General features: G+C 40.0%; 1 pseudogene; it reads right to left on the bottom strand.

Moving 5' to 3' along the window:
* Window positions 1-41,710: 41,710 nt before the first annotated feature.
* LOC141424245 (cytochrome P450 3A41-like) lies at window positions 41,711-112,243 on the bottom strand (annotated as a pseudogene).
* Between the last annotated feature and the right edge of the window lie 24,764 nt (window positions 112,244-137,007).

Genomic DNA, 137,007 nt, shown 5'->3' with positions numbered 1-137,007 from the left:
CTACCAGATCCCTGTTGGGAGAAATACTGTGACTGGTTCTTTGGAAATTACACTTGCTCATTATCTTAATTCAGACTCATGTTCTATGTTCTCAGCTTGAAAAAATAGAGGAGTAGGTGTCAAAATATCAAACTTCCAACAACAGAAAAGAAATAGAGCACATTTAAGCTGTGCATATGCATTTCCTTGTTTATTATTGTCCACAATTCTGCAGAAACTGACACTCGCCCTTCACCAGCTCTTCCCATACCTCTGGATGTAAATCCTCAGGTTCACCCAACTATTACAGTTTGGGTATGAAGAGGCCACCAAAAATCTCCTTGTTGAGGCTTGACCCTTAGCAGGTAGTGTTGTTGAGATGTGGTTGAATCACGAAGGCAGTAATTACAGCAGTGGATTAACTTATCAGTGAGCTCACAGCTGAATGGGGTATTAGGAAGTAGGGTCTTGTTGGAGGAAGCAGTTGGCTTCATGCCTTTGAAAGGTATATCTTGTTCCCAGACTCTCTCTTTCTTTCTCCCTCCCTCTCTCCCTTCCTTCCTATCCCCTCTCCCTCTCTCTGTCTCTCTCTGTTTCTCTGTCTCTCTCTCCTCCCTGACCATCTTGAGATGAGCAGCTTTGATCCACTCCATGCCATAATGTTTCAATCTTGCCTCAGGCCCACAGTGGAGCCAACTAGGAATTAAAATATCTGAACCCATGAGACAAAAGTTGTCATCTTGCTCTCTTAAGTTGTTTATCTCTGGTAATTTGTCCCAACAATGAAAATCAGTGTGTGCCACTTTTGGGTGAAGGCTTTCTTCAACAGGCAGGCTGCTCCTGTAAATACAAAACATGGATACACCTATTTATTTGTACTTAATTCAGGTGTAGGTATTGTGATGGATGTACGCTGGGAGCCACACAGTTCTGTTTTTCAAGGGAAACCTCCCAGTGGAGTGAGAGATTAAAAAATGTGTTTGGTTGTTGCTTGTGCACACTTTTAGAATCTCTGGGATGTAAGAACACTACCTGGTGGAATTAAAGAAGGAAATGGCAGTAGGCCTGAATATCACAAAAGACAGACATAGAAAACTGGGGACAAAACAGAAGAAAAGTAGTACTTAAAATCCAGGGAATTTGACTGCATTTCTGCCATATTTCATTTACTTCACTGGGCATTGCCAAATGCTACCACACTAAGTTTATAGATGTAGAAACTGAGGATCAATGACTGCAAGGAGTTTTCCAATAGATGACTTTTTTGTTGCAACAAAATATTGTCTATGAAGTTAATCCAAAGGAAGAGTGAGAACTGTTCTGGTACAACGTTATTCAACACACACAGTAGGAAATAGTCGGGTAGAAGACAGAAGCAGTCAATTTAGTTGAGATTCTGGTTGCTACATCTGATCACTCACCCAGCATTTCCTCCAGGTGTCTTCTAAAACTAAGAGCTATCACATGTCATCTCAGCAGGAAGAACAAGATGCAAGTAATGCCAACATGAAGGCATTGTGTAGGATCTCTGTCTATATTCTCAAGCACAGAGATGGATAGAGTGAATTAAAATAGGGGAAGACTATGTTGTTTTCTATAACTATTGGGTCATCAAAATCAAAGCCTTTTTGTATTGTTTAGATATAAAACTGTTGTGAAACTAAAATTACCTCATCTTCCACCAAAGCACATGTTTGGATAAGATAATGTAGTAACTAAGGCTAATATGAACTTCTACCTGTCCTATCCACCTCCAAGCCTTGTCTAATCAGTTGGGATTTTATTTCTTTATTTATATATTCATATATGCATACATTATTTGGGTCATTTCTTCTCCAAGGCCCCCCGCCTTTCCCCCTCCCATCCATACCCCTCGCTGTTCTGCCCTTTTCTCCAATTTTGTTGAAGAGAACACATAAGAAAGACAAAGCGTTTTTGCTAGTTCAGATAAGGATAGCTATACAGAGAGATTCCTAGCATTGCTTCCATGTGCAAGTGTATTACAACCCAAATTGATTCATCTCCACCTTACCTCTTCACTACTTCCCAGTCACCTTCCCATATTGACCTCTGCCACTTTAAGATTACTGTCTTAGCTTCTCCGCAGTGGGGACATCAAACACTTTCAAGTTTTGGGTTTCCTACCTATCCCCATTCCTCCTGTATGTGCTCTCCCCTCAGCGTGTAACCCAAGTCCAACTACATTACTGCCTTTGTCCTAGATCGAAAGTCCACATATGAGGGAGAATACGATTCTTGGTCTTCTGAGGCTGGCTACCTCGCTCAGAATGATGTTCTCCAGTTCCATCCATTTACTTGCAAATAATAAGATTTCATTCTTCTTCATGGCTGAGTATTCCATTGTGTATAAATACCACATTTTCTTAATCCACTTGGCCGTAGTGGGGCATCTTGGCAGTTTCCATAACTTGGCTATGTGAATAGCACTGCAATAAACATGGGTGTGCAGGTGCCTCTGGAGTAACCTGTTGCATTCCTTTGGGTATATCCCTGGGAATGGGATTGCTGGATCATATGGCAGATCTATGTTTAGATTTTTAAGATGCCTCCATATTGTTTTTCAGGGTGGTTGCACCAGCTTGCATTCCCACCAGCAGTGTATGAGGCTTCCTTTTTCCCCACATCCTCGCCAACACCTGTTGTTGGTGGTGTTTTTGATGATGGCTATTCTAACAGGGGTGAGGTGGAATCTTAGTGTGGCTTTGATTTGCATTTCCTTTATGGCTAGAGATAGTGAGCCTTTTTTCATGTGTTTTTTGGCCATTTGAATTTCTTCTTTTGAGAAAGTTCTGTTTAGTTCAGTTGCCCATTTCCTAATTGGTTCATTGATTTTGGGAGAGTTTAGTTTCTTAAGTTCCCTGTATATTCTGGTTTTCAGTCCTTTGTCTGATGTATAGCTGGCAAATATTTTCTCCCACTCTGTGGGTGTTCTCTTCAGTTTAGAGACCATTTCTTTTGTTGTGCAGAAGCTTTTTAATTTTATGTAGTCCCATTTGTCCATTCTTTGTTACACATTCTGCTGTGCTGCTGTGGTTCTATTGAGGAAGTCTAGGGTAGATTTTTCTATCTCTGTGATGAATATCATTGGGATTTTGATGGGGATTGCATTAGTATGTAGATTGCTTTTGGTAGTATAGCCATTTTTACTATGTTGATTCTACCAATCCATGAGCACGGGAGACCTCTTTACCTTCTGTAGTCTTCTTTGATCTCTTTCTTCAGGGGTTTGTAGTTCTTCTTGAAGCAGTCATCCACATCCTTTGTAAAGTTTACCTCTAGATATTTAATTTTTTTGAGGCTATTGTAAATGGAATTGTTTCCATATATTCTTTCTCAGTTTGTTCATTATTGGTATATAAAGAAGCTAATGATTTTTGTAAATTGATTTTGTCTCCTGCCACCTTCCTGTGGTTGTTAATGGTGTTTAGGAGTTTTTGTGTAGAGTTTTTTGGGTCTTTAAGGTGTAGGATCATATAGTCTGCAAATAGGGTTATTTTGACAGTTTCTTTACCTATTTTTATTCCTTTTATTTCTTCTTCTTGAAAGAATTTATTGACTGAAATACCTCACTCAATGCTCTTTTTGCTTTTAAGGTTTCTGTTGAGAATTCTGCTATGATTTTGATGGGTTTACCTTTGTATGTTGTTTGTTTTTTCTCTCTTACAGCCTTCAGTATTCTTTCTCTATTCTCCGTGCTTGTTGTTTTAATGATAATATGTTGTGGGGTAGTTCTATTTTGGTCAAGTCTGTTTGGTGTCCTGGAGGCTTCCTGTACCTGAATGGGCATAGTTTTCTCTAGGTTTGGGAAACTTTCTGTTGCTATTTTGCTGAAAATATTACACATTCCTTTTGCTTGGACCTCTTCTCCTTCTTCAATACCCATGATTCTCAGGTATGGTCTCTTGATGGAGGCAGTAAATTCTTGCATATTCCTTTCACAGCTTTTGAGTTGTTTGAATATAGTTCCTCAGTTTTTCCTTTAATTTCCATTTTATCTTCAGGTTCTGAGATTCTGTCTTCTACTTGTTATGGTCTGATGGAATAGCCTTCTACTGTGTTTTGTATTTCTGTTTCATTCTTTTTTTCTGAAGTTTTCCATATCATTGGTCACTTCCTCTTTAATTTTGTCAATTTTTGCCCTTAATTCATTTATCTCTTTATTTATGGTGTGCTGTTTCACTTTGGTGTTTATTTAGGGCTCCTATAAGTTCACTTATCTGGTTTGTGTCTTCTCATTGCCTTTACTTTTGTTGTCTTGGAATTTCTTGAGTGCCTCCTGTACATCTTAGTTGACCATGTCTAGTAACATTTCCATGAAATTCTCAGTGATTTCTTGCTGAATTTCTTCTTTTAGGGTGTTCTTGTAGGCTTAGTTGTGTTCTTTGGGATAATCTATCTTGGTTTTGTTTAGGTCTGGAACTGGGTATCTATTTTCATTTCCCTCTGAATCCTGTACTAATTTATTTTGGGGGGGAGAATGCTTTCCATCCCTTTTCATCTTCCCATCATTCCACTTGGTGCTGCTTCTGTCCCTGTAATTTAGTATTTTTTTACAATAGTAAAAGTAATGAAACCAAGAAAAAAAGAGAATAAAGAAAATGAAAGAAAAGAATAAAAAATAAAAAAAAAGAGAACCAAAGAAATCAACAGGGAGTGAAGGGGGACTAACCATCAGTGAACAAGACAAGCACTTAGAGAGAAAGAGAAAAAACTATTCCACGTTCAGGAACAATGGAATTTCAGTCTTAGTAGTTCTGGTGTTACTCCTCAGCATCCAGTCCTGGTGTTGGTATTTAAGCAGTAGCTCTGTCGTAGTCTCGCCAGGTGGTTGAATCAGGAGATGAGCTTTGTGAACCGCTATCTGCCCTATTTCAGGCAGCTGCTCATCTGCCACCTACTGTCAGTGGTCTACTTTTGCAGGCTTTGTTTACTGAAAGTTCAAGCAGAAAGCTGCTCCTCCCTCTTTCCCTGATGCAGAGGATTGTCAGCCAGCTACTTTTGCAGACTCTGTTTACTGAATGTTCACATGGAGAGCTGCCCCTGCCCCCTTCTCCAGTGCACTCAAAGCACCCCGTCCTCTGCTGTGTGTCCTTTTTAGTTCCTTGTTTATTTTTCAGGTTTTTTTTTGCGGGGAGGAGGGTCAGTCTGTCCAGGGTGCTATGCTGTTTTATCCCAAGGGTGGCTGTGGGAATACCATGTGCTGCTTATTTGCTCACCTCTTGGTGTGCGTCTCCTAGGAAGGTTTGGAGCCAGCGACTGGTGGTGCAGGAGGCCTCCTGGTTTCTCAGTGTAACATGGCCTGGAGAAGCTTTGTGTGGGCTGGAGGTTTGGGTGTCAGAGTTTTGCTTCTTCTTGGTGTTTTTTTTCTGCCAAGTGTGGCTCCAGCATCTCAGCAAGTTTTGATTTATGGAGCTCATGCTGTCTGCTTCCTCCCTCTAGTTGCCATCTAGTTTTTCCTTTAATTTCCATTTTATCTTCACATTCTGAGACTCTCTCTTCCACTTGTTCTAGGCTGTTGGGGTTGCCTTCCATTGTGTTTTGTATTTCTGTTTCATCCTTTTTACTGAAGTTTTCCATACCATGGGTCACTTCCTCTTTAATTTTGTCAATTTTCACCTTTAATTCATTTATTTCTCTATTTATAGTGTTCTCTGTTTCACTTTGGTGTTAATTTAGGGCTCCTATGACTTCCTTTATTTGTTTCTGTGCCTTTTCGTATTCTTTATTTTTGGTGACTTGAAATTTCTCGAGTGCCTCTTGTATGTTTTAGCTAACTATGTTTAGTAACATCTTCATGAAATTCTCAGTGATTACTTGCAGGATTTCTTCTTTGAGGAAGTTCTTGTGCACATCATTGGGTTCCTTGGCATCATTTATCTTTATTTTGTTGGAGTCCAGAACTTGGTGTCCATGTTATTCATTTCCCTCTGAATTCTTTATTAAATTATTTTTTGGGGGAGAATGGTTTCCATCCCTTTTTTGTCTTCCCATCGCTTCACTTGGTGTTGTGCAACTATGTTCTTGATAGGCTAGTTGGTGGTTTCAGTCACCTGTTTCCTTTTCCTTGGTTTAATTTTGTCTTGTGGCTGTATTGGGTTTGTAGCTAAGTGTGTGTGTGCTATTTCTGTCCCTGGTCTGGGACAGAAATTTAGTATTAGCTAATTCACAATAGTAAAACTAACAAAAAAAGGAGAAATTAATGGGGAGAGATGAACAAACAAACCCCAACAAACCAGAAACAAAAAACAGACAAACAAACAAACAAACAAACAAGACTTTCAGGTTCAGGAACAATAAAATTTCAGTCTTAGTTTAAGTTCTGGTGTTACTCTGCCAGCATCCAGTCCTGGTGTTGGTATTTAAGCAGAAGCTCTGTCAGGAGGTTGGGTAGTTTTTTTTTCTTCTGTCTTGCAGAGGCAGCTGCTTGGTCAGCTCCTCCCTCAGTGGGGTGTGGCAGTTGAAGTTTCTATGTTGTCCTCAGGTTCCGGAGATCAGCTCTGTAGCCCACCAGTTGTCCTGCCTTGGAGTTGGCTTTTCACTGTGGTTGATTACTGGGGGCTTGTTTCTTTGACTCGCTCCCTTTCTCTGGCACAAGGTCAGTGATCCATCAGCCAACTCCCTGCTGCCAGAGTGTTGTGATAGTTTGCTGTTTGTTTTTCAATTTTGCAGAGCCATTTGACTTTGGATGTTGCACACTGGCTCAGGAGACGAGCTTTGTGGACTGCTATCTGCCCTATTTCAGGCAGCAGTATATCAACTGCTTGCTGTTGGCCCTTCTGCCGTTCCTGCCACTTGTTTACTGAAGTTTATGCTGAGCTTAGCTCCTCTCCTCTCCCCACTTCTCTGGTGCACTTTCAGAGTTCTTTCCTCCCCTGCTGTGTGTTAGTTTTCAGTTTGTTGTTTATACAGGTTTTTTTTTGTGGGGGGTGGGGTCAGTCTGCCCAGGGGGCTATGCTTGTTTATCCCAAGGGTGGCTGGGGGAATATGGTATGACACTTGGTGCTCACCTGTTTGGTCTGATGAATGTCTCACAAGCAGGTTTGTACCCAGTGTCTGGTGGCAGCAGGAGCCCTCCTGCTTTCTCAGTGTAATGTGGCATGGAGAAGCTTTCTATGTACTAGGGGTTCATGGTGCTGATATTTTGATTCTCTTTGGCACTTTGTTACTGCCAAGTGTGGCTCCACCCTCTCAGCAAGATTTTTGATTCATGGAGCTCATGCTGTCTACTTCTGCACCCTAGTCACCATCTGGATCTTTTTACTCAGCTGGGATTTATACCAATAGGGATAGTTGGTCATTCCTTGAAACTAAAACAGAACTAACACCATTTCGTGACCAATGGAAAAGATCTTGCTCTATAAGGAACCATAAAAGGACTCTTGTTTTGTGAACTTAATTCCTTGTAAGGTATTTACATATGAAGAGCTGTAGTGTATGTTTGCAGGAGACACTAAGTGCCAGAAGAATATTCAAGTCACCTCTGTTCTGTCATCTGTTCAGGCATCTATTGAAGGCTCCATGTGACTTTAAATGTTCCAAATCCTTAGTACACAGATGAATAATAGTCAGATAATATTCTGGTTGCAGATAGAGACATAAGAGGTGATAATTATTTTACATTCAGGTAAAATTAATCAAACAGGTATTAGAATTATACAGTCCATATTAATATCCATTGGCTTATCTTCTTTTACAGTCTCCCTAACAATAGGTTAAAGTTCAATCTCAGATCACATCCAGGGATGCATTAGGCTCAGACATCACTCTCATTGGACTGTTGATCCACACACTCATTGATGTAAGGATCACAAGCAGTCTGATATTTCTGTCCATTTATGTTGTTACCCCAAGTGGCTTCTTTTATGGGAACCCTGTCCTGACTGCTACTGACTGAATGAATTGCTCTAAGTGTGTGTAGGAAGCATTAATCTGGAATGATCTGCATACTAGATTCAAATTTCACAATTTATGCAAAGAAAATGAAAGCAAGACTGTTTGTCTAATTCAGCTAAGTGTCCATTCTTCTCATTTGCATAAAATTTGATCTTGAAAATTTTGGGGATAGATGGTGAAAGCTGGGGGAAGGAAGAGTCCAATTATTCTGTTAATCATAGTTGGATTAGTGTGGAGAGTGTCAGGTCCAGGACATTCTCTCTTAGCATTGGATGAGGTGGGGTCCTCACCTCAATGTCATTGTATGTGAGTTTGACTGCATGCTGTCTCTGTTCAAGACCTACATCTAGCACTAAACACAAGAGAATCTGAGTATTTGTGCTTATGAAGCTCAACCTTTAATATGGTAGAAGAACACTAACCAAATAACCACATAAATAAATAAGGAGCTATAGAAATGTTCTGAAATAAAAGAACACTGTATATTCCAAGATGGAAAATTAGAGACAGCCACCACATTCCTGCACCTCCAAAACTCTGAACTAAAATTTTATATATCTGGATACAATTAAAGAAGAGGACACTAGTAAAAGAATAGATAATTAGATCTCAGGGAAACATAATAATTATTGCAATTTAGAGTTATAAAAGAAACAAAGGGAAAGCTATCCTGTGCTCTGAGCCCTCTGTCCAACTAGCTGCAGGAATAGGCAATCACTGAAGACCTGTGTCCTGGACCACTCCATCCATAGGCCTCTTTTCCTTCCTCATGGCATATCTGGGCCAGAAAATACAGTACAAATAGATCATTGGGCTGGTGTTCTAGCTGGGAGATAACAACTTCACTGATGAAGCTGGAGCTATTTGGTACCCCTGAGTCCCTCACCCAGGGCAAGCCACAGGCTCAGGGCAAGCTGAGGGAGTGGAAAAACTTAGAAGGCTCAACCCATTAGCATCGCACAGACTCCACTCCTCACATCTGCTGAAATGCATGCCTGGTTCCACCTCACCCCCCCAGAACTGCTGCACTATGTGGGGGCTGCTCCACCCCTGGAGCTTTCCCACTCCCTGGAGTTGCTGTTATTTGAAGGATCCAGCCCTTCCCTCCCTCCAGCTGTTGCTCCTAGTTCAGAGTCCTAGGTGACCATCAACCACTTTACGAGGCTGCAAGCAGAGGGGACAATCTTGGGCCCAGAAGGGATCCAGTAGCAAACACATTGAGAAACCCACAAACAGAACAGTAAGGGTCAACTATTGAAATAAAACACCTGCTGGATGGACAGAGCACAGATGGTATACATTCTTCTCAGCATGGAAGAAGTCTTGAGTTTTCTTTTTATTATTTTAAAAGTTATTTCATTTAATATTGTTATTTTTTATCCTTTCCATTTTCTGACTGTACTATCTTTCTACATAATAATTAGTTTTGTATACTGTTATTTCTAATACCTTTATTCCAGATGCCAGTCCCTTCCCCATCTTCCTCCTGTCTTATTTATTTATTTATTTGTTTTTTATTATTCATTTATTCACATGTGCATACATTGCTTGGGTCATTTCTCTTCCCTGCCCCTACCTCTATCCTCTCCCTCCCTCCCTCCCTCCTCACTTCCAGGCAGAACCTGTTCTGTGCTTTTCTTTAGTTCCATTGAAGAGTAGAAATAAGCAATAATAAGAAAGACATAGCATTTTTGCTAGTTGAGATAAGGAGAGCTATACAGAGAGATTCCTAGCATTGCTTTCATGTATAAGTGTGTTACAACCCAGGTTGATTCGTCTCTAACTGATCTTTACTCTGGTTCTTGATCCCCTTCTCGTGTTGTCCTCTGTTGCTTTAAGCTTTCTGTATTAATTCCTCTTTATACTTTTCTACCCACCCTTCTTTTTTCATTTAATTTAATTTTATTTATTTTTATCTCTTTGGTGTTTTTCTTTTAAAAATGTCTTATTGTTGTACTAGGGGTACATTGTGGCATTTATAAAAGTTCTTACAATATATTAAATATATCATCATTGAAATCACACCCTCCATCATTCTCTTTTATCCATCTCCCCCCATGGAATAGTTTCAACAGATCTCATTTTTTCCATTTACATACGTGTGTACACAGTATTTGTGCCATATTCAACCTCCTACAGTCTTTTCCTCCCTCCCTCCCATTCCCATTAGTACTATCTCCCCCACTAGACAGCACCTGTTTCACCCTCCTGTTCTCCAATTTTGTAAAAGAAAAAAAATACATATTTGTGTGCTTAAGATAGTTACACAGGGAGTTGCCTTGTGACATTTACATGTATATATGTATTGTAATCTAAATTTGTTAATCTCCTCTGTTTTTCTTCTTTCTACCTTAGTTCCCTTCTTATGGTGTATAGGAAGTACATCAGCCATGTTCACCTTCTTAACTTACTTCTTTTCCCCTCCTTCTCTCATATGTGACCTCCTTTTGGTGAGAACTGTTTTTCATAATATTTTTGTATTTGTGATAGTTCTATATTCCACATATATTATTTAATTTTAAATTCCTATTCCTCCAACAATTTTGAAACTCTTAGTGTATGCAACACTACATAGTTTATCATATAGCCTTATTGGTGGTGCAAACTATGTTTCCAATAATTTGTTTAGTTAAATATCTGAATTGGTTTGGAATTGAAAATTCCAATATTTCTGAGCCATGTTTCTCACTTCCATTGTGAGAAACTGCACATCAACCCTGCCACTACCCAGTCCTGTTTGAACATTGAGAATACTTCAACTGAAAGACTGCAGGTGATTAAAATCTTTAACCAATGACTTGACCCCAGATGCATAAATCCTGATGGAGAAACATAGAAATATGAAAAAACAAGGCAATGTTTCCACAAAAGAGACTAAATTTTTTTTGGTTGGACTAGGGTTTGAACTCAGTGCTCCATGCTTGTGAACCAGGTGCTCTATTGCTTGAGCCATGCCTCCAGTCCAAAGTAGACTAAATAGTAGACTAGTAGACTAGTGAAGTTGATGAAATATCAGACAAGTAATTCAAAAGATGACTTTCAAAACAATTCATGAAATTAAACAGAAAATGAATAAATGCCTGAAATGAATGCCAAGAAAAAGAACATGAACTACTAAATGACAAAGGGGAGATAATTTAGGATATAAAAAAAGAATTTAATAAAGATACAAAAATCTGAAAAAGTAAAATCAAAATTCTTGAGATGAAAAGTTCAATAAATCGAACAAAAGATTTAGTATAAAATATCACTAATAAATTTGGTCAAGTTGAACATAGACTATCAGGGCTCAAAAACAAGGTAGAGATGAATTAGAACATCCAGATAAAGAAACAATAATAAGGCATGACAGACATCTGGCACACTATTAAATGACAAACCAATAAATTATGGGCATAAAAGGGGAAAAGGTGCAATCTAAAGCACAGAAAACATATTCAATAAAGTAGCAGAATATTTCACTGATCTTGAGAAAGAGATGGTCATTCATTTTAGAATTCTTTTAGGAAACCAGACAATATTAGAAAAGAACTTCTACTCATCATATTATAGTTTAAAAAGTTGAGTATACTGAACAAGGAAAGAATATTAACAGTTGCAAGAGAGAAGTACCAAGTCATATAAAGACAAACCCATTAGAATAGCAGCAGATTTATGAGCAGAAATTATAAAAGCCCAGAGGACACTGGAAAAGGTATTACAAACCCTGAACAAAAACAACTTCTAACCTAGATTATTGTATCCAGTAAACTTATCCTTCACAATTAAAAGAGGAATAAAAACCTTCCATGATAAATAAAAGTAAAGGAATTCATGACCACTAAGAAAGCATTGTAAAGACACTTAAAGGAATTCTACATACAGAAGAGGATGGTAAACACAATGATGAAAAGATGGGACAGAAAACATTTCATAAGACAAATAGATAAGAAAATGAAAATTAGGAAATAATCAAACAGTAGAAAACAGAACAACATGACAGTAATTAATACACAGATTTCAATAATAATTGGATGTTAATGGTCTCAACTCTCCAATCAAAAGACTCAGACTGGTGGATTGGATTAAAAAACAAAACACAACAATTTTTGGTCTAACAAAAATGTACAGAAATGTACCAAGACAAAGAGAGGCTTCAAATTAAATATAAAATGAAAAGATTCCAAGCAAACAGAGCCTGAAGGCAAGCAGAACTGTGTATATTTATATATGACATATCAGATGTCAAACCAAACCTAGAAAAGAGGGTCACTTAATACTGACAAAGGGACTGATAACTTAAGAATAAATCATTGTAAACTTATTCAAACCAAACCCAATTTTGATGCCTCTATTTCATAAAGAAATACTACTGAACATAAAAGCACAGGTAGACCACAACACTGTAGTAGTGGGTGACTTCAATAACTTACTGAAGTTATTGAAATAGATACACCATCCAGACAAAAAAATCAACAAGCAAACTTCAGAATTAAACAACACTATAGATCAAATGGATTTGACAGACATCTACAGACTATTTCTCCAACAGGCATAGAATATACATTCTTCTCAGAAGCTCATGGAATTTTCTCCAAAATAGGCCACATTTTAGTATATAAGGCACCTCTTTAAAATATAGGTAAATTGAAATAACTTATGTGAATTATCTGACCATAATGGAATAAACCCAGAAATCAATAGAAAGATAAACTACAAGAAATATATAAACACATAGAAACTGAATAGAACACTTTTGAATGATCATCCAAGAAATGAGGAAAATGAAAACATTCTTAGAAGCAAATGCAAATGAAAACACAACTTAACCAAAACTTTAGGATACAGAAAATGCAGTGGGAAGAAGAATGTCTGCAGCTATAAGTGCTACATTAAGAAATCAACCAATAGCAGTCTGCAAAAAACTGAAACTAGATCCATGTATATCACCCTATACCAAGATTAACTCAAAATGGATCAAGAATCTTAATATCAGACCCCAAACTCTTAAGTTGATACAAGAAAGAGTAGGTAATACTCTGGAGTTAGTAGGTATAGGTAAGAACTTTCTCTCTTTTTTTTTTTTCATTTTTCTTTTATTATTCATATGTGCATACAAGGCTTGGTTCATTTCTCCCCCCTGCCCCCACCCCCTCCCTTACCACCCACTCCACCCCCTCCCGCTCCCCCCCTCAATACCCAGCAGAAACTATTTTGCCCTTATCTCTAATTTTGTTGTAGAGAGAGTATAAGCAATAATAGGAAGGAACAAGGGGTTTTGCTGGTTGAGATAAGGATAGCTATACAGGGCATTGACTCACATTGATTTCCTGTGCGTGGGTGTTACCTTCTAGGTTAATTCTTTTTAATCTAACCTTTTCTCTAGTTCCTGGTCCCCTTTTCCTATTGGCCTCAGTTGCTTTAAGGTATCTGCTTTAGTTTCTCTGCGTTAAGGGCAACAAATGCTAGCTAGTTTTTTAGGTGTCTTACCTATCCTCACCCCTCCCTTGTGTGCTCTCGCTTTTATCATGTGCTCATAGTCCAATCCCCTTGTTGTGTTTGCCCTTGATCTAATGTCCACATATGAGGGAGAACATACGATTTTTGGTCTTTTGAGCCAGGCTAACCTCACTCAGAATGATGTTCTCCAATTCCATCCATTTACCAGCGAATGATAACATTTCGTTCTTCTTCATGGCTACATAAAATTCCATTGTGTATAGATACCACATTTTCTTAATCCATTCGTCAGTGCTGGGGCATCTTGGCTGTTTCCATAACTTGGCTATTGTGAATAGTGCCACAATAAACATGGATGTGCAGGTGCCTCTGGAGTAACAGTCTTTTGGGTATATCCCCAAGAGTGGTATTGCTGGATCAAATGGTAGATCGATGTCCAGCTTTTTAAGTAGCCTCCAAATTTTTTTCCAGAGTGGTTGTACTAGTCTACATTCCCACCAACAGTGTAAGAGGGTTCCTTTTTCCCCGCATCCTCGCCAACACCTGTTGTTGGTGGTGTTGCTGATGATGGCTATTCTAACAGGGGTGAGGTGGAATCTTAGTGTGGTTTTAATTTGCATTTCCTTTATTGCTAGAGATGGTGAGCATTTTTTCATGTGTTTTCTGGCCATTTGAATTTCTTCTTTTGAGAAAGTTCTGTTTAGTTCACCTGCCCATTTCTTTATTGGTTCATTAGTTTTGGGAGAATTTAGTTTTTTAAGTTCCCTGTATATTCTGGTTATCAGTCCTTTGTCTGATGTATAGTTGGCAAATATTTTCTCCCACTCTGTGGGTGTTCTCTTCAGTTTAGAGACCATTTCTTTTGATGAACAGAAGCTTTTTAGTTTTATGAGGTCCCATTTATCTATGCTATCTCTTAGTTGCTGTGCTGCTGGGGTTTCATTGAGAAAGTTCTTACCTATACCTACTAACTCCAGAGTATTTCCTACTCTTTCTTGTATCAACTTAAGAGTTTGGGGTCTGATATTCAGATCCTTGATCCATTTTGAGTTAATCTTGGTATAGGGTGATATACATGGATCTAGTTTCAGTTTTTTGCAGACTGCTAACCAGTTTTCCCAGCAGTTTTTGTTGAAGAGGCTGCTATTTCTCCATCGTATATTTTTAGCTCCTTTGTCAAAGATAAGTTGCTCATAGTTGTGTGGCTTCATATCTGGATCCTCTATTCTGTTCCACTGGTCTTCATGTCTGTTTTTGTGCCAGTACCATGCTGTTTTTATTGTTATTGCTTTGTAATATAGTTTGAAGTCAGGTATTGTGATACCTCCTGCATTGTTCTTTTGACTGAGTATTGCCTTGGCTATTCGTGGCCTCTTGTGTTTCCATATAAATTTCACAGTAGATTTTTCAATCTCTTTAATGAATGTCATTGGAATTTTGATGGGAATTGCATTAAACATGTAGATTACTTTGGGGAGTATCGACATTTTTACTATGTTGATTCTACCAATCCATGAGCATGGGAGATCTCTCCACTTTCTATAGTCTTCCTCAATCTCTTTCTTCAGAAGTGTATAGTTTTCCTTGTAGAGGTCTTTCACATCTTTTGTTAGGTTTACACCTAGGTATTTGATTTTTTTTGAGGCTATTGTAAATGGAATTGTTTTCATACATTCTTTTTCCGTTTGCTCATTGTTAGTGTATAGAAATGCTAATGATTTTTCTATGTTGATTTTATATCCTGCTACTTTGCTATAGCTATTGATGATGTCTAGAAACTTCTGAGTAGAGTTTTTTGGGTCTTTAAGGTATAGGATCATGTCGTCTGCAAATAGGGATATTTTGAGAGTTTCTTTACCTATTTGTATTCCTTTTATTCCTTCTTCTTGCCTAATTGCTCTGGCTAGGAATTCCAGTACTATGTTGAATAGGAGTGGAGATAGTGGGCATCCTTGTCTGGTTCCTGATTTTAGAGGGAACGGGTTTAATTTTTCTCCGTTAAGTATAATGCTGGCTGTAGGTTTGTCATATATAGCTTTTATAATGTTGAGGAACTTTCCTTCTATTCCTAGTTTTCTTAGAGCTTTTATCATGAAATGATGTTGGATCTTATCAAAGGCTTTTTCTGCATCTATTGAGATGATCAAGTGGTTTTTGTCTTTGCTTCTGTTAATGTGGTTTATTACGTTTATTGATTTTCGTATGTTGAACCACCCCTGCATCCCTGGGATGAAGCCTACCTGGTCGTGGTGGATAATCTTTTTGATGTGTTGCTGAATTCGATTTGCCATTATTTTGTTGAGGATTTTTGCATCAATGTTCATTAAGGAGATTGGCCTATAGTTCTCCTTTTTGGAGGTGTCTTTGCCTGGTTTTGGGATAAGTGTAATAGTGGCTTCATAAAATGTGTTTGGCAGTTTTCCTTCCCTTTCTATTTCATGGAACAGTTTAAGGAGGGTTGGTATCAGTTCTTCTTTAAAGGTCTGATAGAATTCAGCAGAGAATCCATCAGGTCCTGGACTTTTCTTTTTGGGGAGACTCTTGATTGCTGCTTCAATTTCATTTTGTGTTATAGGTCTATTCAGGTGATTAATTTCCTCTTGGTTCAGTTTTGGATGATCATATGTATCTAGAAATTTGTCCATTTCTTTTAGATTTTCAAATTTATTTGAATATACGTTCTCAAAGTAGTCTCTGATGATTTCCTGGACTTCCATGGTGTTTGTTGTTATCTCCCCTTTTGCATTCCTGATTCTACTAATTTGGGTTTTTTCTCTCCTCATTTTAGTCAGGTTTGCCAGGGGTCTATCGATCTTGTTTATTTTTTCAAAGAACCAACTTTTTGTTTCATTAATTCTTTGTATGGTTTTTTTGGTTTCTATTTCGTTGATTTCAGCTCTTATTTTTATTATTTCTCTCCTTCTATTTGTTTTGGGATTTGCTTGTTCTTGTTTTTCTAGGAGTTTGAGATGTATCATTAGGTCATTGATTTGGGATCTTTCAGTCTTTTTAATATATGCACTCATGGCTATAATCTTTCCTCTCAAGACTGCCTTAGCTGTGTCCCATAGGTTCCGGTAGGTTGTGTTTTCATTTTCATTGACTTCTAGGAACTTTTTAATTTCCTCTTTTATTGCATCGATGATCCATTCTTCATTAAGTAATGAGTTATTTAGTTTCCAGCTGTTTGCATGTTTTTTGTCTTTACTTTTGTTGTTGAGTTCTACTTTTACTGCATTGTGGTCAGATAGTATGCACGGTATTATTTCTATTTTCTTATATTTGCTGAGGCTTGCTTTGTGCCCTAGGATATGATCTATTTTGGAGAAGGTTCCATGGGCTGCTGAGAAGAATGTATATTGTGTAGAGGTTGGATGAAATGTTCTGTAGACATCTACTAGGTCCACTTGATCTATTGCATATTTTAGATCTTGGATTTCTTTATTGAGTTTTTGTTTGGATGACCTATCTATTGATGATAATGGAGTGTTAAAGTCTCCCACAACCACTGTGTTGGCGTTTATATATGCTTTTAGGTCTTTTAGGGTATGTTTGATGAAATTGGGTGCGTTGACATTGGGTGCGTACAGATTGATGAGTATTATTTCCTTTTGGTCTATTTCCCCTTTTATTAGTATGGAATGTCCTTCTTTGTCTCGTTTGATCAATGTAGGTTTGAAGTCTACTTTGTCAGAGATAAGTATTGCTACTCATGCTTGTTTTCGGGGGCCATTGGCTTGGTAAATCTTCTTCCAGCCTTTCATCCTAAGCCTGTGCTTATTTCTGTCGGTGAGATGAGTCTCCTGTAAGCAACAAATTGTTGGATCTTCTTTTTTAATCCATTTTGTCAAACGGTGTCTTTTGATGGGTGAATTAAGTCCATTAACATTAAGTGTTAGTACTGATAGGTATGTGGTGATTCCTGCCATTTAGTTATCTTAGTTGTTTGAAGGTTTGATTGTGTGTACCTAACTTGATGTTACTCTCTACTGTCTTGCTTTTTCTTTTCCTGTGGTTTGGTGCTGCCTGCCTTTTCATGGTTAAGTTGGGTGTCACTTTCTGTGTGCAGGATCCCTTGCAGAATCTTTTGTAATGGTGGCTTTGTGGTCACATATTGTTTTAGTTTCTGCTTATCATGGAAGACTTTTATTGCTCCATCTATTTTGAATGATAGCTTTGCTGGGTAGAGTATCCTGGGGTTGAAGTTATTTTCATTCAGTGCCCGGAAGATCTCACCCCACGCTCTTCTTGCTTTTAATGTTTCTGTTGAGAAGTCTGCTGTGATTTTGATGGGTTTACCTTTGTATGTTACTTGTTTTTTCTCTCTTGCAGCCTTCAATATTATTTCCTTAGTTTCTGAACTTGTTGTTTTAATGATGATATGTCGTGGAGTAGTTCTATTTTGATCTGGTCTGTTTGGTGTCCTGGAGGCCTCTTGCATGTGTATGGGAATATCTTTCTCTAGATTTGGGAAATTTTCCGTTATTATTTTGTTGAATATATTACGCATTCCCTTTGCTTGCACCTCTTCTCCTTCTTCAATGCCCATGATTCTCAAGTTTGGTCTTTTGATGGAGTCGGTGAGTTCTTGCATTTTCTTTTCACAGGTCTTGAGTTGTTTAATTAATAGTTCTTCGGTTTTTCCTTTAATTACCATTTCATCTTCAAGTTCTGAGATTCTGTCTTCTGTTTGTTCTATTCTGCTGGATTGGCCTTCCGTTTTGTTTTGCAGTTCTGTTTCGTTCTTTTTTCTGAGGTTTTCCATATCCTGGCTGTTTTCTTCTTTATTGTTGTCTATTTTTGTCCTGAGTTCATTTATCCATTTATTCATTGTGTTCTCTCTTTCACTTTGGTGTTTATACAGTGCTTCTATGGTTTCCTTTATTTCTTCTTTTGCTTTTTCAAATTCTCTATTTTTATTGTCTTGGAATTTCTTGAGTGTCTCCTGTACATTTTGGTTGACCCTATCCAGTATCATCTCTATAAAATTCTCATTGAGTACTTGTAGTATGTCTTCTTTTAAATTATTCTTGTAGGCTTCATTGGGTCCTTTGGCATAGTTTATCTTCATTTTGTTGGAGTCTGGCTCTGAGTTTCTGTTCTCTTCATTCCCCTCTGGTTCCTGTGCTAATTTTTTGCTGTGGGGAAACTGGTTTCCTTGTTTTTTCTGTCTTCCTGTCATTGTCCTTGGTGTTGTTACTGTCCCTGTACTGTGTGTAATTAAGTATTTTCTAGCTTGTAATAATAACAATGGTAATATTGAGAATGGAAGAGTGAGCTGAGATGGAAAGCAAGAAGTTAAAGAAAAGGGGAAAACAAATATACAGACAAAGGGAGAAAGCAGAACAAGGTATCAGACAAGAGAGTTTCAAAGGTATAAACAGGGAGTGTTAGTGTACTAATTGACAGTAAGCTGAACAGACAATAGAGAGACAGAGAGAGGATTGAAAATCAAAGATAAAAAAAATAAAAAATAAGTATATGAAAGTAATATCTATTTATAAAAATGAATTAAAATAAAATGGAAAATAGGAAATTAAAAAAAAAAAAAACCAAAAAACTTCCAAGTTTATATGCAATGCAATTTCAGTCTTAATAATTTGGATGTCCGTCTCAATCTCCAGTCCTGGAGTTGGTGCCTCAGATGTTGTTCTGTAGTTGTCTCATCAAAGGGGATGCATAATGTAGAACAAAACTACACTCACACACACACAGAAGAAAAAAAAAAAAAAGCCCCACCAAGTGTCCCCAGTTCAAATGCAATACAGTTTCAGTAAGTTTTTCAGCTTGCAGGTGTAATTCGGTTGTTCTCTCATCAAAGGTAGGGAGAAAAAGAAAAAAAAGCATCTGGAGGCAGTTCTGAGAGTGGTATCTGCAACTGTGGCTCGCCTGCCTGCTGCTCTCAGCCTGTAGCTGGAGGCGTTATTTATGCAGATCTCTGGGGTGAGCTTAGCACTCACCTGGTCCCACAGGCTTTGTTTGCTCAGAGTTCTCCTGTGCGGCAGCCTCTGCTACAGCCTTTCCCCTTTCCAAGCACTGGGAAAGGTGCCACTGCCCCGCGTTGTCAGGCCTGCGTGTTTATTTACAGTTCACGTGGGAAGTGGGTCTTCCCTCCTCTCACAAGCGTCCCCGCTCCTGGTTGCTGGGCGCACCCCGCTCCCGCCAGAGCCTCTCCGGCCCGCCCGGCTCGTTTCTTTACAGTCCCGGGAAGGATTCCCTTCCCCCAATCTTCAGCGCTCAGGGCGCCCCACCCTCTTTCCAGCGTGTCTTAACTGTTCTTATTGCTTAGTACTCAGTTTCTCTTTTTTTCCCGGGTGGAGGTCAGTCTGTCCAGGGGGCTATGCTGCTCTGGCCCAGGCTTGTCTGTGGGGCTACCGCGGTACCGCGAAGCTCACCTGGTCCGCGTCTTTCCAAGCCGTATGGGTGCCGGCCACTGGCGGCCCCGGGGGCCTCCTCGGTTCTCCGTTTAACGTGAAGTGGAGATTCTCTGCGCCGGCTGGAGATGTGGAGGGGTCAAAGTTATGCCTTTTCTCGGTGATTATGCCTGCAAAGTGTGTCTCCAGCGTCTCTCCAAGATTTCACTGTAGGAGGCTAGCTTTCTGCTTCCTACCTCTAGCCGCCATCTTGGAATTCTCTCAAGAACTTTCTCAATGAAACCCCAGCAGCACAGCAACTAAGAGATAGCATAGATAAATGGGACCTCATAAAACTAAAAAGCTTCTGTTCATCAAAAGAAATGGTCTCTAAACTGAAGAGAACACCCACAGAGTGGGAGAAAATATTTGCCAACTATGCATCAGACAAAGGACTGATAACCAGAATATACAGGGAACTTAAAAAACTAAATTCTCCCAAAACTAATGAACCAATAAAGAAATGGGCAGGTGAACTAAACAGAACTTTCTCAAAAGAAGAAATTCAAATGGCCAGAAAACACATGAAAAAATGCTCACCATCTCTAGCAATAAAGGAAATGCAAATTAAAACCACGCTAAGATGCCACCTCACCCCTGTTAGAATAGCCATCATCAGCAACACCACCAACAACAGGTGTTGGCGAGGATGCGGGGAAAAAGGAACCCTCTTACACTGTTGGTGGGAATGTAGACTAGTACAACCACTCTGGAAAAAAATTTGGAGGCTACTTAAAAAGCTGGACATCGATCTACCATTTGATCCAGCAATACCACTCTTGGGGATATACCCAAAAGACTGTTACTCCAGAGGCACCTGCACATCCATGTTTATTGTGGCACTATTCACAATAGCCAAGTTATGGAAACAGCCAAGATGCCCCACCACTGACGAATGGATTAAGAAAATGTGGTATCTATACACAATGGAATTTTATGCAGCCATGAAGAAGAACGAAATGTTATCATTCGCTGGTAAATGGATGGAATTGGAGAACATCATTTTGAGTGATGTTAGCCTGGCCCAAAAGACCAAAAATCATATGTTCTCCCTCATATGTGGACATTAGATCAAGGGCAAACACAACAAGGGGATTGGACTATGAGTACATGATAAAAGCGAGAGCACACAAGGGAGGGGTGAGAATAGGTAAGACACCTAAAAAACTAGCTAGCATTTGTTGCCCTTAACGCAGAGAAACTAAAGCAGATACCTTAAAGCAACTGAGGCCAATAGGAAAATGGGAACAGGAACTAGAGAAAAGGTGAGATCAAAAAGAATTAACCTAGAAGATAACACCCACGCACAGGAAATCAATGTGAGTCAATGCCCTGTATAGCTATCCTTATCTCAACCAGTAAAAACCATTGTTCCTTCCTATTATTGCTTATACTCTCTCTACAACAAAATTAGAAATAAGGGCAAAATAGTTTCTGCTGGGTATTGAGGTGGGGGAGAGGGAGAGGGCGGAGTGGGTGGTAAGGGAGGGGGTGGGGGCAGGGGGGAGAAATGAACCAAGCCTTGTATGCACATATGAATAATAAAAGAAAAATGAAAAAAAAAAAAGAAATCAACCAGGCATGGTGGCTCATGTCTGTTATCCCAGCTACTTGGCAGGCAGAGATTGATAGGGTCACATTCAAGGCTGACCCAGGTGAAAAGTTTGCAAGACCCCCATCACATTCATTAAGCTATGGGTGATATGTGCTGGTGATCCTAGGTACACAGGAGACCATAAAAAGGAGGATTGCCATCTGAGGCTTCCCTTTGGCAAAAATGTGAGAACTTGCCCACTCAAAAAATAGCTGAAGCAGAGAAGGGTTTGGGGAATGACTCAAGTGGTAGAACATTGGCCTTGAAAGTGAGAGGTTCCAAGTTCAAACCCCAGTACCATCACCACCCCCTAAAAACCAGAGATAAATAAAATGATCTAATGATTCACCTAAATTTCTAGAAAAACAAAAACAAGCAAAAGCCAATTTCAGTGGACAGGAATAATAAAGATGAGGACATAAATTAATGAAATCAAAACTAAAAAGTACTACAAAGAATCAATGAATGTGAGAAAAATCTTAGCAAGTTGTTTATAGACATGGGATTAATATCCAGAACATATAACAAGCCTCAGAAACTAAACATAAAAAGAACAAATAACCCAAGTAATAAATGGGCAAATGAACTGAATGGACAGTTCTCAAAAGAAGTACAAATGAACAATGAAAAAAATGTTCAATACCCTTAGGCATAAAGGAAATGCAAATCAAAATGACATTGAGATTCCACTCACCATGGTCAGATTGACAATTTAGAAAATAAACAATTACAAGTGCTGGTAGGGTTTTGTTATTCACTGTTGGTGGGAATGTAAATTAGTTCAGCCAGTACGCAAACCAGTGGGGAGATACTTTTTTAAAAAACTAAAGATTCAGATCCCATAGGATCCTGTTACACCACTCATGAGCATAATCCAAAGGAATGTAAGTCAACATATGGTCAAGATACCTGTACACCCATGTCTATGGAAGCACTCTTCATAAAAACAAAAAATGCCATCAGCTTAGGTGCCCACCAACCAATGACTGGATAAAGAATATGTGAAATGTGGTATATATACACACAATGGAGTGTTATTTAGCCATAAAGTTGAATGAAATTAGGTCATTTGTGGAAATGGAGGTATAATCTTAAGCATAATAAGCCAGATTCAGAAAGACAAATATTGAATGTTTTCTGTCATTTGCAGAAACTATACCTAACATAAAACCTAACACCAACATAAAACAAGAATAAGGACATCCATGTAAAAAAGAGATTGTTTTCTTGGCTGGGGGTAATCAGAAAGAAAACCAAGGGGTAGGGTGATGAGAAGGTGAACATGATCAAACTATACTATATATATTTATAAAATAGAATAATGAAACATTAAACATGTTAAAAGTGGAGGAGAGAGAGAGAGTAATAGAGAGAGGATGAATGTGACCAAAGTACATTATATGTATGTATAGAAAATCACAATAAACCCTATTGCATGATTAAATTAAATAAAATTTAAAATAAAAATTAATAAAAGAGCCCCTCACTACAGTTCCCAGGATTAATTAATGCAGCTGACATTTCTATTTCCATTAACTCCCTCACTTTTTGAAATATACAAAAACAAAATCAACAGGATTTAAGGAGTGAGAAGTGTGAGAATTTGGTCATGTCTGGGCCTGTTTCCTCATCTGTCTCTGAGTGAATTGACCAAAATTGACCTAAGAATGTCTTTCATCTTCCAATCACAAAGCCCATTCAATACTGTCTCTTTCTCCATCTCTTTGTCAGTTTTGAATTTTCAAAGACATCACCTCACCTTATTTTCCATATCTTTTATATTATTTGTGGTCTTTCAATACAGCTAGGAACCAATACCTCCTGAGCACAGAATGGTGTACAAAGATGGAACAGTGTAGACCTGGAATAAGACACCTAGCATAGAGGCTGTGACCTCTAAATTCTAGAGTAGACTTTCAAGTGGAACCACAGATAAAGGGTCATCAAACACACACACACACACACACACACACACACACACACACACACACAGACACACAAACTCAAATATAGAAAAAGAGAGAATTTACCTCAAGTAAAAACTAATAACATTTTTCATTCTCAGGAACTTGCCTTCCTTAATTTATATGACCTGTAATGTATGTGACAACTCTATGTCATGAACTATATTTTCCACATGAACAAGTTAAACTCCAGAAAGATTAACTGACCCACTTAATGTTACACATCTAATCACTAGCAAAAACAAAACTCAAATTTAGATCATCTGACTATTAATCTCTAATATAGATTTGGCTTTACCAAGGCTACACAAGATGAGTAAGGGAATGGACACTAAAGCCCAGATCTCTAAATGGGTAGTGACCAGAATTCTGTCCTCCAGTGTAGGGACAAGGTAGGACCCTAGCTGTCCCATTGATGAGGGCTTGAGTAATGTGGAGGGTTATCCCTAATATACTTCTTGCCCAGATATAAAATGAGAATTAGTATGATATTTCCCTATATGCATACATTGTAAGTTGATCATATCCACCCATGCTTCTACTTTCATCTCTCTCCTTTCCCTCCATACCCTTCTCGGTCTCTACTAGTCACATTTCTATGTTCAGGTTGCTATGATTTGGATCTGTTATGGCCCCAAATGCTCATGTGTTTAAGGCTTGGTCCCCAATGTTGCTGGGATCAAAGGCAGGACCTTTAGGAGATAAACGGATCATGAGGGCTCTCACCTCACCATGGGTTAATTCACTCTTGGTCCTAGCTTAGTTGGCTATTGGGAGGTTGATAGAACCTTTAAAAGGTAATGCCTAATTGTATTATTGGAGTCCTTGGACAATGGGATAAGACATTGAGTGGCCTGACAAACCACATCTGGCCACTTGCTCCAAACCAAATGGCAAAAGTAATGGTGGAGAAGTGAATACTTTATTTAGTATAGTCATATTGAAATGATCTAGAGGGGCAGGGCAAATATTCTCAGTTCTCTTCAAGAAGCTAACAAGAGCTTTGGATTAACATAGGGAAGAAAGAAAAGTAGGGGTTAGAAGTATGCGTAGTTAAGCAGTGTTGGTCAAACTGTGGTGTGTTTGACCATCTTCTCACGATTTTTGGTGGTCTGGAACAGAATTCTATAAAAGCTGAAGGTTGAAAATATCTTTTTTACTCTCATCTTGGTATCTTCGGCTTAAAGGGGGAGGATTACTAGTTTTAGGTTAACACTCCCTAAGTAATTAATGTATATGTGCACAGTTGAACAGAAATCTGACCCGAAGTTAAGATGGCAAAGGAAACAAATAGAAAATGAAGACAGATATGGCAAACATGAATTTACACTGACATAAATGAGCTGGGGCTATGGTTCAAATGGTATAGCATTTGCTTAGCAAGTTAAAGACCCTGAGTTCAATATCCAGTACTCAAAAAAAAAGACAGAGAATTTACAGTGACACATTCCATTCCAGGGTTACGCTACCTTTTTGTTTTTATTACTTTCAGATTCAGTGACTCCTTTTACTAACAGTGACAAACCTGGACTCAATTATCCTTGATCTGATTAGCTACTTCCTCCTCACCTCACTTGTGTTCTCTGTATCCTATTTAAGCAATGGCTGCTTATGCCAGGCCACCCTTTTCTGTGGCCCCCTTTGCTTGGGCTTACATACCCAGGCCAGGCTGCCATATCATATGGATGGTTTCCACATCCTCTGATTGGAACCAACAAGACACCTTGGTCCAACCCAATGTGTGGCCACCATCTTGCTGTGTCCCATCTAATGGGTGAATTATTCAGAAATAAAAGGTAGGGAAGGGAAAGGAAAGAAAATGAAGAACCCCATGAGTTTAGGATACTGGTTGAAACTGGTGAATGGTTTTAGTCTAGGTGTGGATGCGATTGACAAATAAACTCCTTTTAGTTCAATGTTCACTGTGTTAAAACAGTTCAGAGTTGAAGATGGATACAAAGAGGTATAAGAAAATATTTCCTGCCTTTCACAGAGCTCACAAGAGAGGATAAAAACATAACATCAAAACTACCAATATAATAATAAGTGCCTCAGTAGAATGTTACAAAAATGTGTGCCTCAAAACAGGCAAAATTTATCTATGATTATACTTTCCAAGAAACAGGCAAAGTCACAGTGACTAACTCAACCTCTCTTTTTTGTGGTACAGAGGCTTGAACTCTGCACCTAAGACTTGAGCAAGACTTCCAGTCCTTTTGTTTTAATCTTGTTTTTCAGATAGAGTCTCACGTTTTATCTCAGGCCAGCCTAAGACAGTGATCTATGTTTCTTCATCTCCACAGTAGCTGGGATGACAGGAATGCTCTGCCTCACATGGGAATTCTACCTCTCTTAATTCTTAATTAAACTGGAGTTCTGAAATAGACCTTATATAACCAGTGATTAAAATTATAAAAAATAGTTTCCAGTTCTCAGTGATACAGTTCTATAAATTCTCCCTTGAAGTGCTAAAGAAATATGATCATAATTTGGAAAAGGTTGTTTATTACTTTGCTCAATATACTAATTATACAATGTTGCAAATAAAATATTTGACATAAATTTCACTGCAAGAGTCATCACAATAATTCTCATTTTCATTAAAAATTATTGATAAATTTAGAGATAATTTTTCATTCTCTTCAGAGCTGAGGAGGAGTCAGTGTTGCTAACTGTAGGTAGATGGACATAGTCTCATGAGAGCCAGAGTGGCTGAGTCTTTAGATCAGATACTTGTTTAACACTTCCTATGCATCACACAATAAATAATACTCTACACAGACACTGAGCAACTCAATCAATTTATAGAATTCCTAATCACTCATCAAGTGCAGTAGCGTAATCTCATCTTCCTTTCTGAGTTTTCTTCACAAATTAATTAACGTCTCTAGTGTTCTGGGATACAGCCTCCGTGAAAAACATGGCAGAAGTCTTTAGAGAAAGTCTGACTGTATTTATGATCCCATCTTCTAACAACGGGGTTTTTCCAGAAGAAGAGGTCATTACTTATCCAATTTCAAATGGATCTTCAACAGTTGAATGAACACATTGAGAAACGATCAATGAACACCACCTGTCAGAGAAGCAGGCTAGAAAAAAATACAACAATGCTTCATAAACACATAAAAGTACTTTTAACATTACTTATCTTGGAATCCTTATGCTTTTTCTCTAAGCTGTGTCAAGATAGGATGGCAAAAGCATTTATCTATCATTCATTCAAAAAATGTTTCAGGGGTGCCTATCTGTACCCAGCCGGAGACAAAATTATCTTGTCCTGTATACATCATTGAATAAATTTTAAACAAAAGCTTAAAAATTTCTAAGCAAGTTTCTTCTGAATTATGGCAAATGTTTTTGTTGTGTGTACTGGGGAATCAAACCTAGCGACTTATTACTGGCAATAACATCCTCTACTACTCTACCTCAATCCAGGAAAAGTATCTCTGAAAAGTCATGTAATGTTGTGTTTGTTGAAACTTGTAATGGAACCCTAAGCAAGTATGATACATTTCTACAATATGGCTACCCCTTGACTTCTTAAGAGCCAAGTCATTCTCCCCTATCCTGCATGGTCACTCTTTTGATTACATATCTGAAATTGGGAGAGACAGATGATATGACATGAATAATAAGTACAAATTATTGGGGGAAAATTCATCTCCTAGACCACGAATAGACCAATAAAGATTATGATTGTCACATGATTTCAGTTCTAGTGAAAATTTCACTGTGAACAGGAACCCTTACTCAGTCCCGTTCTCAGTTCTGGACAAGTGTCCTCCTTGTTGCTTCAGGGTTTGACTGTGATCTCAGAAGAAGATGCTTTGTGACCACCTCATGGCCAGACCAGCCATGCCAGCATCAGAAACCAGGTAACTTTACAGCCTCCACCCTTTGAGTTTGGGCAGAGATGTGAAAACATATAGGTAATATGTAGCTATCTCTTGGTATGACATTAAAGACACCATTAGGTAGGGGTTTAGTGTTTGGCTAAGGAGTCAGACACCCTGGCTCATCAGCTTCTTCCCCTTGAGCTCAATGACTCTTAGTGTGGATGTGTTGGGCAGAGCTCTGTCAACCACCCATCCTAGCCAAGGCCGCCCTTGTTCAGCTGATAGCCAAGCTAGAGTACATCCAGCATCATCAGCCAGACAGCTGTCAGATAAACATTTATTCTTACATGCCACAGACAGTTTTTGGATGTTTTTACTTGCTATTATTTTGGTAACAGGTAATGAATACAGCTGGATCTAAATTTTTTTTACAAAGACTTTATATTTCTGCAAGTAGCATCTAATACTTGTTTTATCCTTCAGACTCTTCCTAACTAGAGTGTAATGTTAACAGTGTAGGCAAAGCTGCTCATTGCAATTGACGGGGAGACATTTATTTTAAGACTTGGCCTCTTCCTTCTCTCTTAAGAGACTATCCACCCATCTTATTAAACAAAACTCTGTTTCCTACTGGAATTTCTTTTGGAGATCAGGATGAGTATGTCCAAAGTGTGCATAATAAAGAAGGGAGCACGTCTAGGGGTCTCATTGCCAGTGAGATAAAGTTAATTGACTGAGCCACAGCTCCAGATCAGACAGAGATAAAGGAAGAGTTCTTCCTTTTTAGGTAAAGGTAGTCAGGGTGGATCATCTACAGTTTTCATGAACCAAAATACAGATGAAGCTCCCAAGCTCATGGGGGAAAATAGACACACAATTCAGACTCAAAGAGGAACTGGTTTTCACTCTAGTGTTATCTCATGGAGCCAGAAAAAAACCCTAAAATGGTTTGAATCAAGTTTCCTTCAGGTATATAGTACATTTGGCCATCTACTCCTCATTTTGCCATGCTCACCACAAACATAGCTGACCAAAACCAAGAGACAGCATTTCTGATTAACATAAACAGAGCTACACTAAAGAGTACATAATTATAAAAGAGCAATACACTGCTCTGACTAGAAAAGGGACATCTGCTCTCCTTCTTCACATCCTCTGACTGTCTCCTGATAGACACTCTCTTCCCCAAAGGATCCAAAGTTGCCCGGAGGAAGAGGCATTTTTATGCAATATAAGAACTATGAATATTCCTTTTAAAAAATAACAATAGCTCTTTCCAAAATTGGTTGGGGGATCCCAGAGCCAACTGTTCCTAGCTTGCCCAGGTCAGTCTCCCCTTACTCCCGTGGTTTTGGCTTAACTCAAAACATTCCAATTTATGCAATAAATAATACAGTTTCTCTACCCATAACTTTTGTAGAGTAGTCTCTCTGTGGAGACTGGGGAAGAAGTTGTAGGAAGGTTTAACATTAAATATTTTGTTGGTATCCTCAACAAAAGCACAAAGAAGTTTAAGTTGATCAAGTTCTTCACTTTATCTTTCCTGTCCCATGACAGGATGCCCAACACCTACCAGGCACCTCCTCTTCCCACCATTTCCTAACCTCTGCACTCACAAACGTGTTGTATTTACATTTCTTCTTGCTTAGCTATGCTTTTTTTTTTCTTTCAGAATACCCAAATGACAACTAAGAAGCTAAGTTAACCCAGATCCTGCTCACAGGGGAGAAGAAACTTTTTCTCCCCAGCTGCAATGCCATCTCCTGAGAGCTGCTCCATTTTGGATCACCTGTTGTGATTGTATGACCACACACTTGCCTTTTCCTGATCCCTGAAGAACTCAACAGTGGGAATTTCAGCTCCCTGGCAGGCAGCTAGAGGGTCTCTTGACAGAACTCAGAATCCCAGTAGGTGTACCACTACTCACTCTTTCTTGGTGATTGAGTCTCCTGTCTCTGCCCCTCATCTCCATATTGTTCAATGATGACAGCATCTATGCACAAGACATGCCAGTAGCCATAGTTAAATGAGGAGAAAAAAGTCAAAGAAGAATATGAATTTCCAAAGCATATGGAGAATTAAATAGCATCTGTAATAAATTTTGTCATGCCCATTTTAAAGACCACTTTTAGAAAGTTCAAACTCAGGAAACTAACCCTCAGAAAAGGACTGTGATCCTATATCCAGATTCATGCCTTAGGGCTTTCTTAGCAGTACGAAAGTTTGAACTCAGGGCCTCACAGTCACTCTACCACTTGAGCCACACCTGTATCCCATTTTTTGCTTTAGTTGTTCTTCAAGTAGGGTTGTGTGATTTTTTTCCTAGGATTGTCCTCAGACCATAATCCTTCTATCTATGGCCTCCAGCTTAGCTGAGATCATAAGTGTATGACACAACATCTGGTTTATTGATTGAGATGGGGTCTTGCTAAATTTTTGCCTGGGCTGGTGTGGAATTGTGATCTTCCCCATCTCTCACCCATGAGTAATGGGATTATAGATGTGAGTCACAGTGCCCAGTTTACTTCTTTAACTTCTAATTAAAAGAATTCCTATTTTATTACCTCCTTGAGCATTCTACTGGTGAAGACTGAAGACAGCAATGTTTGCTTTCTCTTTAATTCTTCATCCTCAGATATAGCAATAACTTATTTCTAAATCCCACTGGACTGAAAGGTTAGCATCCAAAGCAAAAGAGATTTTGTCTTACATATGTTTAGATGTGTCCACAGTTGTAAAAAATTGATGTATGTGTTTGAGAAAGTCTTGCAATGTAGCCCATGCTGGCCTTGAACTTGTGATTCTCCTGCTTCAGCCTCCCAAATGCTGGGATCACAGGTGTGTATTACAATGACTAACTAAACGTTTTTTGTAAATAGGCATCATCTGTTTAACAACTATCTACTAACCTTTTAGTCAGTGGCTTGTGCTGTGTAAGTCACTAACCACATCCCAAATGCCTCCTATGAAGGTGGAGGAGGCAACCAACAGCCTCACATGGTGCTAGGACTTTATATTACCTTTTAGATGTAGAAGCTCCAAGTGGTTGGGAAAATGATCTTCCATGGAAATTGACACACATAAGACCTAGCACAACATTCAGGGTGGTGCTGAATAGAAAGAGGATGGTGACAGACACAAGATGATCTTGACAAACAGTGTGTTACCTCAAAACTCTCTCTCTTTGAACATAGCCCCAGTATGGTCATCCTGATAAAGGCATGATAGGGTGATTTTTAGAAAACAATGATACTTAATCCTTAAATAATTAACAATTTAATTTTTAATCTGAGGAAATAATTCAATTTCATGGAAAATTTTTCTTTTAGTTGTTTTTTCTCTAGGAACAGGTAACCAAACAAAGATAATTCTAATTCCCATCATGGGACTGATCTTGCAATAAAACCCCCTTGAAACTTACTTCCATCATCCCAAACATATTTTGAATTAGTATGGATACTTCCAGTATTCTTTCATTGTAAAAATTCAGGGAACTGGGGAGAACAAAACTTCCTCAACAAGATAAAGAGATTCTACACAAAACAAGCCTTCAGCTAACAAGACATTCCCTGGTAAAACATTGAATGTCTTCACTCTGATATCAGGAGCTATTCAACCATATATGATCAGGCAGAGACAAAGACAGTGTAAAATTCTGACCTGATGTAAAATAATGATTACTATAGCTTGGGAAGGTGTGCATGTGTGAAGAGAGGCTGCATCTTGTCAGTATTTTATGTATGTATGTATTAAAATGTACTGAACTCTGTTAATATGTACAGCTAATATATGTTAATCATCTTTTTTTAAAAAATAGGCTAATTGTGGAAGGTTCCAGTCTCCATTCTTTAAAAACAAAAAAGAAGAAAATGTTCACTCTCATTTCTTTTATTCAACATCCTATTGGAAACTCCCAGCTAGTGAAATAAAATGAGAAATAAAATAAAAGCATATGGACCAGAAAAATCAAGAAAATAGAAACTTCCCTGTATTTGGTAAAATCATTGTCTATATAGAAAATCTCAGGGTGTGCACAAAATATATCTAGGACTGTAAGTGATTTAAGAAAGCTTATAGGATACAGGGACAACACACAAAAATCAAGGGGATCTCTATCTCAAGAAAGGACTATGAGAAAACACATTAAAACATGATTTCATTCACAATCACACCACAGAAAGTGAACTAATTGAGATACAACTCTAACAAAACGTGTATAGGATCTGGGTACTGAAAACTACACTGGCTAAAGGAATCAAAGGAAACCTGAAGAATTGGAGAGTCCCACAGTGTGCTTGGGTCAGATGACTCAACATACTAAGGATACTGATTTTCTGCAAATTGATGTGCAGTTTGAATAGAATCCTTACCAAAATATAGGAAGTTTTTGGAGACACAAACAAGATTTTTTTGAATATGAATTAAAAAAAAAGAAACAAGAATAGGTGAAATTCTTCAGAAAATGTAAACAAAATGAGAGGAATCACCCTAAATAATATTGAGGCTCTCTGTATAGCTATGGTAATGAAGACTATGGTGCTCAGGAGGGTTAGAGACATAAGAGAGAATGAAAAATAGTCCTATATGCATAGGCAAAACTGATTTTTCACAATGATGGAAAAGTGAGTAAGGGATGGAAGAGAACTTTCCAAAAATGGTATTGGAAGAAGCACACAGCCATCGGGGAAAAAAAAGGAAAAAGACCTTGACCTAAACCTTACACTTTATACAACATAAGCACAAAATAAACCATTGACTGAAATGTAGGAAAGAAAAATAATAAGGTAAGAGGTGAAGAATTTTCAGGCTTTGTCACCAAGAGCACAATTCATAAAAGGAAAAAACATATGTGTTGGCCTATTCCAAATAAGATGAAGTTTGCGGAGATAAAGGTTCTGTTAAGAGGACACATGGTGACTGTAAAAGACAAGCAAGGGAAGCCTGTGATGAATGGACTGCTCTGTATCTTGACAGTTACACCAGGTGTCAAGGTTCACAATCTGATTAGGCTGAGAACCTCGTGGGTGATGTGTGACCTTATACAAAAGTGTGCATGTGGTAAGTTTGCATAGAGACTCACACACGCACAAATGAGGGCACCAAACCTGACAAATACTGAGTAAGATCTGTGGGTTGCATCACTTTCTTATTAATAGAGTGTCAGGGAAACACTACATTGATAATTATGCAAAAATATTACCATTATCAAAAAAACATGAAGGGAAATGGAACCTCCCTATGCATCATTTTGCCAATGTCCTGTGAACCTTGCATTATCTCATAATAAAAATTGAATTTATAAATAAATACTAAAATGTTTTAAAAAGTTGATGGCCACCTGCTGGTTCCTGGTGCTGAGTTTCTGTTGTTATGTATAATTAAAGGTCCCAGAGAGGTGACTGGAGTCTGAGCTGATCAGCTGAGACAGACCAGATGCTCCGATAAATTGACAGCAAAGTTATGGAAGAATCTGGTCTTGTTCTGTATGGAGCCCACATACAGTTTCTTAAAGACTAAACTTTCAAAATTTCCACTCAAAGAGCTAACTTTTTTACTGATGCAAGTAAGTTGGTTTGGGCAACCATAAGAAGGAAGCAGTGAGCTTAAAGAAACTTCCCAGCAAGCAAGAGTGATTTCCAAGAAAAGTAGGGGTTTCAAGCAGGGAATTTCCATCTTCTTAAAAGTCCATGCCTACAGGTCTCATATCTATAAAGTGAAAGTGAAGCCCAGGTCACAGGCATACTGACTGTATGTATATGGGGTTTGCCAGTCATTGACTCAGGAACTAGAACAATCTACCATTATTGTTGTTACCTTGGGTAACATTGTTATCACCTTGTCCTTCTTCAGAAGGCACCAGATAAAATCCATAGCACCTGCTACAAAGCATAAAACATAAATATACCTATTTAATTATATTTGATTCACAGCCAAGGGTACTAATACATGTGTAGATATGATGCTAGATGTGAAGTGGAAGCCACACAGTCCCTTTCCTCAAGATCATTCTCCCAGTGACTGAGAGAGACACATCAATGCACTTGGCTGAACATATGCATGTGGCAGACCCCTGGAATCTGTGGGATGACAGAATCCTAAATAGAGGTAATTAAGGTAATAAATGGCAGCAAGCTTTATGATCAACAAAGGAAGCTGGGAGATATGCCCTAGGAAAAATACATTTGAAAGTTCTTGAAATTCTGATGCATATCTGTCACCATTCACTGGCTCCACTAGACAGTCTCAAGTAGGGTCATGATACCATCCCAAGTTTCCAGGTATAGAAACTGAACCTCAGTGACTTCTATTGGCTTGCCAACATCTATTTTTAATCATACTAAATACCTATGTGAAGGGAGAATTCCTCTTCTGCTCTGTTGAATACACCAGTGTTCAACACCTGCCATTCCCTGACAAGGGTCACTATAGGATGCAGCGAGACTACAGACAGCAGTGATAAATTCCTCGATATTCTGTTTCCTGCTCTCATGGAAGTCCTTCAGCACCTTACCCATCTTTCTTCCAGAATTAATATTCCACCTTATCTCAACAGAAACAAAAGAAGAGACAAGTCATGCTAATATAAAATGTGTGTGTTTATGTAAGAATGCATCTTTATGCTCTCAACCAGAGAGATACACAGAATGCACTCAAACAAGCAAAGACTACATTGTCTGATAATAACAATTGACAACTGAATTAGCTCACTCTGGCCCAAAGCTTTTTAAACTTTGGATATAAAATTTCTGTGAAACTAATATGATCTCACCTTCCACCATACATACATTTGGTGAAGATGGGATGTAACTGGAGTTAATTTGACCTTCCTCCTGTCCTACCCACTTCCAGGCCTGGTTCACCTGGTTTGGACTTACAAGGACAGGTATGTGCTAAGCATTCCTTGAGATTAAACAGCTGGTATTGTGTCCTAACCAAGGCAAAATGTCTTGCTCACAAAAAGTCCATAAAAGGAGGCATGTCCGAGATATGTATTGCTACTCCTGCCTGTTTTCTGGGGCCATTGGTGTGGTAAATCTTCCAGCCTTTCACCCTAAGCCAGTGGTCATTTCTGTCCATGAAGTGGGTCTCCTGTAAGCAACAGATTGTTGGATCTTCCTTTTTAATCCAGTTTCCCAAATGGTGTCTTTTGATTTGGGAATTAAGTCCTTTAACATTCAGTGTTAGTATTGATATGTATGTGGTGATTCCTGTCATTTAGTTGCTTTTGTTGTTTAAGGGTTTGATTGTGTGTAGCTGAATCAATGTTACTCTCTACTTTCTTGATTTTTCTTCTCCTGTGGTTTGGTATTGCCTGTCCTTTAATGGTTTTGTTTGCTTTCATTTTCTGTGTGCAGAATTTCTTGAAGAATCTTTTATAGTGGTGTCTTAGTGGTCATATATTGTTTTAGTTTCTGCTTATCATGGAAGACTTTTATTTCTCCATGTATTTCGAATGATAGTTTTGCTGGGTAGAATATCCTAGTTTTGAAGTTATTTTCATTCATTGCAGGAATACCTCAGTTCATACCCTTCTTGCTTTTAAGGTTTCCATTGAGAAATCTGTTGTTATTTTGATGGGTTTACCTTTCTATGTTATTTGTTTATTCTCTCTTACAGCTATCAATATTCTTTCTCTATTCTATGTGCTTGTTGTTTTAATGATAATATGTCATGGGGTAGTTCTATTTTGGTCAAGTCTGTTTGGTGTCTTGGAGGCTTCCTGTAGCTGAATGGGCATAGTTTTCTCTAGATTTGGGAAATTTTCTGTTATTATTTTGTTGAATATATTACACATTCCTTTTGCTTACTCCTCTTCTCCTTCTTCAATACCCATGATTCTCAGGTTTGGTCTTTTGATGGAGTCAGTGAATTCTTGCATATTCCTTTCACAGGTCTTGAGTTGTTTGACTAATAGCTCTTAAGTTTTTCCTTTAATTTCCATTTTGTCTTCAAGTTCTGAGATTCTGTTTTCTGCTTGTTCTAGTCTGCTGGAGTGGACTTCCATCATTTTTTGTATTTCTGTTTTATTCTTTTTTTCTGAGGTATGTTAACCTGCTTGAAGGTCAATTTTATAATGCTGGAATCCAAATCTCAAAACCAATACTGGCCTTCTGAGGACTAAGAATAATATGTAGCTGAAATAACACACATCATCTGATTTTATCATCACCTTGCATAGATACCATTCTCTCCCTGCTTGTAGATTGGGATTATCAGGTGCTGATTACTAAGGTACAAAGGTGCTGATTTATTTACTTAAAGTTACATAGCTTAAAAGTGTGTGTAGTGGCTGACTGGGTCATGACCCATGCTCCAGTTGCTCTGAACATTTGGTTCCACCAGCTCAGAGTGGAGCCATTTTCTGGAGACTCACCCTTGACTAAACCAGGGCTACTGAACCAAGGAGATTATGACTGTTGGAAGGAGGCAGTCTACACATGACTAAAGGAGTACAAAACGCTGGCTCCCTTACCTTACAGTGACTTCTAATACAATCCTGGCTTCAGAGTTCATCATGAGATGGGTCTGAAGTAAAGTTTCCCAGAAGCTACATCTTCACCCAGCTTTTCCCTCTTGCTCTGTCTAGCTCCTGCTCTCCTGGGAGTACTCTCTCAAGAAATCATATGCACAGAGTTGCCTGCGACCTGCATGGGTATGCTGCGTGAACTTGACTAAGAGAGGCTGGGAATGGGAAATAAGATACAAACAGACATCCAAACATAAAACATAAAACAGAAAGCTGGGATTGGGAGGACTGAACATTCCTTGTGGGATATATGAGCACCTACCTGGGCCAGAGTGTTTATTTCATAGGTCTGTACAAGGAAAAGACTCAAGTAAAAATCAAGCTTCAACAATTCTTAGATACAAGGTAAAAGGAATGAGGTTTGGTGGGCTAATTTTCTTAAAGCTATAGAAGCTAAATTACAACAGATCTGTTCTGGAATGATCAAGGATCGCAGGACACCTTATCTAAGGTATTGATTAATCTGGCATCAGGGAGTCTCCAAATAGTTCTGGTACTTTATCTAGTTTTGTATTGGGGGCTGGTATGTGGAAACAGAAGATTGTATTCTTCAAGGAGATGTGAGAACAAAGGTCAAAACACCAGGTGCTGGGAAAAATGAGAGTAGGAGAGACTGTGCAAGCTCCTACCTGGAGAGGCTGTGCAAGCTCCATTATTTCCCAGTCCCAAGTTCATGCCTTGTCTGCAACACAGAGTACCTGCCTCATGCTCTGCTTTTAGACTCCCTAACCTGTGATGGTGGTTTAGACAAAGCTGATCTGGACATGATATATTAATCTGAGGGGAATACAGGAGGATAAATTAAGCACAAACTCTGCAGATTGAGGTATACAAAAGGAGATGCTTTTCTAATTTCCCAAAGCCTCTAATTTGTCATGACTTGGCCCAAACTGGGTTGGCATTGAAAATTTAGAAGTACCAGCTTCAGAGTCCACTTCCTCAATCACTGTGTGGTGCTGTCTCCTTATAGTGCAGAATGGAGCCAGTAAGATCAAAACAAGAGACAGAGGAAACTTGTGTAAACTACAATATACCTGTGCTCTCTTTTCCCCAAAGAATCACAAACCTCAGAGATGTTTGTACAAAGAATTATTTTCCCTGGACCATCAGAAAGTAAATAGCCAATGCTGTATTTAGTATCACGTTGTATTCCTAGAAGCAGGGACAATTTCCTCCACTGACACCATGCAACCATCAAAATCAGGAAGTTACCATTGATACAAAACTGCCATCTAGTCTTCAGAGTCTGTTCACATTCCCCTAACTGTCTCAATATGTCCTTTGTAGTAGAAGGATCAGCCCAAGTGCTGTGTCTAATGTGTCTAAGACACTACTCAAGCTGTTTTGGATTTCTGGACCTTGACTCTTGAAGGTTACAAAATACTCATATTCTAAGGGTAGAATATACCTAAATCTAGTTTCTCTGACATTTCTTCATGATTTTCTTCAGAGTTGTCTCTTTGGCAGGAATATCACAGGGGTAGCAGTGGGTACTTCTTTCTTTCTTCTACTCATGTCCCATGAGCAATTTCTTTCTTTGTTGAGAACATCCCTTCTGGTCAGGGGATGTTCTCCAGGTCTCTCCACTGTAATGTTATCCTTTGCTCTTCCAAACTACATCGTATTTTGCCAGTAGTAACCTTAAATTGTGTAAATATGTTTTTTATGCTCTCAGTTAATGTACTTATTAAGATACCACCTTGCACTTTTATTTTATTATTTCATTCAATGTGTGGGAGTCTTTAATATCATTACTTTATGAGAAAATGATTTCTCAGTATGTCAGAAGAAGCACCTTAAGTTGGATTCTGTATCCTTTTGATATATCCACTTCATTTTTTAGTATTTCCTTGCTTTATTGCAAAACAAGATATCCTGGGATCATCTTGGTCTGGGAATCAGATATTTCTCTGCCTTTGGTTCCTACAGTGGAGAAGGTATTCAGAAGTCAAGATCTGGGCAATGGGTGTGTTCGTTGTGGTCAGGATGTTACTGTGGTCTAGTCAGCTCAGAACAAAGGTGTAGGGATATGCATTTTCATACACACATGTACACATGTTTACACATACATGTGGGCATGCACACACACAAGTACATTTTCCATCTATTCATCTAGAAAAGAACACTGAAACTTCCCATTCCAGTTTTGACTTCATAGAGATCGTTTATGATTTATGCCTTTTTGAATCAGTGACTCCTTCACCAACACTGACAAACTTTTCTTCAATTACCTTTGACATGTTTATTTATCTGATCAATTCTTCAGCTGATTTCCATCCATTCTTTCTCTTTCAAGGATGCCCTTACCTCACCTGCATTCTAGATACTTTATTTAGGCAAAGGATGCTTGTGTCAGGTTGTCCATTTCTTTTTTCTCCTTCATTAATGCTTTTTTGTTGGGATATATTCATTGTACATGGGGATTTGTGGTGATAATTCCAAACAGGCTTGTATTGTATATTGGTTAGATTACCCCCACCACCTCTCCTGCTGAACCCCCTCACTGCCCCACTTGAAACTATTACAAGAGGTTTCTTTGTTCTCTTTTGTATAAGTATATAAAGTACATCAACTATATACCCTCACCTTCCACAGTTACACGCCCTTCACACTCTGTACCTATTTACAGTCCTGTCTTTCATTATTCATATCTAAGTCGATGTTCAGAGGGGTTTCTCCATATGTCTCCTCTGTGGGTATACTTTGGTCTGTTCAACCCCTTCCATTGCTCTCCCTTACTTTTTTACCACCCACCCCTCATTTTTCAACAGCTTTCAATACACATCCTTAAATCCTCTCTCTGCACAGATGTGATGTTTTATGATATTGATGATCTATCATTCTCTTTTCCTTTACCTCCTCCCCTGAGTTCCATAGAGTAATTTCACTGTTACAAACATATTCTATGTATGAGTTTGTATATGGTAATGCTTGTTTTTGTGTATATGTTTATGTTTGGATCTATCTTCCACACATGAGAGGAACCATGTGGCCTTTGTTTTTCTGTCTGGCTTACTTTACTTAACATTATGTCCTCCAATTGCATCCATTTACCTTCAAACCACAAGTCATTATTCCTGATGGATGAGTAAAACTCCATTGTGTATATATACCACAATGTTTTGATCCATTCGTCAGTTGTAGGGCATCTGGGTGGTTTCCATAGTTTGTGAATAGTGCTGCAATGAACATTCGTTGCAGGTGTCTCTATTGTATCCTGACTTACATTCCTTTGGGTTTTGCCCAGGAGTGGTATCACTGGATCATATGGCAGTTCTGTTTTTGCTTTGAGGAATCTCCATATTTCTTTCCATAATGGTTGTGCTGTTTTGCATTCCCACTAGTGTAAAATGTTTCCTGTTTCACCACATCTGTGCCAGCATTTTTTGCTGTTATTGTCCTTAAATATGGCCATTCTAACTGGGGTGTGATGAAATCTTAGTGTAGTTTTGATTTACATCTCTTTTATAGCCAGGGAAGTTGAACATTTCTTCATGCATTTATTGGACATTTGTACTACTTCCTTTGAGAATTCCATATTTAATTCATGTGCCCATTTCTTCATTGGCATGTTGATTCCTTGAAGGTTGTGTTTTGTGACTTTCCTATAGATTCTGGATATAAGTACCTTATCAGATGAGTGGATGCCAAAGATTTTCTTCCATTCTGTGTGCAGTCTCTTGAGTCTAGTGACTGTTTCTTTTGCTGTGCAGCTTTTTAGTTTGATGCATTTATTCATTCTTTCTCTTTGATGCTGAACTTTTTGACTTTCATTTAGGGTGTCATTCCCTGAACCCATCTTTTCCAGTGTATTTCCTACAGCTTCCATTTAGTTGTTTCAAGTTTTAAGACTTACGTTAAGGTCTTTGATCTACTTTGAGTTGACAGTGACCCACTGTGAGGCACAGGGATCAAGTTTCAGTCTTTTATATGTGGATATCCAGTTTTCACTGAAACATTTGTTGAAGAGGTTGTCTTTTTTTTTTTTTACATAGTGTGTTTGGGGCTCCTTTGCCAAATATCAGTTGCCTGTAGCTGTATAAGTTTATGTCTGGGTCTTCTATTGCAATCCATTGGTCTTCATGTCTGTTTTTGGAACAATACCATGCTGATTTTATTGTTATGGCTCTGTAGTATCGTTTGAAGTCAGATATTTTGATTCCTCCAGCATTGGAATTTTGCTCAGAATTGCTTTGGCTATATGAAGTCTTTTGTGTTTCCATTGACTTTTAGGATTGATTTTTCTATCTCTGTGAAGAATGTCATTTTCTATCTCCGTAAAGGATTTAATATAAATTGCTTTTGGTAGTATGGCCATTTCACAATGCTGATGCTACTATTCCAGGAGCAGGGGAGATCTTTCTATATGCTGATGTCTTCTATGATTTCTTTTCAGTGGTTTATAGTTTTCATTGAAATGGTCTTTGATTTCCTTTGTTAAATATATTCCAAGTTACTTTTTTTGAGGCTATTGTAAATGGGATGGTTTCCTGATTTCTTTCTGTCTGTTCAATGTTGCTTTACAGGAAGGCTACTGGTTTCTGTATATTAATTTTGTATCCTGACACTTTGCTAAGAGTTTATTTTTAATAAAATAAACTTTTTAGGGTCTTTCAGGTTTAAGATCATGTCATCTGCAAATAGACATTGTTTGACTTCTTCCTTCCCTATTTAAATCCCTTTTAGTTCTTGCACCTGTCTTATTGCTCTGGCTATGAATTCCAAAAAAATTGAATAGGAGTGGGGAAAGTGAGGATGCCCATTTCTGTGAACCATTTGCCAACTTGGTTGGGCACCAAACTTAGATCAGGCTGCCTTCCATGTTGATGCCTTCCCCAGAAATTATTTTTGTTTATTGAATCTTGCAATGCATCTCTGAGAAGGGGCTATGCATTTCAAATACATAGGCCTTAACTTCTAAAGTATCTGGTCAATAACCCAACTAACCACATTCAGTTTAATAATGGGAAGTGAACTTCTGGAAAGTTTATGCTTTTGTTCCCTGATATTTCCTATGGGGTTCCTTCCAAGGGTAGTGAAAATGGGGAATTTTGAGTCTTAAGATGTTTGAACTGATCGTTTTTTTTCATTCTCTTCAGGATTGTGGTGCGAGGTACCCTCCAACAGAGTATTCTTCTGATCTCAGTAGAGGGAAGGGAGAATATTGTTGGGTATTTAGAGCTTGCCAGAGTGTATCTTCCTCATCCCAAATGGTCCAGAGTGGACTAGAGGTGTGGCTCAGTGGTAGAGTGCCTACTTTGCAAGCATGAAAGCCAGAGTTCAAACCCTGGTGTCACCAAAAAATTGCATCAAATGGTCTATAGTTTTGCCTGTTCTGAAAATGAAGACCCTTTAGTGTACAGATTTACAGAACAGATGAAAAGGGGCCTTAAATTCTCTTCTTCCATATGGAAAGTTTACTGGCAGGGAGAGCTACATATTAAATACATGCACCTTGGAATTAACTTTATCAGTCATTGCTTCATTTTAATAGCTTCAACTTTACACCTGTGAACTCCAAACCAACTGAAAACCCCTCCTTAAACATTTACTGAAGTCTTAAAATGCACAAGTTAACTACCAGGCACAAATGGGAGTCTGTGGAAGCAAGAAAATGAGGATAATTAGAAAGGAGGGGAGTATTTTCAAACAGACAAAACAGACAGAACCAAATTGGCTGGTTTAATGATGAAGCCTTAACATACGTGATGACAGCAGCCTGCAGGGACCAATACTCCAGCAGATTAATATGTGGGCCTTGGAGAACATGGGGAAGACTCCTTGGATTGGGTTGAGATGAACTTTGTTTTGCTGGAATGGGGTTTGAACTCAGGCCTCATGGTTACTAAGCAGGAGCTCTACCTCTTGACCCACTCTTTCATCTCAAAATCAGGTACACAGGTTTTGTCTTTGGTGATACTGGAGTTTGAACTCAGGGCCTCATGCTTGCTAGGCAAGTGCTCTACCACTGAGCCATCTTGCCAGCTAGAATGAACTTAAGGGAAAAGAACAGAATGAAGGCAGAGGGAAGAAGATATATGGACTTAGTATGAGAAACTCAGAGTCCACTTATTCAGGAGCAGATATCCTGCAATGTGAGCTAAGGTAGACAGGATGTCCTCAAATGCTTTTATATCAAAGTCATACTCTGAACCCGTGATCACGCATGGTGGTGGAGCATGGGAATCCATGCCGAGCTTTGAAAGCCACACTCTGGGTGAATTCTCTTAGAATATCTGGGATGACCAAAGTGTTGTGAGCTGTTGAAGTTCCTCAGTATGCAGCTAGTGGCTGAGAAACACTGTCCTGAGGGAACTTGTGAGTGATCAGTGAAGGTCACCATTCATAAATCATGGCAAGGTGATCATTGCACCTCATGATTGCTCACAACACTTTCCCATCACCAGCTACCCTGAAAAATGATCTAAACCTTCATGAATTTCTAAGAGAGCACACACAGTTATGTCATGCTGATCTGCATTGACTCTACATGAGACAGAGGTTTGCAGGTCCAGACTACAGGCCCTTAGAGCTCTTAACTGGCTCCAAACAGATCATTTGACAAAGAGAATAGAATAAATTATTAAAAGGTGAATAAGAATTTTCTTTTTGTATATAGACTCTTTAGTTTTAAATAAACTCCCAATAAAACATCACTTATGCTGTGAGTTTTCTGTCTCACCTGTAGCACTCTGATGAGAGCGAGTTTCATGTACTCTGAGGAAATCTCATTCCAATTCAGTTTTGGGGTCCTACTGTAAAGGGCGTATATGTGTAAGGATCAATGCTCTCCTTGTTCTTCTTGCTGAACCTGGGTTCCACAATAGTAAATGAAAGCACATTAATAAAACATCAAAACCACAGAGCTAAAACTTCAACCAGGATTACACCAGGTATTTTTATGGGCTGGTCACTTGAGGCCAGGCTGTACTTATTTCACTCTGAGCACTGTAGGCTAAAGTCCTTTATGCTCCCCTTACAATATAAGAACATTAAGTCTTATTGAAAAGGGAGGAGGAAAATGCTGATTGAGATAAAATTTATCCTTAAACCCTAAAATTTCATTGAGGATGGTGATGGAGTCCCACTCTGAAAGTCATACAGGAAGTAGACTAACTGATGGAAAAGTGAGACCTCTTTCCCCCATAGAGTGGCAAAAGTCAGATAACTTATAAGGGTATAGGATATTCTCAACTGCTTTATCATCACTGAATTTCTTCAGTAATTTCTGAAAGTGTAGATCAATGTTGTTTTCAAATTTGATTTCTCATTGTTTGACTGGATGAATGCAGAGAAAGTGATAGTGGCAATATAATTGTGTTTTGAAAGTTTTCTTTTACTTTGGAGTACAATCTGAAATATTTACACATGATGTATATAAAACAACCAGGGAGTCCTGGGGTAGTTGTGATGTGTGGGTGGGGTGGTGGAGGTGAGTGATGGTTATTGGGGTAGGAAAGGACCATTAAGAATATTGCATAGATTTGTGATGTAGATTATACTTCAGTACAGATCAGATTTTCTCAATAATTTTAACATATAGATTTTGCACTGCCTGGTCCCATCTCTGACACACAGTAAGCTCTTATTGTCTGTCTGAATGATTGATCTCATCAAAGACAAGTACAGTGAGTAGTCTCTAAGTTAATGATTATAAAGTTAGAAGTGCTGAGAATGACAAGAAAAGAGATCCATTAGTCAATGCTGATTGACTCCTCCACCATATACAATATTTGAACTATATGAACCATGACTAAAAAGGTAACATCAAGAAATGCATAGTTGGATCTAACAAAAGTCTAGATTTCAGACTTTCTTGTTCACCATCGATTGTCCTAAGAACTCATTCTTTATTCTGCTTAATGATAAAATAATGGGAAAACACAAACCATTTCCAGCCTGAAACAGTGTCTAAAGCCTGACCTTGAGTCTTCATCCCTAAGGAGAATGCTAAAGCTAGCTTCAAGGAAGTCTGTCTCAGATGTTTCAAAAGCAGATGACTTGGTTTTCAAAGAGTCACCAACTACACAGAGTTAGAGGAAGTAGTCTCAGAATGGCAGCCATGGACAAGGCAGGAGAACTTGTGTTTCCTTCTGCCTCCAATGAGGCTGCTTGAATAAGGGAGAAGGACTACTCAGGCTCTCAGCCTGCACTTTCATAATCACACTGGAGGATATGAGAACCACTTTTCAATCAAATGGAAAGTGGAAAAGTTTCCTATGGCTGGTGGCAAATTCAGAGTTCATTGCAGTTGAAAGAAATAGGAAGGTGACACACCCAAATTGGACCATACTTAAGTGAATTTTGCTAGAGCATATTCACCAAGTAATATGTGTGGAATACTCATGAAATACATATTTGACATATATATGCTAGGGGACAGTTGATAGTTTACTTTATCAGCAGTAGTTCAAAATGCAAGTAACATGAAGTACTGTAGTAGTTTTTAAACACCTATATATTCATAGAGAGATGTGTATGAGGACATATTTCACCATATTAGTAGAGATCAGATTAAGGTTTGGGGACTATGCATAACGACATGTCTATTTTTTTCAGGATTATGTTTATGCAGGTTCAACAACAATTATTACTTTGTAATTAAAAAGTTCTAAAATCAAAAGATATAGATGCCAAAGAATGCAAAATCACATGTATGTCACCTCCAGTAAAAGACATCATAGCAAGCTTGATCCATCCTGGTTCAGGGTAGGTAGATTTGCCTTCCCAACATCCCTGTACCTTTCTGAGCAGAACTCCTCAGGTTCTGGCCAGTACTTTGGGTCATGGTGAAGAGGACAGGTTGGTACCATTACCACTGTTCCTTTGGGAATAAACACTGCATTGGCTTCAACATCTTTCTTACAGACTCTCTCAACTCTGTTAGCAATTGGATACAATCTGAGCGTTTAACTCACGACCATGTCAAGATATTACATCTCAACCAGGTCATTATGGGTTGCAGGTGCCTGGGAAAAGAGAAACAGAGTTTTTCAATTGAGATTTGGAATTAACAGTATGATTACACTATTAGTAGCTCCAAAGTTTATCTGCAATTAACAAAGAACCTGAACTTTTGGAACACATTGTAGTAACTGTCAAGTTGGGCAGGAGGTGTGGCTAGAAGTGCAATGCCTGGGGGATCAACCCCAAGTACCACTAAAAATTATTTAAAAATAATAACTATCATGTCCTTTGACTTACTCATGGCCCACTGAGATATGTAGCATGAGAATGGGATGATCCCCTATTCAGAGCACAAAATCCTCAGCCTTGCTATGTGCTTCTTTTCTTTATTATGTGAGTAATGTATTATGATAATTACATTCAAGCAAAATATGCTGACATCATTCATATCTCACTAGAGAGGACAAGGAAATAGAACAAAATCCCTAAATGTTTCAATAGGCTTGGCAGTTGAAAACTTTTTTGCAACTTGAGGATTATGTGATATGTGAATGTGTGTATATACATACATACATATATAATGTTTGCATATTTGAAATTAAACACTGAATTTGGTAGAGTAGTACCTTACTATCCTTTTATGATGAAAGTTTATGAGAGAATTCTACCAAGGCAAGCAGTTTCAGTTCCAGTGAAAGTTCCAGTGAGAACAGGAACCCACACTCTATCCAACCCTTTTTTTTATTCGTATGTACATACAATGTTTGGGTCATTTCTCCCCCCTTCCCCCACCCCTTCCCTTACCACACTCCCCCTCCCTCTTCCCCTCTACACCCTCGCTACCTAGCAGAAACTACTTTGCCCTTATCTTTAATTTTGTTGTAGAGAGAGTATAAGCAATAATAGGAAGGAACAAGGGTTTTTGCTGGTTGAGATAAGGATAGCTATACAGGGCATTGACTCACATTGATTTCCTGTGCGTGGGTGTTACCTTCTAGGTTAATTCTTCTTGAACTAACCTTTTCTCTAGTACCTGTTCCCCTTTTCCTATTGGCCTCAGTTGCTTTTAAGGTATCTGCTTTAGTTTCTCTGCGTTAAGGGCAACAAACGCTAGCGAATTTTTTAGGTGTCTTACCTATCCTCACCCCTCCCTTGTGTGCTCTTGCTTTTATCATGTGCTCATAGTCCAATCCCCTTGTTGTGTTTACCCTTGATCTAATGTCCACATATGAGGGAGAACATACGATTTTTGGTCTTTTGGGCCAGGCTAACCTCACTCAGAATGATGTTCTCCAATTCCATCCATTTACCAGCGAATGATAATATTTCGTTCTTCTTCATGGCTGCATAAAATTCCATTGTGTATAGATACCACATTTTCTTAATCCATTCGTCAGTGGTGGGGCATCTTGGCTGTTTCCATAACTTGGCTATTGTGAATAGTGCCGCAATAAACATGGGTGTGCAGGTGCCTCTGGAGTAACCTGTGTCACAGTCTTTTGGGTATATCCCCAAGAGTGGTATTGCTGGATCAAATGGTAGATCGATGTCTAGCTTTTTAAGTAGCCTCCAAATTTGTTTCCAGAGTGGTTGTACTAGTCTACATTCCCACCAACAGTGTAAGAGGGTTCCTTTTTCCCCGCATCCTCGCCAACACCTGTTGTTGGTGGTGTTGCTGATGATGGCTATTCTAACAGGGGTGAGGTGGCATCTTAGCGTGGTTTTAATTTGCATTTCCTTCATTGCTAGAGATGGTGAGCATTTTTTCATGTGTTTTCTGGCCATTTGAATTTCTTCTTTAGAGAAAGTTCTGTTTAGTTCACATGCCCATTTCTTTATTGATTCATTAGTTTTGGGAGAATTTAGTTTTTTAAGTTCCCTGTATATTCTGGTTATCAGTCCTTTGTCTGATGTATAGTTGGCAAATATTTTCTCCCACTCTGTGGGTGTTCTCTTCAGTTTAGAGACCATTTCTTTTGATGAGCAGAAGCTTTTTAGCTTTATGAGGTCCCATTTATCTATGCTATCTCTTAGTTGCTGTGCTGCTGGCGTTTCATTGAGAAAGTTCTTACCTATACCTACTAACTCCAGAGTATTTCCTACACTTTCCTGTATCAACTTAAGAGTTTGGGGTCTGATATTAAGATCCTTGATCCATTTTGAGTTAATCTTGGTATAGGGTGATATACATGGATCTAGTTTCAGTTTTTTGCAGACTGCTAACCAGTTTTCCCAGCAGTTTTTGTTGAAGAGGCTGTTCCACTGGTCTTCATGTCTGTTTTTGTGCCAGTACCATGCTGTTTTTATTGTTATTGCTTTGTAATATAGTTTGAAGTTGGGTATCGTGATCCTTCCAGCATTGTTCTTTTGACTAAGTGTTTCCTTGGATATTCATGGCCTTTTGTGTTTCCATATAAATTTAACAGTAGATTTTTCAATCTCCTTAATGAATGTCATAGGAATTTTGATGGGAATTGCATTAAACATGTCGATTACTTTTGAGAGTATCGACATTTTTACTATGTTGATTCTACCAATCCATGAGCATGGGAGATCTCTCCACTTTCTATAGTCTTCCTCAATCTCTTTCTTCAGAAGTGTATAGTTTTCCTTGTAGAGGTCTTTCACATCTTTTTTAGGTTTACACCTAGGTATTTGATTTTTTTTTCAGGCTATTGTAAATGGAATTGTTTTCATACATTCTTTTTCAGTTTGCTCATTGTTAGTGTATAGAAATGCTAATGATTCTTCTATGTTGATTTTATATCCTGCTACCTTGCTATAGCTATTGATGATGTCTAGAAGCTTCTGAGTAGAGTTTTTTGGGTCTTTAAGGTATAGGATCATGTTGTCCAAATAGGGATATTTTGACAGTTTCTTTACCTATTTCTATTCCTTTTATTCCTTCTTCTTGCCTAATTGCTCTGGCTAGGAATTCCAGTACTATGTTGAATAGGAGTGGAGATAGTGGGCATCCTTGTCTCATTCCTGATTTTAGAGGGAATGGTTTCAGTTTTTCTCCATTAAGTATAATGCTGGCTGTAGGTTTGTCATATATAGCTTTTATAATGTTGAGGAACTTTCCTTCTATTCCTAGTTTTCTTAGACCTTTTATCATGAAATGATGTTGGATCTTATCAAAGGCTTTTTCTGCATCTATTGAGATGATCAAGTGGTTTTTGTCTTTGCTTCTGTTAATTTGGTTTATTACATTTTTTGCTTTTTGTATGTTGAACCACCCCTGCATCCCTGGGATGAAGCCTACCTGGTCGTGGTGAATAATCTTTTTGTTGTATTGCTGAATTCTGTTTGCCATTATTTTGTTGAGGATTTTTGCATCAATGTTCATTTAAGGAGATTGGCCTATAGTTCTCCTTTTTAGAGGTGTCTTTGCCTGGTTTTGGGATAAGCGTAATACTGGCTTCATAAAATGTGTTTGGCAGTTTTCCTTCCCTTTCTATTTCATGGAACAGTTTAAGGAGGGTCGGTGTCAGTTCTTCTTTAAAGGTCTGATAGAATTCAGCAGAGAATCCATCATGTCCTGGACTTTTCTTTTTGGGGAGACTCTTGATTGCTGTTTCAATTTCATTTTGTGTTATAGATCTATTCAGGTGATTAATTTCCTCTTGATTCAGTTTTGGATGATCATATGTATCTAGAAATCTGTCCATTTCTTTTAGATTTTCAAATTTATTTGAATATAGGTTCTCAAAGTAGTCTCTGATGATTTCCTGGACTTCCATGGTGTTTGTTGTTATCTCCCCTTTTGCATTCCTAATTCTACTAATTTGGGTTTTTTCTCTCCTCATTTTAGTCTGGTTTGCCAGAGGTCTATTGATCTTTTTATTTTTTCAAAGAACCAACTTTTTGTTTCATTAATTCTTTGTATGGTTTTTTTGGTTTCTATTTAGTTGATTTTAGCTCTTATTTTTATTATTTCTCTCCTTCTATTTGTTTTGGGATTTGCTTGTTCTTGTTTTTCTAGGAGTTTGAGATGTATCATTAGATCATTGATTTGGGATCTTTCAATCTTTTTAATATATGCACTCATGGCTATAAACTTTCCTCTCAGGACTGCCTTAGCTGTGTCCCATAGGTACCGGTAGGTTGTGTTTTCATTTTCATTGACTTCCAGGAACTTTTTAATTTCCTCTTTTATTTCATCAATGATCCATTCTTCATTAAGTAATGAGTTATTTGGTTTCCAGCTGTTTGCATGTTTTTTGTCTTTACTTTTGTTGTTGAGTTCTACTTTTACTGCATTGTGGTCAGATAGTATGCACAGTATTATTTCTATTTTCTTATATTTGCTGAGGCTTGCTTTGTGCCCTAGGAGATGATCTATTTTGGAGAAGGTTCCATGGGCTGCTGAGAAGAATGTATATTGTGTAGAGGTTGGATGAAATGTTCTGTAGACATCTACTAGGTCCACTTGATCTATTGCATATTTTAGATCTTGGATTTCTTTATTGAGTTTTTGTTTGGATGACCTATCTATTGATGATAATGGAGTGTTAAAGTCTCCCACAACCACTGTGTTGGCGTTTATATATGCTTTTAGGTCTTTCAGGGTATGTTTGATGAAATTGGGTGCGCTGACATTGGGTGCATACAGATTGATGATTATTATTTCCTTTTGGTCTATTTGCCCTTTTATTAGTATGGAATGTCCTTCTTTATCTCGTTTGATCAATGTAGGTTTGAAGTCTACTTTGTCAGAGATAAGTATTGCTACTCCTGCCTGTTTTTGGGGGCCATTGGCTTGGTAAATCTTCTTCCAGCCTTTCATCCTAAGCATATGCTTATTTCTGTCAGTGAGATGGGTCTACTGTAAGCAACAAATTGTTGGATCTTCTTTTTTAATCCATTTTGTCAAATGGTGTCTTTTGATGGGTCAATTAAGTCCATTAACATTAAGCGTTAGTACTGATAGGTATGTGATGATTCCTGCCATTTAGTTGTCTTAGTTGTTTGAAGGTTTGATTGTGTGTACCTAACTTGATGTTACTCTCTACTGTCTTGCTTTTTCTTTTCCTGTGGTTTGGTGCTGCCTGCCTTTTCATGGTTAAGTTGGGAGTCACTTTCTGTGTGCAGAATCCCTTGCAGAATCTTTTGTAATGGTGGCTTTGTGGTCACATATTGTTTTAGTTTCTGCTTATCATGGAAGACTTTTATTGCTCCATCTATTTTGAATGATAGCTTTGCTGGGTAGAGTATCCTGGGGTTGAAGTTATTTTCATTCAGTGCCCGGAAGATCTCACCCCATGCTCTTCTTGCTTTTAAAGTTTCTGTTGAGAAGTCTGCTGTGACTTTGATGGGTTTACCTTTGTATGTTACTTGTTTTTTCTCTCTTACAGCCTTCAATATTCTTTCCTTAGTTTCTGAACTTGCTGTTTTAATGATGATATGTCGTGGAGTAGTTCTATTTTGATCTGGTCTGTTTGGTGTCCTGGAGGCCTCTTGCATGTGTATGGGAATATCTTTCTCTAGATTTGGGAAATTTTCCGTTATTATTTTGTTGAATATATTATGCATTCCCTTCGTTTGCACCTCTTCTCCTTCTTCGATGCCCATGATTCTCAAGTTTGGTCTTTTGATGGAGTCGGTGAGTTCTTGCATTTTCTTTTCACAGGTCTTGAGTTGTTTAATTAATAGTTCTTCTGTTTTTCCTTTAATTACCCTTTCATCTTCAAGTTCTGAGATTCTGTCTTCTGTTTGTTCTATTCTGCTGGATTGGCCTTCCGTTTTGTTTTGCAGTTCTGTTTCGTTCTTTTTTCTGAGGTTTTCCATATCCTGGCTGTTTTCCTCTTTAGTGTTGTCTATTTTTGTCCTGAGTTCATTTATCTGTTTATTCGTTATGTCCTCTCTTTCACTTTGGTGTTTATACAGTGCTTCTATGGTTTCCTTTATTTCTTGTTTTGCTTTTTCAAATTCTCTATTTTTGTTGTCTTGGAATTTCTTAAGTGTCTCCTGTACATTTTGGTTGACCCTATCCAGTATCTTCTCTATAAAATTCTCATTGATTACTTGTAGTGTGTCTTCTTTTAAATTATTCTTGTGGGCTTCATTGGGTCCTTTGGCATAGTTTATCTTCATTTTGTTGGAGTCTGGATCTGAGTTTCTATTCTCTTCATTCCCCTCTGGTTCCTGTGCTAATATTTTGCTGTGGGGAAACTGGTTTCCCTGTTTTTTTCTGTCTTCCCATCATTGTCTTTGGTGTTGTTACTGTCCCTGTACTGTGTGCAATAAAGTATTTTCTAGCTTGTAATAATAACAATGGTAATATTTAGAATGGAAGGGTGAGCTGAGATGGAAAGCAAGAAGTTAAAGAAAAGGGGAAAAGAAATATACAGACAAGAGGGAGAAAGCAGAACGAGGTATCAGACTAGAAAATTTCAAAGGTATAAACAGGGAGTGTTAGTGTACTAATCGACAGTAAGCTGAACATACATTAGAGAGACAGAGAGAGGATTGAAAATCAAAGATAAAAAAATAAAAACTAAGTATATGAAAGAAATATCTATATGTAAAAATGAGTTAAAATAAAATGGAAAATAGAAAATTAAAAAAAACCCAAAAAACAAAAACAAAAAACTTCCAAGTTTATATGCAATGCAGTTTAAGTCTTAATAATATGGGTGTCCGTCTCAGTCTCCAGTCCTGGAGTTGGTGCCTCAGATGTTGTTCTGTAGTTGTCTCATCAAAGGGGATGCATAAAGTAGAACAAAACTACACACTCACACACAGACACCAAAAAAAAAAAAAGCCCCACCAAGTGTCCCAGGTTCAAATGCAATACAGTTTCAGTAAGTTTTTCGGCTTGCAGGTGTAATTCGGTTGTTCTCTCATCAAAGGTAGGGAGCAAAAGAAAAAAAAAGAGTCTGGAGACAGTTCTGAGAGTGGTATCTGCAACTGTGGCTTGCCTGCCTGCTGCTCTCAGCCTGCTGTAGCTGGCGGCGTTATTTATGCAGGTCTCTGGGGTGAACTTAGCACTCACCTGGTCCCACAGGCTTTGTTTGCTCAGAGTTCTCCTGTGCGGGAGCCTCTGCTACAGGCTTTCCCCTTTCCAAGCACTGGGAAAGGTGACACTGCCCCTGCGTTGTCAGGCCTGCGTGTTTATTTACAGTTCATGTGGGAGGTGGGTCTTCCCCCCTCTCCTGTGCAGTTTTCCTCCCACTGCCACTTTCACAAGCTTTCCTGCTCCTGCTTACTGGGCGGTGCTGCTGCTCCTGCCGGCCTCCATGTTTGTTTACAGTTCACGTGGGAAGTGGGTCTTCCCTCCTCTCACAAGCTTTCCCACTCCTGGTTGCTGGGTGCGTGCCCCGCTCCCGCCAGCGTCTCTCCGGCCCGCCCGGCTTGTTTATTTACAGTCCCAGGAAGGATTCCCTTCCCCCAATCTTCAGTGCTCAGGGCACCCCACCCACTTTCCAGTGTGTCTTAATTGTTCTTACTGCTTATTACTCAGTTTCTCTTCTTTTCTTCCCCAGGTGGAGGTCAGTCTGTCCAGGGGGCCATGCTGCTCTGGCCCAGGCTTGTCTGTGGAAGAACCGCAGTACCGCGAAGCTCACCTTGTCCACGTCTTCCCAAGCTGTATGGGCGCCAGCCACTGGCGGCCCCGGGGGCCCTCTTCGTTTCTCTGTTTAACATGAGGTGGAGATTCTCTGTGCCGGGTGGAGGTGTGGAGGGGTCAAATTATGCCTTTTCTCAGTGATTATGCCTGCAAAGTGTGTCTCCAGCGTCTCTCCAAGATTTCACTATAGGAGGCTCGCTTTCTGCTTCCTCCCTCTAGCTGCCATCTTGGAATCCTCTAGGAGCTTTTGAGTAGAGTTTTTTGGGTCTTTAAGATATAGGATCATATCACCTGCAAATAGGGATATTTTGACAGTTTCTTTACCTATTTGTATTCCTTTTATTCCTTCTTCTTGCCTAATTGCTCTGGCTAGGAATTCAAGTACTATGTAGAATAGGAGTGGAGATAGTGGGCATCCTTGTCTCATTCCTGATTTTTGAGGGAATGGTTTCAGTTTTTCTTCATTAAGTATAATGCTGGCTGTAGGTTTGTCACATGTAGCTTTTATAACGTTGAAGTACTTTCCTTCTATTCCTAGTTTTCTTAGAGCTTTTATCATGAAATGATGTTGGATCTTATCAAAGGCTTTTTCTGCATCTATTGAGATGATCAAGTGGTTTTTGTCTTTGCTTCTGTTAATGTGGTTTATTACATTTATTGATTTGTGTATGTTGAACCACCCCTACATTCCTGGGATGAAGACTACTTGGTCATGGTGAATGATCTTTTTGATGTGTTGTTTGATTCCACTTGCCATTATTTTATTGAGGATATTTGGATCAATGTTCATTAAGGAGATTGGCCTATAGTTCTCCTTTTTTGAGATGTCTTTGCCTGGTTTGTAATACTGGCTTCATAAAATGTGTTAGGTGATTTTCCCTCCCTTTCTATTTCGAGGAACAATTTAAGAAGGGTTGGTGTCAGTTCTTCTTTAAAGGTCTGATAGAATTCAGCAGAGAATCCATCAGGTCCTGGACTTTTCTTTTTGGGGAGACTCTTGATTGCTGCTTCAATTTCATTTTGTGTTATAGATCTATTCATGTGATTAATATCTTCTTGGTTCAGTTTTGGATGATCATATGTATCTGGAAATCTGTCCATATCTTTAAGAGTTTCAAATTTATTTGAATATAGGTTCTCAAAGTAGTCTCTGATGATTCCTGGACTTCCACGGTGTTTGTTGTTATCTCCCCTTTTACATTCCTGATTCTACTAATTTGGGTTTTTCTTTTCCTTATTTTAGTCAGGTTTGTCAGGGGTCTGTAAACCTTGTTTATTTTTTCAAAGAACCAACCTTTTGCTTCATTAATTGTTTGTATGTTTTTTTTTTGGTTTCTATTTCATTGATTTCAGCTCTTATTTTTATTATTTCTCTCCTTCTATTTGTTTTGGGATTTGCTTGTTCTTGTTTTTCTAAGAGTTTGTCTCCCATCCTTTGATAATGGACTTGTCTATGTTGGTTGTTGCTTCATGGTTTGAGCATGATGTCTGCAGAAGATGTTTTGTGTCCAGCTCTTTGACAAACAAACCACACCAGCCCCAGAGGCCAAATCCCTTCATAACCCCCAGGTTCCCAATTTGAACAGAGATGTGAAGGAAGTCTGGTTGTAATAGGTGGCTATCATTTTGTGTGACATTGGAGAGGCTCAGGAGTTGGACACACTAGCTATTCCTTGTCTTCTTCTAGCTCTATGATTGAGTGTAAGGATGTGTGGTCAGAGCTGAATCAACCTGTGCAGGTGAGCCATGGTCAACTAGCTAGCAGACAGCAGGCCATAGCACTGCCAGCAACACCTGCACAGCTAGGTATAATCCAGACACATCAATGATTAATAGTTGTACTTACGTGCCACTGATGTTCTGTGGAAGTTTTCATGTCATATTATTTTGGTGATAAACAATAGATCTATTAAAACCAGCACTGTGTTACCAAGGTTTAAGTTTTTCTGTGAATAGAATTCATTTACTTGGTTTCCCTTTATTGTTGTCTCTAGATCAGCAATAAATGAATAAATATTGCTGCTGAAGGAACACATGCTTATTCTAATAGCAAAGGAAGTGGAAGCATTCTCATTATGAGTTTAACTCTCCCTCCCTTTCCAGGTACCATCCACTCACCTTATTGGGCAAAGTTGCATCAATCTCCCATTGCAGTTTCTTCTGGACGTCAGAGTGAGTGACAAATGCATGCAAAATGAAGGAGAGAGTGCTGCTAATTGTCTCAGAGCCAGCAAAAATGAAGACAAGGATTGGGCTACTATCTCCTCATCAGAGAGAGCTAAAAGGAGGGAAAAGTTTTCAGATATAGCAGGTCAATGTAGAACTTCACTGATGTTTAAGATGAGTATATTTTCAAATGAAGCTCCCAGACACATAGGGAGAAACACAGAAAAGCACTCCAAGTTCACACTATGACTGAGTTTCACTCTGATGTCTATCTAACACAGTTAGAAAAAGTAAAATTGATTTAAATGTCTGGTTTTCCTCAAGGTCTACACTATTCTGGCCCACTTACTCTTTACCCTCTCATCCTTCCACCACCAGACAAAACTATTATTTCTGGCTAAGATTCATAGTATTATCATGCAATTTAGATAATCATACAAGTACTTTAGCTATAGGTAAAATATAAGGTTGCTTTGTCTCTCAGAAAAAATTTGAATTATTCCAGCAAAAGTACAATTGGAAAATTCTTCAGGACTTTTGTAATGCCAAATATTCATTTTATGGAAAATTAATGAATCTTTCATCTAAAAATAAAAAAATTCTGAGGAAATTTAAGAGAACAATATTGAGCATCACAGGAACTCCTGTGACTCAAAGTGTGGTCCACGAAACAGCAAATTTAGCTGCGCCTGAGAATGGTGAGTGAGTGAAAGTAGCAGTGATTACTCAGTACTGGCCTGAATATCATCTTCTTGTGTTCATTCCATGATCAGAAAATAGTATTATGAGAGGGAGTTGAGTGGGGAAGGGAGGGAGAGAGAGAGAGAGAGAGAGAGAGAGAGAGAGAGAGAGAGAGAGAGAGAGAGAGAGAGAGAGAGAGAGAGAGAACAGGAAGAAGTAGAAGAAGAAGATGAAAAAGAAGCAGTAGAATAAGGAAGAGGGGAGACCAGCTTGTTTAGATTTCTGCACATAGATTTAACATTATTCATATTTCTCATTTTTTTGAATATATTTCGTTTCCTTAGTTTTCTCTACTCAAAGCAAATAGACCAAAACAAATAATAAGCACAATCATACTAGGCAAGAGATTTTGGTGTTTTGCTATCTTTTTTTCCTTAAAAAGAAACATCTCCTTGAAGGAACTTCTGATTCCAGTACTGTCTAGGGAAACACAAGAAAAACCTGAAATATCTTCCAGGAAGTCATTAATCAGAAAATGATAGCTGGAAAGAGCACAGAGCACTCTGGATCTTTTGACAGTGAAGGAAGATGTACGTCATTAAACATTTTTCACAGCACATGGAATGTTCAAATTCAGGATGGAACTTGATGTAAACATGGACACTGGTGATAGTAATGTCTCAGTGTAAGTTCAACAATTATAAAACACACACCACTAGCATGGAGGATGTTAACATGGGGGAGTTTGTGTGTAACTTACGGCAGGAGGATATGGCAAATACCAATACTTTCCCCTTATTGGGGCTTTGAATTGAAAACATCTCTAAAAATAAAGCCTATCTTATCCATTAAAACTTTATGAAAGAAAGAGGCAAGTGGTCACAAAACAGAGCTTCCAATGGACAAAACTGAGAGAGTATGAAATGCAAAATGAAAAATTGTAGAAAAAAAGAGTAATTTGGGAAAATGTACACTCATGCTTATATAAAACAATAAGTGATATACTAAATGTAAACAAATAGGTAAGGGTTGAGTGACCCCTTATACTGTGTACTGATTCATGTACAGAAGAAATGATGGAATTGGAAAGTCATCATTTTTGCAACCATCATAGTAAGAGTGGATGATAAAACCATCTGTGGATGATATTTCTATTGGGTAAAATGATGAAGAAGTACAGGGCAGTTAAAAAGTTCAGTGCTGTCTATGTCCATACCATCCTGAATGCGCCTGATCTCATCTAAAATGTTCAGGGCTGGAGAAATCACTCAATGGGTAGACAGCCTGCCTAGCAAGCATGAATAGGGATTCTTTAAAGAAAGATAGATAGGTAATAGATAATAGTCAGAAAGGTTACCCAAAAACCTATTAATTGATTGTGGAAGGAAAAATAGATCTTTAGATTAAGCTAGTGGACACCACATTCTCACTGTTTGGACAGGGATCCTTCTGAATGACTCCATGAAAATTTCCAGACAGAGGTTCTGACTCAGTAAGTCCCATGAGGCTGAGAGTTAGCATTTGTTCTGATGCAGGTGATCCACAACCACTGAAGTCTCCTAGGCATGAGATGGGTAATCATGGGAGCCCTTCAGACTTTCAATACATTTATGGCTGTGTGCTTCTAGAAAGTTCCTCTGCCTGTCGTATATAATACCCCAGTGTGTGTCTTTCCACAATGTGTCTGAAAGTCTCCTCTGCCTAGAAAACCTCCTGCAAATTTCTGGAGCAACCCTGTCTCTGAACTCCCCCATCTATTGGTAACAAAGCATCCTTGGTTACTTTTTTTGGACTCCACATCTTCGGAATTCTGGGTATTAATCATAAGCTGAAGAAAACTCACTTGGTGCTGGAATCAGAAAGAGAAATTCCAAAGAGACACAGTCAATTGTTAGTTTAGAAGTGAATCAGGAGTGCAGCCTTTAACCCTGATGAGACCATAGGTTCTTTAGCTCCAGAAGTCTGGCTGGTATGCCTGAATCACTGGTGAGCAAACCATCCACCTACAAACCTTGCAGAAGGGAATGTTTCCCTGACAGGAAACCAGGTATTGTGTCCAACAGCTGTTGGTCTTTCTTGTCCCTGATCCTGAGTTTCTCGGGCTCCTGAACACAGACTCCTGGACCATAGATATGGGCTCTTTCTCCTATAATCTGCTTCATCAGAAAGAAGTGTGGACTTCAGTCTTTTTTGGTCTCTGCCTACTTCTTAATCAGTGGCCCCATAGATTAATTTTCTTATGTTTCTGAGCTCTCTTCAGCATGTTTTGCAACACTATCATCAAATCTTCCACAGTGCCAGAACACTGCACAATCTTCCGTGAGACCTTGGGTACCCATACTAGCTCCCTGGCATGTAGCTATTCTTGCATGGTTTCCAGGCCCTTGAGGCAAAGCTGCAGTCTCAATACAAGGCTCAATCCCATACCCAGAGAGGGTCACATTTAACATAGACCAAACTCCACCAGGCACTTACCTGTCTGCATTGGAGAATGTCACATGTCATCAAAAAATCTAGAAACAAAGGTCATGAAAGTAAAACGGGGGATTTCTGGAAGGTGGAAGGAGAAGGGATAAGGGGGAGACATGGATGGGGGATAAGAATAATAGAGGGGGTGAAGATGCTCAAAGTATATTAAATGTACATGTGGAAATGTCGTGATGAAATCCCACTCTAATTAGAGTTTAACCTGTGACAATAAATTTTTCTAAAATGGAAATTATTCTTTGCCACATTTTACCTTTTCCTTAGCATTGACAGTTCTTCTTTTTTTCTGTTTTGCATGGTTTTGAAAAAATGTTACCGAATCACTTGGAAAACTGGAGCTATTTAATGTGTCATATATTTGAGAAAGAAATGGAAATAAAACAACGAGGAAAACAAAAAAAACCCTTAATGAAAGTGCAAAAGTTTACATGGAGCATTTCAGCTTTCTGAAACAATCATATGGTAAAAGTCAAGGTTGAGCCATTCCTTCTGTGAACTTTGCCTGGCTGAGCAAGGGCCTGTTACCCTACATGAAAAGATCAGTGGAATAAACTCATGTGTCTATGACCCACAGTGAATTTTGAGAAAGGCACAGGACCACTGAATGGGGACAATAGCTTTAAAATAGATATGCTGAAATAACTGGCTAGCCTACATGCAAAAGAACCAAGTGTGGCCCTTACGGCACACTGTCTATTAATCCTAACTCAACATGGGTCAGAGCTCTATATGTAAAAGCTAAGGCCACAGAACTCTTAGAAGAAAAGCCAAGGGAGCAAGTTTTCATGATCTCAGGCTTGGCTATGTATTTTTAGAGTTCAACAAAGCACATGGAATAAAACGGAAATACATAATTTGTATGTCATCAGAATTAAACATTTGGTACTTAAACAAACACAATCAAAAAAGTGAAGAGGGACCTACAAAATAGGAGTGATGCTTGCAAGTCATATACCTGACAAAGCAATTGTATGTAGAATATATAAAGAAATCTTAAAATTCAATTATAAAAAGAAATCAAACCCACAGCTATATAGGAAGAAAGAACTAGAAGAAACATTTAAGTCAAGAAGATATTAAAATCACCTACATTGTTAAATAGCATTAGCACTAGGGACATCAGATCAAAACCACAGTGGTAGACAGCTTCCCACCCACTAGGATGGGATAAACAAAATTATGGAAAAACCAAGTCTTTGAGGGGACAAGAAGAAATTAGAACCCTCATGAATTCCTAGCAGGAATATAAAGTGCTATAGCTTTTGAGGAGAACATTTTGTCAATTCCTTAAGAAGTTAAACATAGAATTACTCTATAACTCACAATGTGACTGCTGAGCATACACACACAAACCTAGAAGACAGAGGCTTGAACACCTTCTTGCATGCTAATATTCATAACAGCATTATATCACACTAGCCCAAAGGTGAAAATTACATCAATGACCACCAATTGATGAATGGATAAATAAAATGTTATGTCTATACAATAGACATTATTTTTGTCAAAAAATTATGAAATAAGTGTATATGTTTCAGTTGACAACATAATTCTAAATGAAAGAATCCAGCCACAAAGACCATACATGATATGATTTCATTTATACAAAATGTCCAAAATAGACAAATCTGCAGAAAGAAAAATTGAATTTATTAGCTTAGGGAAAGGAGGTAAGGATTGATAAGACAGGGTCAAGCTTTCTCAGTTGATAAAAGTGTTCTACAATAGACAATGATGATTTATGTACATGTATTTGAATGTAGTAAAAAGCTATCAAATTATGCAGCTCAAGTAAGTGAGTTATATAGCATTTGAAGGTATATATCAACAATGCTGCTATTTGGGAGAGATGGAAGGAGGGGAGAGATAAAACAGTCTACTTTCCTAATGAAAGAATCACTGGATGGAAAAACTGGAAGTTTAGGGACTTCCTGATTTTATCCTCAAAGGAGTCTTCTGGGTTGTTGAGGGAATTGACGTTCACTCCAAATGAGACGCCAGTGGTCACATCCATGCTTTAGGCCCCAAAGATGCTGAGGAGAGAAAGACATGGAGAATTAACACTTGTATTTCTTTCCTATTCTTCTGTTACACATGCAGCAAGGAGCATGAGGTCATTTACATGCCAGGGCAAGACTGGCACAGAACCACATACTGTCAGAACTACCTGTGGGATCAACTGATGGGTCTGTGGTCCCATAATACTCACTCATGAGCTGTTTATCAGATGTCATTATCCAACTGTCCTTGTGCTGAGGGTGACAGGGACAGTAAGTTGAGTTTTACTCACCTGTGAACTCAGAAGCTCATTCTCAGAGAGACAGGGGCCCATAGCAGACAAACTACACCAGCTTGAATGTATTGTGGATGAAAACAGACGTGTGGGCAGCATGCTTCAAGAGGACCAGGGTGGAATAAGTGACTCTCCCTGAGGAACTCAAGAAAGGGGCCATTGATTTAGCCTTGCTTTAACAGAGTCTGTGCACAAGAGGGAACCAAAGCTGAGCTGAGTTGAGTCTCCAAAGGCAACAGATGCTCTTTCATCCTGGCTCAGCATCAGTTGCATTTTTTTCATGAGCTCTCTCTAGAATTCTGGTGGAATTGGAATTTAAGGACAGCATTGGCCTCTTTTATCAGCTTGATGTAAGTCTCAGAAACGTCGAGTGACAGAGTGAGGGAAGAAAAGTCAACTTTGCCTTCCAGTTTTGTGCGCAATGTGGAAAGATGGGTGTGTGTCACCTCCACATATGGATCACAACAAATTAATATTTCTTCTTAATTCTCAATGCTGAGGCTCAAAAATGAAACTTCCTGTCACAAACTCACAGCTGTGAGTTATAATGATGCAAAAGAAAGTCCTAGAAATGTAGATTTTCTACATGGGCAGCTATTAAAGTGTTAATCTTGGGAAAATAAAAAGGAAATCACTGCTTTCTCAAATAGAAAAATACATGGAGTTCTTAGGCAGTCATTAGGTTAACAGTTAGTTTTCAGGCCCTACGGTAAGCATCTAATTGCACAAATTATGATCAAAATGATAACATAGAGTCTTTGGGAGAAGCCTGCCTGCACATGGGCTCTGCTGCTGCCCTTCACATTGTAAGCTCATGAACTTCTATCTGGGGTCCAGGCCCTGGCCCTTGCATCAGATCAGTTAGCCAGAAGGACTCAGCCAGAATTCAGAATCTGTGTGACACTATTTCATACATTCAGGTAAGCTGAATTTTAACTAATGTTCTTAAACCATCATTTCTCTAGTGGTTTCATATGAATCTGCCTTTGTTTAGAAAAACAAAATTCTTTGTGGTCCAATATCTGAAGTCAATGGATGGACCAAACTGTCTCAGACATTCCTACTGGCTATATGTCTCATCATAGAATGTCACCTTTCAAGGGAAAGATGTAATCTAGAAATTTCTTGCTATATCTCTCAAGCACCTAAAAGATGCCATTGGTAGTAAAAGTTGGTGTAGAACCAAGAAAACAACTATAGGTGATTAGGAGTACCTGAAAGAATTCATATGCATGCAAATTCCCAAAAGGTAAAAATATGTAGGCATCCAATAAACCAATTTTTCAGAGCTTCTCAGTAGGAAGAAAAATTCTGGTAATACCAACAAGGTTGATGAACTGGTACTTGAGAAATCCTTCATGCATTCCTCACCTTCCTTGAATTTGCACTGAGAAAAAATCAAATACTCTTTTGGTGGTCACAAAGTCTGAATATCAAGCTGTAATGTGTCTGAAATCTGGGCTTTTCAAATCAGACAAAGTTGAGGTTCTACACAGTTGACAACAAAGCCTTATGGAAACACGTGGCCATGCTCTGGGTGAGGCCTATGTATAGTTTTAGAAATATTGAAACCTCAAATCTTGTTCCCAAGAATAGCATTTTTCTGATGGAAATAATCCAGTGTTGACAGGACTGTACAATGGGTACAGTGGGGGAGGGTACTGGAGGGAGGGAGAATGAAGGAGATTAAGGTAAATATGGTTGATGGACTCACATACAAAATGCAGCAATGAAACCTCTTAAAATTGCTTCAAGTGGGACAGGGAGGGAGCCAAGGTGGGGAGATGAAGGGGTAGTCTGACCAAGATACAATGTAAGCCTATTAGGAATTGTCACAATGAATCTCCCCATACGACGAATCTATCATAATAAAAATTTTAAAAAACAATCCAGTTTTGTTTTCATAGAAAGCAAAAGAGGGAGCCCAAAGAGCACTCACCTGACTGTAAACAAGAATAGTCCCCACAAAAGGCACAGGTTTCAGGCCAGGAATTCCCACCTTCTTAAAAAATCCATGTGAATAGGTCCCATATCTCTAAATATGAGAAAGCCAGTTTGTAGGGATTATCAATATACATATATATTGAGGCTCACTAGTCACTGACTCAGGAACTAGAACAGTCAGACCAGGGAGATAACATGGAGGAAAATAAGTAGCAACAAAAACTCCAACAGCAATGATGACATTCACACACCATCTTTTTTTTCAACTCTTCTGAGAGATGATCAAAAATTCACAGTAATTAGAGGAAAGTCACTGGAGTTTTTATGCTCCCAGACATAGTTGCTAAACATCCCCAAATTTGATTGCTCCTAAAGAGTCAAGCTGAAAATTTCCAAAGGCGTTTAAATTGTTATGTTCATTTAGAAAACTGATTTTTCTATGAAATGGGGATTCTGATTTTAGGAAGGAAGGCAGAAATATTATTTTTCTGTGCAAATGACAAGATTTTACATAAATTCATCTACTCCGTGATGTGGGGTCCTTGAAAGTCTGTAGTAAAGTTGTTCTTACATTTGGTTGGAGATATTTTATGTTTTTCCTTTCTTCTTAGCCATGTCCCTGTTGTAGGACCCAACCCTTCTTAAATCTGTTTTCCCTGAACAACCTGAGTACAGTGACACTGTTCTTAGTTCTTTAGAAATGACATCTCTGGTCATGAACTCCATTGGCCTCAGAGAAATTTGAATAAGTTTCAGAAACACCTTACTCTCTACTGTCAGGTTGTCTTGAGCTATAATGAAGGCTGAGTTCCCATAAGTTTCTTGAAGTTCACTGTACAAGAAATGAAAGACTAAGACTTAATTTCCAGGCCATTCCCCTCCTCAGGAGTCTGGGTCTCCAACTAGTGATACTCACCTGGTAAGCACAGTGACAGCCATGTTCAAATTGATCAAGAGTGTCAGTAGCAAAACAGTCAGTTTATTGCCACTGTGCTTCAACTCCTTTTAAGGAAAAACTCACTGATGCTGGTCCTCCCTTGATAAGATGTCTGCGTCTTATCATTGATGTGTCATAACTGAACTACACAGAAGAGGTTTCTGGATCTAGCAAATCTTCCCTCTCCAGTGTGATTGACAGACGCCAGGATAGGGAATGAAGATAACCTGAGGAAAGAAATTACCAGCATCAACTTTAAGTTTTCTGCTGATGGTTTCACAAAGTTGGCCCCATAGAAGCAAATTGGGAAAATATGGTTGAAAAGATTGGCATGTAAAAATGGTCAAGGTGCTTCAAGAATGCTTTGAGCTGCCATAGAGGAGGTGGGCTACCAAAGGTCAGGCATCTTCCTGTTGATAGCAGCAGATGTATATGCAGTGTAAAATAATATGTGCCTCTCAGTTGAATTAATACCTTCTTTCTTCTTCTCTTGAGGTGAGGCATTAAAGCAATATGGATTCCAATATTCAGTACATACCCAGTAAATCTTATGAAGTGTCATAAAATGAAATGAATAAGGATACAGGGGCTCAAATTCAAGGGATCCTCACAAAATTAACAGGAACATTAGTGTTAATATCAACTTCCCTTCCATTATCTATTTGATCTTTCACAAAGATAAGGGAAATTGGGCCCTGAGTAGCATCAACACTCCTGTATCCCACTCCAAGGATACAGAGGGGAGGAGGAGGAGCCTGAATGGTTACTCACAGACAGAGGAGCACCAGGTTGCTAGCCAGGAACAACCAGGTCTCCATGGAGAAGTTGGGGATCAGATCCATGTCCACTCTCCAACAATTCTGTACTCTGAGGTTTCCTTTCTGGTGAGTCTTCTGTCTTTAAGGGCATTTGCCTGCAGAGATCCTCTTAGTGCCCAGCTATGATTTAGTGAGACCAGCCAGCAATTTCTATATGCTGGGAGAGGAGGTGGGGTCAGCACTGCAGCCAGCAGAAGGGCCCTGGGTACAGCACCTAGAGACTGAAGTCAAGTGTCATCTCCACCTTGGCATTTGGCATAGAATCATGCAAATCCCTTACTTTGGCCTCCTTTGAGTGCACATTCCAGGATAAATCAATAAAGAACTCAATCAGTATTATCATATGTCAAAGGATTATTCTTATTGAAAATCAAATGCAATTATTGGCAATAAATTTGCTCTGTATTTTCCTATTACAAAATAATAACAGAAAATTTCCCAAATCTAGAGAAATCTATGCCCATACAGGTGAAAAACCCTACAGAACACCAAACAGACCTGATAAAAATAGAACCACCCCATGGCATATTATCATTAAAACAACAAGTACAGAGACTAGAGAAAGATTTTTGAAGGCTGTAAGAGAGAAAACAAATAACATACAAAGGTAAACCCATCAAAATCACAGCAGATTTCTCAACAAAAACATTAAAAGAAAGAAGAGCTTGGGGTGAGGTCTTCCAGGCACTGAATGAAAATAACTTCAACCCCAGGATACTCTACCCAGAAAAACTATCATTCAAAATAGATGGAGCAATAAAAGTCTTCCATGATAACCAGAAACTAAAACAATATATGACCACAAAGCCAACTATACAAAAGATTCTTCAAGGGATTCTGCACACAGAAAGTGAAACCCAACATAACGATGAAAGGGCAGACAGTACCAAACTACAGGAATAGAAAAAGCAAGAAAGTAGAGAGTAACCTCAACTTAGGTATACACAATCAAACCTTCAAACAACTAAGACAACTAAATGACAGGAATCACCACATACCTATCAGTACTAACACTTAATGTTAATGGACTTAATTTCCCCATCAAAAGGCACCATCTGACAAACTGGATTAAAAAGGAAGATTCAACAATTTGTTGCTTATAGGAAACCCACCTCATCGATAGAAATAAGCATAGGCTTAGGATGAAAGGCTGGAAGAAGATTTACCAAGCCAATGGTCCCCGAAAACAGGCAGGAGTACCAATACTTATCTTGGACAAAGTAAACTTCAAACCCACATTGATTAAATAAGATAAAGAAGGACATTCTATACTAATAAAAGAGGAAATAGACCAAAAGGAAATAACAATAAAACTAGAACTCAACAAGAAAATAAAGCCAAAAAACATGCAAATAGCTGGAAACTGAATAACTCATTGCTTAATGAAAAATGGGTCATTAATGAAACAAAAGAGGAAATTAAAAGGTTCATGGAAGTCAATGAAAACTAAAACACAAACTACCAGAACCTATGGGACACAGCAAAGGCTCTCCTGAGAGGAAAGTTTATTGCCATGAGTGCATATATTAAAAAGACTGAAAGATCCCAAATCAATGACCTAATGATACATCTCAAACTCCTAGAAAAACAAGGACAAGCAAATCCTAAAACAAATTAAAAATAAGAGATGAAATCAATGAAATAGAAACCAAAAAAGCCATACAAAAATTAATGAAACAAAAAGTTGGTTCTTTGAAAAGAAAAAAACAAGATCGATAGACCCTGGCAAACCTGACTAAAATGAGGAAAGAAAAAGCCCTAATTAATAAAATCAGGACTGCAAAAGTGGAGATAAAAACAAACACCATGAAAGTCCAGAAAATCATCAGAGACAACTTTGAGAAACTATATTCAAACAAATTTGAAAATCTTGAAGAAATGGACAGGTTTCTAGATATTTATGAGCATCCAAAACTGAACCAAGAGGAAATTAATCACCTGAATAGATCTATAACACAAAATGAAATTGAAGCAGCAATCAAGAGTCTCCCCAAAAATAAAAGTCCAGGACCTGATGGATTCTCTGCTGAATTCTATCAGACCTTTAAAGAAGAACTGACACCAATCCTCCTTAAACTGTTCCACAAAATAGAAAGGGAAGGAAAACTGCCTAACATATTTTATGAAGCCAGTGTTATACTTATCCCAAAACCAGGCAAAGACACCTGCAAAAAAGAGAGCTACAGGCCAATGTCTTTAATGAACATTGATGCAAAAATCCTCAATAAAATAATGGCAAACAGAATTCGACAACACATCAAAAAGATCATTCACCACGACCAAGTAGGCTTCATCCCAGGAATGCAGGGGTGGTTCAACATACGAAAATCAATAAAAGTAATAAACCACATTAACAGAAGCAAAGACAAAAACCACTTGATCATCTCAATAGATGCAGAAAAAGTCTTTGATAAGATCCAACACCATTTCATGATAAAAGCTCTAAGAAAACTAGGAATAGAAGGAAAATACCTCAACATTATAAAAGCTATATATGACAAATCTACAGCCAGCATTATATTTAGTGGTGAAAAACTGAAACCTTTCCTTCTAAAATCAGGAATGAGACAAGGATGCCCACTATCTCCACTCTTATTCAACATAGTACTTGAATTCCTAGCCAGAGCAATTAGGCAAGAAGAAGGAATAAAAGGAATACAAATAGGTAAAGAAACTGTCAAAATATCCCTATTTGCAGACAATATGATCCTATAACTTAGAGACCTAAAAAACTCTACTCAAAAGCTCTTAGATATCATCAATAGCTATAGCAAGGTAGCAGGATATAAAATCAACATAGAAAAATCATTAGCATTTCTATACACTAATAATGAACAAACTGAGAAAGAATATATGAAAACAATACCATTTAAAATAGCCTCAAAAAAATCAACACCCAGGTGTAAACTTAAAGGATGTGAATGACGTCTACAAGGAAAACTATAAACTTCTGAAGAAAGAGATTGAGGAAGACTATAGAAAGTGGAGAGATCTCCCATGCTCATGGATTGGTAGAATCAACATAGTAAAAAATGTCTATATTCCCAAAGCAATCGACATGTTTAATGCAATTCCCATCAAAATCCCAATGATATTCATCAAAGAGATTGAAAAATCTACCTTCAAATTTATATGGAAACATAAGAGGCCACGAATAGCCAAGGCAATACTCGGTCAAAAGAACAATGCAGGAGGTATCACAATACCTGACTTCAAACTATATTACAAAGCAATAACAATAAAAACAGCATGGTACTGGCACAAAAACAGACATGAAGACCAGTGGAACAGAATAGAGGACCCAGACATGAAACCACACAACTATAACCAACTTGTCTTTGACAAAGGAGCTAAAAATATGCAATGGAGAAAAGACAGCCTCTTCAACAAAAACTGCTGGGAAAACTGGTTAGCAGTCTGCAAAAAACTGAAACTAGATCCGTGTATATCACTCTATACCAATATTAACTCAAAATGGATCAAGAATCTTAATATCAGACTCCAAACTCTAAAGTTGGTACAGGAAAGAGTAGGAAATACTCTGGAATTAATAGGTATAGGCAAGGACTTTCTCAATGGAACCCCAGCAGCTCAGCAACTAAGAGATAGCATAGATAAATGGGACTTCATAAAACTAAAAAGCTTCTGCTCATCAAAAGAAATGGTCTCTAAACTGAAGAGACCACCCACAGAGTCGGAGAAAATATTTGCCAGCTACACATCAGACAATGGACTGATAACTAGAAATTATAGGGAACTCCAAAAACTAAATTCTCACAAAATTAATGTATGAAAAAAGAAAGGTTAAGTGAACTAAACAGAACTTTCTCAAAAAAAGAAATTCAAATAGCCAAAAAACACGTGAAAAAATGCTCACCATCTCTAGCAATAAAGGAAATGCAAATTAAAACCACACTAAGATTCCACCTCACCCTTGTTAGAATAGCCATCATCAGCAACACCACCAACAACAGGGGTTGGCAAGGATGAGGGGAAAAAGGAACCCTCTTACACTGCTGGTGGGAATTCAAACTAGTACAACCACTCTGGAAAAAAAATTTGGAGGCTTCTTAAAAATTTAAACATTGATCTACCATTTGATCCAGCAATACCACTCTTGGGGATATTCCCAAAAGACTGTGACACAGGTTACTCCAGAGGCACCTGCACATCCATGTTCATTGCAGTGCTATTCACAATAGCGAAGTTATGGAAACAGCCAAGATGCCCCACTACTGATGAATGGATTAAGAAAATGTGGTATGTCTACACAATGGAATTTTATGCAGCCATGAAGAAGAACGAAATCTTATCATTTGCAAGTAAATGGATGGAACTGGGGAACATCATTCTGAGTGAGGTTAGTCTGGCCCAAAAGACCAAAAATCGTATGTTCTCCCTCATTTGAGGACATTAGATCAAGGGCAAACACAACAAGGAGAGTGGACTTTGATCCCATGATAAAGCGAGAGCACACAAAGGAGGTAAGAGGATAGGTAAGACACCCATCCAAAAATCTAGATAGAATTTGTTGCCCTCAATGCAGAGAAACTAATGCAGATACTTTAAAGTGACAGAGGCCAATAGGAGAAGGGGACCAGGAACTAGAGAAAAGGTTAGTTTGAGAAGAATTAATTTAGAAGGTAACACACAGGTAATGCACAGGAAAGCAACACAAATCAACTCCCTGTATAGCTGTCCTTATCTCAACTAGCAAAAACCCTTGGTCCTTCCTATTATTGCTTATACTCTCTCTTCACCAAAATTAGAGATAAGGGCAAAATAGTTTGTGCCTGGTAGCGAGTGGGTAGCGGGGGGATAGGGAGAGAGCGGGGAAAGGGGGGAGAAATGACCCAAACATTGTATGCACATATGAATAATAGAAAAAAAAAGTACGAAAACACACACTAAGAAAATATATGTTCCCTTCATTCAAACATAAAATCCTGTGCAAATGAAGCAATACATTGCAAGTCTTCCCTGTCTAATCAACTTCCAGTACCCCCCACTTTGGATTGGAAATGTGTCTCAAGTGGTAGAGCCCCTGGTTTGCAAGTGCAACGCCCTGAATTCAAACCCCAGTATCACCAAAAAAAACCAGGGAAAACCATAACTTTCTGTGGCTGTCTCTATTGTGCGTCTGTTCCAGAATCTTCATATAAATGAGATCAGTCACTATGTAGACTTTTGTTCTATCTTCTTTAACTTAACATGGTGTTTTTTTTTGTTTTTTTTTTCATTTTTCTTTTATTATTCATATGTGCATACAAGGCTTGGTTTATTTCTCCCCCCTGCCCCCACCCCCTCCCTTACCACCCACTCCACCCCCTCCCGCTCCCCCCCTCAATACCCAGCAGAAACTATTTTGCCCTTATCTCTAATTTTGTTGTAGAGAGAGTATAAGCAATAATAGGAAGGAACAAGGGGTTTTGCTGGTTGAGATAAGGATAGCTATACAGGGCATTGACTCACATTGATTTCCTGTGCATGGGTGTTACCTTCTAGGTTAATTCTTTTTAATCTAACCTTTTCTCTAGTTCCTGGTCCCCTTTTCCTATTGGCCTCAGTTGCTTTAAGGTATCTGCTTTAGTTTCTCTGCATTAAGGGCAACAAATGCTAGCTAGTTTTTTAGGTGTCTTACCTATCCTCACCCCTCCCTTGTGTGCTCTCGCTTTTATCATGTGTTTTAAGGTTCTACCATGTTGTAGCATGTGTCAATATTTCATCCCTTTTATGGTTGAATAATACTCAATTCCATTCATGTGCCAAAATTAATCTACACATTCATCTGTGTATCAACACATTTGGGTTCTTTGTATCTTTTGGATGTTATGAATTGTGGTGTTATGGACATGTGAGTCCATGTGTTTGTTTACATAATTGTTCTTAATTCCCTCACATTGGAGTGGAATTGCTGGGTAATATGGCTACAGTATGCCTAATTTCCTCAGGTACTGTCAGACTTTTCCAAAGTAGTGACACCACTTTATGTTCTCAATAGCAATGTCTCAGGGTAGCAATTGTGTATATCTTTACCATCACTAGTTGTTTTCATTTTGAATAGCCATTCTACTAACAATGAAGTGCTAAATTTTCTGGGATTTTGATTTATAAAGCTACAAATGCTGAAGAAGGTATGAGACAGGCCAGATTTAGGGACAAGGAAAGGGTGGAGTTAGGAACCTAGCCCAGGTGGACCCTGGGCTTTCTGAGGACTCTATGGACATTACTTCTCTCTGTTCTGTGGAGATGTGGCAAGTCAGGGTCCCAGGACTGTGACTGGTCTGCAGATGATGTAATGTAACTCAGCCTCATTTGACTAATTTATAAAAGAGTGCTTTTGACCTGTCTTTCCCTCTAGAAGGAGCACATACAGACCAATCCTGGCCTGTGACCCACAGTTGATTTGGCATCTAGACCGAAAATGCTAGCTCATTCTGCTTTTTACTACAAAGATCATGGGATCAGCACAGCACATGACTCAGCAGTCTTTTAATAAATGTTCACTCCAGATAAAAAGACTTCAACTAGAGGGCAAAAATAATAGTCACAATAATTGCATAATATACTTTCTTGTCTCATCAAGAGGAGATGTGAGTTTAAGTTTCAGTTGGAAAGTGATTAAAAAGTGGGGCGTTTATTCACAACAGAGATTTCTTTATGAAATACTGTGTCACAAACACAGATGTCATATATATTCAGGACCTATATTGCTTCTTTCTCTAAAACACTATGATTCAAGTGAATTCATTCATATGATGTGTGTGTGTGTGGTTTACTTTTTATTTCTTTTTTTTTGTTTCATCCAGGTTCCTTCCTTACTTCCTTCATCCCCCTTCCTCCCTCCCTCCGTCTTTCCCTCCCCCTCCCTCACTCCTTGCATTTCAGTACAAGAATAGTTGTCACTAAGAATCTCTACCCAGAGCAAACCAACTTCATATTCTCCACCTGCCTGAAGTGGGCAGTTTTTGAGTTAACTTCCTAAGATTTATGTGTTAATTGAGGTCACGGTTTAATATTCGAGAAGAATGATATCAGTGAGACAGTGCTGAGGAAAACATGAGGTATTTGTTATCATTGGTGGCACCTGGTTTGGGAGTTCTATTTTACTGTATCTTCTTTGCAAGAAAGTGTCCAACAAGTTTGAATTTCATTAGGCTTCCTGCTTGTTAAAGGCTACCACTATGTATTATTTAAATAAGATTTGTGCGTGTGCATCTGTGTATGTGTGTGTGAAAAATCTTGAATACTAGTGGTTGGCATTAGAGCTGTTTCAAATGTTGTGTTCCTTGGGTGAATTAAAAATTCTATTCTCAATTCACCTGGAGAAGGGTGAAATGCATAAGACTTATTTGGGGATTTGAGGTCTTTGTTTAATATTTAACAAGGATTATGCTAGTATGTCAGCTATGTAAGAAAATATCAGATGTGTGTTATCATTTATTAGTTGCAACATAAAGTAGTTGACTCTTGGTGGCAGTCACCACCCCTGCCTTCATTCCCTTTCCTCAAAGTTGGCTACCTTGGATATATTGGACTTAATTCCTGGAATTGTAGGACACAGGACCTGGGAAGAGGTAGTTCAAAATGCCAGTCAGGGAAATACAGAGTGAAAGCACCTTCCTATGGCCAAGTGAGTGATGGACATGAATATAACCATTCCTTCTAGCTTCAGGTATTATTTGTATAGAGATTTTCCCATCATTACACGTTCAACCTGTGTGTCCTTAGCTCTAAAGTGACTCTACTGTAGATTGAACATAGTGGGTTTCTGTTTGCTTTTACCCATTCTGCCAATCTGTCTTTTGACCAGTGAGTTTACACCATTTACATTTCCAGTAATTACTGACAGGGAAGGTGTCATGACTGCAAGTTTGTTGACTTCTGCATGTCTTGTAGTTTTTGGTCACTTGTTTCTTTCCTTACAGACTTTTTGTGTATCTTCCAAAAGATGGAAACAATCGAAATGTCCATCATCAAATGAAAGGATAGACAAAATGTGACATGTGCCTGCAATGCAATATTATTCAACCATAAAAGGAAGAGGCAGAGAGAGCCAAGTATTCCTGAAGGGTTCTTGTGACTGGGATATGGGGAATCTTGGTCCTCTTATTTCCATTCTGATCAATTTCCTTACAGACAGAGGAGGAAACAGGTGCAGTCCAGGCCAAGACCTCACACTTTCCATCCTTCAAATTCTGTTGATTCTCAAGCCTTCTCTCTTTAGAGGAGAGATTTGAGGGAAGAAAAAAAATGGGTCAACTGTGTCAAATATTTCTGGGAATTTCATTGAATGGTTCTTTTACTGCATAGCACTTATTCCAGTTTGTAACTTAATATTTATTTAGTGTTCATGTGATTTTATCTCCTTTTCATCTTAAAGGTTAAACTTCATGAGGGCAAGGATTCTGACACTCTTATATTCAGAGCTTGACACATAACCTGACCACAGCAGGAATAAAGTGGACCAAGTGCACCATGTGGTGAGGAGGGCACAGCCTCCTCAAACCCGATAGAGAGCTTTTTACTAATCTCCAATATGAGGCTCAAAGATCTGGCTATTTCTCTCTGCAGCAGAGAAATCCAGACATCATATGCTTCCCCAAATTATCAAGCTCTAGCACCTGCCTAGCAAGCATGAAGTGCTGAGTACAAGTCCCAGTACTGCTACACCAAAAAAAATTGTCAACATCAAGTTTGGCACTGGGAAGAGTGATGGGTTATCATTCCTTAAAAGTTTTACACAGTCAAAACCACAGGTTTTGAAATTTGAATCTAATACTCAATGATTCCAGTATTTGTCTGCCTCCCCCATAGTGAGAGCAATTCCCTCAAGCAGTAGCACTCTGGAAAGGCTTCCCTGAGAGGTAATATTTAGGCTAACAATATAAAATAACAGAAATATCAGACACGTGGTGTCCATACATCACTGAGACCCTGGAAAACCCGTCCACTTTTCCTGCTATCTGAGTCTAATGCTTCTGAAAGTTAGTTGAGATTCTATTTTGAACCTTTGCTGAGAGCACTGAGGAAGAAACCCAGACATTCAATGTGGATAAGGACACTTATACCAGTGTGATTGTTGTACTGTAGTTCTCTGTTTATTTGTGTCCATCTTCAACCAAGTAATATCTGAGTCTTAGTCATCTTTGTACGTTTAAACACTGAGAGCTGTACTTTGAAGTTGCATAGTTACAGCCCTCCACGTGGCGTCTTTATTCACACTTTCAACACAACCTTTGGCATTTAACACTCTTTCTGTTAGATGGTGTTACTTCTGTGAAATAGACTGGCACAGAGAACGTTTCTTCTCTTCTCCTTGGAGATCAAGATGATCTACATTGGTTAGGATGTAGCTCTGACTTCATGTTAGGCCAATACAATGACTGCCTTTTACTTTTAGCATAATTCCAATCACACTGACCAGGACATGTGATTAGTAGGATAGGTGATAGGTCATAAATTCCAATCACATTGATCAGGACACATAATTTATAGGATAGGTGATAGGTCAGATAGTCCTAGTTATAACACGATGTTAGAAAATACATATTTTGGAGGAAGATAAGTTTCCATGGTGGGTTGGTGACCAAAATAAAATCAGAAATGATTTGGGTGTAGGTGGGCTAACAGTTAATATGAGCTCAAATTCTGTCTTGCCTTTTTTGGATGCATTCTGTGAACCTGTGTTTTTTTGGGGAACATAGAGAGAGAACCCTGCTCATCACTATGCTTAGTATCTTCATGACTTCTTCCCTGGTGAGATGAGATGGTCCTTAGTTTGGAAAGACATATGGGGAAGATGCCAAAGGAGTAGCCATAGAGTTCAGAACCAGAATCTCAACCACCTTTGCTCTTATGGTCTTGAGTCTCACTATTTCTCATTGAGGCCCCAGTCAGGGAATGGCAGGTTTATCTCTTGGTGAACACAAGCAACAGAGGAATTTTCAAAACTCCCTTTGTATCAGCTTTATATGTCATAATTTCTGTGATCCAGAGCTATTAGGAAGCCATTTGTAGACATTGAGCCTCAGTTTCTACTCTTGTAATTCAGGTATAGGAACTAATATTACCAATGTCCAGTAATGTCAAGGCATATTAAACTTTCTCAGGCTTTCAGTCCTCCTTTTCCTGTATCTGTTTCCAACTTTCCCAAGTCTGCCTTTCAAATTTAAATTTTCTGCCACTTGTTCCCTTAACTACATCTCTGTAGGGCTCCTTATTTCTGAGCCCATAGGATTGCTACAGGTACTCTCCATCTGAGCCAATTTTTTGTGTCTGTCACTTTACATGAGGCAACTGTGAGGGCAACCCCCTTATCCTTGTATGAGTGCATGGTTGGATAGACATATTTTTCAAAAGTAGACTTTACATGGATAAGTGAAGATTTTATCTCATGTGCCCTGGATAAAGCAGAAAGGCTTCACATATAGGGAACAAACTGTGGTAGTAGACATTCAGGATGTTTTAAATGCTCCCATGTAAAGAAAGAAGGCATTGAGATAGTTATGAATCAGTACATTTTTCCTGTGAGATGCCCACACACTCAGTTCAGTGGCCAGGAGCCCCAGAGACCTAAAAGTCAGAAGATGGAAAAAGGTGATGAGGACTGGTGATCAGTAACTTTTCAGCTTTCTGGTAACACTGACTGAGTTGTTTGTTGATTTCCCTCAGAAAATGAACTCAAAACATATCAAAGTATGGTGTGCATGGTTCAGTGACAACTGCCAATCTGGAAAGGATACCTGACTTTTCCACTTCAAGTGACATATACCTGTGAAGTTCTGTAGAAGGAGAGTAAATAAGAAAGGAGAAGGAAAAACTTGATGCCTGCAAGTACAGCTTAACTATCTTCTTTTTAGTTTCAAGAATATTGAGGGGTTTCTTTGTCATGTATTCTTCAAATATTCATGCTTAGTGTAACACAATCTGGTTCAAATTATGATAATGAACCTGTCTCATTTCTAAACACTCTGCTTGAGGTCTGTCCCATCAGGACTGTGGAGGTCTGTCCCATCAGGACTGTGGATGGGTTCACAGGTGATGAAGGCAACAATTGCAGGACTCATCTGACCATATTCCATGGACTCCTCTTCACTCATTTCAGTAATCACAAAATCACCAAAAGCTCAGAACCTATCTGCGCTGCCTTCCACTGCCACAAAATAGAAGCTGGAGCTGTCATGTGGAGTCCTTGATGGTGTATTATTACCAGTAGAGACATCTGCCATGTCATGGTGGCTAGGCTTTTGGGTTCCACCTGGCCATGGAGGTTGCTGTGTTCTATCCTTTCACAGCTGTAGACGTGGGACCTACATCTTTCTAGAGCGATGGGGACTTTTGTTGCTCAAGGATTTGCCTAATTTGATATCAGTGGCATACCCTTTGAGGAGCTGCCCCAATACTGTTGGGTATATCTATTAGTTCCATGTCATCCAGTCCTGGTCTCTTGTAACCACCACTGCTGCACAGCAAAGATGACAGTGAATCAGCATAGAGTGATATTAGCTGAGTCACAGGAAATTCCTCTTGTCATACAGACAATCCAGGAAGGAGGAGTGGCTGGTGGCCGGCAAGGACTCAAAGTTAAAGGACATGCGGAGGCCCCCTTGGATCTTTTCCAACTCACCTCAACCACTGCCTACTCTATTAGGGACTAGGAACATGGCAAGAAACAAATCCAGATTAGTTCCTTTATAACCTCACAATCTGGCAAGGTAAATATGCATGTGAACCATTAGCAGTGGTAGAGAGAACTGTAATGGAAATTGTGTGGAAAGAGTTCTGGTAAGAATAAGCAAGCTCTGGTCATACTGATAACACAGGATGAGTCGTTTATTTATTTCCCATAGGATATGCCCTAAAGGAGATCAAAGTCTCCTGCAACTCTAGGTGATGCACAACCTTCCTATTCTGCAGAAGATTGACACGGTAAAAAGATAAAGAGGAACTTTTGTCCACAGCACTGTTTAAGTATTCTGTGTCTGTTGAGTTTTAAGAACTTGGAGGTGTTTTTGTCATGTATTCCTTAAATCGTCAGGCTAAGCAGACAAAACAACATGGGTCAGACTGGTAATAAAGACTCCCTGATTTCTAATCCCTCAGTTTTTGGGTCTTTCCTATCAGGAGTGGGTTTGGCTCCTACAGGTGACAGAGACAGCTACTACAGAGCCCCCCTGCCCCGACCATATTCCAAGGTCTCCCCTTCACCCATTTCAGTGATCACCCATTTATCAAAAAGTCAAAACCCATATAATACAATCTACATCATCCTAATGAAAAGTCTGGAACCATCACTTTGGAGTCCTTGGTTCCGTGTGTGCAGCCTGTAATGACATCTGTGATGTCATTGGTGATCAAGGTATTTGGGACCCACCTGGCCATGCAGGATGATGTCCCCTTTTCTTCTCTCCTTTCACATGTGATGACCTCACATGTGCAGTGGTCTAAAGAGATGGGGTCATTCTTCAGTGAAGGACCTGTCTAATTTGCTGTCTGTGGCACACTCTTTGAAGGAATGTTCAAATATTGCTTAGGATAATCATCTTCTCTATGTCATATATGTTTGTTTTCTCTTGTAGGGGCCATTTATCCATAAGATCCTGGTAAACCAGCCTGAACTTTTAGTTATGGGGCTCAGGCACAGCAATTCCTATTGTTATAGTAACAATCCAGGAAGATGGAGTGATCTTCATGGAGTTACAAGTAAAGGAAATGCAGGGGTCAGCTAACATCTCTCAACTAAACTCAACTCAACCAAGTTTGCTGGATGCCCATTCTGGATAAAGTATTCTGCAAGGGACTAGACACTTAACAGTAAATAATACCCCAACTAGTCCTGTGATGAACTCACAATCTGGTGGGGGAAGCATGCATAAAACACCAATGGTGACAGAGAACAGACAAGACAATAAAAATGCTGGGGTATATCAGTTGGCCAAGGGAGAAACAATTTTATTTGTTGGAGGAGGAGATTTGTGAGGAATGGCTCTATCAGATTGATTTTTTTTACCTGAGCTCAATTTTGCACATTAATGAGGCCTTTGTAAGGAGCACACTGTCATTGTAGGAAGAGGAACATGTGTAGGTACAGATCTGTAGGTGTAGCTTGTTTGAATGGATTTTATGTATTTTAGAATATGCACATCCATGCAGATAAGGGACAACTAGAGGAAATTTAGTGACAATGGCTTCAGCTGTTTCCAATACAAATAAAAATTTTGACTTTACTACAACACTGATTAATGTTTGTTGATTACTTACAGAACATGAAGTCAAAGAAGAGGTTTGAATGAGTCTTTGCCAACTGCCCAGGTGGAGAGGCATCTGATTCCAAGTCCAGGTTTTGCACAGTGGCCCTACTATTGGCTGCAGCACTAGACCTGCCTCCTTTCCTAGCCCATAAATGATGCAGTCACAGCTGGGAATAGAAGTGGTTGCTTAGCAATCACAGCCTTGCATAGGGCAGGACGCTCAGCTGGAAGAGAAACTCAGAGGAAAGAATTCTGACCATGGCCATGGACCTGATTCCGAACTTGTCAGTGGAAACCTGGGTGCTCCTGGCTACCACCTGTTTAGTCCTCTATCTGTGAGTAACCATCAGGCGCCTCATTAACTTTTTTTTGTCTCATTAACTTTGCTTTCTTTGTTCTGTCTTCTACAGGAATCTTGTAGAAGGCTTGACCCCTGTTCAAATGGGTGTTTCCTCCTCCTGTCCTCCCAGCTTTATTTTTGGTTTCCACGAGGCTCCACAGTGTACCCTGTCTTCATAGTGGGATCACAATCCATAGTTCTCCATTTCTGTGACTTCCTGGAACTACCATTCCCTCCTAAAAGTCAGTTTCACTACTCTGAAATACACACTTATTCTTCTACGAATGATGATATTTTAGAGCAGAAGTCAGTTGGCATAATTGGGAAGGGAGCTCAATCCCCATCTGGGCTTGCTTAGGTACCTCCTGTGGATCCTGAAAACACATGTCCTTTCGTGAAATTTTTTGGTATTGTAACATTTTATGAGATTTGTGCAGAACATTAGCTTATTTTTTTTAGAGAAGAAACAAGGTATTCATTCAACTATCTGGAACATATTATGGTTCATGTGGCATAACGCATCTATAGATATTGATAGGAAGTTACCTGACTTTGGAAGGCCTCCTCTCTTATAGCTGAAGATATAGTTCTGGCATATTCAACCAATTTACATACCATGCATTTCAACCATATTTTCCCAACTGTCCACGAAGGGGACAACTTTGTGAGACCAAGATCAGCAAGCTTAACTGGCAGCTTCTTTCCTCAGTCTGTCTTCTTTCCCTAGTCTGGCATCTTTCAGTCACACTGGAGAGGGAAGGTTTGTAGGATTCAGAACCTCAAACTGTGGGAGTGTGAATATGACACAGAAAGAATGATTTTTGGCAGACTTGTCCTGGGGAGATTAGGCTCAGTGCAATATTCACAGCTGATGTACAGAGGCAGTAAGCTCACCGTTTGTGAATGACCATCTCCATGAATATGAGTATGGCCGGCTCTCTGTGTACCAGGTAACTATCTTCAATTAGAGGTCCAGATTCCAGGGAGAAAGGAGTGACTGGAAATTAAGCCTTAGTAGTCATTTCTCTGGACAGTGTTATTACTTTTACTTTTTTATTCATTTTTTCAAATGTACATATATTGTTTGGGCCTTTTCTGCCTCCTGCCTCCCGCTCTCTGCCTCTCTTCCCACCACCCTCGCTTGCAGGCAGAACTCCCTTTTCTCTCCTTTCCCATCTAATGACCTCACATGTGCAGTGGTGTGAAGAGATGGGGGTCATTCTTAGTCAAGATATATGATCATGTCATCTGCAAATAGGGATATTTTGACAATTTCTCTACCTATTTGTATTCCTTTTATGTCTTCTTCTTGTCCTAATTCCAGGACTGTGCTGAATAGAAGTGGGGATACTGGGCACCATTGTCTCATTCTTGATTTTAGGGGAAATGGTTTCAGTTTTTCTCCAGTAAGTATGATGTTGGCTGTAGGTTTGTCATTATAGCCTTTACAATGTTGAGGTACTTTCCTTCTATTCCTAGTTTTCTTAGAGCTTTTATCATGATGTGGGTGTTGGATCTTGTCAAATGCTTTTTTCTGTACCTATTGAGATGATCAAGTGGGTTTTGTCTTTGCTTCTATGAATGTGCTGTATTACATTTATAGATTTGTGTATGTTGAACCACCCCTACATCCCTGGGATGAAGCCTACTTGGTCGTGGTGAATGATCTTTCTGATATGTTGTTGGATTTGGTTTGCCATTATTTTATTGAGGATTTTTGCATCAATGTTCATTAAGGAGATTGGTCTATAGTTCTTTTTCAGAGGTGTCTTTGTCTGTTTTTTGTGATGAGTGTAATACTGGCTTCATAGAATGTGTTAGGCAGAATTCTTTCCCTTTCTATTTCATGGGAGAGAGTTGGTGTTAGTTCTTCTTTAATGGTCTGACAGAATTCAGAAGAGAATCCATCAGGTCCCGGAATTTTCTTTTTTTGGAGACTCTTACTTGCTGCTTCAATTTCATTTTGTGTTTAGATCTATTCAGGTGATTAATGTCCTCTTGGTTGAATTTTGGATGGTCATAAATATCTAGAAATTTGTACATTTCTTTAAGATTTTCAAATTTATTAGAACGTAGGTTCTCAAAGTAGTCTCTCAAGATTCCCTGGATTTTCGTGGTGTTTGTTGTTTTCTCTCCTTTTGCATTTCTGATTTTTCTGACTTGGGTTTTTTTTCTCTCCTCATTTTAGTCAGGTTTGCCAGGAGCCTGTTAATCTTGTTTATTTTTCAAAGAACCAGCTTTTTGTTTTGTTGATTCTTTGTATTTTTTTGTTGTTTCTAGTTCATTAATTTGGCCCTTACTTTTATTATTTCTCCTTTTCTGCTTGTTTTGGGATTTGTTTGTTCTTGTTTTTTCAGGAGTTTGAGATGTAGCATTAGGTCATTGATTTGAGATCCTTCTGTCCTTTTAATATATGCACTCATGGCTATAAACTTCCTATTAGGACTGCCTTTGCTGTGTCCCATAGGTTCTGGTAGGTCATGTTTTCATTTTAATTAATTTCCAGGAACGTTTTAATTTCCTCTTTTATTTCATCAATGACCATTGATCATTTAGCAATGTGTTGATCAGTTTCCAATTCTTTGCATGTTTTCTTTTGTTTAGTTCTAGTTTTAATGCATTGTGGTCAGATAGAATGCATGGGATTATTTCTGTTTTCTTATATTTGCTGAGGCTTGCTTTGTGCCCTAAGATATGATCAATTTTGGATAAAGTTCCATGGGCTGCTGAGAAGAATGTATATTGTTCAGAAGTTGGAAGAAATTTTCTGTAGACATCAGCTAGGTCCATTTGATCTATGGTGTGATTTAGCTCTAGAATTCCTTTATTGATTTTGTTTGGATGACCTATCTATTGGTGATAGTGGGGTATTAAAGTCTCCCCTTACCACTGTGTTGGAGTCTATATATGGTTTTAGGTCCTTCAGAGTATGTTTGATAAAATTGAGTGCACTGACATTGTGTGCGTAGAGGTTGATAATTGTTATTTCCTTTTGGTTTATTTCCCCTTTTATTAGTATGAGTGTCCTTCTTTATCTCCTTTGATCAATGTAAGTCTGAAATCTACTTTGTCTGAGATAAGTATTCTACTCCTGCCTGTTTTCAGGGGCCATTGGCTTGGTAAATCTTCTTCCAGCCTTTCACCCTAAGCTAGTGCTTGTTTCTGTTGATGAGATGGGTCTCCCGTAGGCATCAGATTGTTGGATCTTCCTTTTAAATCAAATTTGCCAAATGGTGTCTTTTGATGAGAGAGTTAAGTCCTTTAACATTCAGTGTTAGTATTGATATGTATGTGGTAATTCCTGTCATTTAGTTGTTTTTGTTGTTTAAGGGTTTGAGGGTGTGCATCTGAATCAATGTTACTCTCTACTTTCTTGTCTTTTCTTCTCCTGTGGTTTGGTACTGCCTGTGCTCTCATGGTTTTGTTTACGTTCATTGTCTGTGTGCAGAATTCCTTGAAGATTTTTTGTAGTGGTGGCTTGGTGGTCATATATTGTTTTAGTTTCTCCTTATCATGGAAGACTTTTATTGCTCCATCTATTTTGAATGATCATTTTGCTTGGTAGAGTATCCTAAGGTTGAAGTTATTTTCATTCAGTGCCCAGAAATCCTCACTCCATGCCCTTCTTGCTTTTAAGATTTCCAATGAGAAATCTGTGTGATTTTGATGGGTTTACTTTTATATGTTATTTGTTTTTTCTCTCTTACAGCCTTCAATATTGTTTCTCTATTCTTTGCGTTTTTTGTTTTAATGATACTATGATGTGGGGTAGTTCTATTTTGGTCAAGTCTGTTTGGTGTTCTGAAGGTTTCCTGTACCTGAGTGGGCATAGCTTCTCGAGAGTTGGGAAATTTTCTGTTATTATTTTGTTGCATATATTATGAATCCCTTTTGCTTGCACCTCTTCTCCTTCTTCAATGCCCATGATTCTCAGGTTTGGTCTTTTGATGGAGTTGGTGAGTTCTTGCATATTCCTTTCCCAGATTTTGAGTTGTTTGACTAATAGCTCTTCAGTTTTTCCTTTAATTTCCATTTTATCTTCAAGTTCTGAGTTTCTGTCTTCTGCTTGTTCTAGTCTGCAGGGGTGGCCTTCCCTTGTGTTTTGAATTACTGTTTCATTCTGAGGTTTTCTATATCTTTATCACTTCCTGTTTAATATTAAATTTTCATCTTTAATTCATTTATCTCTGTATTTACAGTGTTCTCTATTTCACTTTGGTATTTATTTAGGGCTCCTGTGAGTATATTTATTTGTTTCTGCTTCTTCTCATAGTCTTTATTTTTGATCTTGGAACTTCTTGAGTGCCTCTTGCACGTTTCTGTTGACCATGTCTGTAGTAATGTCTCCATGAAATTCTCAGTGATTACTTGCAGGATTTCTTCTTTGAGATTGTTCTTATAGGCATCATGGGTTCCTTGGCATCATTTATCTATTTTGTTGGAGTCCAGAACTGGGTATCCATTTTCTTCATTTCCCTCTGAATCCTGTATTAAATTATTTTTGGGGGGAGAATGGTTTCCATCTCTTTGTCATCTTCCTATTGCTCCACTTAGTACTGTATAACTATGTTCTTGATAGGCTATTGGTGGTTTCAGTCACCTGTTTTCTTTCCCTTTGTTTAATTTTGTTTTGTTTGTGTATTGGATTTTTAGCTTTGTCTATATATCCTATTTCTGTTCCTGGTCTTGGTGTAATTTAGTATTGACTAACTCACAGTAGTAAAACTAACAAAACAAAATAACAACAACAACAACAACAAATGCAAAGAAACCAATGGGGAGAGATGAACAAACAAACAAGAAACAAAACAAACAAACAAACAAACTCACAAAAAACCCTCCAGGTTCAGGAACAATAGAACTTCAGTCTTAGTGTAGCAAGAAAAGGGAGGCCAGGAAAGAAACAGCCAGGGTGGTGTTCTGATGATGAGACAGAGGGAGGGGGATGGCAAAGTAGAGAGATAAAACTTGAAGAATTGAAACATGAAGGTCACATAGCACTAGGGAGATGAAGTAGCCAGTGAAGTCACATGCAGCCATACGTGGGTTGAACTTTGCTTTTTGCTTCTGTAACCTGCTTGCAAGGGTTTATAAGGTGAGATCCCTTTGTTCTCGGGGCTCAGGCTTTGGACACAATCTGCTGGGTCTGTGCTGGCACAATAATCATTGCTTCTTGCTAATCTGCCTCAGAGACTTCTATCTCAGTTCATAATTTCCCTCAACACTGCTTGGGGGCTTGCCATGATTATGGGAGATGGTGAGTTATCACCCCCTCTTGTCACTGGAGTGCATCACCTGGACTGCTGGGAGAAGATCCCACCAGGCACCAACAGACAATTTGATCTGGAGTGGGGATTCATCTTCTCAGCAAGTTGGGGGGAGGGCCTCGGATACACAAAGGAATCCACTGAGGCACAAGAACCAACTTAGGAGCACCGCTCTTTGTTCTGGTAAGAACCCAGGTTTGAATTCAAGCCTGCCTCTGGAGGCAGAAGGGGAGTCTGATTACTTCCCAGAGACCACTAGTAACTGCCTGTTGGGGCTAAATCTTGTCTCTCTCGTTTTAGGAGCAGAGTGAAAGTACTGTGCTGTGTAAGAGGGTGTAAAAATGCGAACCTGAGATCCAGCCCAGCTGTGAAGCAAGTTAGGAGTCCTGATCTTTGGTTCTGTGGTGAACTTATAAGGTCAGGGGTGAGCCCCAATGGGGCCTCTGGTCTGGGGCTTATATAGACTCACTAGAGCCAAAGAGTCACCTAAGTCCCTGCTAGGGGAGCAGCAGGAGATGGGCGAAGTGAGTGCTTTTCCAAAACCCCTCCCCCTCTGTGTCAGTCTTGTCATCTGGTAATGTGAAGAAATGGGTGGAAATCAGAGTAAAAACATTCCCTTGGAGTGCATGGTTAAAAACTTTAAAAAGGGATTTAATGGAGATTATGGAGTTAAGTTAACTCCTAACAAGCTCAAGTTCTTTGTGAAGTAGATTGGTCTGCTCTTGGTGTAGGATGGCCCCCAGAAGGGTCACTAGATAAAACTGTGGTTAATAAAGTTATAGAGTAATTGTAGAAAAGTCTGAACACCCAGAACAATTTCCCTATACTGATTGCTGGCAGGATGCTGTTCTCAATTGGTTCAAATGGTTAAGGCATTACCTAGAAGGGGCCTGTAGGATTATGGTAGCTAGAGTGGCTGCACCAAGTGCAGAGCAAAAACCAAGGAGCCTATACTGGCTGAGAAACCTGAGGAGGTACCACCACCCTATGTGCCACTCTATCCACCTCTGCCATCAGTGCCCAGTTCTGTACCCCACCTCTGATGCTGGATGGGGACACTCAAGGGACAGTCACTGTAAAATCTGGTTCAGAAGCTTCTGGTGCCTCAACTCTCCTGACCTCCCTGAGTTCCTATGGTACTATATTCACTCTATAGAGTCTATACGCACTCTAAGTCCACCACTGCTCACTCCACATTCCCCATTCTATCAAGAGCATCTGAACAATCTCCATGAGGACCCCTCCTCTCCTCAGATGCCAGATGCCCTGCAGATGCCCCTGAGGAAAGCCCAGAGTCCCATTTATTATGACCAGGAAGGCCAAATACAAGGAGGAGGATGGGTACTTGTCTATCAGCCCTTTACTACCACAAACCTCCTCAACTGGAAGCATCATATTCCCTCCTTCACGGAAAAACCTCAGGGTCTGCTTGATTTGATGCAGTCCATCATCCAGACTCACAAAACCACCTGGACAGACTGCCAACAGCTTCTCCTGACTTTATTCAATACTAAAGAGCAACACCATATAATGCTGGCAGCTCTAAAGTGGCTAGAAGATCAAGCCCCTGAGGGTACCCTAAAAACCCAAGCATATGCTCATGCCTATTCCTTGAACAAGACCCCCATTGGGACCCCAATAATAGTCAAGATTACCAATAACTTGAACGGTATCACAGGCATTATTGGGAGGCATGAAGGAAGGAGGGGAAAAGGCCATGAATGTGAGCAAAACATCAGAAGTCCTCCAAGGGCCAGATGAGAGTCCCAGCTAATTCAATGAGCGTTTATGTGAGGTCTTCCATTTATACACCCCTTTTGACCCAGAAGCCACTGAAAACCAGAGGATGATAAATGCCACTTTTGTTGGCCAGGCCCAGGGAGACTTAAAGCAAAAGTTGTAGAAGCTGGAGTGATATGCTGGAATGAATGCTAGCCAGCTCCTGGAAGTGGCTATAAAGGTCTTTATCAATCAAGATCAGGAGGCTAAATGGGAGGATGACAGGAAGATGAAAAGAAAAATGGACCTCCTTGTAGTAGTCCTTGCTGGACAGTCAGGTGGGCCCAGGTAAGCAAATCCAGGCAGAGGCAAAGGCAATCCCCGAGGACAATGACAAATGCCTCCTGGACACTCCCACCCTAAAGAGGAACTGGGGTGAAACAAATGTTCCTACTGTTACCAGGAAGGCCATTGGAAGAATAAATGTCCCAGGCAGGCCGAGGACTCCCCAAAACCTCTAAAACTAAAGGCAGAGGCCAGGTCATTAAAGGAAAGTATCAGCCCACTTGCAAGGGACCCATCCCCTGGGAAGAAAGTATTGTTGATCTTGCAGGCCTGGAATGCTATGAGGAAGACTAGGACAGACTGGGCTCCATTCTACTTGGCCCCCAGAAGCATATGGTCCAAATGAAGGTGGGGGCCATCCTGTTGATCTCATGGTAGATATGGGCTCTGAACATTCAATTATGACCTAACCAGTGGGTCCTATTTAAAACAAGCATGCAAGTATTATTGGGTGACCGAGTTCACTGCCCCTTCCTAATGACTAAACAATGCAATCTAGGGAGTCATGAAGTAAGGCATTAATTCCTCTATCTCCCTGATTGTCCAGTGGGCCTGCTGGGTAGAGACTTGCTGTGCAAACTGAGGGCATAGATAACTTTTGATTCAGATGGCACAGTAGACTTAAAGCTGAGAGAACCTGAGACAAAGTCTTTAATCCTCACAGTTGCACAAAAGGAGGAATGGTGGCTCTATGCCCTTGAAAGGAAGCTTCTTGAAATTCCAGAATGCCCCTTCAAGATTCCAGGTGTATGGGCTGAAGATAATCCCCTAGGTGTGGCTCAAAATGTACCCCCAGTAGTGGTAGAATTAAAATGGGGAGTCACTGCCATCAGCCAGAGACAATACTTCATTCCTCGAAAGGCCCAAGTTGGAATTCAAAAAACTTTCACAGACTCTTAAAATATGGTATCCTCTGACCTTGTTAGTTGTCCTGGAACACACTCTTATTACCAGTGCAGAATCCAGGGACTCAGGATTTCAGGCCAGTTCAGGACCTCTGGACAGTAAATTCAGCAACTCACTCTGCACCCCGTAGTCCCTAATCCATACATGCGTTTAAGACTTATTCTAGCTAGAGCAAAATTTTTTACCTGCTTAGATCTTAAAGACACATTCTTCTGCATCTGCCTGGCCCCAGAGAGCCAGCCTATTTTTGCCTTCCAATGGGAAAATCCCAACACTGGGGAAAAGGGAAAACTAACCTGGAGTCAATTGCCACAAAGTTTCATAAATTCACCCACTATTTTTGGCACTGCCCTGGCATCTGACCTAAAAGCCTTCTCAGCTGACCAGCATAGTTGAACACTCCTCCAGTATGTAGATGACCTCCTGCTGGCTGGGCCAACTCAGGAGGACTGCATGGAAGGGACACACTTTCTCCTTTCTCTTTTATGGGAGGCAAGTTATAAAGTCTCTAGGAAAAAGGCTCAGATTTGCCAAAGCACTGTCAAATACCTTGGCTTCAACTTGTCCAGGGGAAACACAAGCTTGGCTCTGAAAGGAAACAGCTGTATTTTCTATCCCAGCCCCTAAGACCCACAGGCAAATAAGAGAATTTTTGGGAGCTGCAGGTTTCTGCCAAATCTGGATCCCTGACTACTCCCTCTTAGTCAAACCCCTCTATGAAGCCACAAAGGGCAGGAGAAAGGAGCCCTTGGTATGGGGAAGAGAACAAGAAAAAACCTTTAAAGAAATAAAAAAGGCACTCACAAACGCCCCTGCTCTGGGTCTACCAGATGTGATGAAGCCCTTCTTCTTATATGTGCATGAGAGACTGGGGATGGCTGTAGGAGTCTTGACCTAGCTGCTGAGTTCCTGGCACCACCTGGTGGCCTATTTATCAAAGCAACTTGAAATGGTTTCTTGAGGCTGGCTGCCATATCTGTGGGCATTGGCAGCTACCATAGCTATAGTAACAGAAGCAGATAAGCTCACCCTGGGCCAAGAACTCACTGTCTGGGTTCCCCACTCAGTCCTGACACTCATGGAGTATAAGGGAAATTATTGGCTGACTAACTCTTGGATGGTCAAATACCAGAGTATGCTATGTGAAAACCCATGCATCAAGCAGGAGGTTGTTAAGACTACACCCAGCCACTCTATTACCAATTGACACCAATTCCCCAGAGCATGACTGCTTAGAGGTTATGGATGAGGTTTTCTCGAGCTGGTCAGATTTAACTGATCAGGCAATCAGCAATCCGGATGTTGAATACTTCACAGATGGCAGCAACTTTGTCCAGGATGGCACACGCTTTGCTGGATATGAAGTTGAAACTCTGGACACCGTAACTGAGGCACATTCACTGCTGATGGGGACTTCTGCACAAAAGACTGAACTTGCCCTCGTGCGGGCACTCCAGCTTGCTTCAAGAGTACAGGTGAACGTATACACTGATTCTAAATATGCTTTCACAACCATTTATGTTCACAGATCTTTATATAAAGAAGGGGGGATCATTATTTCAGGAGGAAAAAGTATCAAGTATGGGCAGGAAATCCTTGAACTGCTAGATGCTGTATGGGCCCCTAAATGGGTGGCAATTATGCACTGCAGAGAGCACCAGAAAGGAGATACAACAATTGCTTGGTGAAACCAGAAAGCTGATAGGGAAGCCAAACAAGCAGCTCTCACAAGGGGATCAGCCCCAACTGTTCTGACAGCTGCCTTGTTCCCATGCCCCTTAGCTGAATTGGACCCATGGTACATACCACAAGAACAGGCATAGTTTGAGATTGAGGAAGGAAATTTTCTACCAAATGGAATGTGGGAATGTATTGATAATCATATTGCTATCCCTGAGACACTGGCCCCTACATTTGTTCATTTGTTAAACAGTACCATGAAGGTATTTATTCAGGGCAAACAGCCCTTGAGACCACCCTTGCCCAGTACTTTTATGTCCCCAAGCTCTCCAGCATAACTAAGACAGTATGTAAGAGATGTGCCCTATGTGCCAAAAACAACCCAGACAATGACCAAGAGCACCTCCTTGTGCCCAGAGTGTTGGTGGAACTCCTCTTGATTTGATTGTGGAATTCAGTGAAATGCCATGAGTTCGAGGATACAAGTATCTTTTGGTGTTTGTACATTCTCAGGATAGGTGGAAGCTTTCCCCTCATGGACTGAAAAGGCCCAGGAGGTGGCCAGATGTCTATTAAAAAAATCATCCCTTGGTTTGGAATACCTCTGTCTATTGGGTCAGATAATGAGCTAGCTTTTGTAGATGAAGTGGTACAGCTAATGGCTAAGGGCTTAGGAATCACCTGGAAGCTGCATACAGCCTACTGCCCCCAGAGTTCAGGAAAAGTGGAGTGCATGAATATAACCCTAAAATCACAGTTAAGGAAACTGTGTCAGGAGACCCATCTGCAATGGGATCAATTACTGCCCATAGCATTACTAAGGATTAGGTCTAGCCCCATGAGACAGATGGAGCTCTCACCCTTTGAAGTCCTCTATGGATGCCTGTCCTCCTTAATCAAGGGCATAAGGGGGGACCTTAAGGAAATAGGTGACCTCACACTGAGGCAACTGATACAGACTCTCAGGTTAACTCTTTCAAAGATTAATGATTGGGTCTGGGAAAGACTTCCCACTATCCTAACAACTCACACACACACATACAGGCTAGGAGATGCCTTCTGGATAAAGGAATGGAATGTCCAACTATTAAAGCCTTATTGGAGGGGCCCTTTTGTTGTTATTTTGTCTACTCCCACTGCAGTTAAATTAGCAGGATTGGTCATTGGATCCACCACAGCCAAGTCAAACCAGCTTCTCTCAAATGGGAGTGCATCCCTGATCCAACTTCACCATGTAGGATCACCCTCCAGAACTTGAGTATCCTCCCCTGGCAAGACTCCACTTCTCAGGAAACAATAGGAAATGAAGAACAGCAGGACAACAGCCCTGTGCTAGTCACTCCCCAGAAGCTGACTGATGTATGCATGGCAGAAGCTTGAGGAATCAACTCTCCAACAAGACCATCAGACTGTCTTTACACTAGTTATCTTACTGTGATGCATTGCCACCCCTTGTTTGTATCTGTTGTGGTAATTCTCACCATAATCTTTGCCATAGGTCTGGCAGAAACTGACCCCACTGATTGGACTCATGGTGAAAGATTTGATTTGCTTTGTTCTATCTCTTTGGGCAGGATGCATAATTACTGTTTATTGTTTCTGATGTGGCTTCCCTTTATCACCTCAGACCCTCTTCCTGTGACCTATGTATACATACTACTCAGGCAGGAATGTTGTCACTAGGACTTTGCTATTCCATACTTACTATTCTTGTGCAGGCACTGTCATAAGGTCACGCACTCACAACCATACCATCTCCTCAGTGTGTTCCCATGGTAATCAGCATATCTGCTTCAACTCCACTTATCACCCCTGGGAGCAATTGTTAGAGATCGGGAGTGTCCACAATCCTGGGAACATCATCAGCCACACCCAGGTGTTTAGTCCTGATAAACCAGTATCAATGCTCTTTGATGTATGTGCTGCCATAGACAAGGGAGGGTGTGGAGGTACAGGCTGTGGCTGTGGGGGCCTAGCTTGGGAAAGAGCCTATATGTTTAATGATAAGTATATGTGCTGGGGAGGCAATTCTTGGCCATGTGATGATGTGGGTTCTTATTGTCCTTACTGGAGTTTTGTTTCATGGGCCACATGGCAGAGGGTTGAGCACACAGCACTTCTTCACAAAGGGAAAGATGCCCCTGATGCACCATTGGCACCTGTAACCCTGTAAATTTCAAGTACTTAAGCCATTGGATTGGATTGGACATAGGGACAAATAATTGGCATAAGGATAGTTGGAAAAGGCCTTGACCTTGGAAGTCTAATGCACCTCAAATTAGTAAATGTTACCCATGAGAGTTGCTCCTATCAAGTTTTTCACTCCTTTTATGAGGAAATGAGGAATGAATTTTCCATCTCTCTGCCAAGGCTAAAAACTTGTTCCTCTCACTGGCTGAGTCTATAGCCCAGACACTGAATGTCACTTCATGCTATGTTTGTGGGTGGACCAATATGGCAGACCACTGGCCTTGGGAAACAAGGTTACTAACCCATGGGAACCTTTTACTGAGACTGCTTTTCCAAAGCACAGGGAAGGCATCTGGCTCCTTAAAACTTCCATCATTGGAAATTATTGTATCTGCTGCCCAGAAGGCCAATTCTCCACTTCATTGGGGGATTTAACTTGTTTAGGACAGAAGGTTTACAATGACACTACCCAAATGGTCTCCAAATGGTGGAGAGCTCCAAACCACACAGAACCCCAGCCCCACTCACTGGCCAACTTTTCTAATCTCCAGAGAGCATGGAATAATCTTACCACAAATATAGATTGGCAGGCACCCAGGGGACTATACTGGATCTGTGGGAAGTAAGCTTATATGGTGCTACCTAGCAGCTGGTTTGGATCTTGTGTGCTAGGCTCAATCAGACCATCTTTCTTCTTGCTTCCCCTCAAACAAGGTGAAAAACTAGGAGTCCCCATATATGAAGAAAAATTAAATAGACAAAACCGGGGTGCTTTACAAGTTGGCAATTGGAAAGATGATAAATGGCCTCCTAGTGAATTATCCAGTACTATGGTCCTGCCACCTGGGCAGAAGATGAGTCTTGGGGCTATTGCACCCCATATATATGCTTAACTGCATCATCAGGCTGTGGGCTGTTGTTGAAATTATAACTAATGAAACTGCAAGAGCTCTCAATTTGCTGGCAGATCAAGAGCACTAAGATGCACAATGCCATCTATCAGAACCACTTGGCTTTAGACTGTTTGTTGGCCTCTGAGGGAGGAATTTGTGGAAAATTTAACCTGAGCAACTGCTGCTTACAGATTGATGATGAAGGGAAGGTCATAGAAGAGATCACAGACAAGATGAGAAATCTAGCCCATATCCCCTGTCCAGACTGGGAGAAGATGGGATCCCAATGACCTGTTTGGAGGATAATTTTTGGCCTTAGGGGGATTCAAAACTCTGATAGAGGCAATAGGCCTAATCCTAGCTGCATGTTTAATATTGCCCTGTCTGGCTCCCCTGGTGCTACAGTCTATGAAGACTATTATGGAGGCCTTTATAGAAAGAAAAACAGCTGCATATGTGATGATGCTATGGAAATACAAACCCCTACATCAAAATGATGCTCTTTGAACCTGAGTGGGCCCAAGCATCAAAGGGGGGAATAATGTAGCAAGAAAGGGGAGGCCAGGAAAGAAACAGACAGGGTGGTGTTCTGATGATGAGATGGGGGAGGGGATAGTACAGCAAAGAGATAAAACTTAAAGAATTGAAACATGAAGGTCACATAGCACTAAGGAGATGAAATAGCCAGTGAAGTCACATGCAGCCATATGTGGGTTGAGCTTTGTTTTTTGCTTCTGTAACCTGATTGCAAGGGTATATAAGGTGCGACCCCTTTGTTCTCAGGGCTCAGCCTTTGAACACAAGTTTGCTGGGTCTTTGCTGGCACAATAAACATTGGTTCCTGCTAATCTGCCTCAGAGACTCCTATCTCAGCTAATAATTTCCTGCAACATTAGTAGTTCTCATGTTACTCCTTCAGCATCCAGCCCTGGTGTTGGTATTTAAGCATAGGCTCTGTCTTTTTCTCACCAGGTGGTTGGGGAGTCGCGCCAGTTTTTCTTCTGTCTTTCAGCAGCAGCTGCTTGGCCAGCTCCTTCCTCAGAGAGGTGTGGCAGTTTAAGTTTGTATGTTGTCCTCAGGTTCAGGAGATCAGCTCTGTAACCCACCAGCCATCCTGCTTTGGAGTTGGGTTTTCACTGTGTTGGTTTACTGGGGCTTGTTTCTTTGTTTCTTCCCCTTTCTCTGGGGCAAGGTCAGTGATCCATCAGCCAGCCCCCTGCTGTCAGCATGTTGTGATGGTTTGCTGACTATTTTTCAATTTTGCAGTGTTGTTTGACTTTGGATGTTGCTCACTGGCTCAGGAGATGACCTTTGTGGACCACTACCTGCCTTATTTCTGGCAGCAGCTTATCACTGGCCTGCTGTCAGCCCTTCTGCCTTTCTAGCCTTTGTTTATTGAAAATTCATACAGAAATCATCTCCTTGCCCCTTCCCCCATCTCCAGTGCACTTACAGCACCCCGCTCCCTCTGCTGTGTGTTACTTTTCAGTTCCTTGTTTATTGTTCAGGTTATTTTTGTTTGTTTGTTTGTTTGCAGGGTGGGGAGTAAGTCTTCCCAGGTTTTCTATGCTGGTTTATCCCAGGGATGGCTGTGGGAATACAGTGTGATACTTTGAGCTCACCTGTTTGGTCTGCTGAATGTCTCCCAAGTAGGTTTGGAGCTGGCTTCTGGTGGTGTGAGAGCCTTCCTGTTTTCTCAGTGTAATGTGCCATGGAGAAGCTTTCCGTGGGCTAGGGGTTCAGGGTGTAGAAGTTTTGATTCTTCTTGGTGCTATTTCTGCCAGGTGTGGCTCCAGTGTCTCAGCAATATTTTTCATTTACAGAGCTCACGCTGTCTGCTTCTGCCCCCTAGTCACCAACTTGGATCCTCTCTTGAGTTTCAAATTTTTTAAGCTCATCATTTTTACTGAAAATTTAAATCAATAGAAAATGTAAAGCAAACAAGACAACTTTATTTTTTCTCCTCAGATGTGGTACACAGCAGGTGCTCAGTAAATATTTTACTATATGAACATTGGAGTGAATTACTTCACTTTCCATTCTTGACATAGCTTAGAGAACAAATGAAGGGACTCAAGATCTGTAGGTTTGTGAAAGTAGTTTTTATGTGTTGGTAAAGCATTTCTGTCCTAATGTATCTTTTCTGCTTTCCTTCTGTATTTGTTGATGTTTTATTGATGGCTTCTCATTGTGCTTCCTCAACTGTCACAGATTCCCCTGAGATTGAGCCACAGTCATGAGCTTCTTCTCCCAGAAAAGCCCATTGTTGTGAAGGTGTTGTCAAGAGATGAGACCATAGGTGGAGCATATATTTCCCTCAGGACTTCTGCTATGACCTTCAAGGAGTCCATTTCCCAGAACACCAGAAAATTTAATTTACTTTGTGAGTAATATCTAGATGAACATGACTTAATCTGTAGCCTGTAATGGATAATTAAGGTATTTGGGAATTCATTGAGTTTACTTGGTGTGTGTGGATTGTCATCTATTTTGTAATGTGAAGGAAATGACCAAGTTAGTGTCCAATATACATATTCATAGATTCATGTTCTCTGGTTCTCATGGAATTATCTCCATTCACCTTCATCAATTCCTTTTGATTGATGATCACAGTGAATATTTCTGTGTCATTTTTAACTAAACTGATAATTATTACAGTGACTAAAGCAGTGAATTTACATCAAATATTGTCTTTGTAATATTCTACAATAAGTTATATTGAGAATACAAATAAATATCTCTTTTGAAAAACATCTGATGTCTTTGGACATTGGGAGGAAAGTTAGAGAGCTAAATCAGGCGAAGCAAAGCATAAATGTTTTCGGTCATTATAGTCACTGGTTGTGTGGTCCTGTTTCACACTCCCAACCTGATTATGAAGATAAGTGACAGTTAATCCACTATGACTTTGCCCATTTCTTGGAAAGTTTAATTGTGCCATTTTAAAAACATGTACTTTTGAAAAACCCTATGAGAGTCAATATTTTATTATTTTTCAGTTTATCTTTATGCCTTGATACTCTGAATGGCAGGAAACACTTTTTTTTTAGGAATACTTAAACCAATTTATTTGCTTGTCTTTGGTTTTTTTTTTTTATTAAATTGAAAAAAAAAGCCAGATTCCCCAATCAGGGGAGGAAAACTGTAACCTAATACTCAGTGAGTGGCAACAGAAGGCTTACCTCCAAAGGAGCACAGAGGCCCAGCACTCATCACATGTCTGACAGCTGGAAAACCCCCTCTCCCCCATCAAAGATCGAGAATGCCAGGTTCCCCACTGAGGGGAGGAAAGGTGTAACCTGCCACTTGGTGGACAGCACCAGAAAGCCTGCTTCCCTAAAGTGCAAAGAAGCCAGGTGCTTCACACTGACCTCCCTGCAGGAGAGTCCCATCTCTCCTGTCCAAGAGCTGGAAATCCAGCTCTTCCACTGAGTAGCAATCCACTACTCTGCAAGTGCTAGGAGGTCTGTCTCTCACAATGCACAGAGACCCAGTGCTCCCCACTGTAACTGCAGGAGAGACTGTGCAGAAAGGGAACTCTAATCCCCTCATTGAGAATAGAAAAGAGGTAATCGGCACTACAACAAGAACCCTGAAAAGGGCAACATATCCAGCATACCCTTCTCTGAGGAACCCTGCTGGAGCTCCAGGAGAAAAATCACAACCCCAACTACTGGGACACAAAAATTAAAATGCTAACCCAAAACAGCTCCAGATGTGTAAATCTCAATGCAGAATGAAAGAGCAAGACAATTGTTCTCCATCAAAAGCCAATTCCACCTGTATAGAAGAAGAGATAGTAAATAATGTATTCAAAAAAATAGTAAAAATGATTAATGACTGCAAAGAAGAAACACAAAAGTTAATATTTGACTTCAAAGAGGACATGAATAAGCAAATGAGCACAAAGAGAATACAAACAAATAGATGAATGAAATTAAGAAGAGTATCCAGGATGTGAAAGAGGAAATCAATGAAGATATAGAAATCTTGAAAAATAATCAATCCAAAGGAAACAACTCAATATCCCAAATGAAACTTCAATTGAAACTTGGCAAACAGAGTGGAGGAAGTTGAAAAGAGTATCAGGAAGGGAAGACAAAGAGGAATTAGGCCAAACAGTAAAAGCTCATGAAAGAATGCTAAGAAAATATGAAGGGAACATGCAAGATATCTGGGACACCGTGAAAAGACCAAACCTATAAGTCATCATGTAGAGAAGGAGAGGAGATAAAAACTAAAGGCACTGACAATCTATTTAATAGAATAATAGCTGAAAACTTCCATAACCTTGAGAAAGAGAGAGTCGCCTAAGTGCAGGAAACTTGAAGAACATCAAACTGTCAGGACTAAAACAAAAATAACCCCAGGCACATCATAATCAAAACTCTCAGCACAGAAAACAAAGAAAGATTTCTGAAAGCTGCAAAGGAGAAAAGACAAGTCACACATAAAGGCAAATCAATTACAATAACAACAGATTTCTCAAGTCAAACTCTATGCAAAGAAGGTCACGGAAAGACACGATTCAGGCCTAAAAGACAGCAACAGTAAACCTAGACTAGTCTATCCAGCAAAACTATCCTTCCTAATTTTTTTTTCAGCACTGAAGTTAGAACTCAGGGCCTTCACTTTGAGCCACTCTACCAGCCCCATTTTTGTGAAGAGTTTCTCCAGATAGGGTTTTGCAAACCATTTTCCCAGGCTGGCTTCAAACCATGATCCTCCTGATCTCTGCCTCCTGAGTAGCTAGAATTACAGGTGTGAGTCACCAGTTCCTTGGTTATCCTTCACAATTGAAAGAAAAATTAAAACCTTCCACAACAGGGAAAAACTAAAGGAATTTGTGACTACCAAGCCAGCACTACAGAAGATACTTAAACGACTTTGACATATAGAAGAAGAAACTAGAGTGAGACAGAAAGACTCGAGAAATTATAAACCCTTTTTAGCAAGCAGACCAGTAAACAAGGAATAGGCAAATCTAAACAACAGGGTAATAAAAATAACTGGAAACAACAGGCATCTCTCAATTTTAACACTGAATGTAAATGGCCTCAATGCCCCCATCAAAAGACACCAAATATCAAATTGGGTTAAAAAACAAGACCCAACCATATGTGGCTTACAAGAGACTCATCTTACTGAAAAAGTAAACACTGGCATAGAGTCAAAGGGTGGAAAAAAGTTTTCCAAGACAATGGACCCCATAAATAGGCATGAGTACCCATACTCATATCAGGCAAAGTATACTTTGGATTATAATCAATCAGAAGACACAATAATAGTCACTTCATATTAATTAAAGGAACAATTCATCAAGAGGAAATATTAATCCTTAACATATATGCATCAAACACAAGGGCCTGCATCTATATTAAAAAACTGTAATTGGGATAGGTAAGACACCTAAAAAACTAGCTAGCATTTGTTGCCCTTAACGCAGAGAAACTAAAGCAGATACCTTAAAGCAACTGAGGCCAATAGGAAAAGGGGAACAAGTACTAGAGAAAAGGTTAGATCAAAAAGAATTAACCTAGAAGGTAACACACACGCACAGGAAATCAATGTGAGTCAATGCTCTGTATAGCTATCCTTATCTCAACCAGCAAAACCCCTTGTTCCTTCCTATTATTGCTTATACTCTCTCTACAACAAAATTAGAGATAAGGACAAAATAGTTTCTGCTGGGTATTGAGGGGGGGAGCGGGAGAGGGTGGAGTGGGTGGTAAGGGAGGGGGTGGGGGCAGGGGGGAGAAATGAACCAAGCCTTGTATGCACATATGAATAATAAAAGAAAAATGAAAAAAAACTGTAATGGCCCTAAAAGCACTGATAGAGGTTAACACAATGATAGTGGGAGGCTGGAATAACCCCACTGTGACCAATAGGTAGGTCATCCAGGCAAAAGATCAACAAAGAAACTTCAGAGCTACTCTACACATTAGACCAAATAGATATGGTGGATATCTACATAGTATTTCACCCAACAACCAGGCAATACACATTATTTTCTGCAATTCAAAAAAATTGAAACAATCTCCTGCATCATTCCAGATCACAATGGAATAAAACTATACCTCAAGAACAAAAGAAACCAATAAAATATTCAAACACATGTACCCTGAACAACACACTGCTGATAAACCAGTGGGTGACTGAAGAAATAAGGGAAAAAATTTTAAATTTCCTAGAATCCAATGAAAATGAAAATACATTCTACCAGAATCTGCGGGACACAGCAAAGGCCATGATAAGGGGAAAGTTTATAGCTATGAGTGCCCTAAAAATCCAGAGACCTCACAAATATACAATCTAATCATGCATCTTCAGCTGCTACCAAAAGAAGAACAACCCAAACCCCAAACCAGCAGTTAGAGAAAAAAAATAAAGACAAGGACTGAGATCAATGAGATCAAAACAAAAAGAAGAAAACTATTCAAAGACTCAATGAAACAAAAAGCTGTTTCTTTGAAAAGATTAACAAGATCAACAAACCCTTAGCTAACAAGACATAAAGGAGAATGGAGAAGATCTAAATTAATACAATAAGAGATGAAAAAGGGGACAAAAATCACACAAAGCAACGAAACCCAGAGAATCATTAGAGAGTACTTTGAAAACTTATATACAAGTAAACTGGAAAATCTAAATGAAATAAACAAATTCCTAGATGCATATAACCAACCAAAATTCAACCATGAAGATATTAACCACCTAAATAGTCCTATTACATGCAGTGAAGTTAAAGCAGTAATAAAGAGTCTCCCTACAAAGAAGAGCCCAGGACCTGATGGATTCATGACTGAATTTTACCAAACCTTTAAAGAAGAACTAACACCAATACTTCTCAAATTTTCCAGGAAATAGAAAGGGAAGGAACAATACCACACTCATTCTATGAAGCCAGTATTACACACATTCCAAACCCAAAAAACATGTAACCAAGAAAGAGAATTATAAGTCAATATCTTTAATGAATATAGATGCGAAGATTCTCAAGAAAACACTAGCAAACAGAATTCAACAAGATGTCAAAAAAGATTGTATTCCATGACCAAGTTGGTTTCATTCTAGGGATGCAAGGATGGTTCAACCTATGTAAATCCATAAATATAATCTGACGTATGAACAGAAGCAAAGACAAAAACCACATGATTCTCTCAATAGATGCAGAACAAGTCTTTGACAAAATGCAATCCACTTTGTGATAAAAGCTCTGAAGAATTTAGGAATATAAGGAAGGTACTTCAACATAATAAAGGATATATACAAGAAACCTAGAGCCAACATCATACTAAATGGAGAACAACTGAAGCCATTCCAGGTAAAGTCAAGAATGATAAGGCTATTCACTTTTTCCATTCCTATTCAACATAGTTTTGGAAATCCTAGCCAGAGCAATAAGACAAGAGCAAGAAATGAAAGGGATTCAAGTAGGGAAGGAAGAAGTTAAACTATCCATTTTTGTAGATGACATGGTCCTATACATAAGCGACCCCATTAAATTTACCAAAAAGTATTAGAAATCATAAATTCTTTTGGCAAAGTAGCAGGACACAAAATTAACATAAAAATCAGTAGCTTTTCTATATACCAAAAACAAACAGACTGAGTAAGAAATCAGGGAAACTATTCTAATTACAATAACCTCAAAAATAATAAAGTATTTTGGCATAAATTTAATGAAAGAAACCAAAGACCTTTTTTAATGCCAACTATCAACCACTGAATAGAGAAATCAAAGAAGACTTGAGAAGATTGAAAGACCTTCCATGCACAAGGGATGTATAATCAACATTGTAAAAATGGCCATGTTACCAAAATCAATCTACATGTTCAACACAATCCTATCAAAATTCCAATGATATTTTGCACAGAAATAAAAAAATCAATTGTAAAACACATTTGGAAACACAAAAGCTCTTGAATAGCCAAATAAATTCTGAGGAAAAATGCCAATGCTACAAGTATAAGAATACTAGACTTCAAACTATACTACAGAGCCATAGCAAGAAAAATTACATGGTATTGGCACAAAAATAGACAGAAAGACCAATGGATCAGAACAGAAGATCCAGACAGAAACCCATGCAACTGTAGCCAACTGATCTTTGACAAAGGAACCCAAAACACATGATGGAGAAAAAATAGCCTCTTTAACAAATACTGCTGGGAAAACTGGATATTCAAATGCAGAAGACTGAAACTAGATCTCTGTCTTTCACCCTGTACCAAAATAAACTCAAAGTGATATCAAAGACTTTAATTTAAGGCCCAAACTTTGAAATGATTCCAATAAGCAGTAGGAAATATACTGGAGCAGAAAGGTATAGGGAACAACTTCCTAATAGAACTCAAAAGGTGCAGAATCTAAGAGAAACAATGAACAAATGGGACTGCATCAAACTAAAGGGCTTCTGCACAGTAAAGGAAATGGTCACCAGACTCAAGAGACAGCCCACAGAATGGGAGAAAATATTTTCTATCTACTTATCCAATACAGAACTAATATCCAGAATCTACAGGGTACTCAGAATACTCAGCCCCCAAAGAATCAACACCCCAATGAAGAAATGGGCACGTGAATTAAACAGGGACTTCTCAAAGGAACATGTGCCATGGCCAATAAAAACATGAAGAAATGTTCCAATTCCCTGGTTATAAAAGAGATGCAAATGAAAGCTATGCTTAGATTTCATCTCACTCCTGTTGGTGTTAACAGTGAGGACAGCCATGTTAGGACCAGACTCCATCCCCCTTGCAGGTGGCTTATTAGAAACTCCCCACCCCAAAGACTGACAAAGCATAGTTGTTAACCTTTATCTCCTGATGGGTGCCAAGGACAATTGAGCAGTGACCCAACCACAACTTGTCTTTCTTGGTTTCTCAGCAATGGTATTCTTTAGTGACCTTCCTTGTACTTTTCCACTAGCCCTCTGTATTTAGCCCAAGCCTGTGTGTGGCAGTGGGCTCTAGCTCTGTTGCTGGGATCCCCCTCCACAGTTCTCCTGCCTGAACAATAAACCCTGTGCTGGTGTTTGAGCTGTCTCTCTGCCTCTTCCATGCCCCTTTAATTTTCTACCATTTGTAGCTGAAACCCGGGTGAGAGTTTTGAGCAGGGAGGTATACCCTTCATCCCATATGGTGGGAACTCTCTGTCTCTCTCTCTTTCTCTCTCCTCCCCTGCTTTCCCTCCTCACTACCCTCCATATGACTCTAACACTACTATATTTCCCATTCATCTGTGACCTCCTATACAGGGCTCTTTGCAGATTCCACTCTGCACACTCAACACCAGCTCTAATTTCGACAGGGACGGTTAAGACCAGCCTCTCTGTCTGACACTTTGTGGCACCTTGTTGTGTTTGTCTCTGACCATTCTTTCCTTTGGTGTTCCTATCTCTTTCCCTCCCTCTCACCCTCTGGCCATCTGGCCCCTGGTGTGTCTGGTCCCTGGCTACATAGGTTAATGACATTTACCTACTGCCCCAGGTTTGTTTTTCTGATTTTACAAATTTTCCCTGGGGGATGCCTTAGGAAAAACTTCCTAACATGGGCCCTGGGCAATACCCACTCAAAGATTCCCTCTGACTCACCCCTGGGGTTTCTTTTATACAACCTTACCAAACTGGGCCTAAAAGGTAATCTAACACCAAAAAACCTCATTAGTTTTTCTATGAAAATCTGACCTCAATACAAATTAGAAAATTCCTCCAAATGGCCCAAATTGAAAACTTTTAATCCCAATGTCCTCTGAGACCTTAACAACTTTACCATGAGAAAAGACACATAGCAAGAGGCTCCCTATTTCTAGGCTTTCTTCTACTTCAGTTCCCAACCCTCCCTTTGTTTAAACTGATGAGGTGTATAGGTTTAACTCCAGCTCTCTGCTGCCACAATCTAAAAAGCAATAAACAGCAACAGCTCTTCCCAGGTTCACTTTCAGGCCCTAAACAGAGGCTGGAGTCTTCCTCACCTGTTCCCTGCTTCCTCTCCCTCCCTCTTTACTACTCTATCTCTCCCACTCTTTCCTTCCTTTCCTTTCTTTGGTGGGTCCATCAGGGACCACTCCCCATTGCTGGACCCTCCATCTAACACTCAGTTCAATTTTGGTGAGTATCCCTTCATCCAGGTATCTCTCTAGTCCTACTGTGAATGTCCTACTGTGACCATGGAAGCACTGGTCAGGTGAGAGACTCCCTCCATCTACTGACTGGATGGATTCACCTACTATTTTCTGGGGATGCCTAGAAAATATACAGGTTTGCTGCCTCAGAGGTATATCATACACTATCAGTAGGTCGTAAAGATGTTCCTGTCCTCTGATATGTCTGTCCTACTGGGTAGGACCACTGTGGGGTCCTTTTCCACAAAAATGGGGCAGAAACTCTTGAGGGACAGTCCACTGGGATATTTTCTCCAAAACCTTCAGATCCTGGGTCTCACAGAAATCATAAACCTAAACTGAATTTCTACTGTAACACAATCTATCACCAATGTAAGTTGGAGAATAATAACTATTGACAAAAAAGGACACTTTCAGTTTCCAAATTCAGCATGATCTCAAAAACTTTCCTCAATGCTGTGGAATATGTTTTGAGATGCCCCTATATCTAGGCCTTTGTTTATCTCCCCTCTAGACTCTCACTCTTCCAATCCTGTTTGCCTCATCATATTCTCCTCCTTAACAAAAATCCCCCTGGGGTTCCTCTGTCTTCCATTAAAATCCCATTCCTCCTCTGAGTGTAGTCAACTCTATGTCACCTTTTCCTCTTCCTTCATGTCACAATATATAAAAAAGCTTTAACTTTAATACTCTTCTCTGAATCTGTCTCAGCCATCATGGAAGTTTCTTTCACCCCTCCCTCTCCAGAGCCTGCTTCTGTCTCCTCTACCAGACTGGTCATCCAAGTGAGGACAACAGAGACAAAGATAGACAAAGAAAGAGAGAGAGAGAGAGGGAGAGAGAGAGAGAGAGAGAGAGAGAGAGAGAGAGAGAGAGAGAGAAAGAGAGAGACCAGCTCAAATTTCATTATTAGTTTTCTAAGCCTCCTTTTTGACTCACATGGTCCCAGGACTATGAACACAAAATAAATTGGAAATCTAAATGACATATGGCTGAAGAAGATTTGAGATACTTTTCTGTCTTAACCCCCTGGAATTTTTTTCCTACCTTATGCTCAGCCTCTAAGTCTGCCTAAACAGAATTCTGACACTTTTCTCCTTTAAGTCTTGCTTTTGAAATGGGAGGTTTCCCTATTGCAGACATGTCAAGGCCAGGAGGCAGATCAGGTCATATCCAGGTCACCACAGGTGTAATGTTGTGGGAAAATTATGAGCTGAGATAGAGGACACTGAGGCAGATTAGCAGGAAGCAATGTTTATTGTGCCAGCACAGACTCAGTGGACTCTTGTAAAAGACTGAGCTCTGAGAATAAAGGGATCTTACCTTATATACCCTTGCAAGCAGGTTACAGAAACAAAAAGCAAAGCTCAACCCACATATGGCTGCATGTGACTTCATTGGTTATTTCATCTCCCCAGTGCTATGTGACCTTCATGTTTCAATTCTTTAAGTTTTATCTCTTTGCTTTGCTATTCCCTTCCCCTGTCTTGTTGTCAGAACATTAGCCTGTCTGTTTGTTTTCTGCTCCCCCCACCTTTCCTGCTACATTATTCCCTCCTGTGATGCTTGGACTCACCCAGGGTCAAAGAATATCCCCTTGATTTAGAGTATTTTGACAGCATGATTACATGTGCAGACGTTTTCCTTTCTATAATAGTCTCCATAATAGTCTTGATAGAGTGTAGCACCAGGGGAGCCAGACAGGGCAATATTAATCATGATCCTAGGATTAGGCCTATTGTCCCTATCAGAGTTTTGAATCCACCTAAGGCAGAAAACCACTCTCCAAACAGGTCATTGGGATCCCATCCTCTCCAAGTCTGGACAGGGACAAGGGCACGCTTTCTCATTTTGTCTGTGACCTCTTTTATGACCTTTTCTTCATCATCAATCTGTAAGTAGCAGTTGTTCCTGTTAAAATTTCCTCAAACTCTAACCTTAGAGGCAAGCAAATAGTGTAAAGCCAATTGGTTCTGATAGATGGCAATGTGCATCTTAATGCTTTGTTTTGCCAGAAAATTGTGAGTTCTTGCAGCTTTATTAGTTATAATTTCAACAACAGCCTTCAGCCTGATGAGGTGATTGAGCATATATATAGGTGTGCAATAGCCCCAGGACCCCTCTTTTGCCCAGGTGGCAGGACCATAGTACTGGATGATTTGCTCAAGGAGGCCACTCTTCATCTTTTCAATTGCCAATTTGTAAGGCACCCTGTTTTGTCTATTTAATTTTTCTTTATATATGGGATCTCCCAGTTATTTACCTTGTCTGAGGGGGAGCAGGAAAAAGGATGGTCTGATTGAGCTAGCACATAAGACCAAAACCAGCTACTATATAGTACTGTATTAGCTTGCTTCCCACAGATCCAGTATAGCCCCCAGGTGCTTGTCAATTTATGTTTGCGGTAAGATTGTCCCAAGTTTTTCTGAAATTAGAGAAGCTGGCCTGTGGGTGGAGCTGGGGTTTTGTACAGTTAGGAGCTCCCCATCATTGGGTCTCTTGGGCAATGTCATTGTAAAACTTTTGTCCTAAACAAGTTAAATCCTGCAATGAGGTGGAGAATTGGCCTTCTGGGAGGGAGATACAATAATTTCCAATGATGGAAGTTTATAGGAGCCAGATGACTTTCCTGTGTTTTGGGATAGCAGTCTCATTATAAGGATCCCGTCAGTTTAGCTCTCTTGCTTCCCAAGACCAGTGGACTCTCATGTTGGTCCCCCCTAAACATAATATGAAGTGACCTTCAGTGTCTGGGCTGTAGACTCAGCCAGTGAGAGGAACAAGTTTTTAGCTTTGGCAGAGATGAAAAATTCACTCCTCATCTCCTCATAAAAGGAGTGAAAATTGTGGTATGAGGAACTGTCATGGGTAACAGTTACTAATTTGAGGTGCATCAGACTCCCAGGGTCAAGGCCTTTCTATCTACACTTATGTCAACTACATGTCGCAGTGTCCATTCAGATGGCTTAAGTACAGTGAAATTTACAGGGTTACAGGTGCCATGGGTGCAGTCAGGGCAGCTGTTCCCTTGTGAAGGAGGACTGAGTGCCTAGTCTTCTGCCATGTGTCCCATGAACAGAACCTCAATAAGGGCAATAATAAGAACCCACGTCATCACATGGCCAAGAGTTGTCTCCCCAGCACATATACTTTTCATTTGATGTATAGGCTCTTCCTAAGCTAGATCCCCACAGCCATGGCCTATACTTCCACATCCACCTTGGACTATGGCTACACATGCATCAAAGAACATAGATACTCATTTATTAGGGCTAATCACCTGGGTGTGGCTGATGAGGTTCCCAGGGTTGTGGATTCTCTGGATCTCTAATCATTGCTCCTGGGGGTGGTAAGTGGAGTTGAAGCAGATATAGTGGGAGCACACTAGATAGGTGGTATGGTTGTGAGTGTATGACCCATTGACAGAGCCTGCACAGGAATAGTAAGTATGGAAAAGTAAAGTCCTAGTGACAACATTTTCTGCCTGAGTAGTATGCATACATAGGTCACAGGATGAGGGTTCTGGGACCATGAAGACAGACCATATCAGTAACAAACAGTAATTAGGTATCCTTCCCAAAAGAGATAGAAGAGAGCTAATAAATCCAATCAGTGGGTGCCATTTCTCTCAAATCTATGGCAAAGACTAGGGTGAGAACTACAGCAACAGATACAGACTAGGAGTGACAATATGTTACAGTGAAATAACTGGTGTGGAAAACATTCTGTTTGTGCCATTGGAGAGTTGATGTTTCAAATTTCAGCCATGCTTCCTGGGTTGACTACAGCAAGGCAGTTGTCCTGCTGTTCTTCATCCCCTGTTGTTTCCTGAGAAGCAGAGACCTGCCAAGGGTGGGTACTCAGGTCCTGGATGGTGATCTTACATGGTGAAGCTGATCAGGGATGCACTCCCATTTGAGAGAAGCTGGTTTGACTCGACTGTGGTGGATCCAAGGAGCAATTTCTGCTACTTTAACTGTAGTGGGGATAGACAAGACAACAACAAAAAGGCCCCTCTAATGGAGTTTTAATCACGGGATATTTTAATTTTTTACCCAGACAATGTCTTTTTTATAACTGAGTAGGATTACCATGGCAAGAATATATTATCAGTATATATATTCAAGAAAACACATTGTTCAAAAAAAAGTTAAAACCATTAACTTTAAGTATTAAAGGACATGCTTAGAGCCAGTAAAAATAGTTATTTTTGTCTCTGTTTAAGTAGAAGACCCTGTCTACAAAATATGGCTTTACATGAGATAGCCACACATATGTAACAACTACTTCCTCAATCCTCTTGGCCTTGGTTTTTTTTGAGAGGTCTGGCATGAGTGACTCCATTTGAACTTTGATGACATTCCCCCCTCATCTCTAAACTGTTTGTCTCTGAGCAGTCTCTTTTGAATATTTGTCTCCCATCCAAATACTAATCAGGTCCAACCCTGCTTAGCTTCTGAGACCAGATGAGATTGGGCATGTTTAGGGTGGTATGGTCATAGACTGAAGATCTTTCTTGATTGATCATTTTCTTTCTTCATTGTGAGGATTTGTTCTTTTCTGGATTTTGTTTGTTTGGCTTTGGTCCCATGTTGGGGGTGGGGAATGAGCAGGTCAGGTGGGAGTCCCCTTTTGGTCAAATTTAAGCAACAAAGAGGCTTAGAAAGAGTGACCCTTACGCAGTTGGCTTTTAGACAAGGACAATATAGAACAAAATCCAACAAAAGCACATGTCTAAAAAGTTAATCTGGTTTACATGTAATCACTTATTAGAGTCATTTTTTATGGACTTGATTGTAAATGCCCCAGAAGGATCAGAACTCCAATGACAAAAACTTTAGAGTCATGGCTGAAATTTTGATGGACAATTTAGCAACTGACAGAACAGTATATAAATGCCATTAACTTTTGTTAATGTTAAATTTTGTATTTTAGAAGGCTTGATATACTTGACAAATATAAATATATTTAGTATAAGGAACCAGCAATAGCATCATAGTTCTACAGAGTTTATATATACATATTAGTTTAGTTGTTTTTGATGTAAAACCTTAGATTTTTTTCAGTTGTAGGAGGGGAAGAACAGTTTTAGTAAACCCAAATAGCCCAGTCACAGACACATATAGGGTACTGACTGTATTAGAATCACCCAAGGCAACAGTTGTTTGACCATGAGGCCATCTAGAAAGTTTTATATAAACTGTTAGAAAATAAGAGGTATGGAAGAGGCAGAGAGACAACTCAAACACCAGTACAGGGTTTATTGTTCAGTCAGGAGCCCTGTGGAGGGAAACCCCAGCAAGAGAGCTAGAGCCCACTGCCATACAGAGTCCTGGGCTAGATATAGGGGGCTAGTGGAAGAGTACCAGGAAGGTCACTAAGGGATACTATTGCTGGACAAACAAGAAAGTTGTAGTTAGGTCACTGTCTGCCCAACTGTCCTTGGCATCCATCCAGGGAGATAAAGGTTAACGATAGTCCCTTTGTCAGTCTTTGGGGTTGAGTGGGGAGTTTTTAGTAAGCCATCTGCAAGGAGGGAGGGGATCTAGTTCTATTATGGCTATCTCACTGTTAACCCCAACATAAACCAACTCCTAATGAACATGACTCAGTTACCTTAGTAGTTAAAACCTTGACAAAACTCACCAGAGAACACAGCCAAATATTTATGGGGACTAAATGTGGAGTTAGGAAACCTAATGGGCAAGAATCAAGGCTCAGATGTTGATAAGATATCATATCCCAGACTTTTTACATTAACAGATGGCTCAGGATATACAGCAGGATCCCATCAACCTGTAGTCAATGGAGGCCTGCTAAACTAACAGACTCAATCTGGCCATCCCAGGCCAAAAATTCCTTCTGCCTGACATGTGGAAGGAGTAGGACTAACATTTTTACTCTGTTGACTCTAATAAAACCTGGAGATCTTGACTTTCAGTATAGTGCTCCTTTTTGAGTTTTTTTTATCCTTCCTGCAGGGTGCACTTTGTTTTTTTTTTTTCACTTTGCTTTACATAAGTAAATCTATCTCAATCCTAATATCAGTGTAGCAGTACTCACTGTGCTCAGCTGCCTCTTGCCTGTGTTTCAATAAACTCTTGCTGTCTTGACCAATATGTGTATTTTCCTGTAACCAAAAATTCCTGACAGTTATTTTGACAAAACAAAAACTATTTTAAGACAGTTTTTGTAAATGTTATTAAGAATAATATTTTAAAGATAGTCTTATTGTTATAAGTTTAGAGAATTAAGTTTTATTTTAACATCAGTACTGTTACAAGTCAGAATGAGATACAACCACCCAAGAAAGAATTTAAAGGAGAGTCTTTATTAGCCAGCTGGTGATTGCCCTGACCAACAGGTCGTTGGATCTCAGAGCAGCCCCTCTCTAACCTTTTGCAGGGTTTATAAAGGCAAAAGCTACATCCTGTCTGGCAAACTTTGAGAAGCAGGCTAGCCTAGGTACAGAAGTGAGACAATAGCTGTTATCAAAGGTACAGAAGTGAGACAATGGCTGATATCTATAAGCATGAGTGAACACAATCAACACAATCCACACAATCGTTTGACTGTATCCTAGTTTGGTTCCTTCTGTTCTTCTAATTTTTTGGGAGCCAGACCCTCTCATGAACCTCCTTCAGCTTTGAAGTTAACATGGCACCTGATTAATGGCTTCCCTCTGGACACCTGATTAATGGCTTCCCTCTGGCTAAGTCTTTTAGCCATTTCATTCCCCACTGCTTTTAATTAGAGTCAAATCACAGACTCTTCTGAGTGGATAGGATCATATTTAGTTCTCAAGACCATCAGTTTTACAGAGGAAATGTAGACTTAGCAGTATTGATATTATGCTCTATCTGGTTGGAATTAAAGACACCTTGTATTTACATGTACACTAACAGCAGGTCACATATTAACAGTTGTAACTAAGCATTGTGACAAATTAATCATTTTTTAATCTTTGTCCTTTTAGTATAAGGTTAATACTGTTAATTTTATCTGTGACAATAGCACTTGGAAACACCCTTAATCCATCTCTTTAGATATGTCTGTAGAAAGACACATAGAAGCAAGAAAAACATAAAAACTTCCCCAGGTAAGTTAACCATAAATACCCCCAACATCCCAGTTCACACAAACCAGAGAAGTATAGACAATTACATAATGTTACAGTCTGAATAGCATGGAGAGTTAACTAAATTTAAACAATCTTGTCTATGACATCACTTAAAATACATTTATCAAGACATGAGGGGAATGTAGACATTAGGAGTAAGGGGATATTACCTAAGAATGAAATTTAACAGTTTAGCCTATTCTGAACAAAACAGTTTGAATTAAAAAATGAAAAGATTGTGCTGAGTAATTTTAAGGGCAAGGTCATTAAAAACAGATACGGGAGTAACAATTTGAGGAACAAAAATGACAACTAAATAGGAACATGTTTAGGTTTTATCTTGAGGGGGTCTTGATTGGCCTCAGGTCTGGCAATTGTCTAATGTTGGTCAGAGTTTTCTGTGAAGGCTCTCTTGAGCTGAGTATGATGAATCCATGGGTGTTTTTCAGCTACCTTGATGGTTGTGGGAGTAGACAGGATCACAGTGTAGGGACTTTGCCAGTGGGGCTTGAGGCTGTCAGGGTGGTATCTTTTTACCCACATTAGGTCTCCTGGTTCATAAGGAGCCCTAAGAGGGCCATCAGATGTCATCATTTCTTGGGCTTGCTGAACAGCTGAGTGAATTTTTTGAGAGTCTGTTGGAGAGACTGGAGAAGATCATGATTAGAAATTTTTGTTAGGGTTTCCTCCCCCAATCTGGGGATTATGGGAGGTGGTCACCCATAGAGGATCTCTGATGGAGTGAAACCCTGTCTATAAGGGGTACATCTAACTCTTAATAGGGCTGCAGGAAGGAGGTTCACCCAACCATCACCTGTCTCCAAGGAGAGCTTAGTAAGCAGCTCTTTTAGAGTATGGTTCATCCTCTCTATCTGTCCTGAACTCTGAGGCCTATAAGCACAGTGTAACTGCCATTTGATCTGCAATGTTTTGGCTATTCATTTAGCTATTTTAGCTGTGAAAGCTGGGCCATTGTCGGACCCCAGTATTAAGGGGAGGCCAAATCAGAGAACTATCTCCTGTGAGAGTTTTTTAATGTAATCTGAACTGTCTCAGTTTTCGTGGGGAAAGCCTCAGTCCATCCAGAGAACATATCGATCATTACCAGCAAATATTTATAACCATACAAGCCAGGCTTGATCTTGGTGAAATCAATCTCCCATTGTTCTCCAGGGAAGGACCTCGCATTCTCATTCCTGGCTCAGCCAAGGGTGGTCCTTTTTGGTTAGCCTGTTGACATACACTGTACCTTGTAGTGAGATCTTGAGCCAGGTGTAATTTTGTGGGTCCTAAGTGAGTGGAGTCATGAAGGTCCTTTATAAGCACGTGTCCTAGAGACCAGGGGAGAAATATCCTTCCATCTGGCAACATTTTTCATCCAGAGGGGCTTGTCTTTAGTTGGAGGGTCCCTCCTAATTTTAGCAAAATCTTGAGAGGCCCCACTGCTTTTATGGCAATTGCCCTTGTGGCTTGGTCGGGCATTTGGTTTCCCCTTGCCTCAGGGTGGTCCCGTTTTTGGTGACCCCAGCAGTGAATGATGGCCACCTTTTTAGGAAGCAAGAGGGTCTTTAAGAGGGTTAAGATTTTCTGGGCATTTTTAATATATTTGTCCTCAGAGGTAAGGAAGCCTCTCTCCCTGTATAGGGCTCCATGTATATGGGCCGTTACAAATGTATACTGGCTATTTGTATATACATTAATAACTTTATCTTTTCCATACCTTAGATCTTGGATCAGGGCAATTAGTTCAGCCTTTTGGGCTGAGGTTCCATGTCCAAGTGCCTGGGCCCAGATGGTCCAGTCCAGGGTGACTACTGTTGCCCCTGCATACCTTATTCCATTGATCACAAAGCTGGAGCCGTTGGTGAACAGTACCTCATCTGGCTCATCCCAGGGAACATCAGTCAGGTCAGGTCGAAGGCTCCAGGTGTTCTGCTCTGAGTGCTATAAGATCTTGGCTGAGGGCTTCATCAAATAGGGTAAGGGAGTTCTTGAACCCCTGTGGCAGTCTTGTCCAGGTTAATTGGCCAGAAAATCCCTCTTCTGGATCAGTCCATTCAAAGGCAAAAATGAGTTGACTCACCTCTGTGAGCGGGAGACTGAAGAAGGCATCCTTTAGGTCCAAGACGGTGTACACTTGGTGGCTAGGAGGTAACAGGCTGAGGAGACTATAAGGATTGGAAACCATAAGATGAGGTGTGTTCTATGGTGAATGACATGGAACCAAAATTCCCGCTTTCCTTAGCCTTTTGATGTGGACGGCAATGCCTCTTTTGTCTCCACATTAATAGGGTGCTGTTTAACCTGTATAGGCATCGCCTATGACATGAGTTGGACCACTATTGGGGCATGATGATTAGTTAGCCCCTGTGGGTTAGATTCAGCCCATACATGGGGAATCCTTTTTCTGAGTTTAGACAGGTCGGAGGTCTCTGGAGGGTTTTGTTCTGTCATAGACAGAAGATATTCTTCACTTAAAGGGTGACAACAACAATTTGATAAGAGGTTGGCCTTGGGTGTCCAGATAAGTTTCCTCTTTCTGGAAGGAGATGGTGGCTTGTAACTTGTGTAGGAGGTCTCAGCCCAGCAAGGGGTAGGGACAGTCAGGAATCACAAGAAAAGAATGAGTTATAAGTCCCTCCTCCTAGGTTAGTAATTTGGCCTTCTGACCAGTAGTGGTCTTTTTCTTTAGATAAGGGGCCCTCTGGTTTTTTAATAACTGAATAGACCGTGCCAGTATCACATAAGAATTTGACTGGTTTGCTCCCCAGTTGAAGCGTAACCATGGGCTCTGGGGGTGGGGGGGAAGTGGCAGGGAGCCCCAGCCCCATCACTCCAGTTGGAGGACCTTTTGGTTCCCCCCTTTTCCCTTAGGGCATTCATTTTTCCAGTGTCCTTTGTCCTTACAATAAGCACATTGGTCTTTTTCCAGTGGGGCTCTTGTGTTTCTTGCAAGTTGTAGGCTGTCAGGAGGCCCAGAACTTCTTGAGGGCCTGGAGGGGGTAGTTTGCAGAGCTGCCACCATCACCTTTGAAAGTCTTTTTGCCTGTCAATCTTCTGGTGTGTCTCTATTATTACAGACACACTGTGTTATTTCTACTAATTCTGATAATAATTTTCCTTCAAATCCCCCTCCTGCTTTTTTAATTTCTTTCTAATGTCTGGGGCTGACTGGGAAGTAAAAGCAATATTTATTGCCCTTCTATTTTCTGCTGCCTCTGGGTTTATAGAAGTGTATGTCCTATATGCCTCCAGGAATGCTGCAGGGGACTTATCTGAGCCTTGTATAACCTCACTCACCTTAGACAAATTTGTGGGTTTCCAGGCTGCAGCTCAGACTCCCATAAGAAGGAGCCAGTGATAGTTGATGAGAGCCTCCTTAACTGCATGGGAGTTTGGATCCCAGTTAGGATGAACTAAGGGAAAAACAGTCCCCAGAAGGTCTTGATTTCTGGTAGAAGTCCTGTCCGGGCCCAGGACATATTTTCTGGCTTCCCGCTGAATGTGGCTTCCCACTGAATGTGGTCTCACTCTTCATCTGCGAAGAGGGTCTGTAAGAGCTGTTGGCAATCATCCCAGGTAGGCTGGCAAGTGAAAAACACAGTCTCAAGAAGAGAGATTAGCCCCTGGGCTTGTCAGAAAAAGACAGATTTTGTTGTTTCCAGTTATAGAGATCAGTGATTGAAAAGGGCACATAAATCATACACTGACAACCTCTTTAATATCTAGAGACTAGATATTATAGAATTAGGACTCATTTGTCCAGTATATACACAATATATTCAGTACAGCAGAGTTAAATGAAACACACAACATATAGGTTAATGGGTATTCTGAAATTTTCTAACACATACTAACAGAATACTTTTTGTAGTTTCTTCCTATTTACCCCTCTCAACCCAATAAACAAATCTAGACAGTACACTGTTCAGAGGTGATTTTACAACTTCATTTTTAAGCACAGTATTTTCCAAGTTTTAAAAAAGCTATTTACATATATTACTACTTTTACATACATCAAATAATTTGAAATATCTGGGACTATTTCTTAGATGAACTTGTCTGTTATGCACACAGCACTGGTAAATAAAATTGCACACACAGCAATGATTATAATCTGAGGTATCTTCTAAATCTGACCATTTTGGCCTTGAATCATTCCTTATTTTATTCTTTTTGCCTTCAAACCAGTGGACAAGTACAGGCATCATATGTACTGCTTACAGATAGCTGAAAAATTTATATATAAAAGTCATTTATAAAGGACAAGCCTTTTTACCTTCCAGACATGCAGATGATGTTGTTTTGGGGGTCTTAGTGGATAGGAGAACTTTTGAGCAGCCTATGCCTCCTTTTATGCACTTTTGTAGCCAGGAAGGCTTTTTAGATAAGACTTCAATCAGGTCAGAATGTAAGGAATCTGATCTGGGTGGCCAGGACCATCCCATGATGACCCATTCCACCTGATAGGCTGTAGGCAAATCAAAGGTCCCCTCAGCAGGCCATTCCACATTGAATGAAGGCCAATCTAATTCACAGAGTTTTCTCAGTGTAAAGGCATCACAAGAGGCCCCCAGGTCTAAAGCCTTCTGCTGGAAAGAAGAAAAGTTAGTCAGCATACATTGCAAAGGGCTGGAGGTAGACGAAGATTGTCCCATGTTGCAGTTTCAATTGTCCTCTGGTCGCCTGGGGTAGTCTAAAAATGTTAAACACAAAATGGCAAAACAGACACACAGAACAAACACAATGACTTGCGGCCACACAGAACTAGACCAGACAGACAAGGGGTCAGGGCAACGTCCCACCACCCCCCAGGATTTGGAAAGTAATGCTGCATCCAGCCTTCCCCTGAATCCCCCTTACCTCCGGAGGTTTCCCTGACCAGATGACTCTCTGCTGTGAGGATTGATGTCTCCTGACTCCATTAGTCATCTGTGAGGATAAGGACGTATGTCCTGGGGCTGAGGAACATCTCTCAGCAGCTGCCCCCTAGGGCCTCCATCCCATCAGGCTCCATGGAGTCCCAAGAGATCAAGGCTCTACCAGCATCTTTGGGGGTCGTTAAAAGTATCTCACTGGGGCCTCCAAATGTTACGAGTCAGAATGAGATATGACCACCCAAGAAAGACTTTATTTTTTTTATTTTTATTTTTTTAATTTTATTATTCATATGTGCATACAAGGCTTGGGTCATTTCTCCCCCCTGCCCCCACCCCCAAGAAAGACTTTAAAGGAGAGCCTTTATTAGCCAGCTGGTGACTGCCCTGACCAACAGGTCGTTGGATCTCAGAGCAGCCCCTCTCTAACCTTTTGCAGGGTTTGTAAAGGCAAAAGCTACATCCTGTCTGGCAACCTTTGAGAAGCAGGCTAGCCTAGGTACAGAAGCAAGACAATAGCTGTTATCAAAGGTACAGAAGTGAGACAATGGCTGCTATCTATAAGCATGAGTGAACACAATCAACACAATCCACACAATCATTTGACTGTATCCTAGTTTGGTTCCTTCTGTTCTTCTAATTTTATGGGAACCAGACCCCCTCATGAACCTCCTTCAACTTTGAAGTTAACATGGCACCTGCCTAAGTCTTTTAACCATTTCAATATATTAAATTTTGACCTTACAAAAATCTTTCATGTGACTGCATTTTAGTCAACTCAATCATTTACATAAACATTTATTAACTCTATCCTTTTATGACAACATGCTCTGTACCTTTATGACAACTTATTTTATATCCCCTGGAGAAGCTTGTCTTTACATACTTTTTATTTAAAAGTTTTTTATCCTTTTATTTTAAAAACCATATGTTTAATATTATATGTATGTGTGTGTGTGTTACTTGTTGAAATTAACAATTAACTTATCAAACCTTTTAACTTAGAACCTTATATTTGTATGGAAAAAAGCCAGAGGTAAAGCAACCTTAAAATTATTCTTTTATATAAAAACATTTTATAGAAAGCCCATTTTTAATAGACCCATGTATTATAAGAGAGAATTAAATGCCAGATTTTATTTATGACAGAATGTAACAGGCAGACTCTGGTCTAAGCCAGAGTGTTAACCCCTGCTTGCCTGCATCCTAGTGAGACCTGATTGAAATAAGTTTGAAAATGTGTTTTCTTATGAGTAGCAGAACAGAGTAATATTTTTTTACTTTTACTTTATAATAAGTACCATCCTCAAGATGTTTACATATTTAAATGTAAAAAGCTTAGTAAGTTTGTAACAGAGATCTTTAAAACAAACACCCTGGTTTTTTGTTACCTTGAATATCACATTAAACTTATAGCAGCAGTTTAAGAACCATTTTGAAGATACTTACACACACACACACACACACACACACACACAAGTTTTAGAAATTAAGTATGCCTAGAAAAGATGTCAACTTAAGCATGTATAAGATGATTGGAATTCCACGAGCAAATTAAATTTTGCCCAGTGCTTTAAGAATATATTCATACACACACACACACACACACACACACACACACACACACACACACACTTAGAGTGCACTCCCAAAAAAAGAAATAAAATGTTTAAATTATACCTAGATAGCTAACTGGTGGAATGGTGGATGATGCATCTGTTCTCTTGGGAGTCTTCCCCCTTTGGAACTGAATTTTTCGTTATCCATCCCTGAACCTCAGTTGTGACTATTTCCCAGGAAAAGCTCCACCCACTAACTCTCGGAGGTGTCTTACACACTTTCATCTTGCTCCCTTAACCTGAGAGACCCAGTTTCTCTCCAAATAGGGCTATTAAGGGGTCTCTGGGAGGTGATCAGTCTCCCCTTCTGCCTCCTGAGGCAGGCCTGAATTTGAACCTGAATTCTTACCAGTCTGATGAGCAGTGCTCTTAAGTTGGTTCCTGTGCCTCACCAGTTTCCATTGTGCATCTGAGGCTCTCACCCTGATTCACGAGGAGAACAAATCCCCTTCTGGATCAAGCTGTCCATTGGTGCCTGGTGGAATCTCCTCCTGGGGGTCTGGGAGATCACCCTGGTGACAAGGGAGGTGATAGCTCATCATCTCCACCATCCCAGATGAACCCCCAAGTAATGTTACAGAAAGGTACTAGCTGAGATAGGGGACACACAGGCAGATTAGGAAGAAGCCATGTTTATTGTGCTGACACAGACCCAGTGGACTCATGTCCAAAGGCTGAGCCCTGAGCACAAAGGAGTCACACCTTATATACCCTTGCAAGCAGGTTACAGAAGCAAAAAAGCAAAGCTCAACCCACATATGGCTGCATGTGCCTTCATTGACTATTTATTTCCCCAGTGCTATGTGATCTTTATGTTTCAATTCTTTAAGTTTTATCTCTCTGCTTTGCCATCCCCTCCCCTTGTCTTGTGGTCAGAACACAGTCTGTCTGTTTCTTTTCTGCCCCCCCTTCCTGCTACAGTGGCCCTGGGCTGGCCCATTTGCTCTCCTGTCCAAGGCACTATGCAGTCAGAATTACAGACCCAGGCCCTCAACCTCATGTGTGCACAGGGTAAAGAGACCAAAGACAAAATTTCAATTCTCCATCTCTACTAGAGTTTGTGTTCAGAGCTTTGTGCTTGGGAGTCAGGTTCTGTAACACTTGAACCACACCTCTACTCCTTTTTCCTCAGGTTATTCTAGACATGGATCTCACTTTTTGCCCAGGTGGGCCTGCACCATGATTCTCCCACTTTAGTCTTCCTTCTGTACCCAGGATGACAGATGACCACCACTCCCAGCTTTTTTCCACTGAGATGAGGTCTCATAATTTTTTGGTGGCCTGGCCTGGCCTACAACTGCAGTCCTTTCATTCTCATCTCTTTAACTCAGACTTCTAACTAGGTAGGATTACAAGCATGATCCACTGGCACCTAGCTGCATTTGCTTATTTTTTCCTGTTCCCCTCTTTTTAAAATTATTGTTGTATTGGGGTACATTGTAACATTTACCAATGTTCTTACATTATGTGGTAGCTGATTCACTCCCTCCATAATTCTCCTTGTCTCCCCTTCCCCCTCATTCTCAGAATAGTTTCTTTGACCTGAAGACCATAATCACCCCCGCTATTGGGTCAGTTTCAAGCTACAAGGGATTTGACAATTATATCATGAAAGTCCTCAATACTTAACAATGGCTTCTAGAGCAGAAATGTAGTTACTGTAGCACAGCACCAAGAACACATAGATGTCCACATGTTCTTCTGTGTCTCTCTGGTCTAATACAACCTTTTGTGATCAGACAAATACTGTTTTCTGTGGTAATCAATCAAACCATTTCTAATCACAGGCCACATGACTAGATCCAACAACAAACAGCAATTTCAATTAATTAAAACTTAAATTTAGGTATGCACAGTAGACTGCAGGCTACCAAGTGGAAGCAGAGCTCCAAACTTTGTCTTTACAATCAAGTTTCCATTTGGCACCATGGATTGTGACTGGGTGAAGGAATTCAATAGCTAATTTTACCATCAGCATCACAGAATTCATGATGGATAAATCAGAGCTCTGTAAATGGTTCTCACACCATTTGTCTTTGTTTTTAGTTTTGCATTGCATTGTTGGCATGGACACCTTGTTTATTTCAGGATTCTAAATATCTAAAAAAGACCAACTTTTGTGTTGATCACTGAATCCTATTTTCCTATATTTCATACCCAATGCCCTTCTTTCTTCTGCTACTTCAGTGCCAATCATTAAATGAGGTGTGGTCATCATTCTTCCAAATTTCTGCCTTGTGATGTGGTTACTGGACATGTTGAGATGACCCTTTCTGAAGACTTATGTCCCAGGTCTTCTACTACTTGATGCCTCTCAAAGATATTATCCCTGATTCTCAAGAAGATTTTGCACATAAACCACTAGATTTAATGCAAGTTCTGTTTTGTAATGATAGATTGGAGTGGGTTTGACACATCAGGCAGAGGTGTACCTGCTTTGCAAACCCTAGTTCAAACCCCAAGTCCCACCAAATAAAAATGAAGAGTTTCCCTGACACTCAATATTGTTCCTTAATATCGCTCAGACATGTTTACGTGAAATATTCATCAGTGTTCCATACATGAAACCTTTGCATGACACATTCTCTTAACAATTCCAGCTATATTTTACCTACAATAATTTAGATTTTTCTCGAGGGACGAAGGCACCCTACACTTTAATTATAGGTGAAATTCCTTTATGTCATCCAAGGTGCACAATGACAAGACTTTAAGTTAGACAGAATACTATCGTTGAAATTGCCTGACTTGATGTCAATGAGGACTTCAGAGCAAGGAGCAGAGGGAAACACTAGTGAGGACCCTGGGGAAGTTGGATCAAACAATTTGTCCTTTTTCTGCCTGAGTAGACAGACACCATTGTGAAAAGGGCAAATCATTGTGACTTTGATTTGTCTCTCCAGGTTTTCTGTAGGTATTTGGGGACTTCACTTGGATTTTTCCTCATCTAAACATCAATGAGGTTCTTCAATGATAACTTTTTCTTTTTAACTCTGTCTGATTCAGACATTGTGGCCCAATCCATTATCTTTCATTTTCTTGGAACTGAGACGATCAGTGGCACACTTTTCTTCATTGTCTATCTATTGGCCATTCACCCTGACATCCAGAAGAAACTACAAGAGATTTATGCAGCTTCTCCCAATAAGGTGAGGGCATGGTACCTGGGGAGGAAGGAAGGTGTGAAGCCTCCTCATCACTTTGCTTGCAATGAGATGTTTAACAAAGAGTGAAAGCAATGATTCTATTACCAGTTATATTTAAAAAATTATTGTTGTGCTGGTTGAAGGTACATTGTGGCATTTTCAAATGTTCTTACAACATATCAGATCCATCATACTTGAATTCACAACTTCTATCATTCTCCTTTATACCCCTTTCCTCCCATTCCTGGAATGGTTTCAACAGACATCATTTTCCATTTACATACATGAACACACAGCATTTGGACCATATTCACATCCCCACAACCTTTCCCTGTCTCCTCCCCCTCCCACTGGTACCAATCCCCCAGGCAGGACCTCTTCAGCCCTCCTGTTGCCCAATTTTGTAAAAGAAAAAAAATGACATTTTTGTTTGTTTAACCCAAATTGGATCATCTGCTCTGTTTTTCTTCTATCTTAGTCCCCTTCTTTTACATGTCTGTTTGAAGTTTTGCAGGCACAAGGGTCCTTGCCTTTACAGGCCAGAGAACTGTCTTGTAAGGCAGCTGATTGATGAGCCAAAGGCAGTATATAAAGTAGGATTTATTAGAGGGAAAGGAAAGGCTACAGCTAGAGCAGTGCAGTGGAGCCCAGAAACCGGTAGCTAGCTGCTAAGGTGAAGGCTGAGGCTTTTATGGACATTTTAACTCTTTGTTTGGTAGGCTGTTTTCATTGGCCATGGATTTGTGGGCTTTCTTAGATGAACTGGTTTGTTTGTCCCTTAGTGGGGGAGGGGAAACCATCTTGAGAGCATTTTGCTCATCATCACTGTGGCAGATCTATCAGACCCTGTATTTCCTCTTCAGGGTGCAAGACTGCAGGCTTATAACTCCTTCTCAGAATGCAGGAACCATAGTGCTCTCCACGGAGGGATGGGATACTCACTGATCTGCATTAAGTCTCCAGACCCAACAAGTCCCCGCTCTGAAACAAATACCCAAGTGCTGTTGGGGAGAGGGGTGATGACTCATCTAGCTAATTCATGCTGATAATGGGGTGATGGGGGTGTAGAGGAAGTGGTATTTGTCTCAGGGGTTGACCTGTGTAGTCTCCAGGGGTCCCAGATAGCATGGGATGGAGGGCTTACATAGGCAGAGGTGAGTATTCCTTGACTAAGATCTGGAGTTTGATCCATTGGACCTGTTGAGATATGAATCTGGAGACAGCATTTATTATGCAAGACTCAAACACAAGTAAGAGAATAATGGCAACTATAGGCCCCAGTAAGGGTAGTAACCAAGTCCTAGAGGGGAGCCAGAATATTATTTGGTCCCATACCTTTGTAGAAACCTGAGTTTTGAGGGACTGTTCCCAGAGTCACTTAGCCTATTGGACAATGTAGTCTGTGCATTCCTCTACAATGCCTGAAATGTTTTTATATGTGCAACAGGAAGTATTGGCGATGGTACATACCCTTATTTGTTTAGCCAAAAGAAAGTCTAGGGCCAGGCGGTGGTCCATGACCAAACAGGCAAGGGATGACAAAGACCTTTGTAGGTTCTTAATGGCAAGGCCTACCTGGTCTGAGGTGCCCTCTTCTACTTTGGTTAGGTTTTTTGCAGTTACATGATTGACAATCACCCCATAGCTGATTCCAGCTAGAGCTGCAATTAAGCTGTTATCCTTAAAACTATTAGAGTAATCTCCCCTTTATCTCTATGGGAAGTTGTTTTTGTTGTAGTTACCATTTCTCTTTTCTTCCATATGGCTGCATGAGTATGCAGGATCAGGAAGGCATACTTAGAATCTGTATAGATGTTGACTGTCTCTTCTTTTGACAGTTTTAGGGCTTCTGTAAGGGCCACTAATTCTGCCAATTGAGCACTTGCATTAGGAGAAACAGGACCTGATTTGAGGATTCCAAATTCTGCTACAACTGCAAACCCTGCACGTCTGACACAATTTTTGACAAAGGAACAGCCATCAGTGTATAATTCTATATCTGGGCTTTTAAAGAGCCAATCAGTTAAGTCAGGTCAGGCAGCATAATTTTCCATAAGTACCTTCTCACATGAGTGTTCAGAATTTCTCTCTGGCTCTGTTAGAAGGGATGCAGCATTTAGCTCTGATAGTTCCTTAAAGTTATTTCTGTCCATCCCAGTAGCTGGATCTGGTATTTAAGTAGATGGTTGTCAGATAGCCAAAGTTCTCCTTGACTTTAAAATTCCCCCTTGGTCTTGTGGGATATAAACTGTTAGGGGCCAGTTTAGGATAAGTTCCTGAAGTTCAGGTACTAATAGACTAACTGCAGCAACTGCCCAAAGACATCCTAGCCATCCTTTGGCTACCTGATCTTTTAAGTAGCCTACTGGCTGGGGAGTGATGCCCTGGATCTGAGTCACCACTCCCAAGGCCAGTCCTCCTTTTTCATAGACATATAATTCAAACTTGTCTTGTACTGGGAGATCCAGGGCCGGAGCTGTCATAAGGGCCTTTTTAAACTGACAGAATGCACTTTCTGACTTGTCATCCCATTAAATAAAAGGCTAGGCATCTTTCTGGCTTCTTTAAGGATTTGATATAAGGGTCTGGATAGGGTGCATATCCCAGGATCCAAATTCTACACTATCCTGTCACCCTCCAAAAGGCCCTCAATTGTTTCAGAGTTTTAGGTAGTGGAAACAACTGGATTGGATGGATTCTATCTTCTCCTAGAACCCTCATTTCCTTCTCCAGGACAAGACCTAAATGTGTAACCTTAGACTGACACAATTGGGCTTTTTCTTTAGAGATTTTATATCCTCTATTTGCTAGGAAGTTTAGTAAGGATTCAGCGGCTCATGAAATGACAGGCTCAGTAAGTCCACAGACCAGGTGGTCATCTACATATTGTAACAGAGTAGCTTGTGGATATTGCCACTCTGCCAAGTCTTGGGTTAGAGTCAACCCAAAGAGAAGGGAACTGTCCCTGAACCCTTGTGGCAAAACTGTCCAAGTTATTTGTTGTGAAGTGTTAGTGGAGACTTCAAAAGCAAACAGAGACTGTCTGTCAGGATGCAGAAGAACACAAAAGAAAGTGTCCTTTAGATCTAATACAGAGTTATATTAGGCTTTTGAGGGTATTTGAGCCAATAGAGTATAGGAATTGGGAACAAATGGGTGGAGGGGAATAACTGCTTCATTAATGAGCCAGAGGTCTTGAACTAATCTCCATTTGTTTGGCCCCTTGTAAATGGGAGTATTGTAGGGGCTGGACCAACTATTAGTAGCCCTTGTTTTTTAAAGGAATTTATGATAGGTAAGAGGCCTCTTCATCCAGGGGATACTATATTTGATGTGGAAACTCTGAGGAATCTTTGAGTTTTGTTTGAATTGGAGGTGCTGTTCTGGCTCACCCTACAGTCATTCCATCAGTCCACACTGTAGGATCTACTTTTTCCTGAAGAAGAGGGCAGCAGAGCTAGTCACCTGGGTGGGAGTAGAATTTGATCCTTTAGTTCAGATAGTAAATCCCTTCCCAGCAGGAGCACTGGAGTTTCAGGGACTATGAGGAAAGAGTGACAGATGTGGAGGTCTCCTCAAGAGCAGGACAGAGGCTGGGCAATATAGCACTCTAGGGGTTGGCCAGATATGCCTTGAATGATATCCTTGTTATTGGACCAGGGACCAGGAGAGAATGGTAAGACAGAGAAACGGACTCCACTCTCTAGTGGGGAAAATGACATTTTGCTTCTCTACCATTATGACTATCTGAGGCTCCTCAACATTGATGCTGAGAAGTGGAGCCTGGACCAGAGGCCCCTGGGCCCATTAATCCATAGGAGGTGGCTCCCTGCCTTCCATCTGGAGATGGGGGCACTTAGACCTCCAGTGGTTATCTTTGCAGAGAGGGCAGGGTCCCAGTGGAGGCCAGGGCTGTCTCCTGGACTGTCCCCTTTTTGGGCATTCTCTGCAGAAGTGCCCCTACTTGTCCACAATGGTGGCAGGCATGCCCCACCCAACTCATCACCTGAGAGCTGTGATGAGGTCATGGTGTCTTACCCTTTTCTTTCTTTTTAGTAATGCCCCAGTTATAGTATACAGACATGGCTAGCTGCATTAGTTGGTCCATTGATTTTCTCCTTCAGCCACAGACTTTTGGAGTTTTCTATGGATATCTGGGGTTGATTGAGTTAGAAATTTATCTTTGAGGAGAAACTCTTTCACCTGTGACTCTAGGTAAACAGTGGTATGCTTTCTGATAGCATCCTTAAGATGCTGTAGAATGGTAAGGGGGTTTTCTTCTGGGCTTTGTTGTACTACAGTCACCTGGGAATAGTTTAGAGCTTTGACTTTGGCCCTCTTTAGCCCTTCCACTATAAGATGGATGAAGTGGTGTTGACACCATTCCTCCTCCTCACCATTTTGATTCCAATGTAGATCTGCCAAGAGGACTGCCTGTGCCCCTTTGGGCATTGGCACACTCATCCCCTCATTTCCAAGTGCCATGGATATTGGGGTTCATTGTAGATGGACATCATCCCCAACCTTAATGGCCTGGGCCAGGACCTGTTGCTTTTCTAATGAGGAAAGATTCTGGACTAGTAGAAGCATAATATCATTCCATGCCAATTTAAAAGTTTGGATCACAGAGGTAAAGGCTTGGATGTATTGGTCAGGGGCTCAGTATAGCTACCCAGATATTTTTCTAATCTCCCTTAGATCTGACAACTGGAAGGGAACATTGAGTCGCCCTCTTTCTACCATCGCCTGTTGAAGGGGAAAGCATCCATTAGGAGGTTCTGAATATTGGGGTGGCTTAGAAGGTAGGTCAGAGAGCAGAGCACTAGGGACAGGGGTCTTGTCACTGGCAAGGGGTTTTTCTCTTCTTCCTTCCCCATGTTTATCCTATGGCCTACAAAGAATGGCCAGTGTTTGAGTATCTAGATAGCAATTTTGGAGCCATTCTGGGTGGTCCTGAAGATAAAAGAGAAGCTGTATATAGGGGACCACAGTCTACTTTTCCTCCCTTTCACAGAAAAGGTCTAATTGGAGTATTGTATTTTAATTTAAGGAAGCCTGTGAAGGCCACTTCTCTTGGTCACCCAAGAGATACTGAGGTCAGGTGTCAGTACAAAGAAAGATGAGGTTTTTTTTTTCTTTAGACTCAGAGTCCTTCCAACCTTTCAATAGACAGGCGAGCAGAGATTGCTTGGGTTCTGAGGCCAGAATACTGGAAGGGGCATGTGCCATCTACATGAGCTTGTCAGATTCCCCTTTTATCAGCATCCTGCCTGGGTCTCAGACCTAACTCATGAGAGCAAGCATCCCTGTCTCGTGACTTCCTTCTTACCATCTGTGACTAGGGCCAAAGGAAGTGACCAGTTGGATTAGGTCCCCTGACTGATGCAGTGAGAGAAAAAAAGTACTCTATGATCCTGCTTTTTAGCTAACAGCAGGCAGCCTCTTTAACAAAGGGATACATAGCCTGTAAGGTTACAGAAGGGCATTCAGAGGGGGTCTAGGGCAATCACAGTGCCACAAGGGATGACCAGTGTTAATATTTGGAGGAAAAAATTTTTATGCTGAGGCCAAAAGTATAGGAAATTTTAAACAACAAGTTTAGAGACCACAATAACACCCATTTTTCTGTTCCCAGAAGGTTACATTGGTGCTTTTTGGGACCATACCTTAAGATAAGAATTGGCTTAGAAGAACTGGGTCAGCCAGGCCCCAGGCATGAGGTGGGGCTGTGAATGGGGCCTGCACAAAGTGCAGTCGCCCTCCATGTGCCCAGGATGAGTGATCCTTTTGCCCAGTCCTGACCATGCTGCCCATTGCCCCTTCCCCTGTGTACATGTGCCTGTGTGCATGTATTTTTCCTTTCATCCCTTTTTTGGGAGTGCTGATGGGTTGCAATCACCACCATATATGACTGGCAGCTTGCCAGGCTCTCTGTATGGATTGTCTTAGTTATGGCAAGTGTTACCACTGCGTCCAGGTGCTGTCATCCCTGTGCAGGAGTGTGCCTGTTTGTATTCCCTCCTCCCCTTGTAGGGGCAGAGTTAGGGCATGTGTGGCACTGCTGCAGTTTTCGGTAAGTTCCTAGCAGCTGATTTAAAGCTGCTTTGAATCAAAGGGGCTGACAAACTAGGTGTGGGAATAGCTTAGGAAAGTTATAAGGTACCATGGTAGAAGTTTTCCATGGGATGCCAGGGTCCCAGTAACCCCAGGGAGGGGAGGGCAGACGGAGATGAAGGACAAGGCATGGGACAGGGAAGGGAGAAGAATGGGTGTCCTGACATCTTAGGTAAGGGAGGGGAAGGCCGATCCTGGAGGCAGGATGCAAAACTGGGGATTAATGATTAAGAGTGCTTCTGAGTCACTCCCACTAAGTGGTACTGGAACACTGTCAGCCACATGAAATCTCCACTCTCAGGTCACTGTCTCAAGCAGAAGGGGTATTTGACAGATGGGAAAAAGAAAAAAATTGTTGGGTGCCACAACCAATCAGGTCTCCTCCAATGTAGCATAAGGCATACCTGAATAAATCCCAGGTTCAGTCTTGGCCAGCAGGGAGAGAGCAAAAGCACCCCCAAGCTGGAATAACCATGAGGCCAAAGTTGTCTAGGAGGTGTTGGTTTGAAACCATGATGGGAAAGTCCCTCAGGAAGACAGGAACAGAGAGAGACACAGGGTAAGCAGCACAAGGAAGTCTAGTTTTGGCTAGTCCTCAGCAGGGGGTTTCCCCTAGCAGGAGCATCCAGCGGGGCACCAGACACTCACACTTGCACCATAGGGATGCTCCTGTTGGTTCGGCACTCAAGGCATAAGGACCATGTTCCAGTAAAAAGTCCCTTCATGGTCACCACAAATGTTATGTGCTGGTTTGAAGTGCTGCTGGCTGGTTCGAGGGTCCTTGCCTTTACAGGCCAGAGAACTGTCTTGTAAGGCATCTAACTGATGAGCCAAAGCCAGTATATAAAGTAGCATTTATTAGAGAGAAAGGAATCACTACAGCTAGAAAAGAGTAGCAGAGCCTAGAAACCAGTAGCTCTCTGCTCAGGTGAAGGCTGGGGCTTTTATGGACGTTTTAACTCTGGGTTTGGTGGGCTGTTTTCATTGGCCATGGATTCACGGGCTTTCTTAGGTGAACTGGTTTGTTTACCCCTTAGAGGGGAGGGTAAACAAACGAGAGCATTTTGCTCATCACTGTGGAAGATCTATCTCCTCTTCAAGGGGCAGGAATGCAGGTTTACAATTCTTTCTTAGAATACAGGAACCATAGTGCTCTCCATGGAGGGATGGAATACACACTCATCTGCTTTAAGTCTCCAGACCCAACAGTTCATATGGTGATTCCAACATGGTTAAAAATTCTATATTCATTCTTGTTTAGAAAGCACATCAACCACATTCACCTTCTTAACTTCCTTCTTTTACCTTCCCCTTCTGTATGTGACTTCCCTTTAGTGTGACCTGGTTTTCCTAATGTTGCTGCATTTGTAATAGGTATTTATTTCTCAGAGTAGAGAAAACATGCAGCCTCTGGCTTTCTGAGCTTGGTAACTTCACTTAGGATGATGTTCTCCAGTTCCATCCATTTACCTGCAAATGACAACGTTTCATTCTTCTTTATAGCTGAATAAAATCCACTGTACATAAATAACCACATTTTATTAATGCATTCATCAATAGAAGGGCATCTTGGCTATTTCCATAGTTTAGGTATTGTGAATAGTACATGCAATATTTTTTAAGCACCAAAACAAAAAGCAAAGACAGAAACAGGAGGAAATGAATTCTAACCACAGGGATATAAAATGTTTGCAATACAGTCCTGGCTGTGGTGTACCTGTTTTCTGTCACCACAATAATACCAGATAAGAAACATTTCCAGACCTCAGTCATTTGTTAGGTATAGGTGTGAATCACTGAATGTCTGGATAGCTAGTCCTGCTGACTTTCATAGAGGTGGTTTGGCTCTGGTGTCAGTGAGCTAGACTCTCCTTGCCTGGGCTGGACAGGGTAAGTTCGACCCCACATGTCCTCTTGTTCTAATCACAGAGGTAAATGTGAGGAAACTAGGGTAAGTGCCCTGGTATCTCCTCCTGAGCCAAACTTTCCACCTCTGTGTTACGTCCTCTCCTACGTCACACCAAGTTATGGCTACATAGGCCCATGTGGGCTTCACATCTCTGTCCTAACTGGAACTCTAATGAGAGCCTTGTAGCATCCAGGTGTAATCTTCTCTTGTCATTATTAGATAAGAATCATCTAATTTCTTCACAAATTATTCAGAGTATGAATTTATTATAGTATTTCTGTTCTACTTATACACATTACATGCACACAAACATACAGACACATGGGGTAAGCTAGAATTAAGCAGGAACTGTCAATTAAAAGGCTTGTTTTAAGCTGGGTGTGGTGATCCATGCCTGTAATCCCAGCTTCCTGGGAGGATGAGGCTAGCTGACCATGAGTTCAACCTCAGCCTGGGCAATGCAGAGAGAATCCCCTTAAAAGAAGCCTACCCTGGAATAGAAATAGGGGATTTTGTTAGTTTCTGCTGTATGAAAATTTGGCCTCAGTGTTCTAAAATGACAGCAATTTTAGCATATTTTTCTGGAGTATAATTCTCACATTAGTTTTATTTCATCACATGAGAAAGACAAACAATACATAATGCCCAGGTTAGGTCCTGAAATGTTCCAAATGTCTCCAATATTCAGACATACCCTGCACAAAACAGTGGTCTCTGAGGAAAAAATATGTGAGTTATAAAATACTTTGTAAATGCTAAGATCCTTGACGAACATGTGTTAAACCTGGAGTTCCTAACAATTTAATAGGACTACATAATCTGAGTTGGAAGTTAATTCCAAATTTCAATTTACCAAAATCTCTTTCTTCCCAGGCACCTGTCACCTACGGTGCCCTGGTGGAGTTGGAGTATCTGGAGATGGTGGTGAATGAGGCTCTCAGATTGTTCTTAATTGCTAGCAATCTCTAGAGAGTCTGTAACAAGGAGGATGAAGTCAGTGGGGTGTATATTCCCAAAGGGACAGTGGCGTTAATACCAATCTTTCCTCTTCACCTAGACCCAAAGTACTGAACAAATCCTGAGGAGTTCCACCCTGAAAGGTACTGGGAACCTGGGGAAAAGTAAGTGCCCTGAGCCAGCCTGGCCCAAGAATGTTAAGATGTCTCTTACTATAGAGGACATATGTGTGATGTTTACATTCCTCTACTTCTGCCTCCTTTCTGTTTTAGCATTACAAATGAATAATTGTTGTTGAAACCGGTACAAACATCATAAAAATGACATAAGCACATCCACCCAACTCTGAAAGAGAAGTCTCAATAATAAATTTATGTGCTTCTTTACAGACATTCCTGTGCATATCTAGATTTCCCAATAGCTAAAACTGAATCATATTTCACTTGTGTCTTGAACTTCTGCTCACTTTGCTTACCATGCACTCTATCTAGTATTTCATTAGATACACACAAACATATGCATGTTGATGACTACATGCAAATGTCCTAACTTAATTAGGCTCTCCCTTATTGTCAGTGTTTAGATTTTTTCTCCTTAATGTTTTCTGTCCTGTTTGCTTTACATGTCTGTTGTAAAACTTAATGGTGTTAGGAAGTGTTTCCACCTTCCATCTGAATAAGCATTCCTTCCTGGATCCTCCAGTGTGACTGTGAACGTGCAGGCTGTGGAACTAACAAGTCCTCCTCCTGATGGTTTCAGGCAGCCTCATTGAGGGCAAGAGTCCACAGGTCCTCCTGTTCCTGTGTCTGGTTTCTGTCCTAGGCAAGCTCCCTCACACTTCGTCTATTTGGTGACTCTCCCAAGGCTAAGCCATCTGCTCTTGAAACATCTGAGACTTTCCTTGGTGGATGTGTCTTAAACAGGTTCTTTGGGAATTTGGAGCCAAGGTCAGACATTGGGCAGGCAAGGTTTTCATTCAAAATAGTTAATGTTTTCCCATTGTTGCCTTGGCAAGCACAGTAGAGAATGACATTTTTAGAGTAGTGCCTTGTGATTCAGGTGGTCTGGGCCCCAGACTTTTTATGGCCCCTCACTGTCCCCACCTGATGGCAAGTACCTTGTCTTCTTGGCCACCGTGTCCCTTGTGCTACACTTCTATGACATTGTGAACTCCCAACATAGTATTGGCAATAGAGCTGGTAAGTGTAAGCAACAGAGAGTCGTCAGTCCACATCAAACCAACTCCCAACCTTACTCATCTTCCAATTAAAACTTAAGAACCACTTGATAAAAGAGAACACATTAAGCAATTTTAGGTTACTCTGTAACTTTTCCTCTCTATGAGACTCAACTGAACCCTTTCACCTTGATTGGCTATTTATGGAGGTACAGCCAAGAGTCAACCACTAGGCTGGCCCCTGTATCTGTAGAGAAAGGCAACACAAGCCAGGTTTGTGTGTCTAGATCCTGAGCCCTTGCAAGTCATAGGCCAGTTTTGGTGTCTCCAGCTTTGGTGGTGCACACCTTTAATTCCAGGCCTCAGAAGACTGAGGTAGGAGGATCAGGAGTTCAAGACCAGCTTGGACTACATAGTGAGATCCTGTCTCAAAAACACTAAAATTCAATGTATGTACATTTAAGTAAATGTAAAAAACGATAAAATAAAAAAAAGAAAAATAAATAAAATCCCATAAACAAAAAACACCAAAACCAAAACATTGACAACAACAAGCCAACAAACAAAAAACCACTTCAAAACCAACAAACCAAAACACCCTCGCAAATATTGCTGTGAGAATGCAAAATGGCAGAAATACCATGGGAAACAGTTTGGCAAGTTCCCAAAAGGTTCTACATGTAAATAGGAAGGGTAAAGGAGGGTGAATATGGTTGATGCATTTTTCTACACATCTATGAGTATGGAACATTGAAACACATCAAAGTCATTTTGAGAAGGAAGAGGGCAAAGGAGAATAATGGAGAGGATGACCAAACCGGGGTTTGTGGTATGCATATATGGAAATGTCTCAATGAAACACCTCCCTGCACAACTATTATATCCTAATAAAAACATTAAAATAAGAAAGTAGTCATATTCCACACCTATGTGTGTAGCAATTCCACACCTATGTGTGTATGTGGACAACTGAGAATTATTACTTGGGCAAATACACTTACTCACATTCTAATAATGGCACAATTGACAGTAGCCAAACGACATTGGGGGAAACAAATTTCCATCAACCAATAAATGAATAGACAAACTGTGGGATAGAATATTATTCAGCCAATAAATAAAAAGAAACAATGCTACAACATAGACAAACCTTGACAGCAACATGGTAGGTTAAAATGCCAGACACAGAAGTCCACATGGTGTCTGCTCTCATTTCAAGGAAGGTTCCAGAATGAGTAAACCTCAGAGGAACATGGTGACTGCCAGTGGAAGAGATGAGGAGGAAGTGCTTATGGACACACAGGATTCTATGTTGGAGTGATGGAAATGTTGGAGTACAATGGAATTGGTGGTTGCATGGTGAGTATACTAAATTCCACTCATTTATGTCAACATGGCTAATTTAACTTTATGTCAAATTTACTTATGAGATTTTCTATAAATCTCAAAAATCTATGCTGACATTATGAGGCAGGTTACTATGGTGACTGCAAAGACCAGTGATGTATCCAGGGGCCTTGCCCAACATGGAGCCTCCTGATGACTGGTCCACAGCTGAGCCCAAATAGAGTCTAGCTATGTTAACTTTCTGTTCAGGTTGGCCTCAAACCAACATCCTCCTAATATGTGCCTCCTGAGTAGCTGGGATTATAAGAAAAATGTTTCGTTTTTGAAAAGTTATATAAGCAAATGGTTAAAACATGCATATTACATAAGATAACAGTGCTTTATGCTATCAAATGTGATTTTTTTTCCTTTAAGTTTTTGGGAAGATATTCTTATTAGATTGATGAAATCCCTACTATTAGTGGCTTAAATACCCCAGTACTTGTTGATGGACTTGCTAGCGCTCAACCTGTCAGTGCATAGGAGCAGAGCTCTGAGCTCTGGTGCTGGTCTCTTTACTAATCCAGTGTAGTCTTGGGCAAGACTGAGCCCCTGCCAAAAATTAAGTCCTTGAGGTCTAGAGCTTGATGTTCTAATTTAGAGTCCTTGTTAGTTCCAGTAACTAATGATGTAACCTTGGACTAATCAGTTACCATTTTCATGGCAGTGTTTGCTCATGTGTGATGGAGTGATCACAACAATATCTGGTAATCCAGTAGAAAACATTCTACATTTTAGATCTCAGAGCCACCATGACAGATGTCTTCCTCAGGTGCATCATTTTTTCTTCTTTGCACTCCATTCTGCCCTCAGAAGCTCTAGGTTCCTGGCTAGACTGGAGGACCTGGAAGATTCTACATGATAAACAAGATAAGGAGAAGGGTGAAGAAGAGATAGGTGTCTTAAAAACTCTTTGACGGAGACTTAGGGTAGCAAGCAGTCCTGAAAGATTCTTGTGTTTGGGATAAACACAATATGATCAATTCTTGTCATCTTCCCTCACAGACAGATGAGGAAACATGTATAGTCATGTCCAAACCCTCACACTTTCCATGCTCAAGTCCTTTTCAGTCTGTTGTCTTCATAGCTTTCAAAGGAAGAGAGAGTTAAAGAAAAGAAAGAACAATCACTTGTCTCAGATCCTTCCGGAAGATTCAGCAATGGGTTCTTTTACTTCATAGCATCTCTCTATTTGTAATCCAGTTGTTATTTGTGACTTTTGTTTAGTGTCTGTCTCCTGGCAAAGTGTAAGTTTCTTGAGGGCAAGGATTCTGACTCTCTTATAATCAGTGCTTGGCACATGTTCTGAACACAACAGTCATACAACCCATCCAACATACAATGACACTGAGGCGAGGTCCCTGAGATGGGGTAGACAGGCAGAATGGGAATAAGATAATGTGGCAACCTGGAACAGGTGCAACACCATATTCTGCTCCACTATATTCCTAGTGTTAAGATTGATCATCAGCAATCAACTTCTTGGTATAGCAACCAATGATCCCTAGCAATGGTCACCAATATAAACTTCCCCATCTCTGAAGATTAACCATTATGAAGCTAGACTTACATTATAGTTATGCCTTCATGCACCTTTCATATCACTCTCTTGGCTCTGAGGGAAGTTTATTGAGTAAACTAAACCCCGTTCATTCCCTGGATCATGGAAATGCCCTTCCATCTCTCAGAAATACCCACAATGTTGTAAATATCCTTAGCTAATCATTAAACCCTATCCATAAAAGTAGGACGGCCACCCATGAGCTCAGTGCTCTTGACCACTTGGTCAGATTGCCCTCCATCTTTGTTTTTAGAGGGTATACTCATGCCTTTTGCATTTTCTTTTTGCTTGGTTAAAACTCCTCTATTTGTCTACCCCTGAATTCTTTCTTCAGTGAGACTAAGAGCCTGACATTCATCTCTTCTGACAGCGCCCACCTTCAATGCCAATAGAGAAAGAGCCTGAAGCTGAAACTTTCTTCACCACCCTAGTCCATGAGGCTGAGAACAGTTTATTGTTCCCTTGTCCCATAAACCAAAGCTTTGAGACCACCTGGTTCCCCCAAATTTGCAAGATCAAGTTTGGTGTTATAAAGAATAGGCACTGGAGAGATGAGTTAGAAAAATAATCTTTTTTTAATGTTTAAGCAAGAATTTATTTTAGTAAAACAGGATAAAGTATAGACAAGGAGGTGGAGGGAGAGAAAAAGAGAAAGAAACACTTCCTGTTACCCACATAGGAAATGGGATCAGCAAAGATTCAAAATGGTGGCTCCCATCTCCTGCTTTTATACTGGAGAGCTGGTGGGGTTACATAGGGTCAAAGGTAATGCGTCTGGGTGGCTCAGATGGCTGTTAGAACAGGGAGGGATCATCCTGGCCCACCTAAACCACAGGGACAATAGGTGTGCTTTAGAACTTCCCTTTGATTATTCTCCACCCATCCAAGTATTCTTGCAGTTTGATAGCATCTAAAAGAGGAAAGCAGAGCAGGTAGCTTCTCTATGTCTCCCTGTTCCTGTTAGTTGGCATCTAAAAGGAGGTGGTAAGGGCTAGCTGCTCTGGCTCTCTCTCATGTTACAATGTCATGTCTGGCTCTTTATTAAAATCATATAATTTCCTTGTCTCCTCATCTATCTCCTCTACCTCATTTCCCCCCTAAAGACTTTCATGCCTTCTACTCTTAAAAGGGGTGCAGAGAGGTGACAGTCTAAACTTATAGCTGCTTCTTACTGAGTTTGGTGGCTGGTTCTGATGCAACAGGGAGGAACAGAAGAGAAAAAGACAGGCTGTATTCTGATAATGAGGTAGGGGAAATGGATGGCAAAGCAGAGAGATAAAACTTAAAGATTTAAAACATAAAGAAGGTCACATAACACTGGAGGAATGGAATAGCCAATGAAGTCACATGCAGCCACATGTGGGTTGAGCTTTGCTTTTTGCTTCTGTAACCTGCTTGCAAGTGTATATAAGGTGAGACCCCTTTGTTCTTGGGGCTCAATCTTTGGACATGAGTCTGCTGAGTCTGTGCCAGCACAATAAAATGTTTCTTCCTGCTAAACTGCCTCAGTGTCCTGTATCTCAGCTTGAGATTCCAGCAACATTTCTTGGAATCTCTTTCAGGTTGTGGAGATGGTGATTTGTCACCTACCTTGTCCCCAGGGTGCATTCCCTGGACTGCTGGGAGAAGATACCGCCAGGCGCAACACACAGTTTAATCCACAGCAGATATTCATCCTCCCAGCAAGTCAGGGTTATAGCCTTGGATACACAACAGAAGCCGGTGAGGTGCAGGAACAAACGAGGGGAGGGAGGACTACTTGTTCTACTGGTAAGAACCCAGGTTCGAATTCAGGCCTGCCTCAGGAGGCAGAAGGGGAGATTGACCACCTCCCAGAAACTGCTAGTAACTGCCTTTTGGGGCTAAACCATGTCTCTCGGGTTCAGAGAGCAGGATGAAGTGCAGTGCTGTGTGAAAGTGTGTGACACACCTGGGAGAGTTGGGGAGGGGGTTGAGCTTTTCCCAGGAAATAGTCACAACTGAGATTAAGGGGTGGGTAACGAAAATTCAGTTCCAAAGAGGGAGACTCACAAGAGAACAGATGTATCATCCACCATGCCACCGGATAGCCTTGGGTATAATTTAAAAGTGTTTTTTTTTTCTTTTTTTGAGAGTGCACTCTAATTGTGTATATGTGTGTGTGTGTGTGTGTGTGTGTGTGTGTGTGTGTGCATGAATTTGTTTAAATCACTGGGCAAAATTTAATTTGCTCCTGGAATTCCAGCTTATCTTTTGTGAGCTTACATTGATATTTTTTCCTGACATACTTAATTTATAAAACTTTTATGTGTGTGTGTATATATATGTGTATGTGTAAACATCTTAAACTGCTGTTATAAGGTTAATGTGATATTCAAGGTGAAAAAATAAGGGTGTTTGTTTTAAAGATCTCTATTACAAACTGTTAATCTTTTTATATATGAATATGTGAACTTTTGAGGTTCTTATTATGCAGTCAATGTAAAAAATTATTACTCTGTTGTACTGGTACTTTTAAGAAAACAGGTTTTTAAGCTTATTTTAATCAGGCCTCACTAGGATGTAGGCATTAAGGGGTTAACACTCTGGCTTAGAGCAGAGAAAAAAAAGGGATGGGGAGCCACAGCCTGCAGCAGGAATATTAAAATTTGGGTAGTTAAAATGACCTTAGCATGTTTCATTCTGTCATAAATAACATCTGGGATTTAATTCTCTCTTATAATAAATGGGTCTATTAGCAAATGGGCTTTCTATAAATTGTTTTTATACAAAAGAATAATTTTTAGGTTGCTTTCTTTTTTTATACAAATATAAGACTCTAAGTTAAAAGGTTTTATGAGTTTCAACAAGTAACTATACCCTTATCAGGGTATAGTTTTTAAAAATAAAAGGTTAAAAAATACTTTTAAATAAAAAAGAAGCATAAAGACAAGCTCCCTCAAGGGGTACAAAATAACTTGTCATAAAGGTAGAGAGTAAGTTGTCATAAAAATCTGGAGTTTATAAATACTTATGTAAGGGTTGAGTTGACTAAAATCCAGTTACATTAAAGATTTTATAAGGTCAAAATATGATGTACTGATGGTAAACTAAAACTTAATTCCCTAAGCTCATAACAATAAGACTATCTAAAAAATATTATATTGTTCTTACAACATTTACCAAAACTGTCTTAAAATGATCTTTGTTTTTTCAAGATAACTGTCAGAAATTTTTGGCGCTACAGGTTATTCCACAAATTTGTCAAGACAAGAGTTTATTAAAACACAGAGAGGCAAGAGTCAGCTGAGCACAGGGAGCACAGCTGTACTGATATGAGGATTGAAACAGATATACTTATGTAAAGCAAAGTAAAAAGAAGACTGAAGTGCACCCTGCAGAAAGGATAAAAAATAAAAACTCAAGAAGGAACACTGCACACAAAGTCAAGACCTCCAGTTTTTATTAGCATCATCAGAGTGGAGATGTTAGTTCTACTCAATCCATATGGCAGGCATAGGGAATTTTTGACCTGGGATGGCCAGATTGGGCCTGTTATTGTAGGGGGTTCCATTGACTACAGGTTGATAGGATCCTGCTGTATGTCCTGAGCCATCTGTTAATGTCAACAATCTGGGATATGATACCTTATCAATATCTGAGCCATGGTTCTTGGCCATTAGGTTTCCTAACTCCACACTTAGTCCCCATAAATATTTACCTGTGTTTTCTGTTGGTATTAGTCAGGATTTTAACTACTAAGGTAACTGAGTCATGTTCACTTAAGAGTTGGATTATGTTGGGGTTAACAGTGAGGACAGCTATGTTGGGACCAGACCCACTTTCCTCCTTGTAGATGGATCACTAGAAACTCCTCACCCAAACCCAAAGACTGACAAAGGGACTATTGTTAACCTTTATCTCCCTGGATGGATGCCAAGGACAGTTGGGCAAACAGTGACCTAACTACAACTTATCTTTCTTGGTTGCCCAGCAACAATATCCCTTAGTGACCTTCCTGGCACTTTTCCACTAGCCCCCCATATCTAGCCCAAGCCTGTGTATGGCAGTAGGTTCTAGCTCTCTTGCTGGGGTCCCTTGCCACAGGGCTCCTGACTGAACAATAAACCCTGTACTGGTGTTTGAGCCATCTCTCTGCCTCTTCCATGCCTCTTATTTTCTAACAGTTTATATAAAATTTTCTTTATGACCTCATGGTTAACTGTTGTCTTGGGTGATTCTAATACAGTCTGTACCTTGTATTTGTATCTGATTGTGTTATTTGGGTTTACTAAAATTGTTCTCCACTCCAGCACACATTGATGAAAAAAATCTATGCTTTTACTTCAAGAACAACAACTAAACTAACATGTATGTACAGCCACTATAGAGCTATGATGCTATTGCTGATTCCTTATGCTAAATATATTTATAGTTTTCAAGTATATCAAGCCTTCTAAAGTACAACATTTAGATAAAAATGACAACAACAAGTTAATGGTACTGACATACTGGTCTGTTAGATGCTAAATTGTCCATCAAAATTTTAACCATGGCTCTTTTAAGTTTTTGTCATTGCAGTTCTGATCCTTCTGGGACATTTACAATCAAGTCCATAAAAGATGACTCTAATAAGTACTTATGTGTGTCATTTTCTTTTGTTGGATTTTGTTATGTATTACCCTTTTCTAGAAGCCCACTGCCTAAGAGCCACTCCTTCTAAGCTTCTGTGTTGCTTAAATATGGCCAAAAGGGTCTAGATGGCACCAACTCCCACCTGATCTGATCATTATTTTCCCCCACCCTGACATATGGCCAAAATCAACCAACCAAACAAAATCCAGGAAAGAGCAAATCCTCTTGAGGGGCAAAAATGATCAATCAAGAAAGATCTTCAGTCTATGGCCATATTACCCTAAACGTGCTCAATCTCTTCTGGTCTCAGAAGCTAAGGAGGGTCAGGAGTGACATTAATACTTGGGTGGGAGACAGATCTTAACAAGACACTGCTCAAAGACAAACAGTTTGGAGACAGGAGGGCAATGCCATCAATGTTCAAATTTAGTCACTCGTGCCAGACCTCTCAAAAATAACCAAGGGAGAGAGGATTGAGGAAGTTGTTCTTATACACGTATAGTCATCTGAAATTAAACCCCTTCCAGACACAAAGTCAGTTTTTGACAGGTTCTTCTACTTAAATAGAGACAAAACGACTATTTTTACTGGCTCTACACATGTATTTTGATACTTAACTTTTTTAAACAATGAGTTTTCTTAAACATATATACCGATAGTATATTGTTGCTATGGTAATTCTACTCAGTTACAAAAAAGAACACCAAAAGATATAGTATGGGTAAAAAAATATGTCCAACCATTAGAACCCCATTGAGGGGAGCCCTTTTGTTGTTGTCTTGTCTATCCACACTACAGTTAAAGTAACAAAATTGCTCCCTGGACCCACCACAGCCAGGTAAAGCCAGCCTCTCCCAAGCAGCAGTGCATCCCTGACTCAGCCTCACCATCTAAGATCATACTCCAAAACTCCTGCACCCTTCCTCAGCAGGACCCCACTTCCCAGGAGACAATAGGGGACCACAAACAACAGGATGACTAGTCACTCTGAATGCTGACTAGTCTACACACAAAAGAAGCTAGAACATGGGATTCACCCCTGCTCTTCTCTACACACCTGGACTCTTACCTTTTTGGGATGGCCATTGTAAGGTTTCCCCCATGTACTAAATGTTATAAAAGAGCCATTGTTGGGACCTCCACACAACCATGCTTTGTATCATACACCCACCAACAGGTCAGATGTTACATCGTCTCTTATACTCCCAGGTTAACGAGGTTGCTTGTAAGTGATGCTGAAAGTCCCAGGGTAAGAGGAACAATGCAGGCTACATTTGTCACAAAAAGCAGGGCAATGGGTCTTACCCTAGAAACTTGCTTAATATCACTCTGCCTGGTTCCCATGGTATTGCAGTCTATCATGACCACTATGGAGGCCACTATAAAAAGGAAAATGGCCATGCATGTAATGACGTTATGGAAATACAAACCCCTAGATCAAGATGATGCTCTTTGACCCTAGTTGGACTGGAGCATCAAAGGGGGAATGATGTAGCAGGGAGGTGAACCAGAAGAGAAACAGACAGGCTGTGTTCTGATAATGAGACAGGGGGAAGGGATGGCAATGCAAAGACATAAAACTTAAAGAATTGAAACATGAAGAAGGTCACATAGCACTAGGGGAATGAAATAGCCAATGAAGTCATATGCAGCCATAGGTGGGTTGAGATTTGCTTTTTGCTTCTGTAACCTGCTTGCAAAGGTATATAAGGTGAGACCCCCTTTGTTCTCAGGGCTCAGCCTTTGGACAGTTGTCCTCTGAGTCTGTGTCAGCACAATAAAGCATTGATTCCTGCTAAATTGCCTCAGTGTCCTGTTTCTCAGCATGAGATTCCCACAACAGTTCTATAGAAAGAAAGCCAAGAAGGCGTTTTCCTATCTTAAATTTAGTTAGTGACAAGGTAAATTTACTTGGCAGAAAATTTAGTTCACCAGCTGTCAGTATCAGGACCAGAAGACAACAAATTATTCTTTTGCTAAAAGAGAAATTAGTGAAAATCATCCTTAAGGTAGAGATATCTTTATGTGAATAATGCTAACAGGATTTTTAAGAAGAGTCATAAAATATTAAGGAAATATATAAAGTCTATAGATTTAACATACTGAAAACACCTGCCATCCATTGAAGCAGTATGACTTTTACAAAGATGGCAACTGGTATCCATTTGTTAGACAAATCATCTTGCTTTCTTTTCTTTTCCTTTTGCATAGTAAAAACTGCGAGCAGTGAAACTCGAATTTAATACTCTAAAATTTTTAGGTCAGGACAGGCTTCCCACTTGAGCTTACAATGTAAATATATGGAAATATCAAAACATGAGATTCCTTGCATCACTGGGTTCTCACACAGCTTGGCC

The sequence above is a fragment of the Castor canadensis genome, chromosome 6, assembly GCF_047511655.1.
Source record: "Castor canadensis chromosome 6, mCasCan1.hap1v2, whole genome shotgun sequence".
In the NCBI taxonomy this organism is placed as follows: Eukaryota; Metazoa; Chordata; class Mammalia; order Rodentia; family Castoridae; genus Castor; species Castor canadensis.
Note: the sequence above shows the minus strand (reverse complement) of the source record. Positions and strands in the feature narration are given on the sequence as shown.